The sequence below is a fragment of the Symsagittifera roscoffensis genome, chromosome 4 (assembly GCF_963678635.1).
Source record: "Symsagittifera roscoffensis chromosome 4, txSymRosc1.1, whole genome shotgun sequence".
Taxonomy (NCBI): domain Eukaryota; kingdom Metazoa; phylum Xenacoelomorpha; order Acoela; family Convolutidae; genus Symsagittifera; species Symsagittifera roscoffensis.
Genome location: NC_087065.1, coordinates 37,738,560 through 37,882,738, shown reverse-complemented (window position 1 = coordinate 37,882,738; position 144,179 = coordinate 37,738,560). Strand labels below are relative to the sequence as shown.

The window sequence follows — 144,179 nt, the reverse complement described above, 5'->3', positions numbered from 1 at the left end:
GGTAAATGTATGAAAAAACTGCTGTTTCAGCAAGTTTTTGTGGGTTTTGGTCGATCGATTGTCTTTGGATTTTATCCAATGAGAAGTTATTGAAAAGGTTGTGTTCTAATGTGATGTTGTATATCTAATTTTGTGTAAATGCTTATTGATTGTAGGTCTATATTTAAGTTACTAGCGGTTGCACACATACACATGCTTTTTAAGGTGGCATTAAAGTAGGGTATGGAGTTAGAAGATAATATTTATCTTCGTCTCGGTTAAGCTGTACTACATTGTGGCTATTTCAGATCCATATGGAACAACTGTTTTACAAAAAAGTGTTCGATGTGATTGGGTATCTACTTAATGAACTTCGTTTGTATAGAATTTTGGTATGCGTTGGTGGCATCTTTTGTCTTCAAAAACGTAAAATGATGACACTGTTTTAGAGCTAATGTAATACCAAAGAATGTTTCCTTTATAGTCAACGGGTTTGGTTTTGACCTTGTTTGTTCAGGGTTTGTCTTTTCAAAGGGTATGGATTCTGTAAAGTATTTTTTTTTGAAGAATTTCATCTTATTTGTAGAACTCTAACATAAATTTTTTCGTCGTGAAATGTGGTACATGTGAATTCAGGGAAGCAAACTGTGGTTGCCTGTGTTCGGGTAGTGCGATTGCAATATCCTTGATCATTTTTACAAGGTAAGCGAATGTTTTGTTATAATATAGTATCGTCTTTTAAACCTCGTGTTACCTTTACTTTTTCTTGTTGATTTTTCCCTTCAAAAACAATATTTGTTGGTAGCCTGAATTTTTTTATTCCAATACGAGGTATCCAATGATTGATACCAAAATGATTCCAATATGAAGTATCCATTTTTTATGGTGTGAGTCAAATATCAAACGTCCGTGTGCGCCATGATACGGATTTTTTTTGTCTAGCTGTACATGACCTTGGTGGTGTTCAACTTGTACTTCATGTGCAGAGTCTAGAAAAACTTGAAAAGTTTTTAACTTACGATTTTCAGTTTTGTTGGTAACTATTTTTAAACGTTTGAGTTTTTTCTTACAATAATCAATGTCCAAATTTTATAGCTTTCTATATATAATGTTGGTAAAAAGATTCATGATTGAGTCTTATTTTGTTTCCATTTGAAGATTGTCAACAAGGTACTTTCTTTTCAGATAATTCTCATGTGAAATTATAATCTGTTAAAGCTGTAGCTCGGGCTTTTGAGTAAAGTGTAGCTACTAAAGTTGTTGATATAATATCTTGTGATTCAGATTCATTTTTTCTGACCTGATTAATTGCATGTTTATGTAATAACTTTAGTTGGTTATCTTCACAATCATAATTCATGTTCTTAAAAAAAAGGTTTTTATTGTAAAAAAATTATTAGAAAATACATGTGTTGATAGTCCTGAAAAGGTCTTATAAAGTGTTATATAATCTTTGGTTTTTCCAATTTCAAATTTAGGAGTTAAATTTTTTGTGAAAACAATTAGATTTTTTTTCTTGAATATCTCTGCGAATATCGTGTCTGTATTTTAGTCTGTTTAGTGCCCAATTATGGACTCTATTGCTATCGGGGTGTTGGCCAAAAAGGGGAGGCGATACTACAAAGGAATTCCAATCTAAACGTAAAGGTGTTCTTGTTCCTTGTATTTCACAATATCTGTCGTCAATATGACTTGAAAAGTTTATGGGGAAAAAAGTTGATGGTTGTTGACCTGTGATTGAAGGTGCTGATGGAGTTGATAATGTTTCTGGTAGTGATAGAAAGGTATCTGAAAAAAATTTCTATCGTGTCATTTACAAGGTTCGGTTCGCCTTGGGAAAAACGTTTGGGTCATCCAATGTGGAAGTCTTTAAGATGAAATGAGGGACTAGAAGAATTGTCATGATTTTGTTTAGAAGTAGATGTTGAACCTAAATAATAGGATGGAAAGTTTGGGGTATTTTGTTGAGAAATGTTTTGAAGCGGTGGAGGAGTGCTTTGTATTGTACTATAAGAAAAATCTAGAGGGGTTGTTGATGGCGATGAGGCAATATTAAACTGAACTCTTGGTGTTATTAGGTGCCTATTGCGTCGGGGGTGAATAATTTGTCTGTTCATTTTGTACCTATTAAATTTTAGTTTTGACTCAAATATCTTGTTCTGTTGTAGTGGGGGGTAAATATTGTATGTTGGTCCGTATTGTGGTTCACTTAGGGGTGCTTGACGAATGGCTGGTTCTAATGGTTCAGATAATGATGCGTGTCTTTCTTCAAATGTGTAGGGGTTTTCTGCGTATGAGATACGAGTAGATGATTGGGGTTGACTAGTTTGACTAGATGTAGGTGTTGTTGGGGGAAGGGTCTTAAAAAGGGTTACTTGGTGGCGAATTCTTAATAGAGTTTGGATTAGCAATTTTGAAACATGTTTTCGTTTTATTTTAGTCTGTGTTCTTTCTAATATTCTTCTGCAAAATGATAATTGAAACTGTTGCTAAATCAAAAAAACAGTGTCAGAGTTAGAGAAGCTAGAAAGGCAAGAAAAATTTTTTAAAAAATGAAATTGTCTTTTCTACTTAGTGAGCTTCGAAACATTATTGGACTTCATCAAATTTCTTACCTGTTGTGGTGACCAATGGTTTTGGAAGAGAAAGATAGGTCTGGATGAGGGAATAAAAACTTTTATATTGGGTAAAAAAGATCAAAAAGTGAGAATTGCAATTTCTTAAAAATCGGTTGAGAGCAAAAACAAAGTGTAAAAATTGTTGAAAAGATTGAAAGAAAAGTTGAAATGTCTGCATTAATTTGTATAACTAAGTTGGAAAGAAGCATTTGAAAAGTGATTTGCTTTGCCGAATATTTTTATAATTTTCGCGGAGTTGAAATCAAGTGGGGTTGGATTGTTTTTTTTTAAATTTGACAAATGGGTTGGGTATGGAGAGTTTTTGGTGAAGTGAAGTCTGTGTGCTTAGGTATTAACTTTTTGCTTCCTGTTTTTATTTGTGGGATGATTGGGGTTTTTGGGAGGTATATTGTCTTTTGGCTAAGTGATCAGGTTGATTTTTGTCTTTAGGCTCATTTAATGTTTACCTCTTGGCTAAATTTGGGATATTAGTTGAGAGAATTTTGTTGATTTTTGTATTAGTTGATAGAAGAGAGTTGTAACTTTTATACGTTTTTTATTTCAGTTGTCAAATAGGAGGTTTGTGCTTAGTTTTGACCTGGAGGTTTTGAGTTGTAGTTATACATCTAGTTCAAATTGGAATCATATCGGCTAATGATAGCGGTGGTGTTTGAAGAAAAAGGAGATGACATTAAAACAATTTGATTGGTTGATTTTGAACTAGTTATTTCGAGAAAAATTGAATAATTGTATTGAAAGGTTTTTTTTAAATTTTCACTTAAAATTCTATTGATGTTGTGAATTAATCAGAGGGTTTCTGATATTCTTTTTTTTTTAAATATATTAGACTATTAATCTTTTCTTGGTTGATTTATAAGGCGAGGTGATTGGCATATTTGTGATTTTTCTTTGTTTTCAGGTTTTAGGGTTTTTTTTATAGCGCACGATTAAATCTTTGTTTTTGAACTGTTGGTTTTGGAGGTTTTTTTGATATTTCGTTTTGAGATATATCGAGTGGTTGTGGTAAAATACTGAAGTGAGTTTTTTTGTAGATCATTAGTGTCTCTTATTTTGTCGACAATGTTTAGTCCGTCAAGGAAGATAATTGTGTTATTTCACAGAAGGCGTTTTTTTGGGTAGTATGGTTAAAGTTTTTCTATATTGCACGAATTTTTTTTTGTTGTGATCTATAAGTTTAAATGTGATTTCTGTTGATTTTTCTACAACATGACATGGTACTTTTCGAGTAAATAGTAGCTTTTTCGAAATTATTTTTTGAGTTATAAAGGTTGGAATTAAACAAATGTTCCTTTTCTTAGATTTGATGCTGGTGTAAAACGTGGTTTTATTTGAGACTGAATATTTTGTCTTTGTAAAAACTCTTTGCGTTTTTCTGAATCCTTTTCAAAATCCATTATGTATGGGTTTCAGACGCTTACTTTAATGTTTGTGGATGATGAAAATGATCTTCATCATGAGTGTGGCGTGGTAGGTTATAATAAATTGAATCTTGATTGGGTTGACAGTAACCTTGTGCGTTTTGTGAGGAGTTTTCCGGGATGTTATAGGTTTGCGTGGTTTTTGGTTAAAAACCATTTCATATGGTGATAGTCCAAATGTTGTTTTAATCTGAGAATTATATACTAGCAGAAATCATTTTATGTCTGTTGACCAATCGGTGTATTTTTATCGTTTCCATTTATTATACATCTTGTATGATTCTTGTAGCAAGCGGTTCATGCCTTCGACTAGTCCGTTTGTCCAGTGGGCATTTGATTTTCTTGGTTCATGTTTAATTTTGTAAAGGTGACATAGCGTAGTTATTTCGTTATTTCTGAATATTGATCCATTATCTGTGACGAAGATTTCAGTTAGTCCGAATTTTGCTATCCAGTGTTCACATACGGTACAAGCATGAGTGCTACATAATGCATAATGCATTTACTATTACCATTATATACAAACTTCCTTCGCTATATAGGGCTTTTGGTATCAAATGAGATTCTGTGATCGAAATAAAAACTTTGTCCAATAAAGTCTTGTTTTTCTGGTGGAAATTGCTGCGCCTGGAAAATAAAAATTTTGAGTGAAATTTGAAAACGATTTTTCTGATCCTACATGTCTTTTTGTATGCAAGGAATGTGACCTGTGAAAAACGATTAATATTAGGCTGAGTGGTAGACAGGGTACCTTTGTGTCTTGGTGATGGTATTCTAAAAAGTGAGTGTTTTCATTTATTTTTATTTTGTTAAATTTTCGAAAGAATCGGAGTAATGTTTTATTTCCGATTATTGTAATACTGGCTTTATTGGAATTTTTTTTGTGTTTATGCCAAGATTAAAGTTGTCTGATAACAGGGTCAAGATTTTTGTGTTCTTGTAATAAGTGAAGTGTCAATTTTTCTGTGTTGGGGAGAAAAGTTTTTTGAATTTTGTTCCTAGATAGAGGTATATAATCCAAAAGATCTTGTTAAACAAATACTTTATTGATTGTACATTTTTGACTTAAATCTGGAAGCCCTGGCACGTTTATCGTATCCGTAAGGTCTTCTTTTTCCATTAATGAGAACGACTCTTTTCGTTGTGGTTTTTGCTGATATGTTTTTAATTGAGTTGTGTATTATTTTTATCCATAGTGAAATTGGTATGGGTTTGAATGTATCTTTATCTAATAAATCTACTTCATTTTGATTGTTTTGGCAAAAAAAATATAGTGAAAAATGTTCTAAGATGTCTATTTGTTTATTATTGGTGTCAGTTTATACTGCGTATTTACATTTTAATCGTGGTGATGTTTCGTCTTTTGCGAGAGAGAATTTTTTTGTGATTTTTCTACAGCTGTTTTTTGTGCAGGTAGTTCAGGTGGTGTATTCCGACCAAGTCTATCTGGTAAAGCAAGGTTTTTGCCTGCTGTCCGAGCTATATGTAAATTTGGAAATTTCATAAGAAAAAATTGAAGTCGATATGCTCTATGGTTTGGATTAGATTTCTGTGTGAAAAAAAATTACAGGCTTTGGATCTGTAAATATAACTATTGGATGTTTTGATCAAAGTATTAAGAATTTATATTCTTTAAATGTATATATTTTTTACTGTACATTCTCTCATAAGTGTAGAGAGCATAAGTTCTGCTCGTGTAAAAAGTCTTGAATTTGCTGATATAAGGTTCATTTTATTTGTGCCTTGATATGATTGTAAAAGTGTTGCGCCAACTCCAAAACTGGAAGCATCGCACATAGCGTAAAATGGTTGATTTGAGCCTGGAATTGTGTTGAAAATTGTTCTGTGAGAAGGGTTTCAATTTGATCGAAGTGTTTTGATGTTCGAAAGTCCATTCAAAATTTCTAAAGTCCTTTCTATTCTGTATTTCAGACTTCTGGTTTTTTTCTGCAAATTTGAGAAATTATTTTTGTTATGTCAAATTGTAAATGAACTTGGTCATAATAGTTATTAAGTTTATCAGATTTATGGTAAACTTGCAGGGAGTTGAAGATAGAAGTTTTTAATTACAGGTTGCTCAACTCTTCGACGAGAACCACTGTAGAGTAGATGTTACAGCTGATCATAGGGGGGAGGGTGCTAGGAGGACCCGATGTTTTAAGATACGTTCAAAGTTTTCGGTTCTCTGCGCTATATATATTAACATTGGTTATAGAACCTACACTGTATTAGGATAAATAATAGAAGTGTTCAGATTTCAGTATTTGAACCAAGTTATGAACATGGTAAGAAACAAAGTTGTAGTGTTTTTTTTTCGTAAAAACTTTCGTTTAAAAACAAACTAGGCGCGTTATTGAACTTTTAAAATTAAAAATTGTTTTTCTTTTTGTATTAAAATGAAGTCATCATAAAAAATTTTTGAGTTAATGCTTAGAGTTTTTGTAATTTTTGCAGCAAAAAAGAAACTTTTTTCATTTTTCAATTTAAAAAAAAATAAAATCTTATTGAGATTAGATGTTATTTTAGTTCTAGATTGTCTTTTGTTGTGTGGTAAAAACTAAAAAAGAGTTGCTGGGTGTATTCAACTGGAACCTACTGAAACATCAAAACGTTTCAAGTTTTATTGAGAGCAGATTTTTAAATTACAAAAAAGTTTTAATTTTTGAAGTTTACCGTAACCTGATAAATAATTGTAATGAAATTAATAAAATATTGCTTAGCATGCAAATTTTTTCTGCATGGCATCGGTTTATATAAGTTCAATGGTTCTGTATGATTTTCTTAATCTTGATATTTTTCTTTTGGGTGAAAATAACTAAGTATTTTTTATTGCTCATATGTAGCAACTATATGGGTCACGGTTCTGAATCTTCTTATTGTAGATGTAAAATTGACTGATTATTTGAATAATTTCCCAATTTTGCCAAAAGATTTTCTCCCTTAACCAGAAGACAGCTGTTAAGATGACAGCTGCTTTTGATGAGACTCTAAGACGACGCTAGATACAAATCTCCCAATTGTATTTCTGAGAAACTAAACTGCATAAATTGATCAACTCCTTTTACATGTAATAACTAGCCGTAGTGTCTTGATGGCCTGTCGTATTTTTAAACTGCACCGTGGTTGAAGCCCCGGCGTTATTTATTGCTTTTTCTATAGTATTCCAGTGATTGCCATTTTTCAGCGCTGAGTCATGTATAACTCTGAGTTTTTGTATGTTGAGTTTTTTGCACCACTAAACCGGGGCTAGGTCTTTTACCAGACCAACGTCTTACCAGACCGACCTTTAACCAGACCACAATGTATTAATTCGTATAAGATAAGTTTAAGTTAGTGGAAGATTCAAAGAGGAAGCGGTTAGAACAAACAAAACTTGAAAACCGTGAAGTCATTGTCTTTCACCAGACTAAACGGCGTAAATACAACTGTCAATTAAATTTGTTTATCGAGTCTGGTAAAAGGTCCATGTTATAACTTTTCTGGTAAAACGTCAGTTTGGTAAATGGTCGGCCCCCCACTAAACCTACTACTTCTTGGGGCTATTTCAAAAATGATTAGCAAGTTCAAAATAATGCAAAAATCAGATCATTATGCTTGATCATTATGCTTGAAAAGTTAATCATCCCAAATTGCTCAAGTTAGCAATTTTCAAACACCTGTAATTTTGAGCTCAAAAAACATTATTTTTCAGATGGTGGAAAACAATTCCATCAAAAGTTTTAGCTGAAAAACACAAAATCGACTGAATAAAAACAAATACCGCAAGCGTAAATATTCCGCACTTTCTTTGAAAGTTGGACAGGTGTTTGACCTAGGCAACTTAAATTAAAATATTTAATTCTCTGAAAAAATTCTTTCAAATTTCGAGCTAAGAACAAAACTGATCAAATTTTGAGATTTTAAAGCGTTTGAACTTGTTCGATGACTTCGCAAAAAAACAGTCGCTCATAATTTTTTATTAGGTCTAAAAAAACAAAAACCATTCATTTCCATGAGACACAATTTCGCAAGGAAATCCAACTCGATACTCTCATTTTTAAAGCAGTTTTTTCTCAGATATCTTAAGGCTGAGTAGTTGTAAATGAAACATGCTGAAGAAACAAAAGAAAATTTCAGATATGAGTTGAAAATTTTTGTCGGAACATTAGAGGTGGAATATTTCTAAATATTAACTTACATTGATGTTTGCTAGATCCAATCCGGCCGCCGTGAACCCGAGATTGAATATTCCGTCTTGCATGCTGGATATGCTGTCCCATATAGCCAGATACTTCATTAGTGTGGCACTACTCGATACAGGCAGCTGTTTGGCAGTCAGGAAACAGAAGTAGTTGAACAAAAACCCAACCACAGTTGCCACAACTCCGAAAACCTACAGTTCAAACAGGGGCAGTTATGTCCCTTTTTCAATATTCTGCACGTGTTATAAGAGCTGATAAATCGCGCGTTAATCATTCCAAATTGCTCAAGTTAGCAATTTTCAAACCCCTGTAACTTTGAGCTCAAAAATTATTATCTTTCAGATGGTAGAAAACAATTCCATCAGTTTTTAAGTTTCAGTTAAAAAACACAAAATGGACTGAATAAAAACAAATACCCGAAGCGCGAACATTCCGCACTTTCTTCGAAAGTTGGACAGGTGTTTGACAGGTGTTTTCATTTTTCATTCAAGCCTTGTTGCGAAAGAACATGTGTGAAAGAGCAAAAACATACCCTTCACAATAAGAAAATTGAAATATTTTATTTTCGATTTAAAAAAACGTGCCAGATGTTATAGAATTCAATAAATTAATAAACTTAAATCAGATTTTGAGCTCAAAAATATGCAATGCAAGTATCGAAAATCAGTGTATATCAGTTATGGGCCAAATTTTATGTAACAAACAAGAAAAGAATCAGAATAAATTAAATTTTGATCTTAATAAAATGCGATTGAATTATAAAAAATAATGAAAATGAATCAGATTTTGAGCAAAAACTTTCGAAACTAATCAAGAAAAAGGTCACAATAGTTTAATTTTTGAACTCAAAATGTGCAAGAAAATTATAGTTTTATAGATATATTGGTATTTTTTGTGCTACAATACGCTAGGGATGTAAAATAAACAAAGATAGGCAATGTAAATGCAATTAAAATTTGAAACTGATGAAACTCGAAAAAAAATTGATCTAAATCGATACGTTGTAATCCCCTTAAAAACAACAACACAATAAGACCAGAAAAATTGGATTTAAATCAATCAAAATTTGATATGGATCAGTTTTTGGAGCTTGGTTTTACGATCAAATTAAATCGATCTAAATCAATCTTTATCTTCTTTATTTAATCTTAGTAAATTTTCATACTAAAATTGACCGAAATTTTTTCTATAATTTTTTTTCATACATAAATCAATCCTATTCTATTTTTGGCAGGCTAACAAGATCCAAAATTGTTTTAATAGATTCTAAGTGGATTATAATTAATTTTAATTTTGAGAAAACAATGGTTTGTAATCAAATTTTAATCCACATGGTTGTCTGAGGGCGACTTGGAAACCAATTATAATGACAGTATTATAGACCACAAAAACCTTTATAATTTTTTTTTCTATTTTTTTTATGCGCGGTACCAATTGCTTTTCATTTGAGAAGATTTTGTTTCATTCATTATAGGAAAATATTTTTGCAAAAATGAAAACACACTATTTAATAATTGAAATACAATTAGTGGGCGAATATCGCATTTAATGACAAATTTGTTTATTGAGAGTTAAGCTGAAAATGAAAATTTTTAAGGAAACAAAATACCCGGGCCGAGATCGGCGTTTTACGAGGAAAGTTTTGTACCTTGCACTCTTTTCTCATCCAAAAATTGGCATTTCCAAACGCTACGCTCTATAGAAAACGAATTCAAAATGTTTTATAAACATTCAGTGTTTTTAAATTACATCGAGCACTCCCTACCTTCACATATTCGGTGGCCCTGACCCACTTGATGAACGCAGATACTGCTTCAGGACTTTGGGTAGCAAAGTCGCTCTCGTTGGCCAGATATATCACTCCAATTGACATTTTTGCTGATTTTTTAGGTCCTGAAAAACGAATAAAAAAAATTTGTGATAATTTTTGTCCGTAAAATTGGATTTGAGGGCTAGTTTAAACAAAATGCATTTAGTTTAATATCATCCATAAATTGACAGTTAGCTTTTTGAGACTTAACTGTTTTGGTGTTTGAGGTTTTGTTTTAAATCGAAAGCAACTAATGGAATTTAATCTGTTCCTTACCCGATACCCTTAGTAGCAAAGCTTTACTTCACACGAATCCAGAATTGTCAATTAAAAGAGATAAAAGAGGTTTTTGCAATTTAGTTTTCTAGTTTTTGCAAGTCAATAGAAAAAAGTATAAAATGATAACTAAAACGGTATTTTCACTTAGCTTGCTCTCAATCCAAAAAAAATTCAGAAGTGTACCTTTCGACCTTAATCCGGAGGTAGAAAACACATAAAATATTCCATTTCTAGTTCTTATTTTTTCCTATTTTCTTTTTGTTAAATTATTTACTTATTTTCATTTAATTTCTTGATTTAATTTTCTGCATTTCCAGAATAATGTATGAAAACACAAAACGTATCAAAAAACAACTGTTGAAATGTTGCATCGAAAATACTATGACCAGATTGTTCAAGCAGTGAGTAGTACAAAATAGTTCAGATTATCCAGGACGGGCATAACGTCAGTTATGATTTCTCAATACAATTTAAAATAAAACAACACTTGCTTGTTTATCAGGGGGAAGTCCCAAAGGTTCAATTGCATTTTATTTTTGAAATTTTGTGACTGAAAAAATGACAAGACACTAAAAAAAGTTTTTTTTTTCATGTTTTTTTCTTCAAATCTCTTCACACGCTAAGGTAAATTACAATGGGCAAAATTTAGTGCCTCGTAACCCAATAAAGACCAAATATATTGAATCATCTTAATTGGAACGCATTAATCCGCCGCTTACGGTTATTACTAGAATGCAATAAATAGCGCTTTATTTATCTCAATTTGGTCAAATGAGCATTTTTACTACAACCAGTTTTTTGGTTGAATAATTGACAAAACTATTCAAAAAAAAATTTTTTTTCTTTTTTTCTTTTTTCTCCCATACGCTATGTAAAATACAAATGGTCTTCAGCGCCTTTCATTGTTTCTATAGAACCAAATCGCTGGCCCCAATTCAATTTGGAACGCAGTAATCCGTCCGCTTACTGGTGTTATTAGAAAATTATACAGCTGTTATACAGTCGACCATCTAGCAATTTGTACAATCCCGTAATTTTCGAAAAACGGTAACAGTAAAAATTTTTAAAGTTAAGCACAAAACATCAATATCTTTCAGATAGAAGTTAAAAAATCCACCAAAAAGTCTTAATTAAAAAGTCGAAATTTGGTTGAATAAGAAAACAACCCAAAACATAAATATTCCGCCTTTCTTTGAAAGTCGAAAAAAATCAGATCAACCATTCAAAAATCTCTTCTAAATGATCAACAGTAAAACGTACCCCACGTATTATTTTTGGAAGTTAATTTTGTATTAAATTTTCATTTCGAACAAACATACAAACAAAAATGGTTTCCTTTGTGTAGAGTTGCAATTTAATGCTGTTAATTAGCTAAATTAAAGAATTTTCAATCGATTTTCTCTGACAAAACTGATAATTTCGTATGTTTATAAAAAAATCATATTTTTCCCTCGAAATCTTTTTTCACGATTGGAATTTTGTACGGTTGATCCAAAACTTTCGCAGTAAGTTTGAAAAAATTACAGTTTTTTTTGTTTTTTGATTACACAATTTTTTGTTGAGTTTTTTGTTTTTTGATTGTTTTTTCAATCGATAAAAGCCGATGTCAAATATGCGTATTCTATTCTTACTATCGAATGTTTTTTGAGGTTTTCGTTCAGATCCGCTCATGACCGTATGAACAAAAATGTTACCTTGGCACAAAAAGAGATTTTTTGTGGTCGGAACTTTCTGTGCTACGGCTGTCCTTGTATATTTGAAAACTTGTCAAAAATTAACACATGCACGAGGGAACAGCAGATATATGCGTTTCAGTGCCTCTGGTGGCTGTGGTATAATAAGAAAAAAAAGGAAAAAATACTTAATGAGAATCAACTCTAATATATTACTTAAAGGGCCCATATACTGTTTTAATGGACCCAGTTAACATCATCCCCCCATAGCCGTTTGGGGGGAGGATGTTAACTTGGTTCTAAATTAGAAACTTTCAGCCAATCAGAATCGAATGTTTTGATTACAATGCAGCACTTAGCAAATTCAATGCGAATTAAATGCTGGGGTGGCAGATCTTAACTTGGTCTATCTGGGGGGAGGATGTTAACTTGATCCGTTTTCATACCTGACCAAAATTAAAATAATATATTATCTCCAAAAAATCATCACAACTTTCGATTGTTATGAAAATTGATTGTTCTAAAAACCGATTGTTATGAAAATTTTCCGATCTAATTTGGACATGATAAAAATATTTGATCTCCATGATCAACTTCGTAAAACTACTCGTTGCAGGTTTGAGGTGGGGAGGGGAAAAGAAAAAGAGTTTGAGAAATTTCAACTTAAAAATGTTATTTGATCATCAGATTTAAATGAAACGGCGGATCTACGAGTTTTTGAGGGGGTGGGCGTTTCCCCACTAAAAATTTGTTTATTTTGGCGCCAAAGCCGCCTTAAGAAAAAAATTTAGGTTCGGTCGGCCAAAAATGGATATACTAAACTAGTACTAAGGAGGGAACTTGTGCATGATCAGGGGCTCGAAATCCCGAGAAACAAATTTCCTACTGAATGCATCCACACTGTATGTATATCCTCCACATCACACATGGTTTCCTTTTCCAACCAATCAGATTGAAGTATTATTAAATGAATTTGCTAACAGGCGAGTTTGAAATTGAGTGTGTATATTTGGTGGCTGAACATCAATCTGATCAACAGTTGCGCAATTCAGCTTCAATTATAAGTCTTTGTTGGGGCAGATATAAGTCTATCTTGACCCAGCTTACGTTTATTATTCAGTAGCATACCGAGGGGGGCACGGTTGTAAGTTTTTCCAAAAGGTGTTTTTGACGACTTTATATAATAAAGTTGAGAAAAGAGCCGAAAATTTTTTTTTGGCATTTATGCCAAAAATTGCTTGCCGTGCAAAAAAACTGCTATTTTTTGGTCAACCTGAGGTATAAGGTAGAGCTCGAATTGATTTTTTCAAATTGGTTTAACTAAAAGGGCCGAACTGAACCAAACCGAACCGAAAGGATATGCTGAAGTTTTGGAAGGAAAATGCAAAACAACTTTTCAAAATTGGCGACCATACAATAAAGTTGAGAAAAGAGCCGAAAATTTTTTTTTGGCATTTATGCCAAAAATTGCTTGCCGTGCAAAAAAACTGCTATTTTTTGGTCAACCTGAGGTATAAGGTAGAGCTCGAATTGATTTTTTCAAATTGGTTTAACTAAAAGGGCCGAACTGAACCAAACCGAACCGAAAGGATATGCTGAAGTTTTGGAAGGAAAATGCAAAACAACTTTTCAAAATTGGCGACCTCGCAACAATTTTTCTGGGTCTTCTGGAGCAGCAACTTCAAGTGAGTGAGTCTGGAGCTTTGGAGGAAATACGAGGATAGTACGATGGGAGAGGAGAGCCTACTGACTAAAAATGTGTTTCCACATAAAAATTTGTTATTTTCTGTATGCCGTTCTAAGCAATTCATTTTTTTGCTCTTCATTTTTTTTAAAGCAGAACCAAAGCGAAATGAGCAAAAACTGAAACGAACCGAACCAAAGTTTCCCTATGATTTCCTACCTTGTTTTGTCGATGATTCAGGTATAGTTCTCTTGGTCTTACGAATGTATACTGCTTTTCTATGAAATTGCTTCTTGTGATTGTTTTCAACGTTTGTCTTGTAGATAGTGGAAAAACCCGTCTTAATCAAATTGGATGTTCGAAAACTAAAGTAATTACTCATTACTTTCGAATCTAGAAAACAAGCGCTAGCGATGTTCCATTAATTAGCTAGCGTTCTGACCGCTCAAATGATTAAAACCGTTAATTAAAAAGGGCTTCTTCAGTGCTTCTACGCATTGTGAAAACAAATGGTTCTATGGAGGATTTCAGTGAAGGTTCCTTTATAACAAGACTGCTCGTATCAAGGAACAATGCCGAGTTCTAATTTTTCTGGTCTGACTTTTAAAAAAGCGACATACTTTTTACGCTCAATGTGATTTTTTCGTAGTCCAGACAGGTTTCGACTGTTTAACTAGCCATATTCAGTGGAATTTTTTTTAATATCTGGAAGATGAAAATTTTTGAAGCACTGAGTTGGAAAAGTAAAAAAATTTCATCTGCGACCGCGTTTCCTTCGAAAGTTGTGGGGGATGGAAGTTGGGACTATTTTGACCACTACAAACCACTATTTGGGATAATTAGCGCGCAATATATGTCGTCATAACAAAGCCTAAGTGACTAACTAAGAGTTTCAAAATTGAAGTGAGGCAAATAAATTCCTTATACCACGTTAACAGAAGCCACAAAATTGTCAAAGAGTACTTGAGAGGGTCAAAAGTAAGAAAAATAAGAATAAAATTTGCTCTATTTTTACAAACTTTTCACCAAAAACATGCTCATCAATATTGAAAGGCAGTCAAATAATCAAGACTTTGACGTGTTACCCGCAGTTTTTCCAATAAGCAAAAGTTTGAACAGATTTGTAAGCAAAAAAAAACTGTTTTCATTGCGACAGAAAGAAATAAAATAGAAGTTGATTCGAACTTGACATAAAAAATTTTGACTTTCGATACAAATGAAATTAGACAAATGAATAAGCAAGTGGTTGGTAAAGATACAAAAAAATACGGATCTGGATAGATTTTTTTGCTGAAAATTTTAAATTTGATGATTTTGATATTCAGGTATTTATACAGTTTTCGGTTTGTTCGATTTATTTCAATTTTTGTTTCAAATGATTACAACTACCACCTAGAATTAAATAACAGCAACATTTAACGGATTTCTTTGACAATTCTCTTTTGTTCGATTTTCAGAAATTGAATTTTAATTCCAATTAACGATATGAAATTGAAAGTTAAGAATATTTTGAAAAAAATTCACCCTGTTTTTAATTTGCTAATATTACCAGTTTGTTTTTATTCCGACTTTCGATACGAAAGTAACGGAATATTTGTGCTCGGGGTGGGTTTTTTCTTTCTTCAGACAAATTTCGACTTTTTAACTAGCCATTTCTGACGGAATTTTTTTATATCATTCGAAAGGTATTGTTGTCTTCAGCTCAAATTTGAAAAAATATTTCACCTGTGATCGGGGGTTTAAAGATTGGCAATTTGGCCAATTTGGGACAATTAACGCGCGATATACTTCGCGCTATTAACGCGTGAGCGGAGAGTTAATCCGTGTCATAAATCGTTCCAAATTTGGTTGAAAAAGCTTATTTGCCATAACTGATTTGTTACAAGGAGCGAGATCTATCCTTTTGTACTTTATATGGCGTGTGGGGGGATGATTTTCATAAAAAATTTCAAATTTTAGGAATTTTTTCTTTCATTTTGTTTTATTTCATTTGATTTTTCCATGTTATTTCTGCTCCATAGACCTTTAGAGGCAGTCGGAACATTCAGGGCCTCGCCCTGGTACGAGCAATCTTGTTAATTTTAAGTTTACTAATTTAGGGCATTCTGGCGTTTCAGCCAGAGGTCAGAGTTTCAAATTGGATGCACTGAAAAAAGATCGGCACAATTTTGCTAAACACCACCTGTCAAGAATTTCCTGTATTCGTATACAAAATTCTGTAAGTTGAAAGTTTGAAAAGAAAAAATATAAATTCCATTACCCGACTTGATCTGTATTAACTTTACTAATTAACGCATAAAAGTTGTCAACGGCCAAATCAGTCAACAGTATTCGAAACACAAATGGATCGGCATTTTTTTTGGTCGCAATTCTCTATTGCTGTTGTGATTCTGTATTATTAAGTAGTGAACTTGACCTCTATCAGTTAATTACATACCGGTTAGTTGTTAGCACTACATAATCCAGTGGACTTCGCGTCACCAGTTGCTCTATTTAAACCTCGGTCAAATTTAATTCAATCACATCATTTTAGTCTTTTAACTTAGTTTAGTTAGATTATTGCACACTTTTATTATGGCGCAGTCATCAACTGACTCGAATCTGCAGGGAATTCCCGCTTTTTGGCCAAACCACACTGTAGAACCTCCCACCCAATGGACTAACTGGATAGATCAGTTCCACCTGGCCATCATTGCCAAAGAGAATCTAGACATAGATAACCTAAAAGAACCATTGGAACAGGAAACTACAATTCCTATATTAGAAGGCGCCCAGGATTCAGAAAATGAACCACAGAGGAAAGCCAGGGAGGCCAGAAACAAAGAAACTATGCGAATTTACGATCAATCAGAAGAGAAACGAATGGTGGAGGAGAAACGAAAGTTAAGAGGCATGAGGAGATACGAGGCCGACAAAAAAGTAAGATCCATTCTATACCTGGCTTTGGGAGCTGAGGGAAAGAGAGTGTTTTCTCAAAAACACCCAAGGGTGAAATTCCTAGCAATCTAGTTTAAAGAATTTTTTGACCTACTGGAGGCAGCATTTATTAAACCTACAAACAATACGTTTGAACTTTACAAATTGTTAAGCAGAAAACAGAAGGATAGAATATCTTACAAACAATTTTGGGGAGCGCTATCGGACTTTGCAAGATCTTGCGAGATTGGCATCAACGCTGAACAGGAATGAATAAGGGACGTATTTATTTTTAACATGAAAAACTGTGAATTACAACGAAGACTACTCTCAGAAACACTTGATCGAGTGGACGCACTTAACCAAGCTATAATAGACGAGAAAGGCTAACGACAACCACCTTAAGCTAACAAACAGGACAAGGGCATCTAACGTCAAAAGTGGTAGAGTGTACAAAAGTTTTAAGGCTGTAAAAAAGGAACCAAGCCTGAACATAGAAAGACCCAACACATATATGAAGTATGGAAACGCTTTTACCAAGGGACATATAAATGTGTGTCCCGCGAAGGTAATCATTTGTAATATTTGTAATGATGAAGGACACTTTGGAAGACTATGTAAACTCAAAGGGAGAAGGCCAGTTGTAAATAAAGTAGAAGAAATTGAATATAATCAGAGTTGTTCATATTCCCCAGAACACCCACAAATCCTAACAGATGAAAATTTTTGTGGAGTGATTAACGCATGGACAGAAGAGGAGACAAGTGACAATGACGATTATTCCGTGTTGAACATCAAAACTATCTACAATACCGACAGCCTCGAAACTAAGAAACACGTAAGTATTGGATTGGGAGAAGACGCAATAGTAAACAAGAACAGTCCAATGGACTCGGCTAATCCGGTAAACTTCCTAAAGCAGAACGTCCTACATGAGCTGAAATTAAGAAATCCAAAACTGAAAATTCATCCATTCGACATGAAAATTTGTGAACTAAATTTCGGTTGCACCATCGACACAATCAATAACATCGGGAAAGTAGTAGTCAGGAACCAATGCAACGAATGGAAAAAATTCCATTTTTTTTTACTACTGAACATGAGAGGAATATTTTAGGACACGATAATCTAACCAGAGTTGGAATAGAAATAGCGCAATGACAACCATTACTACCAGTGAACAACGTGGTAGCTCCGGAATCGTGTAAGTTAAATACTTTTTCGAATACAATCTTGAACTTGTACCATAATTTCAAAGGACTTTTTAATAGAGTAGGAAAAACACCATTGGACAGAAAAATCACTCATTTTCACATCCCGTTCAAACCTATCCAAACCAAAGGCAGAAGAGTTCCCTTACATTTGTCAGAAAAATAGAATGAAACAGAATGGAACAAGAGGGTCATATTGTCAAACTAAGTAAGTATGACGAAGACTGTTTCATTAACCCAATTGTAATCACAAGGAAAAGGATGGCAGTATCAAATTAGCCTGGACTCAAAACTTTTAAAGGACCAGATTTTCAAGATTAAACATCAAATGCCAAACATACACGAACTTATCGACAACATCGTCCTCCACCTTTCAAATAAAAACTCGAGGAAAGTATGGTTCAGCAATTTAGACATAAAAAAAGCATACAGTGAAATACAATTATGCACTGACACGAGCAAACAATGCAATTTCAGCATCGTAGGGGGCGAAACCACCGGGACATATCGATTTTTAACGGGATTCTACGGAATGCGCGATATGCCTTGAATTCTAAAAGGTAATGGATTCGCTACTAAAAAATTTGCCATTCACCAACTGTTTTAGTGACGACATTTTAATAGCCTCAAAAGCATCTTTAGAAGAAGATAAAGCGATACTCTTAAAGATTTTAAATTTTTTGGATAGTAAGAACATGGCAGTCAAGTGGGAGAAATGTGCGTTCTTTCAAAAGGACACAGAACGGCTGAGATTCAATGTATACCAATTGGGGTAAAACCATTGGTGGGGAAATCAGATTTGATAAAAAAAATCTCCCGAACCCGAAAATTATTTCCGAAATAAGGTCATTCTTTGGTTCAATAAACAATGCATGAAATTTTTCCCGAATTTATCAACGTTGAGTTCTACGTTACGTCCATTATTAGTAAAAAAAAATCAGTTTACCATTGAGATGAGTTCCATACGAAAGCTTTCGAAGAATTAAAAAGGCAGATCGTCAATATAACAGAACAACCAATCGACATAAAAAGGACGTCAAGACTAAAAACAGATGCTTCGCACAGTGGGTTGGGATCCACACTAGAACAGTGGGACGGAGAAATTTGGCAAACTATAGCATTTGCCTCCCGATTTGTAAACAATCATGAAATGAAATAATCGACTAAAGAACTCGAATTTTTGGGACTGGTCTGGGCTACTGAGCGTTTCAAGAATTACTTATATGGAGCCGAGTTCGAAATTGTTACTGACCAAAAGGCGTTTTTATCGGCATTAAATGCAAATCAAAGTAATAAAACAATGCAAAGCAGACTGACCCGTTGGGTAAGTCCACTTTTACCCTTTAATTTTAAAATCAAACATATCCCAGGATAAGAAATGGGGTTCACAGATTTTTTATCGAGATTACCAACGGGAAAAGTCCTCCCAACCTCATATTACGATTTTGAATTGGCAAAGTTGAACAAAATTTTAGGATACTTTACTAAAAATAGTGTTTGTAAAACAAAAATTTTTTAAAAAGAACGAATTGTTAATCAATAACCCAGTGGATGAATATGATGTAAATAGTGTTACTAACTTGAATTACCTGAACCCAATGGGCGGAAAGAAAAAAGTACAGCACATCTAACTATCGTTCTTCGCGAATGTTCCTAATTACATCATAGACACAAAACAAATTTGCAATTCTAATCACTCGCGTTCAGAGTTTTGCACAAGTGGTTGTATTCCACTAAATCTTGCCAAATTCAATTCTAATCAACTTTTTTTTCAGTCAAATCTGATTTTCTTAATCTCATTCTTTATTAGCAAACGGGTCAATCAAAATCAAAAAGACAAAAATATAATTACAGAATTCCCGTCATCAGTAAAAATATCAAAAATGTCCATTCGGGCAGAAAGCCAAGGAATTACATTAAGCTTTGATAACAACATTACGTCGGAAATACACAAAAAACTTCTCGCCAAATACAAGGGAGAACTAAAATTTCCCAATACCCCATTAGTATTTACGGAACACTACTCAAATAAATTAATCAAAATAAAGACAGACGACGACAAAATACTGAAGGACGTGAAGAAGGCAGTGGAAGACGGCAGACCCCTGGACAGATTTGGAGCTTATCTAAAAACTTTCCAACGGGACATTCATGTGAAAGAAGGACTTCTGTTTAATGAAAACAAGCTTAAAGTACTAGCAGCTCTGAGATCTCCATTGATGTCACTACTGCACGAAACGCACCCAGTACTGTTCGGAATGAAATCGCTAGAAGAAAACATATGGTGGCCACACTTGTATAGAGAGATTTACTACCACGGGAAAAACTGCATTCAGTGCTTAAAGGCGGGTAAGACTCTTAAAGTTATTTTGGACTCAAACAATACAGAGAAAATACCAGTATTATCAGAACCAAATGAAGAATTAAACTTGGAATTTGCTGGTCCATTGGAGAAAAACTGGGGAAATTCGCAATACCTCCTTCTATGCATAGATCGATTCTCAAAATTCCCGTCGGCTAAAAAAGTGAACAACACCTCAGCTTCCTCGTTTTTAACATTTATGTCGGATTTTTGTCATCTACATTGGTAGCGAAGTCTTTTAGAGCGGACCACGGGTCATGTTTCATTTCGAACGATTTTAGAAACTTCTACGAGAAGAAATAAATTAACCTTATTTTATGTACAGTCGGAGATCATAGAGCTAATGGAGTGGTAGAACGCCTCATTTATACAATTAAGGCAAAACTTATAGCAATGTCGTTTAACGAACCTAACGCAATCGATAAAATCATTTGGAACCTCCGTTCAACGAAACAATCATCCATTGGATGTTCCCCCTTTTCTAAACATTTAAATAGATCACCCAGTACATTCTCGAAATCATTGGTCACAAACGCCATTAATTTAGATAAGGCGAAGTCAATTTTTTCAAGGGATAGAGCACAGGATTGGGGATTGAATGACATCATAGGGGACGGTTATTTGGAAGAAACAATACCGGACAGGAGGGGATACGAGAGCGACCCGACGGATAAAACCGATCAAAACCTGCAGATAACCCCAGTATCTAACCCCTTCAGTCAAGGAGGTAATTGGTTTAGGAAGACGGTCTAGCCTTCAAGAAAACTCAACGTTTGGCTCCTAGTAAACTTTCATCAGTACCGAATACATTAGTTAGTAATTATGATTTAGCAGGGAAACGAAAGAGAAATCCTCCGTTGAAAAGAAGGGACTCCAATGAAACCGGCCCATCAGCAGCATACACACCAACGGGCGCGAATGCTACAAAAAGGAGGAAAATAAAAGCCTTTCCAATAAAGATTCAAACTTCGTTTACTCGGATCTTTCTTCTTCACTAGACTTAGACCATTGGGATAATGTGTTAGAGGACTATTTGGGAACTGACCTGGAGGCTGTTAATAATTCCCGTTCTTTTAGTGGTGATAGTGCTTTAGATCAGTCAGGACGAACATTTGCAAGTGAATCTCCTACCCCAACGTTCATCAAATCAACCGCTGGCGCCAGTGACAACCCAATATCAATTGAGAGCTCACCGGAGAAAATAACGGAGGTAGTAACAGAAGTCCCTATGTGCAGCTCGTCGCGCCCAAGAAGAAACTCAGGCCCACCCCAATTCGGAGAAAGGCGGTTCATTGAACAGGTGTCACCTGCAACCGCGATTACGGACACCCTAGACTCGGAAGAAGAATCTCTTATAATCTTCTCGGCGACCAAAAAAAGCAATGACGACTTATTCCCTAGATTCACCTTCTGCATACTTGACACCACTGGAGGATGTATTACCCAAACCAACCTTAGTTGCTGAAACAACTCAACGATCAACCTCGACCACTTCTTCAATGAATCCGAAAATCGCAGTCATATCATCTCCATTGGTAGAAATTTTAGTGTATAACCAAGATGATAAGCGAAGCGATAAATCATCGATTATACATACAGAAGTCAGAAAAGAGGCCGACAATTTTCATGAAACATTTAAAGCCACATCATAAAACTCGCGTGTTTAATTCGAACTCGAGGTAGCGTTGTTTTTTTACCATTGCTGAGCATTTAATTTTTATTTTTCAATTCTTAACGTTGGCAATTTTTTTACATTATTCCTTAGATGAATCTAATGTATCTCAGTTACCAGTTTAGTTTAGTTTGTTCTATTGGTTTATATGATACATAACCCCAATTGTACATAACATTTTATTACCTAATTGTTCATTCGCTGTATTTAACTGTATCACCTTGCAGGTAGCCTGTAAAAACTATCCCATATTCATCTCCATGTTAATTTGTATATCTTCTGCAAGTTCCATTGGTGCTAAATGATGATTCTTTTTGTTTCAAACTTTGGCTCTTGTGGAGTGAAGGGAGAATGGAGTATATGTGCGATATTGAATCAAAATAACCACAAAAACTTCATTTTTTAGTCTTTTTTTTCTATTCTACCTGAAGGCTACATATTAAAATCTACTGATTTTAAGTCAATTTAATCTCTGGCGACCCTTCTAATCACGTGTCTCAAATCACATGGAAAAATAACCTAGTCATTGTTTTTTGCCGACATTCTGAGAAAAACCGAATCATGATAACAAATAGTTTTTACTGTTAATGCCATTTTTATTAGAAAATAATTATTAGTCACTGAATCTAAACGCAGTTAATTAACCGAAAACTGCTCAGTTTGACATAAAAAAAACTGTTCATTCATTTGAGCACCTAGAATATCAAATATTTGAACATGTAAAAACCTAATTAACCTATATTCAAGGACTACTTGTTGGTGCTTTTGCTGAATTTGAGCAATTTAACTGGACAAAAAAGGATTCTTAGATGGTTTTTTACGTTCCGTAATGATTAAGAAAATTGGTTTCGGGCGTCAAAAATTTAACTTAATTAAATACGTTCATAGTTATGGCCCAAAAGTTTTACTGACATTGATTTGCTTAAAATATAAAAAAAAGGGAAAAGTTTGCTCAAGATCACTAATATCTTCAACATCTTCATTATTATTCGATCCAGTCAATATTCAATCCGGTCAATAATTCTGAATGAAGTTACATTATATAAAAATGCTAATAACGAAAATCCTGTTTTGACTATTTTCAATGCTCATCAGAACGTCCAAAATCTAATGAACTTGAAAAACTAGGTTTTTAAAAATAATTGGACGATGCTAACAGCCGATTATACTGCAGAAACTTTGGCTTTTACTAATTTGAACAACGCTTTAAGCTTTCAAAAAAAAAACTTTTTGGGAGATTACACCCTTCAAAAACTTTATTTGTCTAAACAAAAGGCTTATTTGATATAAATTGCTATACAAAAATTTCGGTAATTTTGACGTTACTCATGATTGACTAAAGGAGCTGAAATGACTCGTTTTTCGGGTGGAAAATTCGGTCCAAAATTGAAAAAATAAATTGCATCATATTAAGTCTGGTGAAATTCTAGGTAATTTTTGTTGTGTCTACTTGCTGTCTAATTCCTTTTGTTTTCTTTCTCCGGATAATTTAAATCAGTTATGTACATTGTACAATGTCAGGAATAATTTAATAAACTCAAACCGCTCAATTGTCTAGACAATTTTTGTACAGCTTTGCGATGTTCTTGCAGTGTAATGCAGTGACAGAAATGCGTGATACTTTTGTCGAAGGATAGTTTTCGCCAATTTATGACCTGGAATTGAACGTCCCTGTAAGGGCGCAAAAGTCTTACATTGCTTCTTTGACTATTTCAAATACAATGCTGATTTAAAATATCCGGACAATGCATAACATTTAAAATTTAGAACTCGCTTTTCTCAAATAGAGTTGATTTAAGAACTGATGAAGACAAGAATTGACCAGAATTGATAGCATAATTGATATGGTGTAATTTGTTTTCCAAATTTCAGGCCCTAAATTTTTAACCCAAAATTGGATCGTTTTTAGTTTTTTTGTTAATCAAAAATTACGCCAAAACTATTTACTTGATCACTAACATAATTTTTTTAAAGTGAGCCTCTTACGTAAACCAAAAAGTTTAGAAAAGGTATACTCTCAAAAAGAATATATAAATTAATATATATTTTTGCTTCATAGACAAAAAGGTCGTTTTTACTATATAAAACACCTTTTTTGAATTAAAAAATTTTAAGAATTTACGCAATTATACTCTTCCCAAAATTTCTTGTTCAACATTAGAGGTTCACTTTGGTATAATTATGTCTGTGATCAACTAAGTAATTTGGCGTAACTTTTGATTGACTAAAAAATCCTGACCCAGTTTAAGAAAAACGCGTTTGAATTTCAAGTTTTCATGAGCACTGTACAATTTTGAAAATAAAATTTAATTTCGTTAGCGTTTCAAGGTTTCAAGGTCGTAATTATTTCATAACTTTAAAACTAGTCTCATAAGTTTGATCTTAATGGACCAAGCAATAGAGCAAAATAGAATTCTCCTAAAAACAGCGAACTACTTGACCTCATGGGAGTGACAAAAAATAACAGCAAAAGACCATCCATTTTTTTGCTGCAACAACTTCGCAAAAATGATTGAACTATAGTAGCTTTTATCAATATGAATTGACCTAAAATGGTTTTTTTCTCGACGTTTACTCATTAGAAAGTGCCAATTAGATTGAAAGGAAAATGAAACCCATTCAGTCATAATTCAAATTTAGTTTCAAAAAAGTTTGCAAAAACTAATTTTTTTAACGTTTTTTTTTCACTCTCAAACCATTCACTGATGCTACGACTGTTTTCTCAATCAGTTGATTTCTTGCCTTGTTTTGTTTTTAATTAACGTACTACTCTCTTGGTTATATATAAAAAATTGAAACTAGTTTTTGAGCGTTTTCACAAGCAAGGCCGTTTTGGACTCTTGTGGAAATTTGACCAAATTTTAATATAGTTCATCTTCAGGGGCGGATTAAAGTGGGGGAGGGAGGGGTGCGGACGCCCTCTCCTCTCCTCAGGGAACCGATCCCTGCCGACTCTGGCTTTTTGACCTGTTTTTCAAACATTTGCTTGCGGCACAGAAAATTTGGACAAAAAAAATTAGGTTTTAAGTTAGTAATTATATCGATAGTCATGGCATTAAATTTTACATGGCTTCAAATTGGTAATTGTAATAATATCGATAGTTCTGGCTTCATGTATTTGTAGATTTTTTTATGGGAAAATCTTCCCCTCTCTGGGAGTCGACCACCTCACTGCATGGGAAAATTTTTTTAACTGCTTCCATGTTCGGTACATCGACCCTAAATTTTTTTAAAGGCGCTTTCAGTGCCAGTATATGCTCATCTTGAGTGAAAGCCCTGAAAAAAGTGCTCTTAATGGCATTTTTTGCTCGTATACATAAAAAAAATTGTGTGCGGCGCAGATAAATTTATCAAAATTGGGTCTCTTTGGAACAAATCCAAAAAGACTATTTAGCCGGCACTAAAAAAAGTGAAAAACAAATAAAAAGCTTTGAAAATGAGGCCTACCTAAAAAAATCTTAGATTCGCTCGTGCTACAAAGAATTTGACAATTTGTAGTCAGATTTTCACGCGTGTTTAAATACCAGCCTCTTCAATCAAAGCTTATGTCGCTTCTTTACTTTTTTCTCATGTTAATTTTTCTTCAGAAATTTGAGTTTTTCCACAAAGAGTACTAATTTTCAATACTTTCATAACAATCATTAGTATAAGTTTTTTAAAATTCATTAAATAGATGTGTTCCGATGGAGGATTGCTCTTAAATTTTTTCAAACCAGTTGTCCTTTGTTTGATAATTTGGTCTTTTATTGAGCAATATCTCGGGTTGAGCAATGTATGATATCGCGTTTTCAAACTTAAGCGTGCAATCACTGTGGTCGTAAACAAGGACACGTGACTTTTTCTGATGGAAGTTTCATCAAAACGATGACTTTTTGTGGTTTTTGCTCTGAATCCTTCTGGCAAAAAATAACATTTTTATAATACAGTGTGTTCATTTTTTTGGCCCAATGATTTCGAAACAACTATTGAAAACTTTTTCTTGGAGGTCAGGTGCGGATCTTCTCGAGGGGAGGATTTTCTCGAGGTGGGGGTTGGGGCGAATTTCCAAAAAAAAATCGATAATTTAGTCGACCTTTTTGTTTTCAGGTCGACCATATTGATTTTTTTGAGCTTACAAAGCACTGTTGAGCTTTGAGAATTATTACAAAGCACTGTTTTGTCCCTATTTAGGCAAAATTTTCTGGGCCGCAGGCAAAGTTTTGAAAAAACAGGCCAAAAAAAGTGTTTTTAAGCACTTTTTGGAAAATTTTGAATCGCGTTTTTTCGGCGCGCGCTCCCCCCTCAAAATTAGTATATATTGGCACCGAAGGCGCCTTTAGAAAATATTTAAGCTCCATCAACAAAAAAATTAGATTGGAAAATAGTACAAAAGGAGAACCCTTTGGGTCGGCAGGGGGTCGAATCCCTGAGAGAAAAGACGTCCGCCCCCCGCCCCCCGCCCCCTCCCCTAAATCCGCCCCTGATGGTGCTACTCTGTAATATTTTATATAATTTTTGATGATCCGGAAACATTGCCTACTTTTGGACAGCTCTTTGAGGATTATATCCCTGGTTTAAGATCTGGTTTATTACTGATTGAGATCTTGGTATAACGGGGGAACAGGGGCTCTCCAGCGCTCAACTTACAACCTTTTTTACATGAACGTCATTTTTATGTTGTATCTAGTGACCTTTTAAGGTGTATATTTCAGGATTTATTGTTTAATTAGTCAACATACCAATTACAAACATCGGAAAAAGTGGTCTATTTTCAAGCTATTAAGTTTTCACACAGCCAAAAAAGTCAAAATTGGAAGAAGGTACTCGGTCTAGAGATCGAAATTATTCAGTATCCGCCACACTTCGCCGTCATAATGATGACAAAGAGCAACAAAAAGATTCATTGCACACGACCTCATACTCTCAACAGAAATGTCAGACACGTCATTTGACGCCATTAAAAACCTAATTCAATTGTTTCGAGAAAAGAGAATCCATTAAAGGCTATGCAACATGTCTTAGGATATTCCGATTCTTTTTTTTTCACGCACATTCCAGGCTGAATCTTTTTTCTTGAGCCAGACACTTTTTGGCGACTGAAGACCTGTGAATGATGACTACGAATTAAGTTGAATTAGTTTTGCTATGAGTTGCTCTTTTTTAAATTTTTGGCTTATGAAGTGGATGAAGTTTTTCTTTTTTGACTTTATTGATAGCGTTGCATAACATATGGGAGTGAGCAGTAGCTTTAGGGTGGGGGGGGGAGGGGCGGACGTCTCCCTACCTCCTCAGGGATTCGACCCCCTGCCGACTCAAAGGGTCCCCATTTGTACTATTTTGGGATATCCTTTTTTGGTAAGGTACCCTAAATTTTTCTAAGGGCGCTTTGGGCGCCAATAAACATTAATTTTTGAGGGGGCAGCGCGCGGCAAAAGAAACGCGATTTTTAAGTCAAAATTTTCCAAAATGTTCCCAAAAACGGCTTTTTGACCTGTTTCTCAAACATTTGGTTGCGGCGCAGAAAATTTGGCCAAAATAGCGTCTTTTCAGTGCTTTAGGAGAGCTCGGAAATCAATTCGGTCAACCTAAAAAAAGTCGTCAAAATTTTTTGAAAATTCGACCCCCCACCTCGAGAAAATCCTATATCCACCCTTGTTCAGCTTATATTGAAGTCGATTGTGTCTTTAGAAAATATTTAGGCTCTGTCGTAATGTCGAAAAACAGTACCAAAAACGCAAAATTAGGTACCACAAATAATCATCGGACTGGGTTCATGGTCGGGATTTATTTTCACGCAAAATCAGGTAGCACAAATAATTATCGGACTGGGTTCAAGGCCACTTTAAAAAATTTCCGAAAAAATCCCAGTTTTTTTTTGAGCGAGTAAAGCGATCTTTATGTAATGCTCTTTCTGTATCAAAAATACCAAATTAAGCTAAAATTTACATGAGTTTACTTCAAAAATTAGAAATTCGGAATTTGTATTTAATGTTTCTCTGACAAAAGTTTTTTTTTCGAAAGTATTTGAAATTTTTAGTGCAAAACATTGTGGAAAACAATAAAAAGTTTTGGAAAAACTATTTTTTTGAAGACAATTGTAGTCGTTTATGCCTAATTCAAAAAATTTTGGCGAATTTGAACATCTCTATCATTACATGTACAGGAAGAGACACTGAGAATGTGGTTGGAACATTTTCTGACGAATGTCGTCGGTATTTTCTGTGCTACTTGCACAGCAACAGGCTATCCTTGTTATTATTTTGTTTTGGAAGGCATTTTTTTTGGAAATAATTCGTTTTTTCACAAAAAATATTTGAATGAATCCAGACAATAAAAAGTAGTTTTTGATGTGTTTATATTATTTTGAAAAGTTGGGCACGCAACGCTAAAAAGAAAAACAACAATTGTTCGTATACAGCAAAAACCTTGATTGATCCTCCAACGGGTTAAACTATCTAGACTATTTTTTGCTGCAAAAGTGGTTTATTAATCGAAAGAAAAACTGATTTTTTTTTACAATTCTTTCCTTCTCGACTGTTTTAAGTAGACAATAGTTTTCATCTAAACACATGTTTTTTAGCTTAATTAGCTGGCCTGAATTCAGATAAAAATGTTTCGTGAGCGTATGTTCGAGTTGTATTTTATCAAAACAAGGGAGTTATGTGTTTTGTCTCCAAGGAACAAATCTTTGTTTTCGGATCGAAAATGCAAAACCGTACTGTTTTGGTTTATCAAATTTGCATAACAAGCATTCCTCACTTAAAAATTTTTATTTCAGCACACATCAAAAATAGGATTTTAAACGCTGCAAAAATACTTTAAAAATTAAAACTTTTGCTATTTTTAACAGTTTCAAGTTACTTATTATATCGATAGTCATTGCATTAAATTTTACATGGTTTGAAAGTGGTAATTGTATAAACATCGATAGTTCTGGCTTTATGCATTTGTAGAATTTTTTATGGGAAACTCTTCCCCTCTCAGGGAGTCGACCCCCTCACTGAACGTGAGGTATTTTTTAACTACATCGACGCTAATGTTCGGTACATCGACGCTAAATTTTTTTAAAGGCGCTTTCAACGCCAGTGTAAGCTCATCTTGAAAGAAAGCGCGAACAAACAAAATGTAATGTTTTAGTGAAAACCCTGAAAAAAGTACTCTTAACGGCATTTTTTGCGCGTTTAGAAAAAAATTCTTGTGCGACGCTGACAAATATATCAAAATTGGGTCTTTTTGGAACAATTCCAAATAAACTATTTAGCCGGCCCTAATAAAAAGCGAAAAAAAGAGAATTTTGAAAATGAGCCCTACCCAAAAAAATCTTAGATTCGCTCCTGCTACAAAGAATTTGACAATTTTTAGTCAGATTTTCATGTGTGTTTAATCACCAATCTCTTCAATCAAAGCTTATGTTGCTTCTTTACTTTTTTTTCATGTTAATTTTTTCCAGAAAATTGATTTTTTCTATAAAGAATACTAATTTGCAATATTTTATAACAATCCTTAACATATTTTTTTTTGAATTTCATAAATTAGTTGTGTTCCGATGGAGGATTGCTACTAAGTTTTTTCTAAACCTGTTGTCCTTTGTTTGATAATTTGGTCTTTTTTGAGCAATATCTCGGGTTGAGCAATATATGACATCACGTTTTCAAACTTAAGCGTGCAATCACTGTGGTCGTAAACAAGGACACGTGACTTTTTCTGATGGAAGTTTCATCAAAACGATGATTTTTTGTGGTTTTTGCTCTGAATCCTTCTGGCAAAAAATAGCTTTTTTATAATACAGTATGTTCATTTTTTCGGCCCAAGGATTTCAAAACAATTATTGAAAACATTTTTTTGGCGGTCAGGAGCCGATCTTCTCGAGGGGAGGATTTTCTCGATGGGGGGGGCGGATTTCCAAAAAAATTTCGATATTTTAATCGACCTTTTTTTAAGTCGACCATATTGATTTTTTGAGCTCTCCCAAAGACCTGTTTTGTCCCACTTTAGACAAAATTTCTGCGCCGCAAGCAAAACTTTGAAAAAACAGGCCAAAAAGGCATTTTTAGGCACTTTTTGGAAAATTTTGAATCGCGCGCTCCCCCCTCGGAATTACTATATACTGGCGCCGAAGGCGCCTTTAGGAAATTTTAAAGGTTCATCAACAAAAAAGTATATTGGAAAATAGTACAAAGGGGGACCCTTTGGGTCGGCAGGGGCTCGAATGGAAAGGCGGGGGTCGAGAGGAAAGGCGTCCGCCCCTGGAAAGATGTCTAAGGATGTACTGATTCCTTTTTTTTTCACTCACATTCCAGGCTGAATCATTTTTCTTGAGCCAGGCATAATTTGGCGACTGAAGATCTGTGAATGATGACTATGAAATAAGTTGAATTAATTTTGCTATGAATTGCTCCTTTTTAAAATTTTAGCTTCGAAGTGGATGAAATTTTTCTTTTTTGGCTTTATTGATAGCGTTGCATAACATGGGAGTGAGAAGTAGCCGACTTAAGGGAGGAGGGGCGGACGTGTTTTTTTGCCTTTCAAGCATTCGACCCCCTGCCGACCCAAAAGGTCCCCCCTTTGTTTTATTTTGAGATGTCGATTTTTGGTGAGGTACTATAAATTTTTTCTAAGGGCGCCCTGGGCGCCAATAAACACTAATTTGTGAGGGGAGAAGAGCGCCAAAAAACGCAATTTTTTTTTATCAAAATTTTCCAAAAAAAGTCTAAAAATGCCTTTTTTGACCTCTTTTTTCAAAATTTTGCCTGCGGCGCACAAAATTTCACCGAAACAGGGTTTTTTAAATGCTTTGAGAGGGCTTGGAAAATCAATTTGGTCGACATAAATAGAAAAAAAGGTCGACAAGATTTTCGAATTTTTTTTTAAAATCCACCCCCCCCACGAGAAAATCCTAGGTCCGCCCTGGGAGTGGGTTTTAAAAAACTGCTGCTTTTTTATGTTTTTTTTTTTTTGTTATTTCGGTTTGTTTCAGTTTTTGTTGCACATTTTTTTCTGCAATTTTTAGTGCAATTTTTTAAGTGGATAAAGGTAATTTTTGAGGTATTTTTAAAAGTTTATTGTGAAACAAATGATTCTAAGCGCAGTCCAATAAAGGCTTACCAACACGCAAAACGAGCGGATTTAGGAAGATGCGGGGGGAGGGGCGGACGCCCCCTCTCAGGGATGTGACCCCCTGCCGACCCAAAGGGTCCCCCCTTTGTACTACTTTCAGATATCCATTTTTGGCTGATTGACCTTAAAATTTTTCAAAGGACGACTTTGGCGCCAAAACATACTAATTTTGACGGGGAAAGCGCCGAAAAAAGGCAATTTTTTGGTCCAAAATTCCAAAAAGTGCCTAAAAATGCCTTTTTTGGCCTGTTTTTTCAAAAATTATTTTCGAATTTTTTTTTTGAAAATCCCCCTTTCCTTCAAGAAAAACCTAGACCCGCCCCTGAGCTTTCTCACACAGCTTGGGAGAGCTCGGAAATATAATTTGGCTGCCTTGAAAACATATTTACAAAGTTTTTGATTTTTTTTGAAAATCAGCCCTACTACAAAAAACCCTAGACCCGCATTTGATACAATGAAGTTGGCTATTCGAGGAACTATTCGGAATTTCATGGATGTATAATCACCAACGTTTTCAATCAATGCAGGAGTCGCGTTTTTAGTTTTTCTCAATTTTTTTCAGAAATTTGAATTTTTATCACAAAAAATTACTATTTTCGCAATTTTTTTAAGATTTCTGAGTATAAGAATTTGTTATTCTGAAATTGATTAGTTTGCGGTTTCTTGATGGAGTGTTAGAAATGAATGTTTATAAACCAATCGCCAGTTTTTTGGTAGTTTGGTCTTCTATTGAGCAACCTCTCCCGCCGGATCTCCGCCTGATCTGAATTCGAGAAATGCGAGCACTCCAGTGCCTCCGTAGAACACCATGCAAATGAAGCCCACGATCTGAAATGAAATTACATTCTGCGAAAGTGTTACTTTTAAACGTTCCTGCTGTCATTTAAAATAAGGAGTCAAAAAACAAAAAGGTGTTCTGAATTTTTTGTTGCATCACGCTTTTTGCCAATATATGACATCGCGTTTTCACTCTTAGGCGTGCAGCTTTCAATCACTTTTGTCGTAAACAAGGACCCGTGGCTTCTTCTGATGAAAGTTTCATCAAGTCGACGACATTTGGTAATTTTTTCTCTTAGTCTTTTGGTACAAACTTGCATTTTTATGATACGGGGTGTCGTTTTTGAGTTCACTTTTGGGTCGATTAATTCAAAACAATCATTACCTCACTAAACTACCCAAAAAAAAAACATTTTCATGGTGCTGCTTTTAAGTATATTATATGATGTTAATTTCAGATGATCAAAAAAACTTCGGATAATTTTGGACAGCTTTTACTGCTGGTGGGTGTAGTGATATGGAGAGATTCGGGCTCTGCAGCCCACTTAATACGCTGTTACATACACATCAATTTTATGCTGTATCCTGTGGTTATACAAGGTGATTTTTACGTGTATATTTTTAGGATTTATTGTTTCATTAGTTAACCTGCTAATTACAAAATAATCGGATAACGTGATTAAAACTCATGTTACTAAGTTTTTACGTGGAGAAAAAAGTCGAGATTGGAAGAGGGTACTTACAACAGCGACCACGAGTAGTCCGTCTCCCCCACACTTGGCCGCCAGAATGATGGCGGAGAGGAGGAAGAGAAAGATGGCTACCCCGTTGAACACGACCTCCTACACTCAACACAAAAATCACATATGTCATTCGACGCCATTGCAATCATAACTTAGTTTCTCCGAGCAGTCGCAGAGGATCTAGCCGAGGCTGGGCAGCAAACCTGCGGTCAGCTCGTTTCTATTATTTTTCTGATTACATTCCTGGCTGCTGTCATTTTTCTTGAGCTAGCACTTTTTGTTGCGACCCAAGACATGACTTATTACTATGAACTGACTGTTAATTAGTTTTGCCATGAATTGCTCCATTACATCTATGGATGAAATTTTCCTTTTTTAACTTTTTCAGTAGCGTTGCACATCATATGTGGGCGAGTATAATTATTTTGCTGTAACCTTTTTTGTTACTTTTAAATGTGAATTTTATTTAAATATGGACGGTGTAAGATTACACTATGAGTTAACTTTCGCACAAAAATGTTGTAAATTGAGAAGCTGTTGAGAAACAACTGATTCTAAGTTCAGCCCATCAAATGACTAACAACACGAACAACCCATGACGTCTGCATGTCACCATTTCACAGATCAAAACTTAAACAAATTAATAAAATGTGAGGGTCTTTTCCGTTATACGGCCCAAAATTGAAAAAACATACCTCAAAATTTTTGTTAACCAAATTAAGTTTGACAATACACAGCTCACAAAACCAATCAGATTTGTCCGGGCTCTGTTTTATTCTTCTCCCACCTGCGAACTTTTCAAATATTTTTTCTTCAAATTACCATCCAGTTTACTTAAGTAGGCCATGAAAAACAAATTTGGTGTCCCTGCTTATTCTTGTTGAACGCCTTGTTTCAAATTGATCAAATTGATGCTTATGTGAGTTGAGGAAAAGAAGAAGAGCCTACAACGTGCGCCAATTTCTTGTTTTCGTGTTCCTCCACTTAGACTCAAAAGAATTTGTCTGACAAAAAGGGACTGGGAAGGTCCAAAAATACAAAAAATGACTGGGAGAATGATTGACCCTCTCATGATGAGAGGATCTCGGGCCCAAAAACAAAAAAACAACAAAAAAATGTCTGCGGCGGAAAATCATTTGTCAAAATAGGGTCTTCTTAGTGTTCTGGGAGTGCTCGGATTTTCCATTTTTTGTTTTTGAAAATCCGCCTCCCCTCCCAGAGAAAATTCTAGATTAGCTCCTGCATATTATGAGTATGATTATATTTGTACTGACCAGCAGAGTCCATGGGATCATTTCGAACTGGTGGTGCAGCCGGATGGCGTAGAGGGTGAATAGGACGAAAGTGAGGACCATGAAGAGCACACAGATGAAGATGAAGAAGCCTCTCGCTGCCACATCTGTATCACTGGACCCCGCGAAGATTATCCCAAAGATACACAGGATCTAGGATACAAGTAATAACTAAGCAAACATAAACTCTTCTTACTCGCCATGTTTTCTCTTCATGTTTTCTCGCTTGAACAGAACAATTTTTTCAATTGCTATTTGACACCGCACCTACAGAAATTCTCGGAGCCTTGAACATCTACTATTTGAAGGGGTAGGGACCAAATGACAGAACGACATAATAATAGAAAAAAAATCAGACAATCAAAATTCAGTATTCAAAAGTCTGGAACAAAGCAATCCGGATGTTTTGGGCCATTTTAAGGGGGGGTTTTTCGTTCTTCAGAAAACTTCTGCCATCAGCACTTAAGTTGAAAAAAAATTTTGAGGACTTGAGTGAAAAAGAACTATTTTGAAATCAAAGCATATGTTTGAAGTCAATTTACTTACAAATTGGACAATTTTGAGCGCACCATAAATGGAGAGGACATAGTTCTTCACATTATCAATAAGGGAGTCCGCACTGTTTCCACCTCCTCCTCCTCCTCTATTGGCGGCAGGAGTGGTGGCCTGTGTCGAGGGGGTCCGGGTGCTCACTGGAGGCACTGTGTCCGGCCGAGGACTGGGCACCACCGCCGGGTTCTCATAACTAGAGGGATAATTTGGGTCTCCTTGTGACATGTCGCTGATTTGCTAAAGAACTTAAATGTCACAAGTTTTCAATTTATAAAATGATTTAAAAAATATTTGATGTAAATTCTTAATTATATCACTGTCTTCATTAAAACGATTATAAGTGACAATGAGAAAATAATCAAAGACAAAAAAAAACTTTTTTTCAATATTTAATTCCCAAAATTTTTCTTGCTTTTTGAACTGAACTGACAAGTTTGTCAATATAATTGACATATTGATTTTGTTTAAAAATAAAAGCCTTTTTTGGAAACTCTGATGCAATTTATTGGTCAACTTACCAAAGCCAGAATTATGAACTGATCACGTTTGATATTATCACCAACTCTGGCTGATTATCTGGTTAAAAAATCTCAATGAAATTACAATATGTGCTTTTAATGCGTTTTTGTCACCAAACCGAGTGCGTTTCAGTTTTAAACCATATTAAATTTATGTTTGTTTCTGCATGCTTAAAATCACGTTCAATGCACAGTGGATACCAATGTGACATTTTCTTAATACGAATATTTTTTAATGTGGTTAAATATTTTTGCAAGCAGTAAAAACTATAAAAGCGTTAAGTATAAACAAATAGCGTCAACATTTGACCAAATTCGCGCTGCTGTGAAGTTCTCACTTTGAATTTTATTTCACTATAAAACCTCCTCTTATTGATAAAAAATGATAATGAAAAAAAAAAACAATCCAAAGTATCTTCTGGCGACACTTAAGCATACAAGTCTCAACAACTGGACTGACTTCTCATGCGGAAATGTTTTTGTATTAAGTTGTCAGCAACTTAATTACTTCAAATTAACGTGAGGGACTATTCGTGATTATAGGTCATATGCCACTTTATTCCACCCTCTGTCAGGTTTTTCTAATAAAAAAAGCCAAAATAGAAACAGTGAAAATTTCTTTAATTGAGATTCATGAAACACATAAGAGTCTGATTACCGTTAACTGTTATCTTAAAAAATAAAAAAATAAAACAAAAACTGACAAAAAAAACGTTATTTTTTGAATTTATTAAGCGTAATTTTGACAGCCACGAGATAAACTTAGACCACGGAAAATTTAGACAAAACTCATTAATTCATCAGTTTTGCTTCGAAAAACTAGAGAGGTGGTCTGTCAAACTGGTCCCCCACAAATTCGGAGTTTCATTTCTCTTATTATTTCTTGCTTTTTATCTGATTTATTCATAATCAATCATGTTCAAGAAAAAGCCCACAAATAAAAATGTAATCCTCACTAGTGCCACTACTCAGACCAAAAAACAAAAAAAAATAAATTCATCTCATATAAAACTCCTACACATCTCTTGTCCGACAGAATCTTCTGAAGTTATCTGATATTGTCCAACAGAGATCTTATAGCGACACAGATGAAACGAGAAACGAAGTTCGACCTACAAATAACAATGTCGACGTTGATTGTTGAGACGCATAACTGAATGACAATATAACACATGAGAGGAAATGAGTGAAAATTTCATTAAACTGACCGATGTCGACCCATTCTCTCTGTGTAATCATATGTACTCTACCTCACTCCGGAATTGCCCCGTTGGCCATCCGGCTATTTTTAGAGATTCGGGAGTAACAAATTGCAAATCGTTTAAGCACAGCAGTTGGCCATATTTGGCAGCATGAAACCTACCCGTGACTCAATTACTCACCACATATCTTCATAATATTGAGCAACTAACCCGTAAGACTACGCAAAGACATAAAATTCAACCAAACCGTAACTTATATGCAATTTGGAAACCAAACATCAAAACAATTAAAAACGTTGATTATTGATCAGTACATTATTTGAAAACTTATGTAAATTCGGATGGTTACAACCCGTTCAGAGTTTATTGTTCCGACTTTCGATACGAAAGTAACGGAATATTTGTGCTCGGGGTGGGTTATTTTTTCTTCAGACAAATTTCGACTTCTTAACTAGCCATTTTTGACAGAATTTTTTATATCATTCAAAAGGTAGTTTTATCCTGATTTTAAATTTGAAAAAATATTTCATCTGTGATTATTTTTTGTAAGTAATGGGGGTTTAAAGATTGGCATTTTGGCCATTTTGGGACAATTAACGCGCGATATATTTCGCGCTTTTAAAGCGTAAGCAGAGATTTAATCCGTTCTAGAAATCGTTCCAAATTCGTTTAAATAAGCTTATTTACCATAATTCATTTGTTACAATGAGCGAAATCTATTCTTTTGTACTTTATATGGCGTGAGGGGGTCGGATGATTTCATTGAAAAAAAAACTTCAAACTTTAGATTTTTTTTTTCATTTTATTTTATTACACTTAATTTTTTATGTTACTACTGCTCCATAAACTTTAAAAGGCAGTCGGAACATTCAGGGCCTCGTCCTGATACGTTCAGTCTTGTTTATTTTTAAATCATAGCTAATCATAGCTAAGCTCTAAACAATTGTTGTAAACTTGACTAGTTCAACTATTTAGACCGACACAACAAAAATGGAATTAAAATGATTTCATATAAAACTTGCCTTACCAGTGTTGCTACAAATCAAACAAGACTGCTCGGATCAGGGCGAAGCCCTAAATGTTTCGACTGCCTTTTAAGGTTTATGGAGCAGTAATAACATGAAAAAATTGAATGTAATAAAATAAAATGAAACTTTTTTTCTGAAATTTGAAGTTTTTTTTTCTGAAAATCATCCCCCCATACGCCATATAAAGTACAAAAGTATTGATTTCGCTGCTAGTAACAATCAATTATGGCAAATAAGCTTATTTAAACGAATTTGGAACGATTTCTAGAACAGATTAAATCTCCGCTTACGCGTTAAAAGCGCGAAATATATCGCGCGTTAATTGTCCCATTTTGGCGAAAATACCAATCTTTAAACCACCATAACCTTACAAAAAATGATCACAGGTGAAATATTTTTTCAAATTTAAAATCAGGACAAGAATACCTTTCGAATGATATAAAAAAACTCCGTCAAAAATGGCTAGTTAAAAAGTCGACATTTCTGTGAAGAAAAAAAAACCCACCACGAGCACAAACATTTGGTTACTTTCGTATCGAAAGTCGGAACAATAAGACCGGAAAAAAAGGTTTAAGATCAGCTTCAGAATAACGAAATGCTTGAACCTATCCAGTCAAAAAGACAGTGACAATCCACCAAAAAAAACAGTGTGACAAATAAACAGTGTACTCAATCAGAAACTACTCTTTAAAATGAAACCTTGGGTGCATCTCAGTGTTTTATATCTGAAAATCAAAATGGAAAAGTATTTAATTTTTTTTATTGAATTACCCGGAAATGATACTTTTAGCAGTTAATTGCAAAATTCTTGAATTTAATTTGCTGAAAAATTCGTTTTCAATTTTCCAAAACTTCAAAGTATGTCAACAGAACTTTTCCATTTCAGCAAAAAGTTTTCAATTTCAACTCCAATACAGTGCTGATTTAAATTATCCGGACAAAACGAACAAAACTTGAATTTTCAAACGCATTTTTCTCAAATTGGGTTAAGATTAGACAAAAAGTGAGGAGAACAAAAGTTGCTCAGAATTTCATCAAAATTAATATGGTGCTATTTTTTCTCCGAAATTCTCAACCAAAATTTTACCCCAAAAATGGGTCATTTTGGCTTTTTTCAATTAATCAAGAGTTACATTGAAACTGCTTTGTTATTTGATAAAAAAATTACATCACAAGAAGCCTCCTTCATAGCCCAACAAAGTTCAAGAAGGGTTAAATCTCCAAAAACCAGTATAAGAGAAAAAGTTTTTAACTTGATAGTCAATAAATGTGATTTTTACTAAATAAAACCCAGAATCTCTGTTTAAAAACAAATTTTAAACAATTTTCGCAAAATTTTGGAGATTTAACCCTTCGTAAACTTTGTTGGGCTATGTAGGAGGCTTCTTGTGATGTAATTTTTTTATCAAATAACAAAGCAGTTTCAGTGTAACTCTTGATTAATTGAAAAAAGCCAAAATGACCCATTTTTGGGGTAAAATTTTGGTTGAGAATTTCGGAGAAAAAATAGCACCATATTAATTTTGATGAAATTCTGAGCAACTTTTGTTCTCCTCACTTTTTGTCTAATCTTAACCCAATTTGAGAAAAATGCGTTTGAAAATTCAAGTTTTGTTCGTTTTGTCCGGATAATTTAAATCAGCACTGTATTATACAGTACTGAATTAGTATACCGACTCAAAATAAGGAAAACTAGAAACTAAAAATTAGGTTTACATTTGGCAAAAAGATACGAGAACACAATCTACTTAAATAATTGACAGAATTGATGTAGCTCTATTTTTTTGAAAGCCAGTTACAAAATTTTTCTTCAAATTTTTTGTCAATTTGGGCTCCGTTTAAGAAATCAAAATGAAATTAAAAAAACTATTCCATTCACTGAGCAATTTGTGTCTTTAAGTTTGATATAGACGAGGACTGGTTAACTTACGTTTATCAACTGTCAATGGAAGAAGAAAAACTGTTAACTGTCAAAACTCTACAGAACCAGTTTGTCAGAGCGTGAAAACGTTTCTAAGAACAAGTTTGTTTATCAAAAAGTCAATGAGGCAACCGAAAAATATTGGAGTTACCAGAAAACGACGACGCCAATGTTAGTGTTTTACACTGTTTTGGCATTCATACTAAAGATTCAGTAACCAAAGCAACAGCCGATCTGGTATTGGGCCGCACCAAGACCTAGACAGTTCTGTGAGCAGCAAAAAAGAAGCCCTACAGTTTGCCTAAAACACACCAAGTTGAAAAATTAATTTAATTTCAGTTTGAGACTTAATTTCGTTGTTTGTACTTTGAAAATGCTTCAAACAGCCGCAGACTTCGCATCACGGGTAATTTTTGCATCACGGGGGAGCTGCCGACGATCACCCACTCTTATTCGGACAAAAATTGGTGGACGATAGACAGCTCATATATTTCTCAAATTGACAGTAGATGGAGTTTAATTAACACAAAGAGTACATGGAAAGCAACTATCAAGGTCAAAAGAAAATCATGTGTTGGTTGTCTATTTTTCAAGGAACTGTACTTTACCGTAGCGCGTTCTCAGTTCGCTAGGAACAAAATTTAACAAAAGAATTATAAGTCTGCGATGCCCTTGTTATACCCTCAACCACTAGGTGAGGTATAAAGTATGTTATGTAATCAAAGTCTATGCTGAGCGCTAACTAAGAATAGAGAAATAACGAGATTAAGAGAACAACTTAAATTCAACTCTCTATGTTTAAGTCTGGTTGACTCTGACCTCGAATCGCTTGAGAGACAGAGTTTCATAATAACTAGTACATATGTCAATACGTATAAATAGGTACTTATTTAATCATCAGACTTCTATATGTATTGTTTAATCAGTTATGTTTATAATATGTAATACCAACTGGTAGTTTTAGCACCGACATGTAGATCATTAATAAAGGATGTTTTCTATAATATCCGTACGGATAACACTTCCCTCTTTTTGATTAAGTGAGAACTTCACTTATTTTCTCATTTTCTATTTTTCGGTGGGGTTGGTAGATTCTGATTGCACGTTTTGTTCCAGTTGGATTGCGGTGTGTGATGCTGTTTGGCCCGTGACTTCTTCTCGTTCTCGTTGGAACGACATGGAGATCCCTCTTACTGGTGAAATGGCTTGGAGTATGTTCATTGCCTCCTCGAAGTTTTTGCTGAAGGATTCTTCAGTCATTTTGGGTTTATCCAAGATGTATCGGGAGCTTGTTGTTTTTTTTGCCGGAGTAGTGTTATATCGGGAGCTTGTCTCTTTTTCTGCCGGTGTAATGTTGTGTAAATTATCATTTCTTGTGCTTTCCGGGGTTTCTGTTTCCATGTGTATTTCGGTACACATAATTTCCTCGGAAGAACAGAGTGACTGGAGTGTTTCGGAGAACGGGTTCTGGCTGTTGTGTGGGGTTTCGTTTGTATTGTCTTGTTCGTTGACGTCGGTTGTAGTGAGATCGACATGCGCTACCAGGCAGGGTGCAGGAGTTTCCGCAATTTGTGCAATGGGTATAGCCTTTCCGAATTTGGTGGCTAATGCACTTTTTCTTTGTCGTGATGAACGTCGGATTTTGGGTGACTTCTGCTCCGGTGTGGCCTTAATGTCTATACGTTTTGCGGACGGTTTATCTGGCGAAGGTGTGTTCTCGTTCACGTCTGTGTCTGACGAAAGGGAAATGGACGTGTCGCATTCGAATTGGACTTTAGATAGGTAAATTTTCGGTTTTTTCTGAGGGCTCATTCCAGCTGGTTTTGGACGTTGTTGAAGTTTGGGGGTTTTTGTTTGTTTGGTTCGTTGGGCGAGCTTTGATTTGACGTTGAATGTGCTGAGTAATTTCTGTGGTCCTAAGGCCTTTCGGTTTAGTGTTTGTTTTAGGACGTCTTGGGTTGTTTTCGGAGGTGATCGCTTAGGGCTGATTGTACCCTGTGTGTCCTCAGTGGCAGGCGTGGGTTTCGTGGTCTTTTCTCCTGAAACACGTGGTTTTGCACGAGGTAGGTGCATATATGCCACAAAATCCTTTAGAGCTGCCGGCCTACATTTTCCGTAGACCCTTGGGTCCGGAATAAAAGCTAAATCGTCGTGTCGAACTACCCGCGGTTGTTTACCATCTTCTCTTATCCATGCGGTATGAGGAGAGTAGTTTTGTATCGAACCATTTTCAACAATCTTGAATTGTCCTCCGAATGTGCCTGGGTTTTTAGTTTTTCGTGCGATCGTTCCCGATTTTCGAGCTATTTGTTCTATTCGACGTCCGGTTTTAGGGTCAATGGTGTGCGCGGGACCTTTAAATCGGTCTTTTAAAAATACTAGTGGTGCCCTTTGTAGATTTTGTTTTTCTTGATTGGTGAGCAATCGTATCGGTTTGCGCGTTCTTAAAGTTTCAAGATTATTAGACTTTTCCATTAGAAATGATCGTTTGAGTTTTAACGCGTCGTAAGGTTTATTTGAAAGAGGCAAATGCGCACCTAATGGAAATTTCAGAAGCAGTTGTCTATCGTATTCGTCATCGCTGCTCTGCAGCGTAATTGCCTCCTGTTGGTTACGGGGATCCGGTTGGACTTTGGTGCGTTGCTTTCCTGGGTTTATTTCCGGCGAGGTACCTGTTGCACCCTGCGAGCTGGCTGTATTTCGGGCAGTCTCATTGTTTTCAGAGTCCACTGGGGTACAAGTCGGTTCCGGTAGGTAGTGTTGATCTTGTTTTTGTGTGCCTTATCCTCTAGTATTCGTCTCTTTGTAAACTAGATCCAGTTCCTCATCGCTGTTATTTTCACGATCCCACATAGCTTCCGCAGAGAGTGCTGGTTTGGTAAGGACTTTCTCATCTAAACATGATAGCTTAGTGTTTTCCCATGAAAGATTTGAGAGTTTCGGTGATGTGCTAATATTCGTTAACGGTGTATTGGGCCGCCTTCCAAAATGAGCCTAAAACGGAGTTATTTTTGTGGTTGCGTTAGGTGTGATACGAAGTGTTTTAATTAGCTCTGCAACGTCAGATGCAAGTTTATATGGTTTATTACTTTTGTCGATTTTCATGATTGATAGTCTTGATTGATTTTAGAGTTCTTATGAGCCGTTCAACCATTCCCATTGCTCTGTGGTCATCCACTGGTGCGAATATTAGTTTGATATTATTAGTTTTACAATAGATTAAAAACTTTTTGGCCCAAAAACCTTGTGCCTGATCACATCTGATATTACGGGGTACACCATGATTTACGAAATGGTTTTGCATAAATCGAATGATTGTATCAGCCCTGTTATTTGAGACCACTTTTGCGTATGGGAAACGTGAGAAACGATCTACCCCAACTAAGATATAGACTTTTTTTATCATTTTCGTCTGGTAATGGGCCTGCAAAATCCAGTTGGATTTCTTCGTTCGGCTCGACGACCGCGTCCAAAGTCGTGTAATGTTTTTTCCCTGATATGACCTTAAGGTTCTTACCTTTTTCGCGGCAGTTTTTGCAATTTTGTGCGGTGGCCACAATATCCCGGTGCAAATAGGGATACCACACATGCTTTGCGGCTTCGATCATGCCGCCTTGACCTGGATGGCTTAAATGTAACGCGTCCATCATTGTTGGTCGTAATTGCTTAGGAATAACGACCTTGTCGTCATATAACAAAATGCCGTCCCTGACTGATAATCGATGACGTACGTTTTTGAAGTAGGAACCATAGCACTGTTTTACACTGTCCCATTTTTGTTGCCTGATCATGTTTATTAATGGTGACAGGTTCCGATCACGTCGTGTAGCTGCTGCCAGGAATTCGATATCCATTACTTTTCTTAGGTTTTTTCGAAATAACGGCGTGTCCTCCACCTCCACTGTGGTTGTTTGGCATTCCGATGTGGTCGTTTCATTTAGGGTGCTTTGGCAGATGGCGTTGACCTTTTCGTTTTCGATCACTAAATGTGAGTTCTTTCGGTGGCGGTTTGTATAAATAGTCATTGAATGTGGCGTAATTGATAGGGGGAAACGATAGATGTGTTTGAGAGCCGCTGTGGCATTTTCGCGTGATGCGTTTAAAAGGGTGCAAGGCCATTCCTTGTTGTAATTGTCGATTCATTATCGCTAGTTTGCTGTTGTGGCTGTTTTTCACGTTGTTTGAATTTGAGTGTGAATTTTGATTTTGAGAGCGACTGTTTTGTAACAATTGACTATTAACAGTGAATTCAGTTTGTGTGTGAACCGAATTTGAAACTTCCTCGTTCTCGTTCCGGTCGAGCTTTCTGGTGCCTAGATTTCCAACTGGATTTTTGTTCAACGCGATGTTTTGATTACTGCTGTCTTGAAATTCTAAGCATGTGACGAAATCGTCGATTAGCGCGACGACAAACTGTTCGTCCCAATATGCGGGGGGTTGTGGTTTACCGACTGGATGTCGTGAAATGTAATCTATAAGACCCATTTTACTGCCCGCAAGATGGCGTATGTCGAAATCAAATGGAATGAGCCTATCGATCTATCTAGTTAACCGACTCTGGTAGGTTTTATTCCCCTTGTTATTTTGTAGAGCACTTACCAATGCTTGGTGATCTGTGATTAAAGTGAACCTTCTACCATAGAGGTAATACTTAAAATGTTCGATAGCCCATACTGCGGCTAATAGCTCGAGCTCGTTAACGGAATATTTTTGTTCACACGAATTCAGAAACCGCGATGCGTACGCAATGGTTGCCCATCCATCTGGTGTTTCCTGTTTGAGTGCTGCGCCTAGTCCCTCGCGGCTGGCGTCACACACGATCCGCGTTTCTCTATTGCTTACGAAATGTCTATGTTCCGTAATATTTTGAATATTTTGATTAGGTATAAACTTGTTCAAATGATGAACTGAACCCATAAAACTTTTGAGTTGTTTAAAGTTTTTGGGTGGTTTAAATTTACTATAGCATCGGTTTTCTTTTGCATTGGGGTTATTCCACAATTATTAATTACGAAACCTAACCACTCTACTTCTTTGCACCCAAATTTACATTTGTCAACTGAAATGGCCATGTTTTCGGTATCTAATTTGTTAAGGACTGTCGTTAGTTTATCTATGTGTTGTTCTTTGGTGCCGTGAGGAATAATCAGGATATCATCTAAAAATGCAAACGTATCCTTCTCATTGTTGAGAGTCAGGTCGATGGCTTTCTGAAACTCCGCGGGCATATCAGTGAGTCCGTAAAAACCTGTTTGAAATTGGTAGGTTCCGGTCGCTCTACCCCCAATAATGCTAAAATTACACTGTGATCGTGTTGTTTCGTCGAGTGGCAGTTGACTATACGCATAACGTAAATCTAGCGTTGAAAAGTACGTGATCCCCGGTTTATTTGTTCCTTCCTGAGCCGATTGCGCTATATTATCTAACAAAACCTCGATATTTGGCATTTGGTATTTGTTTTTATGGATAGATTTGTTGATTTGTTTCGAGTCCATTGCCAATTTTATCGATTGATCCTTTTTTTTACTGTTATTACAATAGGGCTTATGAATTGTTGATCGCTGCATTTGTCCAGGCGGATTATATGCCCTTGGTCAATGAGTGATCGAATTTCATTTTCCACTTTCTCTTGAATGTGGATGGGTATACGTCTCTCGCGTTGTTGCAACGCTTTGAATTCTTTCAAGAATTTTGTATGGACCATGTGATTCTTTGAACGCCCTATTGGCGTACAGAGACCAGGGTACGTGGTTTTAACCCATTTCGCTATCTGCGTGTCTGAACACTCAATGCTGTTGACATGAAAATTGGACTTACCAACTGGTTTCCTTTCCTGGTGCAGTTTTATTCCGATCTGTGGAAGAAGATTGCGTCCCATGATGTTCGCTCTTCTTTCGTCCACCACTATGAATGAAGCTGTTTTAATTGTCCATCCTCCGGATTCTATAGGAGCGATTAACCTGCCCAGTGACGGGATCTTATAGCCATTATAACAAACCATTCTGTTTGCCTCATCGTCGTCTGCTATTGGTGTTTTCACCGCCGATTTGACAGTAGATGTAAGGAGATTGGCTGTTTTTTCATTCAGGAATGATGTTGGAGAACCTGTATCTGCGATAAACAGGATATTGTTTGTTCCTGAACGGACCCGAATGAGATGACCTTGTAGATCGTTATCTGTTATGCCTTCTGCTCGTTGTGGTTCGAATTTAATCCAGTTGGTAGATGTGTCATCTGGATGTACTAACTCCCAACCCGGAATAAAATCACCAGCTTGGAGATAATCTACGTATGCGGTCATATCTGTTTCTTGAAAATCCTGTTGGTGAGGAATGTTTTCTTGAATGGCGTTTACTCCACTAGACTTGCATAGTCTGGCGAAATGACCCCTTTTTGTACATTTATTACAAATTTTATCTCGTGCCGGACACTGTGCTAAGTGGTTGGCTGAAAAAGTGTTTCCACACTTGAAACAATCTTTATTCTGTGTAGGTCTTTCCGAATTGTTTCTCGGCGCTGTTCCTCCACGACTGCGACCCCCCGGGATTGTGATTTATAACCACCCCTTCTTTGGACGAAGTTCATCGGTTCTGATTTGATGTTTGGAACTCCGGTGTGGCTATGAGACGATCCTTGCTTTCTGATGTGGACTTGATTCTCGAGGCCTCTTTCCCGTCGTATTGCATAATTCAATGCTTGGTCGGGTGTCTTTGTTTCCGCTAGCAGATCTTTTTGAACTTCGTCGTTCGTCATGTTTGCCGTAAACAAGTCTCGTATTATTTCTGATTCGAGTCCCCCATCATTGCATGCGGTACATTTGAAATTACTTTTGACCACGAGTTCTCTAAGTCCACAGTGAAATTCTTCCAGTGTTTCTGTTTTTCCTTGCTTACGTGTGAAAGCTTCGTATCGGTCGAATGTAACATTTCGTTCTTTCACAAAGAGTCGTGTTAACCTTGCCCAGAAATCTCTGGTTGTTGTTTCTTGTATTCGGAGATCTGGGTAATATTGTGCTATTCTTCGTTGGCCTTCTGCTCTTAGACAAAGATAAATGTAACTTCTACATTTAATGTCTGCCTCGTCCCATGGGACGCCGTCTACAGTAGGGCCTAAACCATCTAATTGTGCACATTGGTTTTTCCATGTTACTTTCTTCTCTTGATTACGAAGATTCCGGTCACGGATTTGAATATTTGTCTCTCCTTCGATGGGCAGTTCGTATCCAGGTTCCTGAGGTCGTCTAATCGCAGGAGGGTTTCGGAGTAGTTTTGATAAATCTATTCCGTCTTTGGCAATTATACCCAAGAATAATTGCTGATTCCATTTTTCCCACTCAACTGGTGGGTCCGCCGAGGCTTTCTGCCAGAATGGCGAAATTCCTAGGGGGTTTTTTGTGATTGCTGGCTGCGCCATGTTATACCCTCAACCACTAGGTGAGGTATAAAGTATGTTATGTAATCAAAGTCTATGCTGAACGCTAACTAAGAATAGAGAAATAACGAGATTAAGAGAACAACTTAAATTCAACTCTCTATGTTTAAGTCTGGTTGACTCTGACCTCGAATCGCTTGAGAGACAGAGTTTCATAATAACTAGTACATATGTCAATACGTATAAATAGGTACTTATTTAATCATCAGACTTCTATATGTATTGTTTAATCAGTTATGTTTATAATATGTAATCATTACCAACTGGTAGTCTTAGCACCGACATGTACATCATTAATAAAGGATGTTTTCTATAATATCCGTACGGATAACAGCCCTATACCCTGGCGACCCCAGAGTCCAGATCTTAACTCCCTTGATTTTTGGATCTGGGGTCATTTGGTGGAATTTGTGCATCGTGCGAACCCACGAGATATTGACCAATTCATGTGACTCTAGAAGATGCACGGACTACGGTATCGCACGAGAATCATGAGGATTCCTTGTATAATGGAATGTTTTAGTCGGATTTCGAGCAAGCAGGCGTATAATAGGCTTTTTGTAGAAAAAGATAAGCCTCTTCAAGCCGTGAAAACTTGAATGTGCTCTAGTTAATAAAGTTTTTGAACCTTTAGAGCCATGTTGGGAATCCAAAAAATCAAAATCTATATTCAAAAAAATCTGCAGAAAAATGATGGTTTGTTTTTATTTAATTACGATTTGTTTTTATTATTCTAGTCAATTTTAAAATAGAACCGCTGTCCATCTTGCCAGTTTTACAAAGAATGTTGAATATGCTTAAGTTGTAGGCTTCTATCTAATCGTTTTATCAAACAAACCAAAAAAAAACGACATTCAAGTGAAACAAAAAAATGGTTGTTTTTTTTCAAGAAAATGGTCGGAACATTCTGTGCTACTAGCCCTGCAACCCGATATCCTTGTTTTAATGTAAAGTTAGTTTAACCAGCACACTGATCAGATAAAGGGCTGTCCGAGCAGGCCGATGATTACTCCAACTGTCAACTAAGACCAATAACTATAATTTCAGTTATTTTTAGCCAATCAGAATTGAGTGATCGAATAATTCAAAAAAAAAACGCGAGAAGTTCTATGAAAACAAATAAATCCAGATCATAAAAATTTATACTGACGGATTTGAAAATAAGCAGATGCATGATTTTTAAAATTTTTCGAAATCGGGTATTGGAAAAACGGAAAATGGTTTTAAAAAATTGAAAAATAAAACAAAAATTTCATTGTTTATCTGCACAAAATTTGCAGCGCAAAACTTTGCAATGTTGCTATAATTCATTTTTTTTAAATAATGACATAATTAACATTTTATAATGATCCACTTTACTGGATTTTTTAATTTTAAAAAAATTTTTCCTAACTTTTCTTGTTTTTAAACTGCTTTACATGGACTTTTGAGTTTTATCTAGCTCTAAAATCTTAACATTTTTCGGCTGCTATTTTCACGTTGTTTTAACAATTACTACTTCAATAGTTATGAGATGGAAATTAATTTTAAGTTTTTTTCAGGCAATCAGAATTGAGCCTTCAAAAAAATTCAAAGAAACCGCGAGGATCTAAAAGACAGCGATTAAGTGCAGATTTTACAAATCAATCCCATCTCTATTGAAAACAACAGAAAATTCGGTGTTTTTTTTATTTGTTTGTTTTGTTTCCTGGTCTCGGAAAATTTAAATTTCTACTGACCAGAACATTGTGCGCTAAGAGCTATCATTATTTTTTGTCATAAGCTTGTTAATTGTTGATTCAGAATCTTTTATATACAGGTACAATAATCAGGACGAGGCGGAGCTTCGAGATACTTGCGGCTCAGAAACATGCGAGTATTTCAAAGTATAACACGTGAAAACACCTGTTATTGGAAAGGTTTTTACGAAAATTTGTGCAAAGAAAATCAACAAAAAACAGGCGCTAAAACAGTCGAATTACAAAAACTCTTTTAACTTCCTCTAAATTTTTTTAAGTGAGACAAAGCAATAGTAAAATTTTTGTGTTCTTTAGCCAAAAATAGTTATCTATACAAAACATAACCTGTCATACGCATCATAAGCAGATAGGTTGCTAAATTATATATAATATAATTATAGCTTGAATGGATGAATAAGCTTCAATTATGACATTTTATTTTAATACACCGAAGTAGGTAATTATTAGAAAAGTAGGCTCATTGTGTGTAATATATTTGTTAAATGTTCCAAATGAAAAAAGGGAATCAATGTCCCTCAGATTTAGAATCAAGGTTCCGACTGTAAGAAAGTGAATGCTTATGCCTAGGAATATTTATTTTCAGTCATTTTTGACGTTACAACTATGTGCATTGGCCAAAAAACTTCAATACCATCTGAAAAAAAAATGTTGAAAATACAAAAAAAAATTACCCTAGATGTTTTTCATGAACTTGGTCTATAACAATTTGGCCGATTTGATTTAATTTTTGCGATATAATGTTTTCTTGAAACACGCGTAAGTTATTTTTTTGCATCGCTCTAAATTGAGTTGGGGCAACCCATTTGGTCTCAGCATTAAGTATTACTTGTATATCGAGTGGAGGGATAAAAAGAAAAAAAACAGTTCATTTATCAGTTTTTTTTCAAAAACGTTTAATTGGCTTCGCCTTGATTCACGAGCAGTTCTAGTTTTTTTTACAAGCGTTATAATAACAACCTTAAAAACTTTATGAATCAAACAATATTTAAGATGCAGTCAGTTGGAAAAGGAACCAAGATTGCTCCTATCAAGGCGACGCGTTAGCTGCAGTATATCACGCGTTAACTGTTCCAATATATCACGCGTCAACTGTCATGAATTGGCAATCTTTAAACCATCATAAAAGCACAAAAAAAATGATCACAAAATAAATTTCTAAATTCGATCTCCGGATGATGGTAGTTTTCAGATGGTATAAGAAAGTTCCTATAAGTCAGTTTTGCATAACTATGATTAGATGATGGAAGATGTCATGAATTGGCAATCTTTAAACCATCATAAAAGCACAAAAAAATGATCACAAAATAAATTTCTAAATTCGATCTCCGGATGATGATAGTTTTCAGATGGTATAAGAAAGTTCCCATAAGTCAGTTTTGCATAACTATGATTAGATGATGGAAGATATGTAGCATTTATTGCATAGAAAATATTGTAGAAAATCAGATTTACAAAAAAACGCTTAATCTCTTTTTGGTAGCAAAATAAATTTTTTTGAGATGTGACCAAAAAATGAAATTACTCTGTTTTAATTTTCCATGAGAGTGTAAGATTCCAAAAAACTTCGGATTAAAAGTATGAACCGGTTGATCAGCTATGAAACACTTAATAAGTCTGCGGGTCAAAATTTTAATTAAATTGAGCATTCTATCATACCTGATATTTTCCAAGTTTTTCTCTAGACAAAATCCCGTGTACAATTTTTTATTTGACTTCTTTATGTGAAATATTCGAGAACTGTGAATGCTCTTCATTCCTTTATCAAACTAATACTCATATCATATTCTTTATCTGATGCTGAAGAATAATTTAAACCAAAAATTTTTGCTCCGACTCGCAGTGGTTTTTCTCCAAGTAAATTCTGACACCATAACTAGTCAATTTTTAATGGAATGTTTCCATCATTAAGAGAAAAACTTTGATGTTTTGAGCTTAAGTTCAACACTTGTTTTTAGTTCGTGCTATTGACGCTGGAGCAACTATTGAGTCCGGATCATAAATCGTTCTAAATTGATTAGAGCCCTGTTTGTTGTTCTGATATTTAAGTTTCTGTATGCTAAAAATTTATGGTAGTTTAAAAAGCGCATCGGGGCTGATCTTCAAAATTGGACAAATGTTTTTCGTTAAGTCGAGACATTGAACAGTCAAATTTTGACAGTCTTCTTAAAATTTACTTTTTTTTCAACATCTCAACTTTTTTTTTCAAATGAAACTGCTATATTCTGGCTTTTTTTTCTGAAGCTGCTGTATTGTGAGCTCGTTTAATTTTTATTTGTATTTGTCGTTTTTTGAAGCTGCTGTATTGTGAGGTCGCTTAATTTTAGTTTGTATTTGTTGGTTGCCGCATAGGTTAAGCTTCTGAGGACACGGTAAATTTAAGATAAACAATGTAAACTAATCATTTATTTTCCCCTGACAACTCCCTAAGGAGGAGGCGTCTCATGCTTGAAGGACCGAATGCTTGAAAAATTTCAACCAATCAAACACGAATTCAACTAAATGCCTTTCTCACAAAAAGAGGTCAATATTAACAGAAAATATATTAAATCAGTAGAAAATAATCAAAAATAATACAAACTGCGGGTTATAACCGCAATACTATTCAGATAATCATCAAGATTAATAAGGTCAAAAACATAAGAATTTTTCTTTCTTGAAAACTCATCTGCTTATTATCTAATCGGTCAGTTTTAACACTAATGGCCTGGATTTACTTTCCTATTTTGAGACTTTCGCGATTTATTTTGAGATTCTGAATATTCAATTCTGATTGGCTGAAAGTAAGCTAAAATTAATTTCAAGCATTCGGTCCTTCAAGCATGAGGGACGCCACCCTCCCTGAGCCTGTATTACAGACAGCAAAACTTGAAATTTCTTTTCTATAAAATTGGAAACTCTTTTCTATAATATGCGTTTGAATAAACTTGAGCACTCTAGAACTTACCTCTTAACAATGTTCACAAAGAAATCGTCTTAGAGCTTGATGAGTACAATTATTTATCCGCGTTCTGATAATTTCAATTTTGGAATTATAGAAAGTTCCAGAAAAACTTTGTTACCTGGAAACTTCTTTGGAACGTTTTGAATTAAGTTTGGCAGTGTAGGAGCTAGCCTGAATTAAAATGCATCTTAGACCCTGAGCGTCTTCATTGTTCCGACTTTCAAATAAAATGACGGAATATTTGTGCTCGGAGTGCTTTTTGTCTCCAGACAACTTTGACTTTTTAACTAATCATATTTGACGGGTTGGTTTTCATATTACCAAAAATATATTAAAAGTTTGAGCTCGATTTAGTTTTATTTACTTGTGACTATTTTTTTAAAATAAAGTTGTGCGCGTTTGAAAGTAGCCATTATTAACTCGCAATATATTTCTCGCAAATGCAGCGCGAGCAAAGAAATTGCTCCAAACTGAAATAAAACTGCTAGTGTGAGGGTGAAACAAAGAGTGCTCCGATTGCCTTTTAAACTCTATGGAGTAGACTTTGCACAAAAAACATTGATGCAATTTCCAAAAAAAAATTCCCCCACTCGCTATGAAGAGAACAAAAAAATCACAAAAATTAAAGTATTTTAAAGACCATATAGCATGCTTCATATCTCTTAGGGACAATTTCTAACTCTGAATAAATCTCCGCTTACGCATCAATAGCGCGAAATACATTGCGCGTTAATTGTCCCAATTTGGCCAATTGGCACAAGTTAAACCCCCGTAATTTTATAAAAATGGTCATAAACCGTGTATCTTCTTAAATTTGCGCTCAGAACAACAATATCTTGCTGATGACTTAAGACTCCATTAAAAATGGCTGGGTTGCCTGATTAAAAAAACAATCGAAGTACAAAAATTGCGTCAATTTCTCGAAAGGAGGAACAATAAAACCAACAATTTGCCCTATTTTATGCATTACCAAGCAATAATATAACTTTCTATTTTACATAGCGTATCAGCAGAGAAAGTGGCAAAAATGAAGAAAAAAAACGAGTTGCTTTTCCGATTATTTCGAGTTTTCAAAAAGTTTTTTAGAGGTTTTTTGATGCCTTTTGATTGTTTCTGATTATTTTTCTAATTTTAAATCCTCGTTTTGCAAAACATTTTCGCTTGCATCATTTCCATTGATTTCCGCTATCTTTTAAACATAACAGGTTAGCCCATTAGTCTTTTTTTGTCTAAAAAACAAAAGTTAATTTTTTTGGGCCCGAACTAATTTTTTAAAATGATTTTTTGATTCTGGGACAATTCTACGAAAATTTTGTCCACATCACTTTTTGTAAGGTGTCAACGCAATTTGACAATTTAAAGTTTCTATTTTTTAATAATTTACGATTAACGATTAATAATAATTTTAATCAAAAAATTTTAAAAATTTGAAGATATTCAAAAAAAATTTCTTTTTCATATATTTCTTTGAAAAAAAATCTGCTTCATAGAGATAAAAAGGTAATCGCAGTGGCAGCATTTAAGGTTCCTCCCTGATCTGAGTAGTCTTGTTTTAGTTTTCAGTTTCTAAAATGTTTTGTTTTGGATAATATTCCGTTTCATCAAGTAATTTAAAATTATAGAGCTAATATTGGGTCTTAGAGGTTCCTACTTAGACTATAACCTACGGTAAAATAGGGCGCGATGTTCAACGCAAATTTTATTTCTGTGCGTTTCTACAATTGTAAACGACAAAAGTGTTTTGTGACTTATGATTGTACCAACACCATGTGTATATTTGACAAACACAAACAAAGCACATCAATGACATATTTGTCGTCTATATTCGACATCAATTCGAAACTTCAAGTCATTTGATGTTGTATGTATTCTTATACTAATACAGGTTAGAATTTTAGCTTGCCATAACCATGTAAGAGTTACCATGTCAGTTAACTAATGATTTCTAATGCTTCGAAATAAATGTTTTGCGGTGCCGGTTGTGTTTTTTTGCTGATCATTATTAGATTTTTTTGTTATTCATTCTAATTATTTACCTTTGGTTTTACTCATTAAATTTTCCAGATTTCTCTTTAGTGAGTGAAAGAAGTTTTAGCTAAGTAGTGAACCAAACTACATTGTTTTCCATTATCAATTGCATGGTTTAATTGCTCAGTATAATATTTCTTTGTCGGTTATTTAACTCAGTTTTATGTTTAGAGTAACTGTTTTTATCTGGGATACTTTTCAAGTGAAGATCACTGGAGACTGAGAAAATGACGGAGACTGAGTGGAGTGCTGAAAAAGCTGTGGCTATCGGTAAGACATTGGAACCTTGTCAGATCCCCTCCCACAGAGATTCCAACCCCTGACCACCCACAGGGTCCACCCATCGGCACTATTTTAGAACATATATTTTTTGCAGACCAACTCAAATTGTTTTTCTAAGGGGGTCTTGAGTGTCAACATATAATAACTTTAAAGAGGGCGTGCGCGAGAAAATGCAATTTTTTGGTCAAAAGTGTCCAAAAAATGCCTAAAAACGTCTTTTTGTCCTGTTTTTTTTTCTAAATTTTGCCAGAGGCGCAGAAAATTTGATCAAATTAGGGTCATTATTGTGGTTTGAAATAGCTCAGAAAATCAATTTGGCCGAATTAGGAAAAGGTCGACAAAATTTTCAAAGATTGTTTAAAATGCCCCTCGCCTCGAGAAAATCCGTCCCTAAAACAAGCTACTGTAAAACAACAATGAAGTACAAAACTTGAAATGTGATGTGAGAGTCTAAAATAAATGAACTGCCCAGCTTAAAAAGATTGAATGATGGCGCGCTAGTTTTACTCAAACTAGGTCACTAAAGGCAATTTATATTTTTGCTTGAAATATTTTCGATTGCAAATAAGGATAGCCGGTTACTGTGCAAGTAGCACAGAAAGCTCCGATCATAGTTTAAAAAAATTCAACAAAATTTTTTTAAGACGAAAAATCAAAAATTTCAAACCCATTTTTCTCGACACAAGAAAAAAAATTTGGGTTTTTTTAATGAGGTTCGAATCGCGAATGAAAGGGCTTTAATATAAAATACCACTCAACCCAGTTCAATGTTTATTTGTGGTATCTGAGCTTGTGTGGAAAACAAAAAACTAGAACACACCCGAATACAAAGTTCCTCCTCATTTTCAACGGTCGAACAAAAATTATAATGAGTCACACAGAAAATTTGTGAGGCTGAAAAGTATCTAAACTATGATTGGAGTTGAACTTTTTGTTACTATGAATATAAAGGGGCGGATCCAGGATTTTCTCGAGTGGGATGAGGCGGGTTTTCAAATTGCATTTTTTCGGCGCGCGCATTCTTTCACATATACATTGGCGTCGAAAGTGCCTTTAAAAAAGTTTAAAGTTGGATAGCCAAAGCTGGATATTTTTAAATAGTACCAAATGACATCCAAGTTTGGCAGATCAGTGGGTCGAATCTCTGAGGAGGAGGGGAGGCGTCCACACTTCCGGTCCCGCTAAATTCGCTTAGCATCTGTGAACATGTATAGGTGGGGAGCAACGTCGTATTTGCGCATTATGACAAAAGACATTAAGGCATGACATCTCATCCAAGAGTTTACTGCTCGCGGGCTTCTTTTATCATATTGTGATACCATGTATCTGTTTCATTTAGTTAGAAGAGTAAAATAGGTCCTCGATTTTATCAATATTTCAGTATAAAAAGGTCCTTGAATTCGGAAATAGATATAAAATTAGACAACAGAATTTCTTAATCGATAAACCCGAGTTGACTTCTACAGACTGAAAATGCTTATCATACAATTCCATTATTTAAGTCTATGAAAAAATTTTAATCATACAAATTTCATACATTTTGCTAAAATGGAGTCATCGAATTTTAGAAGAAACTTTTCCTTGTTTTGGCATATAAGTCGGTGTATCGTCATAAATAAAACTGGAAATAGTTTCGAAATAGTTTCGAAATTGTCCTTTTTTTTTGATCGCCAACCCAATTTTGTGCTCAAACAAACATTTTCCAAGAAAAAACTGCATGCAAAAATTAATTTTTTTTGTTTGCATAACGTAATCCTGGATGCACAAAAGTTCAGTTTTTTTTCAGTTTCTCTGGATAACTTTTCAAAAATGCTTAAAACGCCTATTTATTTTGTATCTGAATTGCAAAAAAAAAAATTCGTCTGCAAAAAGCGGACTTGCACTAACGAACAATTAAAAATGTGGCCAAAACAAAAATTGAATGAAGTAACAGAATAGTTACCTCCCTAAAAACTAAAAATGCTGTTAAAAACTAGACACCGCAGCAGTTTTTGGAAATTGCTTCACAAAGCTGTGTTGAACATTTTTTGCTGTTGGCCTAAAAAAAATGTTTTTTTTTGACGCGGACCGCCCTCGGAACTTTATGTGAAACTGAGCCTCTTAATATGATAACCCGCAACAAAAGACCACTCGCAATAATAGCCATTAAAAGACAACTCGCAATATACTCATCATCCTAGTTTTGCGTCTGATCTCGTACCATTAAGAAAGATAAAAATGCGTAGCAACTTCGGCCCGGAAATAACTAAGCGAGCCGTTGATTTTTCAATTACACGAAAAGAAATTAACAAACATTACATTCAATTTGTGCTTCGACGAGTATATTTCTACTAATGAATCTCGTGCGATTGATTTTCAGCCATTTACAATCTGGAAGTGGTCGAGCCAAATGTGGTGTCATTCAAACACGGAGATTTATTTCAAGTTCAATTCTCGTCCGAAGGTCAGTACAGGTCAACGATCCTTTTATTGATTCCTACCCTTATGTTGCATCATTTCGCCGATCGGAACCCGGAAGTGGTTATTATTTAAAAAGTTATTTTTGAATACCTCTTTTTTGTAAGTCAAAATTTTATTCGATGAAGAGTAGTTTAAGCAACAAGTTTTTCGATTAGTACATTTTGAATTACTATTCTGCTAATTTTAGATTGGTTCTACGGGAAAAGCCTGATAACTGGAAACAAGGTAAGCCTTTACTTAACTCAATAAAATGTAATTAAGCATATTGATGCTAGATGCTGTTTGTGCTTTTTTGTTCACAGGGACTGATTTCAAGGCCACATGTATTCGTGATGAGTCAGAAAGAGTACCCCGTTGAATACGAATGGTTAGCCAGTTTAGTAATACAAAAGTTTTGATTCGAAAAAAATATGTATTTAAGAATCATTGCAGTGTGTACTTTTGAAAATTTTTTGTCTCTTACGCGTAATTTTTTCAAAAATCGAATCTCCTTGATTATCCGTGGTTAGGCAGGCGCGAATATTATCTGCCTTGTAAAGAAATCGCCTCTTTGTGTCTTGTAATGAATCCCCTATCTCTCCTTCTCCATTTTGCAGTGAGGGGGGATTAAAAGAAAGCGCAAAACCACCACTTTGTGCCTTGTACATTGTAATGAACCACCTCTCCCTCACTTTTGCTAATGAAGGGGGGGTGGGGTTGGTAAGTAACGAGATCCTAAAAAGTTTAGGCCTTCAGTCTGCCTCAACAACTTTAGAAAATAGTTCAAAAAATGTTTAATGTTCAGATTTCATTGAATTTTTCTTTAATGATTGTTCTGTTAATTGATCGTTCTAGTCTAACTGACAGCATTCGTCTGGAGATGTTCACATCTTTGTTCCAGTGGACGGAGAAGTTAAAGCAACAGCTCTGCTTCGGCACATACTTGGTTAGTTAAATTCTTCAAATTGCAAGAAATCAAATTGGAAAAAAAAATAAAACTGACAACTCTGAAAATAATTGACTGACCATCCTAAAATTCTTTCTACCCATTGTACTTGCCTCCGCCCATGGCTTCCTGTTTACTTCCTTATTTTTCAGAACTCTCGGCAGGGCTATGACAAACCATTGGAGGCTATCAAAGGTCAGTGTCGATAGTTCCAGAAATCAGATGTTCTAAAAAATCTAATAAGTTTTCTCAAATTTCAGATGCTCTCGAGGATTTCACGCAGTACAACCGGAAAATAATATTCGTAAGATTTAAAAACACAGTCATCGATTTTTTCCATGATTTTAAAATCCTAATTATGGATTTTTCATTGCAGAAAGGCGACCAACAAAGACTGTACAAAATAATCGATGCTAATAATAAGTAAGTAAATACCCCAGTTTTGTATAACGGAGAAGTGTAACCAACAGACAATTTTTTTATTGAAACCATTTTGACCCACTTTTTAATCTGGTCAATGTTTAATCACAGCTTTTAAAACTTTTTTCATGATATTTACGCAGGTACTTTGGACTGGCTAAGAAGTTCCGGGACTCCGGAGGCAGGGTGCGCGATCTGGATAGGGTGATGTCAATCAACATCTGTGAGACAGGCAGCAGACTCATAGACCAGGCCAGGCAGCAGAGATCTATGTCTAGCGTGAGTCCATGTCCAAGTTCGTCATTAGAAAAAGCTGAAGTATCGGACAAAAAAAAATTCACCAAATTAGCAATTCGCCAACTTAGCATAAAAAGTATGCGGAAAAGCCGCTGAGTAATCTTTGACAAAAAACTAAAGATTACAAGCAATTATTTCAAGTTTATGGATCTGTTAATTTTGAAAATTGGTCTACTTCCAATTTAAATTAAATCTCAACATTCCTTCTAGGTATATTCTTCCTCTATTTTCATGATCAAACGCTTAAATGAAAGTTGTAACAAAAAAGTTCTTCATAGTGTATATGCAGAATTAAAGATATGAGGATGAACCGAGCAATGCGATTCACTAGCGTCAATTTGATCACTAATATAGAGGGTCTGTTTAGGATTCGACCAATGTGAACATCATTTACCAGCTGATAATTAACACCAAAGGACTCCTCTTCAGAATCAGAAAACACGACGTCGATGTAAGATACATTCATTGGAAAGATCATAGTTTACCTTTAATTTTAACAGCAATTCTTCAAATTTGAAAAAAAAAATCATCGGCAATTCAAATTTGAAAGATTTGAAAAATTTTAAGTTCGGGGTGCTTAGTAAACAACCCGAAAATCAAAAACTTTGGCTACCAACCACAACTGAACGGTATTTTTTTTTCATTTTTTTAACGAGAATGGTAAATTTACTTCGATGCAATGTGTTTCAGGTGCCACTAGTCTACGTATTTGCCCTCCTGGACAACAAGAGCTTCGAATATATATCGTACGTGAGCACTTCACAATCCCACGCCCTCCTTACTAACAAGAAAACACCATGTAAAAAGACCAACTGATTGAGCGCAAAGAACTTATGAAGCTGGTATGGACAACCATGGGTTAACTTTTACGAGCAAACAGCCCTTTATCTTCAAGCTAATTGCCCTTTATCACATTAAATTTATTTTTGGATCTGGTTAAACTGTATAATTTAAAACAGTTTTCATATTTCTAGGGAGCCGATTGCTGTACGCAAATACGCCTGCAAGTCGCACGAACTCTCAGCCAATGAGAGCGAAGATAGGGAGTTGACATATTCTTTCACTTCTGATTGGCTGAGAAAACAACTGCGCCTATGTGGAATTAACGAATCACGGGTGAGAACGGATTTACTTGACAATGTGACTATAGCGTGCTGGGCGGTGGCTACTGGTGACGATATTAAAAACGAGAGGGGAGCTTCGAACCCTAAACTGAAGAGTTTGCCCGATGTACAAATCCCAATGTACAGTGGATCGAACCCAGCAGGTATTTGATTGTGGGCATGTGGTGTGTTTGTTTGTTTTGTTGAACTATTTCTCAACAGTTTTTACTTGTGTAACCATAACAAAAACAAGCTACCTAATCGAAATTTTGGAGTGCTGTCTGTATTTAGACAACCGCGTATTCATACTCGACAGTAAGCAGACAAATACTATACCAATCAGAACGAGATGAGAAAGCAAACTTACGAAATAAATAAATATTAATTAATGATTTCTTCCTTGTCTCGATTCAGATTGGTTAATATAGTATGTCTGCTTACTGACGAGTATGAATAAGCGGTTCTCTAAAAACAGCAATTAAATACCGCAGGCAATTTTTAGAAAAACAGGCCAAAAAAAGTGTTTTTAGACACTTATTGAAAATTTTAGACAAAAAAATTCGTTTTTTCGGCATGCGCTTCCCCCTCAAAATTAGTATATTGGCGCCCAAGGCGCCCTTAGAAAAATTTTGAGGTCCGTCAGCCAAAAATCGATATCTCAAAATAGTTCAATGGAAGGAACCCTGCAAATACAGGACTTTGTATTTTCTTAAGTAGATTAATTTAGTTAAATTAGCTTAAAATAGCTAAAGAGCAAAAAAAAACAATGGAGGCGGAGTAATATGCAGAATGGCTTAACTGCAAAATGTGTCCAAGAGCAGAAAAACAGTAAAAACTTAACTCGTATTGATTTATACGGGCTAACTGATAAAACAATTATTAGAATCGTGAAAAAGACCAAGGAAATGAATAAATTATGCATGAATTGAATAATTTCATTAAATTTTTTCATTAGATTTTTTTGAAAAAAATCTTGATTAAATTTGTAAATTATGCATGAAATGTTCGCTGCTTTGGTATTATTTACATTTCTGATAATTTCAGTATTGATTTGGTCTGCAGCGTCTCCAAGTAATTTTAGCGTTTCAAATCGATCGGTTTCGGAGTTTGACTTTTTGGAACCAAAATATCAATTCAATGGTGTCTTGATATGATTTTTAGACTCTTTTCCACCCCTTTCCCCTACAACAATTCAATTTTTTAATTTTTTTTTGTGGTTCAACGTGTTATTATGGCTGAATGCGTGATTTTGCATTAAGATTTACAAAGACCGAACGTTTTCACAATAGTTAGTTTGTTCACCTTTACTTTGAAGCTGAAATTTTTTGTGGTACCTAAAACTGCGACAATAAAATTTCAAGTGTTAATTGCCGCCTAATGCTTGAGACTTCAACATTAAATTGTTAAAATCATCTAAAAAATTACGTTTTGACTTACCCAAAGCGTTAGATGGGTTCTCCTGTTTACTTATCGTTAAGTACTCAGATATTATTAGATATACTTGATACACAAAGTTTAGTTACCCGAGATAGTATATTTTTGGTCCGACTGTTTGAATAGTGAGAAGGAACTGTGTATTAGGGTTTTGCTTCTTTGACACGCAAAATCAAGCACCACAAATAATCATCGAAGAGAGTTGATAGATATATCATACTAAAGCCCTTTCAGCCGTGATTCGAACGACATTGAAAAATTTAGTTTTTACCAGTCTCGAGGAAAACCAGTTTCTGATTATTTGTCAAATTCGAGCGATTAAAACGAGTGAGCAACCTTCTTCATGCTTAATGTTTTTTAGTCATTTTTGTCTAACAACTGTTGTCCTGTTTGCCTTCATTACTATGACTGTCGGATGTGTCTGAGCTAAAAATTTTATCATTCCACGCAGAAAAAAACTACACTAGTTTGAAAAAAAAAAAAACGTTTCGTAGATTTTCAAAGACTGTGGTCTGAACATTCTGTACTAGTTGCACAGTAACCGCCTATCTTTGTTCAAATTTGAAATTAGCCGGGTTTTGGGCTAATTAATGGCCACTTGGAAGGTTTCGTTTTCATTTTTTTCTTTTTTTTTCTTTTTATTTTTTTTATATCTCTCATGCGCTATGTAAAACACAAATGGTGTGTTTAGCGTCTCGTATTGTTTAACAGGACTAAGTTGCTGGCCTCAATTCAATTAGGAACACCTTAGTTTTCCAATAACGCGTAATATAAAAACGTATATTTTTGCGCTTTAATTATCCGACATTTGCAAACTTAGCAGTTTTCAAACACACGTAACTTTACAAAAATTGATCCCAGGTAAAAAAAAACTTTTTTTAAATTTGAGCATATGACAAAATAGTTTTTTTATATAGTACACCCTAAGCATAAATAATTATCACTTTCTTCAAAAGAGGTAACAATGAGAAAAACAGATGGAAGCAATGTTCAGAAGGAAAAAAGTTTTTCTTTTTTTCGGAAGCCGAAGTTTGCATTCAAAGGACATGTTTAACATATTTGGTAATTAACGTTAGTGACGCAACTTTCTTTCAGCAAGACTTTTTGTGCTTCGACAATTTTCAAAGAAAATGACGGAATATTTGTGCTCGGGTGATTTTTTTCTCCAGACGAGTTTCGTTTTTTAACTAGCAGTTTTTAACAAATATTTTTACTATCATTCGGAAAGTATTGTTGTCCTGAACTCAAACTCCTGTATTGTTGTCAGAACATTCGGGATTTTGCCCTGTTACGAGCAGTCTGGTATGAATAGGATGGAACTATCAAGGCGTTTTTGTACCCCGTCCGAACCGTTTCTGTACTTTTCAGTCTGCTTCGGTAATCTCACTATTCTCAGTTTCATGGCATTTTTGGGTACCAAAGTCTAAAAATTTTGGTTATGATATTTCACAAAAGCGGATCTAGGTTCTTGAGGGAGGGGGAGGTGGATTTTCAAAACTTTTCGAAAATTTTGTCAATTTTTTTTCTAAGTCGAACAAATTGATTTTCTGAGCTCTCCTAAATCACTAAAAAGACCCGATTTTGACCAAAAAGCAGGCCAAAAAGGCGTCCCCCCTAAATCCGCTGGTGATATTTCACAAAAATTGAAATTTAATATCTGGATTGAGATTGAGCTGTTTAGTGATTTCTTTCCCCTACGACTCGGCTCTCAATTCGAAGACGAATACCCGAATCAGTCTGAACGAAGTCAGTGTTGAGTTGGCGGGTCGAATAGAGTTCAAAGGAAGCAAGACTAACCGCACAGCCAGCATGGGCGATGAACTGGGAAGAAATCAGAACAACTCACACCCTAGTTCGAAAAAATTCATTATTAAGCAATTACTCCAAATTACTCTAAATTTTGCTAATTGTTACGGTTGACAAGTCTTTAAAAATGTTTATGCAATAATGTGTCGAAAGTTTCTGCTGAGCATTATCACAAAACCTTCTACTGAAAACAATCACCAAACAAAAAGCATTTAAGCATGTTCAAAAAGAGTTGCGAAATACCTATGAAGACCTTAATGTTTTTACTGTTGTATTTTTCAAAAGACATGTACTTTTCACTTTACTTTTTAACTAGTGCTTTTACTTGCTGAAGATATTTGTGGTTCATTAATCAGGAAAAAATGCTTTAAAAACTAAAAATCTGTTTAGTAAACGTGTCTCTGCTGGCCAAGAAGAAACTGACAACTTTACATGCGGAGTCAAGATTATCCACACAATCCCAACAGGAGCAGGTTCCCCACCAGGAGGGGGAGGGACTTTTTTATGGGGTGGGAGAGACACCCCTCCCCTCATTCAGTTCAACAGAAGGCATGCTTACTTTTCGAAAACTTGAACACATTTGCGGCAAAAATTGCAGTTGCCCTAAGCTTCCCACTTTTATTGTTTTGCTTTGGGTGTATTGCTCAAAATCAAAACTGTGTCAAAAACTTAGTTTTTTGGTGCAACAAAAAGGACGAAGGAAAAAATCACGGCCATTAACTTGCGCAATCGACAAAGAATATTATATTAAAAGGTGTGCCGTGTTTCAGGTGCTTCTTTTCAGATGACCAGAATATCTGTGGATATCCAGCCTTCATTTGCGATGGAAAGGTAATTTGTAGTACCTGTTTTTAATCGACCAGACATTTTTGGGAGGGCCTAGTTCTAAGACTACATTGCTCTACATTTGAATTCTAATGCATGTCTGAAGTAAAAAAAAAAGCGCAGTTCAAATTTACCCCTCTAATGTTCGTTTCAGCAAATCGATCTTGAAGGGGTCTCCTAAGTTTGTTTTCTCCTCGCTGAGCATCGCATATGCAAATACTCTGACAGCGCGGGAACGACAAGACCTCGAAAATGTAGGTTATAGTCATTCAATTTTTATCGTTTTGACCTATTGTGATGTGAGCCTTTTGAGCAGTGCTTTATTTTGAGTGATCTTCGAAGTGAAGTTCAAGGCTCTTTTTCCTTTTTTCCCACCTGCACAGTTTTATGTTTGAAACTGTTCACATTGTCCGATTGTCAAGAAAATTGACACGCAGACTGACTAGGGCAGGACAAACATATTTTGTTTTCATAATTAACATTGTAAAACTACTCGTAATACCATAAAATTCATGTTTGTGTGAGGTAGGGTTGGGGAAGAAAAAAGAGCCAAGTTCAATTTTCAAATGCTGAAGATTGAACTGTTTGCGACCCAAATATAGTGGCATTGATTATTGTGAATGAAAATGACCCTTTTTAGAGACTTGCTGAAGAGTCGATGAACATAGTTCAGACTCTTATATAGGTCATGATGACAAGGGCGGATCTAGCATCTTGAGGGTGAGGGTGGGGTGGTCAAAAATTTTTTGAGGCCAAACTGTTCACTGGATAGGCGCGCAAGTTTGTGTATGTATGTTCCTGGATTTGTCGGAAACGATCATCGAAAAATAAAGCACAAAAAAGAACAAAGGGAGCGTCCTTGTTGTAGAATCCGCTTTTAAGTCACAAAATGCAGTTGTGGTTCCTTGTGATGCTTTTTTTGCTCGACTTTGCTCGACTTTTTGTAAAACTTTACCGTTTAGGGCAATTTTTCGAAAATTTTGACCAAAAATTGCGTTTTGGCGCGCGCTCCCCATCAAAATTAGTATATATTGACGCTTTTTGAAAAATTATGAGTTAGTCCTGAAATGAATGTCATAAAATAATATCAAAGGGGGACCCTTCGCTTGGTGAGGGGTCGAAGCCTTGAGAAAGTGGGCATCCAAACAAACATCAACGCCTCCCCACCCCTAAGACTGCGCCTGCGTGATTATTTTTGTTTTCGTTTTGTTTTCGAATTCAAGTTCATTCGCTAAAAGTTACGCAAAATGCACTCTCCAATTATGAAAGCTGAAATAACGCGAAAAAAGCGTGATCAATTTGTAGCTTCGTAATTGGAATTTAATTTATAAATTTCCCAGCGGAATAAAATATTTTATAATAATTAGTGTTATCTAACATTGGGTTGTTTTTATCAAAAATTACCAATCAGAAATTGCTCTTGAAATTCACTGAACTACAAGGCCATATAATTCATTTGTTGGCCATTCCAAAATTGAGGTTTTTTCAAAGATGTCTTTTTTTTGTTTCTTTGTGTTCACTGACTCTTGTTCTACTGAATGTTGGGCAATTTTGTTTAATTCAAACTGGCTCAAAGTTTTAGTCTCCAAATATTTTATTTTCATGCTTCATTCTACAATATAAAAAATACACAAACACACTGGCTTCTGTAAAAAAATACACTGGCTGCTGTGCAGGTAGTACAGAAGATTCTACCACAATTTTAGTGAGGAAAGAAAAACTTTTTTTTCATTTTTTCAATCCATTTTGTGTTTTTGTCCTTGGTGTAGAGAGAAAAACTTAAAAGTACGAACAACATCAAAATGAATCAGTTATAACTAAAAGAAAAATTCAAAAAAAAAATTACTTTTAATTACTTTTTAATTATTTTTCTTGATTTATTTCTAAATTTTTTAAAAAAAAACTATTTGAAGTTTCAATTCACTAAAATTTTATTAAGAGTTTTTGCTCTACACGTTTCACATTTTGTAATTAAAGTAAAATCAAAATTTTCCAACCGGTTTTTAGGGACACTGTCAAAATTTTTGTATTATATATAACTCAAATCAATCTGACGTTTATTTGTTGAACTTGATTTTATGTAAAAATTGAAGAAAAAATTATTCCAAGAATTGAATGCTCTGCAAATAGTAATGTTTCAACAACAGTTAATTTTGAAACAAAAACATGAATACAGTTTTTAATTTGAGTCACTTTTTTGTATACATAAAAAAAGTAAGCTAAGCTTGACATAAACTTTAACTGAATGAAGTTAACAACGCCTAATTTGTCACAACATTTTTTTAAAGATTTCCCAAAAATGTTTTTTCCCTCAATTTGTAGAGTGTTTGATGACTAAGCACATATACTAAACATTTACGAATAGTTTTGCAGCAAAAACTTGATTTTTTTAGCTTAATTAACAACAACTTTTAAGTTACCTGCTCATTTTACTCACTGCAAGTTATACTACACAGGGAAATTTTCCGACACCGGGTAAAATGTTTCGCAGGTATGTAATGTTGATTGACTCATGGCTAAAATGGCTTTAACTTGTTATATCCAACTTATTTTTGGTACTCGATTTAGCCTTAAAAAAATGTTGAGACACACCCGAGCATAAAGTTTTTGCTTAAATTCTGTGATTTTTGGAAAGCAAAGTAAATTAGCTTCAGTTCAATTACCGCAAGATCGGAAAGCTTACAACAAAATGTTCGAATTTTTTTTCTGATGTCTTAGAAGTTAAAACGTTAAAGAAGTTAAAACTTGAACTCGTCAAACATGCTTTCTTGACATTTACAAACTTTTCAAAACACCTTGTTTTGGCCAAATTTTCTGCGCCGCAGGCAAAGTTTTGTAAAAAAATGCCAAAAACTGCGTTTTTAGGCACTTTCTCTAAAATTTTGATCAACAAATTGAGCTTTTTCTAAAACTTTTATGGTGTGTAACCAAAAGTGAATATCTCAAAATAGTACAAAGGGGAACCCTTTGGGTTGGCAGGGGGTCGAACCCTTGAGGGAGGTGTTCGCGCCCCGCACCTTCCTAAATCCGCCCCTGGTCGATTGATAGGGCATCAATATCGTTGATCACTAAACAACATCTGACTTTTTTGGTACCTGATTTTTGGTACCTGCGGCAAAAAAAACTAAAACACACACAAAGACAAAGCTGCTCCCCACCTTCAGTGGCCTGAACAGTAAAACACAATAACTCTCCATCGTTTTACTCTCTTAATTCTGGAAAAACTTACGAATGTTCCTCTAATATATAGCCGAAGATATTTGTTCGACCCTACACCAACTGTCCCACGTGGGCAGGCGACAGCTTTGACAGTGTAGTAGAGGTCATCTCGAACAACAGTGGCAACAAAAGGTCCTTGACCTCTTCTGACCCCGACCACCTGTCCCTGTTCATGAACAGATGCCACGTGGACATCGAATTGGAAGATGATAAACAGGCAAACGAGTGGAAGAAAAATCTGCCCTACCTCATGTTTGAACTGCGCAGATCTAGAATAGGTTATGCATGCATGTCTTTAATTTGAAAAGAAACGGCGAGCAAGTAGCGCAGTTAATGGATATTTTTCTTGATGGTTTTTGAATCGGTCGAATCTAATTTTCCGACCAAACAGAAAGATTGTGATATGAAATTGATTGGAAATACACACAAACCGAGAGAACAGTTCGATTTTTGAGCATAAAATCTGATGTCCGTAGGTTTTTTTTGTAAAAAGTTTGTTGTTTTTCTAGCAACTGACTACAAGGACCTGCTGACTAAAGCGTGTCTGACTGACAACGTGGAACATTTCAAGATCCTCGGCTACTGTGTCATGCCTCTGTTCGACGAAGTGCTTCCTCGCAACGGGGAGTACCAGCTAAAAGTACTTAACCTCTTGCAAGTGAACGAGATCCTGGGCACTAGACCACGTGAAAACTCCAAAATTGTCACGTGGCCTTTCTCTTCTTGGGCCATTGACGTGTTTAAACGCGACGACAGCGACGGCGGCAGAAGTTCTCAGTGCAACTTGACCATCGATTTCTCAATCTCATCCCAAATTCTGATGAATGAAGGTTCAATGAAGTTGCATCATAGTTTGTTCTTTGAAAAAATTATCTCTGAATAAAAGTGATGAATTTTTCCAGGGTTTGTGCCTCAATTACTGAATTTACCCGACACCCTTAAAATACTTCTGATGGAAAAAGATTTCATCCAACCTCATGGTAAGAGAGAACTTGTGAATCGAAATGAGACTTTTACATTATTTATTTTTGGAGATTCTTGTTATCAAATTGTCGCGTGTTTCAGAGCTTGACAAGTCCTTGAACAGTATCCGAGATTTCTTAAAGCAGACCGAAAGCGAGAGGTTTGTTTCAGTTGAATCATATCAATGTTTTTGAAGAAATGCGTACAGATAAGATAAATGACCTATAAACTTATAAATTATTTTAGTTTGTTCCATGTTTTATGATATTTTTATTTATGAAATAAAGATTTGGTTTCTGTTTTAGGGAAAAGAACATCGATGTCTGCCTCAGGGTTTGTACAAACAAAAATCACAAGTCATTTTCCCAATTTACTAGTTTTGAGATTTTTGGCCCATTTTGATTCAAGGTTTGATCTGTTCAGCTGTTAAATAAATAAACCAAGCTCACAACTAGAGTAAATCTATTCTAGTTCCGAGAAACATTTTGCAACTTTGAAATTCTCAAGTAGAATGAGGAAGCTGCAAATTCGAAGTCTTTGTCTAGATTTTTCTTCAGCAACTAAGCTTCTGAGAAAACAAGCTGAAGTATCGGAAATTTTCGAAAAATTTGATTCAAACAAACGTTTTTTTTGTTCCCACTCTCCTCTTCCAACAAAAATGGGAGTGTGGCCGAAAAAATTTTGTGTGATTCAAATTGTTTGAAATTTTCTAATATTTTAGCTTGTTTTCTCAGAAGTTTAGTTGGTAGAAAAATATTAGACAAAATCATAGGGTTGATTGTTGAAATGTGTATTTTGAAGAAAAAAAAATAGGGGCGGCATTGCATGGCCAGATGTTGAAATCATCCGCTTCTGCCAAAGTTTATATTTTTTGAGTTTTTTAGTTTTTCCCCCATGCAAAATCAGGCGCGACAACATTTTGACAATGAGACGTGATTCGAATGATTTAAAAAGAATTCAAAAAATTTCTTCCAGTATCAAGAAAAACCGGTTTGATAATTGTAGCCTAGTTTCCTACAAAAAAATGGAAAGTACGCAAAAGCAAATTACTTAGAACGTGGTAAATTTTGGTTGATTGAAAACAAAATAAATCTCAACCAGGATAAAAATAGTAAGTCCTAAACTTGGACCAAATTGTCCCCAGAATATTTTGGGCTTCATCTGGGTAAAGGTGCATATTCGTAAATATTCAACTATTTACTCGAAACCAAATTCTAATCATTTACAAAACTTGTATTGAACCAATAAATCATTTTGTGTTACTGATATATCCATCTGGTACTACAACCATTTTACCGAAAAGTTGAAAACATCAAAAACTCTTCAACTTCAAAACTGCTTCAATTTGTCGAAAACAAAACAGACTGTCTGAAAATGAAAAAAATTAAGTTCTGTTACGTCAGGTTGTTCCATAAATTTGAATTATTGAAAATAATATCAAAAATCATAACAAAAGCCGCACCCACACACCTTACTAATCAAAGAAAAAATTAGCGATTAATATCATTTTGATGTATTCCCAAATAATAAACGCAATTTCAGGATGCGAAACACGAGCCACAACAAGAAAAACTCAAAACTATTAAATCGTTTCTATGATTTGGCAAAAAATTAGTTGGTGATATATTTATTTGTCAATGCAGATATTTTAAGTAAAATGTGTATCGTATACTGGATCTATACAATTGTAATAACGAAATTTTGATGAACTTTTTGATTGTCGGAGTTTGAGCTGTATTCTTTGTTGTTTGCTCATGAAGACTCAACAGGCAGCTAACTGGCCTTCTACTGTTCTTCCAAGAGGACTTACTTAAAATTGTTTTGAGTTTTTTACTAAGCGCACATTGCTGGTTGAATGCTTAGTAATTTTATCCTAAATTATAAGTCTCACCTTAGATCGTCAAATTGTCTTGACAAAAAGTAGAGTAGAAACAATAGTTAGAAAAGGTATGAATTAATTAGTTGGTTAGATACAGAGCACTGGGTTATTAGATTATATAAATGAATCGAACAGCTTAAAGAAATATACCTATGAGGGGAGGTTGAGCTAATCTTATTTTGTTCATCAATTTTTTATCTTCTTACTAAGGTCGGTGGCTGATTAGTATGTATGGTTGCCCTTGATTTTGTCCAAGTCAGCACTTCTGGTTGGGTCGTCTGAATCGTCTTGCCGTAGTCCTTTGGGTACTTGTAGTCCAGACTTCCTCGGGTGTGCGTATCTCGAGTATCTCGATTTATAATTTTTCAAATCAAACTTAAAATGAGAATTTATTCTCTTTTTATAAGTGAAAAGGGCTAGATTAATTTTAGTGTGAGGGCAGAAAAGAAAAATTATTTATTTTTAAAAGATATGACTGAAGAGAACTGACTTGCTGCTGACTGAGCAAAATGAAACACTGAAGATTTCAGGCCAGTCCTTTTGCTCATAAGCATAAACCGGCGGCTGATTCAATCTTTAATTTTTCAGGTTTCACCTGCTCCTTTGTTCTCCCTTTTTAATAAGGGAATTTTCAACTAGTTTTTATTTGATTTTTTCAAATCAAATATCTTCAACTTATTAGTCCCCTTTGATAAAAACCGCAGCCTTCAGTTTGTCTTATTAAAAATTCATATTACTCTCTCTGATGCATCATATTGCAGGTGCACCTCTGCTTAATCAAAGCAAGGAGAATTTCAGTGCAGCCGGCAAGACTGCTAAATATTTATCCAGTTCGTTTCAAGTTAAGTTAAAAGGGACGTATTAATAATCGCCGCCCTTTTAAAATATTGAGCATGAAAAAATGAGAAAAATTGGACAAGTATTTAAAAAGGAGTGGATTTTCACAACAAGATTTTATAGTCCTAATAAGAGTAAATCAGTCAATATCTGATTTAGTGAAAAGAGGCTTTAATTTAAATGGCACACTCCAATTTAGAATTGGGTCGTTAAATAAACAATTAAGACAATTGTCTTTTGTGTGTGTGTGTGTAGTATTTTTCAATACTACAACTCACCCCTTTTTTTAGAAAATTAAGCTGTTCGATTCTTACAGTTACCATGGTGAAAATTTAAACACTTTAATGGTTAAATACTATAGTTATAAAATGTTAGAAAGAACATCGAATGAAAAGGTTATAAATATAAGTTAGGTTTTATCTAGAGCTTCCTTCCGGCTTCTAGCTCCACGTTGTATGATCTGAGGATCGCTATCTTCCTCTGTGAAGCCTCGAGTTTTTGTTGCAACTTCACGATTTTCTTCTTTTTGATTTTGTTCTTGATTCGTAGTCTGCTCATTCCGTCCGTAAGTTGTTGAATGTCGTCCTGTTTTTCCTGTCTGTTTTTTACATGGTTCGGAAAAGCAGTTATTCCCTCGAACGGGATGGTGACTTGCGTGCCTCCTGCCTTGAGGATGTAGCTGTGTTCCTCCCTCTTCTTTAATTTCCAGAAGTTGTTTTCGTTCTTTATAACCACTTCTGGCTGGGTTATGAAGTCGATAGGCATCATCGCCTTTTCCATTGTCGTTGAGTTGACGACTTCAATGAACGATGGCAGTTTCCATCTGTTATAATTTTCCTTTATTGAGTACTTTAAACTCGTTATATATTTTGGATTTTCTGTATCCAATTTGGTTTCTCTGCACTTCTGCAGTTCCAATCTTTGGGTTAAACTGGGAAATTTGCGAGGGTTCTTATTTAACCCGTCGTCCATTGACAAAGATTGAACTGCTACCGGTTTCCGTTGTTTCTTCCTGAGAGACAGCTTTCTTTTAAATTCCTCTGGTGCAGGGTCTGCATTTCTGCAGTTCCAGTTTAAAATTGGGTCATATTCCATTTTGCTAAACATCAATATAAAATGACCAAATATTCAAAATCCCGAATTACATTCGGATATTAAGGCTAATTATCAAATGATTGGACAATGAAGGACAAAGTGTAAAATTGTATATATATATAAAAGGTGGAAAATATAATCTTGTGGTTTCACACAAACCCACCACGGAAAACAAATGAAGAAAGACGATCATGGTGTTTATTAACCACAGGAATACAAATCAAGAAAGACGATCATGGTGTTTATTAACCACAGGAATAAAGCACTTTACAACACTGAGTTAAGCCAGATTTTAAACTTATGTAGTTTAAGCAAAATTGGAAATTTGGGCATTAATTAACCCCTAATCTTAAATGTATGTCCACCTGGTTGTCATAACCAGCAATTTTTGTTTCATTTTTTGATAAAAAATAGAAAAGACTTGAATTAGAATCAAATCGAAATGAAATATCGAAGAAAAGGAAAATTAAACAGACAAATTGCAAACTGTATAATATTCAAAAACATAAGAGTGATAATTCTTCTTCGTTTTTAATCTCCTGCATCAATCCATGTTCACATTTTTAGTACAAAAAAGTCGTCCTGAACTTTATGATGCAAAAATTTAACGTAAGCAAACTTAATGATGATGCAGTCTAATTTTCAGTTGCTTCTGAAAATTTGTTGTTTTTAAGGGTTTAAATGCGTGCATGTTGTGGATTTTGAACTACCGAATTGATATTTTGGCCAAATTGTGAGGAGTGAATCATAAGAGTCTCAAAGGCTGCATACAGCCACCAACAAGCACTTGCGTTGTTGAAAGAATATGGTACCATAATTTTAAAAAGGCTACATGAAGCCACCAACAAATGCTGGCATAAATCTGCGGCGGGTCGGGTCGAAAAACATTGTTCGCCCATTTTATGATAAAGAATATTGATGAAAATTTTACTCAATGTGTTGAGAAGAAAGGAGGTGATATTTCCCTTTTTGATGAATTTCTTCTAGTTTGCATTTTGTAACTTGAAAACTACAAAGATAATAATTAATGTCATCGGTCCCTACTTGGGCCCTAAGAGGAATCCGATGGTGCAAATTAACTTCGCAGAATGGGATTGTTACAATTTTACATTGGCTAGTTCTTTTATCAAAGGTTTCACTCTATTAATTCTCGTTATTGTACGTAGGGTAATTTGTCATTCCCTTAAGTGTAATAGTGAATTTTCAGTTAATAAAACCGCCTGAAAATGAAATTATTTTAGACTCGTAAAACTGTAATATTTTAAACTCCTGGCCTTTTGCAATTTTTTTTGCAAATATGTTGTAGTCGAAAAACTTTTTTGTCTGAGCCATTGGGTTCCGATCCCTCTATCTTTATTTGATTTTGAGGTTGGTCCAAAATTGTTAGCGTACTTGACTGTTTTTGATCTCGGTTAAGAATTAAATCCGTGTTCATGCATTTTGGCATATCTTTTTGGGTGTCATACAGAACCGCTATTCATTGAAGTACATTTGTAGGATAATAATCGTAATCTAATTTTTTAGTAAGATTAAACAAAGTTTACTGCTCAGTATACAAAATTTTGGTAAACTTCACAAAACTTTAAGCGTTTTAAAAGCTTTAATGAAAATTAATGTTTTAAAGCACGAAGAAACGGGTTTATTTTATTTCTATGTTTTCAAACGTTTGGCCTATTACACCTTTGTTTATATCTACTTTTGATTCTCTGGAATTTTTTAGTACGATAGGCATTGACTTAATTTCATTCCTACAATAAGTGCTTTTTGCATTGATGCCTTTTTGTTCTAAGGACTTATCAATTCTAAACGATGTTCCTAATTTGAAAACCATGCCTGCTGGAGAAATTGAAATTACGCGGGATGATTTTGGTGCAATAGTTATATTTTTCTCAAGAAGTACATTTTGATAAAAGCTTAGATATGGATAACTTTTGCTTCTTATAATACTGATAGGAACTGTTATATCTGGGTATTTTTTTAATTCTAAGTTTAAATTTGGAAAATTTATTGATTTAATGTTGTGAGAAATGAAATCCATTCCTAATATATTTAGATCGCATCCGTTCTCGGCTGAAATCCATGCTTTGATTTTTACCGGATTATCAGTGTTTGTACCAAAAGTTGAGTCAAAATTGGTTTAACCTATAAGTTTAAGCTTTTCTCCATTAACAGCAACTGTGTTTGATCTTGATTTATTCAGCTGTAGAGGCTGTATTTTACAATATTGATCATAACTGTCAAAATTAATCAGCGAACATGTTGCTCCAGTGTCTAGTAGAAATTGGGTTTCCAAACCGTAATTTTTATTTTTGTCTCCGACGGGATGTTGGTATAAGTTAATATATAATTGTATTTTTGGTTCAGACGGAGACTGATCTAGTTTAAATTCACAAGTTCACACTCATTATCGGTATAGTCTCCTGGAATGTCATCATCACTAAAGTTGTGGATCTGGTAAGGTGAATGATTATCGTTATTTTCGTTGAAGTGTTTCTTACTGTTCGACCTGTCACGCGATTGAGAACTTTCATTGAAGTATGACAAGTGCCTGAACTCTTGCTGAGAGTTTATGTCATTGAAATTGTTGTCTACTCTTGACCTACTCTTGCAATAGTTATGGTGACTTCTGTTTGAATTCTCTCTTAATTGAAGCGAGTTATAATTTTGCTCCTGTTGATCGTTATATTTAAAGCAATGGCTTATCGTATGGCCTGACATGCAACACCAATTGCAAAACATTGGGTTGTTTTGTTTGTTTCTATGCTCATGTGGATTATAAGCTGCGTTTATTTTATGATCCTTCATTAGTCCTGTTAACTCTTTAAGTTGATCCTTTATTCCCTCTATTTCCAATTTATTATCTATGCTACTGGATGCTGTTCCGATAAACTCACTACTTATTGCAAAACTTAAGTCTTTTGTAGCAATACGATCTTTTAATTGTTGCCATGTTGCGGGTGGATTCTCAATTAGGAATTGATGAGCCTTTTGTTTTAAGCCTGGCGGGCTTAAGCCACGTACAAAGAATTCCATTTTCTTTGCTGTTCTTTGATCATCATTAAAAGTTGGATTAGGCCATCCACGGTCTACTGCGGTGCTTAATCTATGTATGTAGCTTTTAATGAATTTATCAGGTTGTCTTTTTATGTTTTCTGCTTCTATTCGTCTCCTATACTTATCTTTATCATCAGTGAATCTATCTATGAATTGATCTCTTATATCATTCCAAGGTAAGTTTGCTGCTAATCCCTGATACCATTGAGCGGTTGGACCTCTTAATATTGAACAAAATAAGGCTTTTTGTCTGTTATCATATGCGTCTTGTTCGTCACCTGCGTCTCCTGGTCTAGTGCCTAGGGAAAATGCTATCTTTTTCTCTACTATATCAAGAAAATCTTTTGCATCTTCATTCGGATCTAAGCCGGTAAACTTTTCGAGAGCTAAATCTGGGTATGCTACTACCTTTGCCATCTTTGTTTAAATCATTCAAAGTTTGTTAACAATATATAAAGGGTTTGGATGTGTTGTGTACTGATCAATTGTTCGGACTGAAATAATTGTATTTAAGTTACAATCAAGTTTGCTGGGTTCAATGAATGCGAATTTTTGTTAGATAGATCAATAGTGCTATTGAGCTGCTTAAGCTTTTTTAAAATAGAAGTTATCTCTGGGGTATTGATGGTGGAGAGAATGGTTAATTCGTGAATATTTTTGTGTGGGTGTTTGGACAAAATTGAGATTTGATCTTTTTGGATATTGGTGATATACCAAAAAATTTTTGTGGATTTATTTTTTAATTTTAGTTTTAAATCAAATGCTGTTGTATTTACTTGATAAAAGTTGGTCATAGCATTTTACATCCTTTTAGGGACATAAATATTTATCTAGGGAATGATAAACAATATAAAAATTATTTAAATTTTTCTTATGAACTTGTTATTATTTTAAATTTTTGTTAAGGAAAATTTTGTGTTTTCAATAAAAAATGATTAAAATGCAAGTAGTTTTGTGCTTTGGTATATTATGATATCAAAAAGCAATCAGGAGTGAAGCAATTAATCGCTCTTCCGGTATACAAATTGTGTTATTTGGTATTTTTGATTGCTGAAGAATTGTGTCAATTTCTGGAGTATATCGACAAAAGAAGACGTATAATTCGTGTTTATGTTCGTTAGGGTGTTTTGCTAGTATACTAATATGATTTTTTTCAGTGTTAGTGATATACCATATGATGTTAGAGACTTTATTTCCTAATTTGAGCTTTAAATTTATTGTACTGACGTCAATTTTAAAATGTGTTGACATTGATTTCACGATGTTTGTTTTCTTTTTCTTAAGCCTAGTTGTACTATTTGATTAGTATGTCTTAGAGTAATGAAAACCTCTTAGGAATTTTTGAATATTAACAAAGGTTATTAATAATAAGATAGGGAAATAAAAAAATTTCTTTGGAAAAAAAAATGTTCTAAAATTTTTTCTAAGTTTTTCAAGTTTTTTATTCGCTGAAACCTTAACTGAAACCTGAAACTTTCTTCAAGTGAAGTTTTATTGATGCTATGGTATGGTTAACAATATAACTATATGCCTTTATTGGTTATTATTGGTTCAAAACTTAATTTTTTTTTTTTTTTTTTTTTTTTTTTTTAAATTTTAGAAAATTTTTTGACTGAAACGATAATCTGAAACCTGAAACTATGATAGCTGAAGTTGAGTTTTTTTATCCTAAAATTGTCTAGAAGCTTTAGTATACCTAGTTTATGCTTTATCTTGCAAAAAATTTTGAGAAAACCGAATCTTTTGATATCTTAAACTTAGTTTTTGAAAACTCAAACTTAAAACTCTTAAACTCTCTCAAACTCGGTGCATGAAAATAAAAAGTTGGTTTTTGATAGCTGGTCTAGTGTAAATTGGAATTTTGAACAGGTTTGTAACTTCAAAATCAAAAATTTGTTTGCGGAAACCTAAGTTTTTGGGGCTGAAACTATGATTTCTAGAACTGAAACTATGGTTTGACCACTTGGTTTTAGAGTTTTGAGATTGGAAATTTAGGTTGGTCTCTCTAATATATTTCTATTTCAGCAATAAAATTGCCAAAAAGATGAAAATTTCAGCCTAAAACGACGATTTTATTTTTCTGAAACTATAAGTTTGAGGGCTCAAACTAACACCTTCTAGAAGTTTTTTGAGTTTAAAAATTTGTTAGTGCATTAAGGATTCTTATTATCTTTCAATATTTCACAAACATTTTTCTCGGGAAGCAAGATTTTTGGGTCTTAAACCAAAAACACCAATTCTGAAACGTACGTTTCAGCCTTAGGAACCAAAATTGAAAATTGGTTTGGTGGGTTTTAACACCGTTAGTTTTCTCTAGAAAGACAAAATTCGGCGTTCGGAGCTCAATTTTGAGACCAAAAACTCAATTTTTGTGTTCTGAAACCTGAAACTAACAAAAACGTACCATTTAAGACCAGGTTTTTGACTTATGGTATCCAAATTTGGGTTTGACTAGTTCAACTTTTGCTGTTTTACCCGAATCCGTTTACAGAAACTTAAAATTTTGACCGGAAACTATACTTATTTTAACTGAAACGTTTGACCCTATAACTGAAACCTAGACTGAAACCAAAAATTTTGGCTGGTAAAAATCAATTTTTTATTGCTTATGCTATCATATGAAACCTATTTTATCAATATAAAATGGATGTGTCAGTGTTTTAAACTTAGTTTTTGTTGTAAAACCTGATATTTTTGTGCTGAAACTAAAACTTGGTGTTTGGTGTTATGTGGTTAACGTTTAAGATTGGTTTTAGTGCGTAATCTTATTGTTAATTAGGTGTATATTTAAACTGTGTCAAAAAAAAACTAATGATTTATCAAAAAACACTCAAATCCGTTCCTTCCTTTTTGGTTTTTGTTATTTTCTTCCTTAGTTTCAGTAATTGGTAGCTTTACTGATGGATGATTTAGGTTTACGTTACGTTAAGGTGTTTAGAATTAAAATGAGTTTAAGAAAATTTGAGGATAAGCCTCGAGAATTGATGAAGGATTAGGATAAATAGCAACAAGCGTGGATGGTTTGAGATAATGTGATGAAGAAATCCATTTATCATACAATTTAGAGTACTCTTAGATCGCACATATGACCACTTAACCCCCTCGAAAAAAGAATTGAAGATATTTAATAAGTTTTTGAGCACTTTAGTTTAATACAGAATTTCGTTAATTTTAGTGATGATAACTTTAAACTGAAGTTTCGGCAAAAGTTTAGTGGATTACTGGACAAAACGGGTATATCTTACTAGCGGACTTAGGCAGAGAACGATTCTTTCAGAAATTTTATATATTATTATAATAATAGATAATAGTTAAGTTCATGAGCTAATGTCCGTTAGAAAGCCGTCTAATAGACCTCGAGATGGAGGAATATCGTGGGCGACTGCTAGCGCAGGGGATGCATTTCGCAAGAACCCTACTAGGAATATCTGTCAAGTAGAAGACAATGAAATTGTGTTTCTATCGAAAGATACCCATTGTCTCTGGCTTTTTGAGGTTGGAAACTAATCTGACAAATACTCACAGATCCTAATAATAATATATTTTTTGAATTTTAAAAGCTGTTTCTAGTTTGTTGGAAAAAGAATTTCTTAAGGAGTAGTTCTCTGCTGCGGTCGCACCAGTTTTACTAAGCGCTCATTGCTGGTTGAATGCTTAGTAATTTTATCCTAAATTATAAGTCTCACCTTAGATCGTCAAATTGTCTTGACAAAAAGTAGAGTAGAAACAATAGTTAGAAAAGGTATGAATTAATTAGTTGGTTAGATACAGAGCACTGGGTTATTAGATTATATAAATGAATCGAACAGCTTAAAGAAATATACCTATGAGGGGAGGTTGAGCTAATCTTATTTTGTTCATCAATTTTTTATCTTCTTACTAAGGTCGGTGGCTGATTAGTATGTATGGTTGCCCTTGATTTTGTCCAAGTCAGCACTTCTGGTTGGGTCGTCTGAATCGTCTTGCCGTAGTCCTTTGGGTACTTGTAGTCCAGACTTCCTCGGGTGTGCGTATCTCGAGTATCTCGATTTATAATTTTTCAAATCAAACTTAAAATGAGAATTTATTCTCTTTTTATAAGTGAAAAGGGCTAGATTAATTTTAGTGTGAGGGCAGAAAAGAAAAATTATTTATTTTTAAAAGATATGACTGAAGAGAACTGACTTGCTGCTGACTGAGCAAAATGAAACACTGAAGATTTCAGGCCAGTCCTTTTGCTCATAAGCATAAACCGGCGGCTGATTCAATCTTTAATTTTTCAGGTTTCACCTGCTCCTTTGTTCTCCCTTTTTAATAAGGGAATTTTCAACTAGTTTTTATTTGATTTTTTCAAATCAAATATCTTCAACTTATTAGTCCCCTTTGATAAAAACCGCAGCCTTCAGTTTGTCTTATTAAAAATTCATATTACTCTCTCTGATGCATCATATTGCAGGTGCACCTCTGCATAATCAAAGCAAGGAGAATTTCAGTGCAGCCGGCAAGACTGCTAAATATTTATCCAGTTTGTTTCAAGTTAAGTTAAAAGGGACGTATTAATAATCGCCGCCCTTTTAAAATATTGAGCATGAAAAAATGAGAAAAATTGGACAAGTATTTAAAAAGGAGTGGATTTTCACAACAAGATTTTATAGTCCTAATAAGAGTAAATCAGTCAATATCTGATTTAGTAAAAAGAGGCTTTAATTTAAATGGCACGCTCCAATTTAGAATTGGGTCGTTAAATAAACAATTAAGACAATTGTCTTTTGTGTGTGTGTGTAGTATTTTTCAATACTACAGTTTTGTAACAAATATTCAAGTCTGTTCCCTTCTTTGCAAACGAATTTATTATTTACTGTTATATTGTGAGTTTTGAACTTTTTCGAGCGAGTATAGCGTTTGAGTCGATTGATGTTCGCTATGTTAAAATTGGCTCTTTGGGCGAATAACATGATTTCTTTGGATGGAAAACTAGTTCACTTAGAGCTTTGTTGGCAATCAAATTAGAAAAAAAACTGAAAATCATTGTGCGAAAAATCAGAAAAAAAAATTAAAATTTTCGTTTTTTGAATTTTTATTACTGTTTTGTGATTCAGTTTTCGAAGACAATTGTTGTCGGTTATGCCTAGTTCTTAAATGTTTTAAGCGCTTGTTCAGTTCTCTCATTTGCCCCAGACACACAAAAAACGGCGCCAAAATTAAAAAAAAATTGCTGTGGTTTTTCTATGAATGTGGTCGGAACATTTTGCGCTAGTTGCACTGCAACCGGCTATCTTCGTTTGATTTTTTGGCAGGTTTTTGGCGCACTCAAAATTGAAGTTCGGGTAATTATTTTGTGCTTTATCTGTGTTTGTGTTAGTTCCTGAAGAAGATGCTGCAGTCTCTGTTCGAATCGATTCTGTTTATCTTCAACAAAATGGAAGACAATCAGGAGATCCTGGAACTTCTCATCGAACTTATGATAGACCTGTGTTGGGCAGTTCACAGGCATCGCACACTTTTCTCCTATACATTCAGCGCAAGACTAGTTTAGTTTGTAAAACAATTAAGCAAGCAAGTATGGTTTTTTCAGATGCAACATTTGCAAATTGATGTGGTTCTCATTAAAAAAAAGACATTTCAAGTTCTATTAGGGATAAGATCTCATGATAAAAAAGTTACAAAACTTCGCCTTTAGCGAATTAGGGCTAAATAAAACAGCAGATAAGAGAGTGCACAGCAGAAAAGTGTTCAAAAACTAGGGAGGCATCTCAGAACCAGGACTTCATCTCAGGGGCCTCTTTGAAGGCACTCTCAATTGTGAACCAGGACTTAGTGAAGGAACGCCAGAATCAAAGCAGACATACTATTTACGTCATTTTAGAAACAGATCAAGAGAGTAATCATTACAAAATCAAGCTCGTTTTGTAGTTTTGATCAATTTTGCGGTTTTAGGGCACTTTTTTCGCTTTCTTCATTCAAACTTGTCGATTTCATGATTTTAAATGTACGGAAGACAACTTTTTATTTCACCTTGCCTTATCAGTTGGCACAATGTATTTATTTCAGGTTCCAAAATCAGGTATAATCAGGTATAATCAGGTTCCAAAATCAAAATCGAATAGTACAAATACAAAAGAATAGAGTAATTATGAAGTGAATCAATGTTTCATATTTAATATTCTTTTTTTTTCAATTGAAATCCTAAAAGTAAAGTATGTCATCTTTGAAGTTCGACCTCTACAAAACTGGGTCTATGAGTCTTGAGAGGGCCCTGCTGCATGCAAGTAGCTCATCGGCATTTTCGGGGCCAAAGAGCATGGAAGGATTCGAGCAACTGAGCATGTTAGATACTTTTCCACTGCACGTTACTTTTACTTTTTAAAAACGCTCTCGAAAAGATTCGAGGTACCCAAACGTCAAAGTGAATTTGGTCGAATAATAACAAAAATCTGTGAAAAAATTGCGCTCATAAATCATTAAACAAGATTTATCATTATACTTATACAGTTATTAAACGCGCAAAACAAAATGTTTCTCTTGCGTTTCCTCTTGCGTTTTTTGAATTAGACTAAAACGCCCTAATGCAACAACTCGCAATACAAGACAAGTGAGAATAAATTTTGATGCATGATGCCGACATACCTATCGAAAGGTTATGACTTCATGAGTCATTTCCCATGTTCTTTTTTGTATTCTTGCTTAGAGCATTTCTAACATGTCTGCAGTATGAGATGCAGTACAGCATCAACCGACTGAAGGCAGAGAGTTTGGATGATGAGTCATGCCACGCCTCCAAAAATTCCCTCGACGTCAACATCACCTCATCCCCTCTCAAATTCAGAACATCCAAAATGGCCGCCATCAGGGGCGCCAGAGAAAAGTATGGAACAGACAGTAAAACACAATATCAAAAAAAGGGGGGGGGGGCACTGAAGTAGATCAGTCTCCGTCTCTCAACAACAAGTCGGTGGTTCGAATCATACCATATGATATACGCTTCTTGTCCCAATATGACACATCTCAGAGTATTAATCAAAAACGAAGCAGATCTAAATCATATGGACAAATTGCCTCGAATTTAGTAAAGGAAAAAAGCAAAGTTGAATGATCATAGTGCTAATTAATATACTTGTATTCAGCTCACAAAATAGTTTAAAAAGCTATTTTTATTCTATATGATCTTCAGGTATACCAAGTCGTTCTTTGGACCTCAGAGGAGCATGGACAGCCAAGAAAACCTTGACTCCGCATCGTTGGAGATAATGACTAAAAACCCGATCAGGACGAACGAGATCATAGAGTTATCCCACCTATTCCTCAAAACTAGTCTTATACACTTCAAAGATGCAAAAGACAAGTTAGTATAGTTAGTCCAGAAAGTATTCAATAAAATTAAGTTTAAACGACTTGCTAAGAAATTGAGGATGAATTTATAGAAATTGTATCAATTTTTGCTGTAGTCATTGAAGTCAAAATACCTCTAAGTAGAGACGCTTAGCACAGTGGTAAGGCATTCAATCTAAGATCGTCATAGCGTGTATTTGATCCCCTGTCATGACAATGATAGCGTTTGAGCACAAGCTCTCGCATAACCTCAAGGACTTTTCCTGAAGAAAAAAAATCGTTTTTTTTTCTTCAAGAAAAGTCTTAAATTTTAGTTTTTCGCGATTTGACTATTGATTTCTTTTTAAGTTCGGTTTTTTAAAAGGAAGGCAAACTCCAATAAAGTCACAAAAATTGTGATTGACATCTAATTTAGAAAACGGAATTTTATTATCAGATTTCCCAGTCAAAAAATTTTTCTACATTTTGATCGAGTTTTCGCAAATTGGAGTAAAATTATCAAAAAAATTGTCAAACATTGCTTAAGAAATTCAAGAATTTTAAAGGCTATCTATTTATTCTGGAAGCTCTTAAGTTACGAGAGATTTTTTCAAAAATCAAGTCAGAAGTTTTTTTCTTTTTACTTGCCTTCATTGACAATTTTCCAATTTTCTGTTGGCTATTGTTCTTGCGCTAATTGCACTACAGAACTGGTTTGAAATATACAGACAAAACGAATAAAACTTGAAATTTACAATGCGTTTTTTTTCAATTTGGGTTGACTTAAGAGAAAGAAATTATGAAGACAAAACATGCTAAGAAAATCAGCGAATGTTTTTTTGCAAAGTTTGGGCTCAAATTTTTATCCTGACCAGTCTTGGTTTTTAGTCAATCTAAAATTACGCCAAAACTATTGAATCAATTGCTGATAGAAACATATCAAATTTAAGAGCGGTTCACCTCCCAAACATTGGCGCAAAACATCAAGTATTTGTTTTCAAAAAAATTGATACTTTATGAAGTAGAACTGACTTTTTGCGGCAATCAAACAAAAATAAATTTAATTAGACAAAACTGAGACGTTCATACCTTGCTTAAAATTTGTTGGGCTATATAAAAGGGTCACTTCGATACATTTTGTCAGCCTTGAGCCATTAGTTCTGGCGTATTTTTGATTGACTAAAAAAGCCAAAAATAGTCGTTTTTCAGGTAAAATTTTGAGCCCGAACTACGCAAAACATTTTTTGCTTCATTTTACTTCCGCTGAAACTCTAAGCAGTTTTTGTTTTCATCTTTTTTTGTCTAAAGGCAATCCAATTTGAGAAACAATTTTTAAATTTCATGTTTTGTTTCTTTTGTCCGGATCATTTAGCTCAGCACTGTGTTTATTTAATTCAGTGTCCGACAATGTTGAACTAATTGCAATGATTATAGGTTTAATAATTTAGATTTTCACAATAATGAACAGCGCCCGGGTCGAGGTCCCAGACTCATATCCAGGCTTTCACGACAGAATTTTAGCATGTCCAGAACTGGTTGCGAAATTCGCGATGTATCTGCCTCGGATGCGAAGAATGCCTTCTTGATCGTACCGTCTCCGCCTTGGTCTGGAAAGTCGCGCCGTCTGCGCAATGGTAGAGAGGACTTGATTCTGGAAAGTTTGGACATAAAGTCGTGCCGTGGATTGCGCCGCAACGGATCCAGACCCAAATTGCATAGCCGCGCCGAGATTTTGAGTCTTGAAAGTCTGGACATGAAATCGCGCCGTGGATGGAGCCTTATCCGGGTTTAGACCCAAATTGCATAGTAGCGCCGAAAGTTTGAGTCTGGAACTTCTGGACATGAGTCGCGCCATGGGTGCCATAGTCTGGACATACCGAAATTTCGTCGCGAAAGTCTGGACATAAAGTCATAAAGTCGCGAAAGCTTGGACACACATTTTTCCGGACTTTCGCGACTTTAAGTCCAGACTTTTGCGACCAAATTTTGGTATGTTCAGAATATCGCGACCCACGGCGCGAATCATGTCCAGACTTTCCAGACTCAAATTCTCGGCGCGACTATCAATTTGAATCCACATCTCGGCGCAACCCACAAAGTCTGGACATGAGTCTGAGACGTCGAACCGGGCACAGCGTCAGAAAAATTAACTGGCTAGTTAGTGTGTTTTAGATTGTCGGCATATGATCAACATCTGTTTACAGAAACATTTGAGAAAGTGTTGTCTTTAATGTACCAGTTCCTCAAGCTCCGCAAAGTCGAACCCTTCTATGTAAGTAAATCAGCAAGAATGCTTCCGAAAAAAAATCAGGATCTCTGTGTGAGTAGCACAGAATTTTGCGACGACTGTTTTTTTTTATTAGATAATTGAATGAATCTATATATGAACCGATATTTTTGCTTGAAGCATACAACGAACTTTTTTTTCATTTGTTGCTGTAAAAAAAACGGAACGATGGCGTTGGTTCTTGGTTCATTGGCGCACTTTTAAGTCCCAGACAGCCAATTTGTTATGGCTTGAGTTTTTAAAATTTAAACGCAAGTTGCTGCAAAGAATGTTTAAATTTCAGGAGACAGTAGCCTTCGGTTTGATTCACATATTGGACAGTATATCTGACCTGGATAGTGATGAGCTCATTAACTTCTCTTTCAAGACACTAGGAAAGTTGCTGGACTCCTCAGCCAAAGACAAGTTCCCCCAACGCAAGAACCCATGTCTTCTTTTGCTGAACAAAATGAAGACATCCAAGGATCCAAGTCAGTATTTCCACAATTTGCATTTTGTTAATACAAGAAAAGATAAATTTGTATTCCTAGTAGCGTTTAATGATCAGAATAAAAATCGTTTTTTCCTTGAAATAATTTTCATTGAAAATTGGTTACGACAAATAGTTCAAACATTACAAGGCCAAACTGTTCCTTGAATACACGCATCGTTTGGTGCGTGTAGGCTCCTGGAATCCAGAGACAACTATTTAAAATTGTTCTGAAGTTGAAAATGGAATCCACCTATTAAATTGTTGTGGAATCCAGAAATGAATACCCTGTAACCTGCAACTTGTCGGCATTTTGGTTGTGCTGCGAAACCCGCAACAAGCAAATATATAAATTTTGTTGGCTGATTTCGTATTTATCGAAAAGTTGTGCTTAAATTTGTTTAAATCATGGCAAAAAAAAACGACTCAAATAAGTCTTTAATTACCATTTTAAACCGGAAATGAGTTTGCTTAACGCAATTGCTGTTTTGAGTCATCTTTCGGCTTTTTTCCAGTATTGAGACTAAAACTTAAGCAAGTACTCAAGTTGAAATAGTCATTTCAGTGTTTGAAAAAAATTGGTGTTAATTTTCAATGCCACTATTTCAGGTTGAATTGGCAAAATAATTGAGTACTGTCGTAAAGGCTACTATAGCATTTGAGATGAACAGTAGTTTCAATAGATAAAACAAGACTGCTCGTATCACGGCGAAGCCCTGAATGTTCCGACTGCCATCTAAGGTCTATGGAGCAGTATTGACATGAAAAAAGTTTTGAAAAAAAGGTGAAAAAAATTTAAATCAAAGAAATTTGAAATTTTTTGTGAAAATCATTAGTCTACACGCCATTTAAAGTACAAAGTGATAGATTTTGCTCCTAGTAACATCTCAATTATGGCAAATAAGCTTACTTCAACTAATTTGGAACAATTTCTAAGACGGTTAAATCTCCACTCACGCTCTAAAAGCGCGAAATATATCTGGCGTTAATTGTCGCAAATTGGCAAAAATGCCAATCTTTAAACCCCCATAACTTTATGGAAATGATCACAGGTGAAATATTTTTTCAAATTTAAACTCAGGACAACAATGCTCTTCGAACGATATAAAACAAATATTGTCAAAAATGGCTATTTAAAAAGTCGAAATTTGTCTGAAGAAAAAAAACCCACCCGAGCACAAACATTCCGTTACTTTCGTATCGAAAGTCGGAACAACAATAAATGAATTGTCCTGCTTTTCAGATGAATAAAATTTCCAGTATTTGAGATAAATGGCTGCTTCAAGGCTATTGAAAACCAAAAAAAAATTGAAATATTTGTCTTGTTTTGCTTAATTTCTAAACTATTTTGTCCAAATTCAGTTTTGAATATGAATCAGGCAAAATCTCGATTATATTTGATTTTTTTTAAAGAATACATTACCAGGATGAAAGCTGATTTGAGATGAAATTAATTCATAAAACGTTCAAATCCTTATGTGCGCTGTTTTTTTTTCATTGTTTCATAATTTTGTTTTTGCTTTCAAGTTTGCTTGTGTTTGGCTCAAACTGCTTGGCTAAAGTGTTTATTCATTAATAATCAAAGTCGAAGTGACCCATCAACTTGTTGAAATTAGATAGCTTGAATAATTTGAACACGTAACTAAGTTTTACTGGGTTTCGGAATCAAAATGAAGGTTCCACCTATACTTTGCGGATTCCGAAGGCAATGGTGCAGTTTTTGGAGCCCTTTTTTGAGCAAGGGTTCAAGCTTTCGTTTGTGAAACTCTTAATTCAGAAAAAAGCTAAGAAAAACAGTCTCGTTGTCGACTCCACTAAAAACTTTTCAGTCTGTTAGGGAAATTTTTCATTGTTTGCAAAGTTACAGTTTGGTCTCGAAATGGAAATTTAAAAAATTAAAATCGCAATACCAGTAAAAAAAACAGGAACAAAATTTTTTTTATTGCAGCTATCTGAATCACACCAGACTTAAGTAATGCATGTCAATGAACGTCGTGAATTTTCCTTCATCTAGTTATTGTTTTTTTTATGGCGGCTTGACTTTTGATTATTTCAAAGTTTAATTTCAAATTGGTTTGCAAATGGAATGCAGCTCATATTTTAAGAAAAGTGAAACGCATATGGTTCAAAAAATTTGAAAAAAATTTATATTTGAGAGTTGATTTTTTTCAGCCAAATGGAAAATTTGGTTATTGATCGTTTCTTACAAATCAAGTTTGTTCATCACAAAATTTCAGCTATAAAATAATCATGTAAATAACCTGAATATCTTTTTTTAAAACTTGGAGCTTCAAATTTTGAATTCATAAAATTTTTCCGATTGCCCATGGCGTTTTCAATTTTGGTTTGGATTTGGAGAAATTTGCTCTAATTTTTTTTTCAGTTTATGGAGAAAACGTTGCGCCGTTACAAACCCAGTTATTTTCGGGGTTAGTTTTTTGCAATGTGTTTCTAAATTTTTGCTTCAGGCAAAAACAAAAAAATCTAAAGTGGAGTGCAAAAACATATAAAACAATATTTCAGACGTGATTTGAGATGCAGCAAAAAACTCATTCTCAAAAAACTCTGTATTTTTAAATTTTTAAGATTATATTGTTCCAAGAAACTAAATTATGGCGCACTCCTTCTCTTTTTAAATGGCTAGTGACAAAATTGATGAAAAAATGATGACAAAAATGGGATTGGGCACGAAATTTGTATTCGGTTGTGTTTTTTTTTAATGTTTTCCACGCAAAATCAAGTATCACAAATAATTATCGGACTGAGTTGACTGATATATCATAATAAAGCCCTAACAGTAGTGATTCGAACCACGTTTTAAAAATTTCCTTAATTTATTTTTCCAGCATCGAGAAAAATTGTTATGAACTTTTTGATTTTTCGTCTTATTTCGAGCGAATAAAGCGAGCGAGCAGTCTTATTTTAATCATTAAAAAACATACAATATAATAGCTTAATTCAAAACAAAAAATTAGTTTTTCTATAGTGAAGTTAGTTTACTCTGAGTATTTTAGCGTTTTTTTGGAATCAAAATTTTCGAAAATTCAAAAATGTAAAAAAAAAATCATGAAAAATACCTTTTTTTGATTTTTTTTTGATTTTTTTCCTTTTTCTGGTAATTTTTCTGAAACAAATATTTTTCAATTTACTTATTTTAGTATGGATGTCAAACCTACTTAATCCACAAATTTTGGTTCAACTTTCTTATCACACCACGCCGAAAACAAAACGACAATGATTTGAAAAAACTTTGTTGTATTTTTTAAGACTATGGTCGGATTATTCTGTGCTACTTGCACAAAAATCGGCTATCCTTTTTTTTCATCCTACCGTTTTTTAGTATCAACTCATATTGTTTCTAGATTTTAGGGATATGATTATTCGTTTTTTCAATTTGGAATTTAAAAAATATCAGGTCACACTTATGTTTTTTCATGTTGAAAGTAGCGAAAAAAACACGAACGTTTTATTATAACCCATGAATCAGAAATTTTGTCACTTTGATTGTAAAATATGGGGGCAGGTTAAAAGTTTTTATAGCTGGTACTTTTGCTAGCCCATAAAAATTATAAAATATACGGCAAATCAATTGAAAAAATTGGTATTGAAATATAAGTTGAAAAAAAGTTAGGCAATTATTTTTCTTATCTGATTAAGCACACGCTATAAAAAAACAAACACTACAACAAAACACGGAACCTGTCACTAAAAACTGAAACACATTTTTAAAACGCTTTTGAGACCATTCATAGTCTGATAATATAATTGTTTTTTACTCTAAGAATGCGGTTCGAATCAGGAAGATATTTTTGGTTTTTCGCCATATTTCGAGTAATGTTAGTTTTTTTGAGTTAACACTTTTTTGGAACCAAAAATTTCAAAAATTCAAAAAACTGCAAGCAAAAATTGAAAAATTTTTGAAAATCTTTTCGATCATTTTTGTTTTCTAGTCATTTTTCTACAATTTTTTTTTTCAATACACTAATTTTACTATGATTGGCCTAATCTTTAGTTTTTCATTTAACTTCTTTTATAACACCACGCCGAAAAAAACGGCAATAGTTTTTCATTCAGCTCCTTTTATCACACCACGCCGAAAAAGACGGCACTAATTTAAAAAGAATTTCTCAGCATAGAAAAAGAACCCGTTAGTTGTTGGTGAAGTTAAATCTTAGCTCTCTTATTTCGCTCAACTCTCTTAACTTTCTTTGCTCATAGCCAAAAAAGACATGTTGTTCTTAAGATGTTTCCAGAGGTTTTCAGAATTTGTTCGATCTTTTTTTAGTTCGACCCCAGTTATTTTACAAAAAAAAAAACACAAAAACCATACTTCACTAAAAACAAGGTATAAACATTCCGTTTTTTTGTTAATTTTTAGAAGGTTTTGACAAAGAAATTTTTGGCGCACTTACCATTGAATTTTGAGTTGGTGGGCCAAAAATAGTTATAAAACAAAATGGCCAAATGGTCTACCCTTTGTTTAATCAGGGGTGAGCATGCCTGAGGTGAGAGGAGGCGTTCGCTCACCCTATCCCCAAATATGACCCTATATCTGAGTAAATATGCCATTGCATCTTGTTACTAGATACTTCGTAGATAAACGGTATTAATTCTTTCACGGGTCGACCAAATTTATTTTCTAAGCTTATTTGAAACGCTAAAAGAACATTATTTACCCTATTCTGGCAAAAACAAAAAAAATGGCAAAAAAAAGAAAAAACCCATTGACGCCAAGGACACTACCCGTAACTTTAATAGTTGGTTCGTTGGACAAGAGCGGACGTTGTTATATTGTACTAAGCGGCCGACCTTTCCCCGTGAGTGGCGAAGGGATCAAACTGAGGCTAAAGCAGACCCTGTTTTTGTTATGAAAAACTTTGGAGGAGTAAGGTTTCAATGTGTTTATTTATACAGAACTGTGGAAACTGGGCGTGATGTTTCTTGTTGACGAGGTGAGCAAGGAACGACTGAAAATGGGGGGCTATTCTAATTCCCGTCCTCTCCCTGATACCACATACAGCGCCATAGTTGTCATCCTGTCCAAGTTACTGTCTTATCTCGACAACGACCCTCAAAACAACACAGCACGGGTAAGTGCAGCGAGTCTTAACGCGCAATTAAACTTTGTAAAATTAAACCTTTGTTGTAAGAATTCAATTTGCCATAGCGGGGACACTAATACTAGGTGTTCTACAATCCCAGAAGGGTTGTGTAAGTGTCAATCTAAATCGGCCGATCAAGAGTTTTCTGCAATTTCCTTCTATATTTTGCTCTGTTTCGACTCTTCTCCTTCTTCTCTCGTAATTGACTAGTTCAACAACATGTGGACACAATAAGTAAATCCTTTTTCAGTCACAAAAGAATAAGTTGAATTTACAAAGCCTTTAATGAGCCAACTAACACTTAACTACTTTTATAACCCAGCCCGCGATTAGTTCCGTCCAATCCCTTCGTTAACTCGCTCGTCAGTCTTGGTTTGGCGCCATTCAAAGCTCACCAACTTCAACGGCGCAACTTGCTCACGCAACTAATTCAGCCCGGTACTAAACTCGGATTCAAATCAACTAAGCTACTATGAGACTCAACTATTCTCGCGTCAAGCACTAGCGTCATCCATGGATCAACTATTTTGATCGGGTTGCTTAATCGTTCTCTCTCTAACTAAGAACCAACCGTTCGCTCTCTCAGCCTAATTGTTCTGCCTCTTGGAGGCTCTCCGGTACCCTCTAGTTCCCTATCTTTATTTACACTTAATTTGAGCTGAGTCACGCCATTACCTATCAGTCCTGGCACCCGCTTGTCTCACACCTCCACACAAGTTTTATGGCTACATCCTTTCCCCTGTCAACACTGGCATGTGTCAAACTCAGTTTCTGTTATCAATCTTTTCATGCTTAATAGATACCCGGTATCTGGTTATTGTGACAATTCGACCAAGCAAACAAGAGTAATATGATCCTAACGATTTAATTCATGACCTTTGTAAATTCTGACACTCGAGCTCAACTCAACCTCCAAACCATGCTATGTTTATTTAGTGAGCCTCCTTAGGTCAATATTTAATTATTTCATTAACGCTCCGACCTACCGAGGGTAGGAAAAGACACTTTTGTGGGTATTTAATTCCTTTCAAGCATCAAAGTTTTCCATCTACACTCTATTACAATCCCGACCTTCTAGCTATCAGTGGAACATAGTTCGTATATTAGGGGTTAAACTCAGCCAACCAAATCACCTCTGGGGAGCCAAATCACTTTCCCGCCTATTCAATTTTTTCAGAAGACTTAATAGCACAACCCACGCCTCGCTCCTCTTACTGCCAATTTCCTCTGCGACTACTTTTCTTTAGTCTAGTAAATTAGCTATTAGTAGATAGTTCGCCAAACTAAGTTGAATCAAGTTTTTATCAAGTCCTTTTCAACTATTTCTTCTGTTCCAACACCATACACGAGGAACAAGATCTTACGCCATAAAATTTTGAATGTGTCGCCTTTAGGTAGCTTTCATCCAGGTATGCTCCGCTAAAAAATGACGGTCCATTCCCAGTGGTTAATTCTATGGAATAGTTTGCTTTCCGATGTTAATTTTTGGGGTTTTCCTGTATCTTGGAGTCACAACGCACAAAATTTTCAAGATCTCCCCGGTTTTACCAAAAGTTAATCTATCATATTTGGGTTCAAAGCCCCTTGTGGATCCTACCTACGAAGTTCTATCCATATCCGATTAATATTTTACAAGTTATCAAATTTTAAAAATCAATTATCACTTTTCACGGGAAGTGGCTATTAACACCGGTTTTTATGCCGGGGGGTTTTCACTCACAAGAGGGGTTTTTTCCGGGATCTGTGTCTAGTGTCTGTTGCTGCTATAAAGTTAATATGCCTTGGCTCATTATTTTGCGTTCTAAGGGGATGTTTTTCCAAGTGCTATTAGCTCGAAATCCAACCGTTCGAAATCGTTCAAAATTTAACAGAAAAAATATCCTGCCACTAGCTATCATATCTCCTAGTTTTGGCTCCCTGCGTTCACTGGGGGCTGAGAAACGAATTCGTAAAGTTTGGGGTGGGTTTGTTTGTTTGGGGCATAAAACCGGAAGTTGGTACAGGAGGTCTGCTGTTCTAAACCTAAACTTCACTCAATTAGGCCTACCACATACAAAAATTTGATCCCATTTCAACCGCTAGTCACCGAGTTCTGATAGGGCCATTTACACTTCCTGGGACCATTAACACATGCCCCCCATGTGTCTGAGGGGTTCCCTTTTTGGATGCCCGGGTCAAATCGTCTCTAGTTTTTTCCTATAAAAATCGTGAAGTTAATTCCTGAGTTATTATTTGAGGGTCCTTTCTTGTTTTTTTTGGCTTAGGAAAGACTAATTCTTCGAGTTATTTTAATTTTGACAAATTGTTTGTTTCACTACTTAACTAAATGAATAATCAATCACGTTACTATGGCATGTATTACAGTAGAATCGCAAGTCCTACATTTGTTAACGTTAACGCATATCAATTCAATGGGTGCAACATATTAACTTTATTCTGTTTTTTGGGTTAAACATCATCTCTACAAAAATTAACGATGATCAATAAAGATTATTAAGAATCACCCCAGAACACCAAGTTGTAAAACGAATCAATTTTCTACTGCATCATTGGTTCTACTGCATCATTGGTTCTACTGCACTGTAAAAGTTCTATTGCATCATTATAGTTTCTACTACATCAAAACTTGGTGATAATTGCAAACAAAAAATCAAAAAAAAAAGATAAAACCGAATTAAACTTAAGATTTTCATTTCTTCGTCATTTTTTGGTGGAGGAGGAGTCTGCTATAAAATGTAGCTTCAAGGATTAAGAGCTTGTAAATACATGCTAAGATTTGTAGATCATTTTTTTAGTTTTGCGACAACTCGCAGAAGTAGACTATTTGCAAATTTAAGAAAACGGGCAACTCGGAAGGCCATTCAAATATTTGATCACCCGGCCGTAGCCAGAATTGATCGCTTTGCGCCACTGCGTTTATATTTAGCCGCATATAAACAACGCGCGCCAATAGTTTGTACTCATTTGAGTACGCCCAGTTTGCTTTTTAAGCAACACAGGCTCAAGATTTCAAAAAAGCCGAGTAACTTGAAAACAACTGCTGAGCCTCAATAAATTTGTACTAAATTTTTTTTTTAGTATTTATTCAGTTTTTCGATGCCATCTGGTGCTAAATAGCCAATCGTTCTCTTTGAAAATCAAGTTTTGTAGTGTTTATCAAGTTTATTTGACAAACAAACCTGCCATTGTCGAAGCAGAATTAGTTTTAAATAAGCAATAAATTGCTAGGCAATTTTCAGCCTCGAGTCGTAAAATAATCGTAAGCCTTGTCAATTTAATTCTTACTTATAGACATTTTTCATTTTTCACTAGGTTATTTTTCATTTTTCAAAAAAATGAAACAATAACGATGAGTTAATTTTTTCATTTGATTTTACCAGTTGAGTTTTACTGAGAGTCGCTGTGTTGCGCTTAAATTTTAGAAATCGTGGAGAGTTTCTCAATGCTGAAAATTCATTTAATTTTTGCTTCAAAAAGTAAGAAGTTCAGTCGTTTGAATAACTACATTGCCTTTATGCTGTGCAATAAGCGCAGAATTTTCCAAAAAAAAATCTTTGCAAGAAAAAAACTTAAATTGGTCTCGAACATGTTCTTTTTCCGAACTTTCTTTAAAATCACTTCCGGTTTTTGTGAAAATGTGTCGAATTTACTTCTCGAATTTACTGCTAATGGCCAAACCAAGTCTTAAAAAGAAAACGAAATTGAACAGTTTTGTTAAAATCCAAAATTTTGGTTGCCTTGGTTAAGCTGAGGAAACGAAACGCAAATTACAACAAAGTAGTAAAAATGTTTACTTAGAAGTAGGTATAAAAAGTAGACTAAATTTAGTTAATTGCTGTACAGGTAGCACAGAATATTCTGATCACAGTTATTATTCAGAGGATTTTTTGAGGGTTTCAAATTGCGATTATCACACGACCCCACTCAATATAACGTTTACATGAGTCAGTCGAATTTGAATGAAAACACCACCGAAACCAAATTTTTTCACCTTCAATGAATGATTCAAGTAATTTGAATTTAAAAAAATAGGTTTTTAGGACTTTTCGTCTTAGATGCAGTTCTATAGAACGCAAAAAAATGTATATTTCCACGCTTGTGAAATTTTTTTGATTAGTTCTAGGAAATGGATGCAGAAATATGGAGCAAACGGCACTGAAGTAACTTCTTAGAAGTGTAAGCATATTCATTTTAGGAAGTGGTGTTGGATTTGTTCTTCGACAGTAACAACAAGAACTCTGAGAGCCTCCTGAATTGGTTCTTCGGAAACACTGTCGAAAGATGCGCTAAGGACAAAAACAACCTGGTAAGTGCTGCCATAATCCTTAAGTCTGAGAAGTACAAATGTGGTCAGAAGAAGAAGGCTGTCTGACACTTAGTATCTTTTGTTTCTTGAACTTATTTTAAGATATTTCCAGTTTTTGCTTTGAAAACTTGAAAAATGACCATATGGACTTTTATATCGAGTTTTGAAAACTGACTATTTGGGTTCAATTATCGGGAAAAAATCTTGTGATATTTTGGTTTTAGGAACCCTTAGCTAGGTATATGAACTGTGCGCCGTTATATTTCAGGACTGTGTGAGATCTTATTTTGGAATTGCACTCTCTGTGATGGAGATGATCTCTCAGTGCACACCTGAACAAACCAGAAGGTACCTGGAAAAAGACACCTCCATCTCTCTGGACGTAGGCAACAGCAGTAGCAAGCCATCCAACAGTAGCAACATGACCACCTGCTGGGAGATTGTGGAAACCCTGCTGCAGGCAAATTGCTCATTTCGCCCCGTTATCCCCCCCCCCCCCCCCCCAAGTGTCTAAAGTTTTCAAAAAACCATTCCGTTTGAGAGTTAGTTTTCTCGATATAATTTCAAGCTTTCAAGCTCACTAATTTTGCAACTTAATTTGGGCTATTATATGAAACATTCCAATTCAATTGGAGTCGGTCATCCGCTGACAGTTTCACTGGTTACCTCAAAATGTGTATCTCGATGTGTTTCGAGCAGTTTTCTTCTTTTCATCATGTGGATCTTATGAAATATCAATGAATGTAGTCTGAGAAGCACAAAAGTGGTCAGAAGAAGAAGTTTATCCGAAACTTTTCCAGCTTTTCAGTTTGCTTTGAAAACTTGAAATTTGAGTTTTTGAGGCTAGATGTTAGATTTTTTTTAAATGTTCGGTTCGGTTAATTTGCTAAAAGTAAGAAAAGTTACGCTCTTCAATTACAAAAACGGAAATGACGGGATAAAACGTGCACAGCTTTCGAAAGGAAAACTTTAATTTTAAGATTTTCCAGCTGAATGAAAAAATACCTATTGAGTTATGACTGGAGTGTATAACTCATAGAGTAATTTCGGATAGGGTACACCGTCTGCTCGTCACGCTATCTTATTTTCGGCCGGATAGATTCGTGCAACTTCTTAGTCTAATACCGATCCTAATCTTACTCTTATACTATCTAGTCTCAGGTTGTTTAACTAGTCTCTGCTAGGCTCAATAGATCTAGGGTATACTGGTTTATTGCGGCTGCTGAAGTGCTCGGGAGAGTCCAACTAATTTCTAAGTTAAATTCAAATCTCTCTGGTGCTGAAATTACAAGTAACTTCAGCACTTACAAATAAGTGGGTTGTTAGTTAGATGGATCATGATTGGTTAATATTAAATACTTTACATTGGTAAAATATCTAATTTATCCAATCATAAAATGTAGTTTAGATCAGGTTCCACCCATCCGGGTTTTACAGAGTTTTTTAGAATAGTTCTTCTGCAATTCGAAGGATGGATGATGGACGTTGGTTTTTGGCGAACATCATTTTCTTCCGTTTCCTCTTTGTTAAAGAAGTTCCAGGAAGCTGGAGTTAGAGACATAAGACGTTGTGTCTTCTAGTGACAACGACTAAGTCTTTGCAACAAACTCAAATCTGATTTCAGAATGGTTGGCTATGTCAGGTTTTTCTGTTCTGCGTGGAGAACTTCTTTTGTGTCTGATCTAGTTTGGGAATGGCGTGGAGATTGTGCGTGGAGGGGATGCCTGGTTACTCGGATCTGTACGTATACTTGAACATCGAGGTGGTCATTGGTCTAGTTCAATGAAGTCCTTTTCTGCGAAGTCAAGTCGTACTCTAAATCCTTTGAGTTGTGATTGTGAGTGGCATATCGATTGTGGTTGGCCATTCTCTCTCGAGTGTAGTGGGGTCGTTTTGTCTTTAGATGTTCGTCCTTGGTGTTGTATTCTGATCTATGTATTGCATAATGTAATTTACATTTTATAAAACATTTATTAGTTTAATATTTTTTAATTATGATTTTAGTTAGTTGTTTTCACAAAAGCTTTTTGTTTTAGTTCGGTTATTTTGAAGAGTTACTCACACTTGAGTAGCTCTTATTAAAAATAGAGGTGTGGTCACAAAGCGTGGATGTAGCGCGGTGGGTTAGGCCGGCTATAGAGCATGCTCAGGACGTCCTTCCTGGTGGGTTAGGCCAGGAGTGGGAGTATGATTTCATGCGGTTTTTGTGAGGGGTCCTGTTATGTGACAACGTTTTATGTTGGGTTTGTTGTGGTTTTTCTTATGTCTTGTTGGTTATGTCCTTTTTCCAAAAAGCAAATTGTTCGTGGTATGGGTTTGTCTTTCGACTTTTTTGTGTTTTATTATTTCTTTCTTAGACTTTATAATAGTCTTCAAAAGAATAAATTATCCAGTTTTAAACTGGGTTAATCCGGTTTGGGTACCGTTGGTTTCCTTTTCTTAGTCATGCTGTTATTCTATGATTTGTGGTATTTAGTAAGCTGCGTTGGTTAGTTTTGTTTAGTATATGATTCCTTTCCAACCGGGTTAAAGGAAAGTTTGAAACTTGTTATCGTGTGTTAGAGTTGTTGAGTGTGAAAACTTGAAACTGAAATTCATTATTTTAAACAATTCTTCGTGGGCGAGCTGTGCGAGTGTGGATAGAATTTCTGTGCGAATGAATGAAAATATCAAAAGGTTAGTACTGCATTTGCTTTTTATTAATTTACTGCATAGAATTTGGAAATTTACTGCTAGTTATGGGGGAATTTTAAGTTACAAATTTTCATCATAATTAGATTTACTGCTTGTGGGGAGAATTTTAGAAATGAATATACTGCATTGGTATTAAATTTATAAATTTATAAGTGTAAGAGATTAATAGAATTTTTGAAATTTGTTTGATGAAATTTGTGATTTTTATTTGTCTTTTGTGGTTTTTGTAGGTGATTGTCGGATGAAGGCTAAAAATCTAAAGAAAACATGGATAAAGAATGGTGAGTTTTTAATATTTTAATTAGTTAGTAATATTCATTTACTTACCTGTTAGTCGTCGGGGAAAAAACCGTGGGGGAAGATGTCGTGGATGAGATCGGAAGTTGTTAGTAGTTTAGCTAAGATGCGGATGATATTTTTAGTCTGAAGCAGTGGCCAAAGCAATTGAAGTGCCTTAATAGTGGTTAGTTCTTCAGTGCCAACTGCAAACTCATAAGGTGTGTTTTGGATTAGATTATATAATTTGTGATTGAATTTAGTGTTATGGATGAATTCTAAAATGGGGATTTCTATAGGTTGAACAAACTCGTGCGGGATAAGGAAGGGTCGGGATTCTTCGGCGTTGAAGGTCTTGGTGATGGGACAGAAGATGTACATTTGGGTTATGGGATCATAATTGCGAAGAATACCATGAAGGTTAGTATCTTTAATGCAATATGTGAAATTTAGGAAAAATGGTGAAGTGTATTTGGAATTAATGAATTGAAAACGATGGTGTGGTTGTCTAGAGGGTGTGTGTAGGTCAAAGTGATTTTGGATGAAGCGATAATAACTATATGTGTGGGTTTGTTTAGTGCGCAACATAATATCGTGTGAGCAGTGTAAATCTCTTTCGTGTGGTGCAAGGAAATGAAAGGTTAGTTAAAATATTTGGAAGCGTTCTTTAAAACTTTCGTATGCTTGTGTGTCTGTTAGTGCTTCTGAAATAATGTGATCAAACTTTCGGTCGAAGATGTTTAGTGTAAATATATATGGTGTCTTGATGAAAAATTTCTCGGTAATTTGTGGATTAGCGAAGCGATCGTCGTCTAAGAATTGATCTTGGTTAGCTCTGATGATGTTGTGATCATAGTATTCGAGTGTATATTCGTTAGCTCTAGGTGCAGTGTGTGTTTTTAGTGATTTTTTATATCCAACGTAAGTAAATTGTCTAGCGGTTAGTGGTGTAGTGAGTCGATATAGCATGTCCGTATTTCGCTCTATATCGATGTGAGTGTTAGATAAAGGTAAGCAAAGAGGGTTAGTAAAATGATAATATGAGGTCCAAGAGAGAGTGGGCATTAAAACGTATTCATCTACAAAGTTGCGTGTTTCGTTAGTGTCGTGGGGGGTGTTTAAGGTGTATTGTGGGAATGAGGGTAAGGTGATGGCTAAAAATTCTTTTGTGTTAGTATGCTTGGGGTGGTTGATGTATTCACGGGCTGTTCCTGGTTTTGCTGGGAAAGGATGGTTGGGGAACTTTCTTTTAAAAGTGCGGTAAGCTCTATTAGTGTTGAGTGAAGATTCAGTTGATGTGGATGATGGTGCTAATGATTCAGTATAATTTGAAGAGGGTGTAGGGGTAGGGGGGTTGGATGAATTTATAGTGGATGAGATTTGGTTTATGGTTGGGGTATTAAGGTGGTAGGGTTGTTGTTGGAGGGTAATAAAATTATCTAGCTCTGGGGAGATTCGGGGGGTGTCTGGAGAATGAGATGATTGGTCAGAATGAAATGAGGAGTAGGTTGGGGTAACTTGGGAAGCATAAGAGGGTGTGGAAGTGATTGGGTCAGGGTTATTGGATAATATGGGTTGAAAAGGGGGTTGAGAAAAATTAGAAGAGTTATGAAAATTATTGGATGGGGATGGTTCTGAGTCGGCAAATTCATCGGGGGTTTCAATATTCGGGTTAGTGAGTTGTGAGATGGAATATAAAACTGAGATGTGTGAATTAGTGTCGGAATTCATGCCTGATGTTACATTACTAGATGGAAAATCGGGTGGCGGAAAAGCAAAAAGTGGTATTATTGGGATTGTAGAGGTAAGATTGGTTGGGTGGGAATTTGATCGGTGTAGTGATCCAAGTTGGCGGCTCATCGTGGGCTAAAAAAATGATTATTTTGAGACTGAAAAGCGGTGGTATGGGGTTGTTCAATAATTTGTTCATAAGTATTATCATCTTGTGACTGGTGTGTCATTATATGTTGGATGGGACTTTGTGATGTGGTGAGTCGAAAATTTGGGTTATGTGTGATGGCTAAATTTCGAAAGTTTCGTGGGACTAGGGATAGTGGATGGTTATTTGGTAGGGGTGGTAATTGTGGTGCCGTTGGCGTTATGTCTACATTGTTATGTTCTTCGTCGTATGTATTTTGTCGTGTTGCTATTTTTGTGTTATATTCTTTTATTTGTGCGTCTAAAAGAATTTTGTTTATAGATGTAGAAAAGATTCCAAAAAATCCTGCAAATAGTATGCGTGCTACGCTTGCTTGTCTGTTTACTTGTGTGTGTATAGCACATGTGTTGTAGATTCCTTTTAAAAGTGAGAAAAGAAATCCAATAAAGTTAAACATTGCGTATAAAATAGTCAATTTTTCTAAGATGTAGTAGGGCCATCCTAGAAAATCGAGGATCTCATTTTTGAGTGTAACAAAGCTAAAAATGTTAATTGGTGATATATCTTGGGGACGGTATTTTTCACCGTTTAGATATATATAATCTTTAATGTCTTTAAAATATCCGCTATAGTCTTGCGTGTAGATATCGGCAAATCCTGCGGTTTCTGCAAGTTTGCGTAAATTTTGGTCTATTGATTGTCTTTGTATAGTGTCCATTTGTGTTAATAATTCTTGGAATTGTTGTGTTCTAATGTGATGTTGAATATCTGATTTTGAATAGATTCCTATTGATTGTAAGTCTATATTTGGGTTTCGAGCAATAGCGCGAATGCTTTCTGGTGAAAATTTTTTGAGTGATTGCATTAATGTGGGATATGGAGTGAGAAGATAATATTTATTTTCATCAGGGTTTAGTTGTACTACATTGTGGCTGTTTTCTGATCCACATGGGACTGCGGTATCCCAGAAATAGGTTCTTCGTGAAAGTGTATCCACGAAATGTACTTTATTCTTATAAAAGATGGGGATTCTTTTATAACATCGTTTATCTTCAAAAACGTATAGTGGTGATACTTTTTTAGTACATGTATAAAACCATAAGATGTTTCCTTCATAGTCTAAAAAATTTGATCTATTTCCAGATAATAAGTATCCTGCATAGGGTATTTTTAATACTGCTAGTGCAAGTGATTGTAATATTTGTGTTCGTTCTAATTCGCATAGTTGGTGTAGTGTTTCTAATTCGGAGAGTGACATTTCTTGAAAAATTCGGCTAATTGTATAATCTAGTTTCATATCTAAATGAATATCATAGTGGATATTACCGAAATATGTAGTATTCATTAGTGATAATTCTTGTAAGCGTGTGCTTCTGGTGTCATGGGGTTTTAGATGTCCACCAGGTTGTCCGTTGCTTTTTTCAAAATTAACTGGTATATAGGATGTTCCTTCGTTTGGAGGATGACCTGTGGCATATGGGTCAAGTTTTATTTTTCCAGTGGTCATGTCGAATCCTTTTTCGTATTCAACTAATATTTCAGAGTATTGTGTTTTATGGAGTGGATTTCTATATTTACATGCAAGTTCTGTTTCTTGATATATTTGAAAACGTGTCAATTTATTTTCTATATTGTGTATGTTTCTAAAATTAGTACTTTGTTTTCGTGATGGATGTACTTGTTCATATGGAACTGATTGTATAAAGTATTTTTCGTGAAATTTTATCATACGAGCGTGTATTCTTGCTACTTGAAATGTTGTACATGTATCTTCGGGGAACCAAACAATTGTTGCTTGTGTTCTCGTTGTAGGGTCGCAATAACCTTGATCATTTTTACAAGGTAATCGGATTCCTTGATAGATCATTGTATTATCTGATAAATCTCGTGTTAGTTGTATTTTTTCGAGTTGTATTTTCCAATCGAAAAACATTATTTCTTGGTATCCTTTATTTTTTGTGTTCGCTTTGCAGTTTGATGGGTTATTTATGCCAATGTGTGGTATCCAATGTTTATCGTGTAGGTCATAGGTTAATCGTCCGTGTGCGCCGTTATACGGGTATTTGTCGTCTAGTTTTATATGTCCTTGGTGTCTTTCAAGTTGTGATTGATGTACAGAGTCTGAAAAAACTTGAAAGTTAACTAACTTTCTTTCGGAGTTTTTATTTTGTGTGATGTTTAGTCTAAGTAATTCATTTTTACAATCGTCGGGATTGAGATGTAAAAGACGTTCTATATTACTCTGATAGAATGATTCATGGTCAAGTCGGTTTTTGTTTCCGTTCGAGACTTGTGAACAATGTACTTTCTTTTCGGAAAATGTTGCTGTGAATTTATAACCTGTAACTGTTGTTGCTCGGGCTTTTGAATAGAGTGTTGCTATTACATTTGTGGTTTCTATAGCTTGTGGTTCTGTTTCACATTGTGATACTTGATTTATTGCATATTTGTGTAGTGTTTTTTGTTCATTTTCTTCACAATCGTAATGTGTTACTAATAAATCTTGTGGTCCTGTACGAGGGGAAGGGTTTATGTTTTGATTTGAGATTACTAGAAAAAGGAGTTGGAGAAAAATTAATAATTTTAGAATATACATGTGTATGATAATCCTGAGTATGGATTATAAAATGTAATGTAGCCAATTGTGTTTTTGGTATATCTGTCGTATTTGTATATTACTTCAGTAGTTATAAACGGTGGTGGTAGTGATTGAGCTGTTATGTTAGGTGGGTTTAATGGGTAGGGATGTTGGGTAATATTGTTTAACTTAACTGTGATTTCAAACTTTAATTGTAAACTGTTTTGTTGGAGTATTTGAATATTGTGATCACGGATATCGTTGTGAATATCTTGGCGATATTGTAATCTATTAAGTGCCCAGTTATGAAGGCGGTTACTTTCTTGATGTTGTCCAAATAATGGTGGAGGTGCTGTAAATGTATTCCAATCTAATCTTAAAGGAATATTTGTTGATGATTGTTCTCGATATCTGGCGTCGAGATTATTTGGAAAATTTAAGTTAAAAGGTGGTGGTGAAATCTGGCTTATTGATGGTGTTGATGGTAGTGATAATGTTTCTGGTAGTGATGAGGATGTTGTTGTATCCGTAGAAATATCTATGGGGTCATTGACTAAATTTGGTTCACCTTGTGTAAATGAATGTGTAGTCCAATATGGGAATCGTGATGTTTGGTTTGTGGGGTTGAAAGGATTTTCACGTATTTGCTCAGATGTTGGTGTTGAACCTAAGTAATCTGATGGTAGGCTTGAGGTGCTACGTTGTGAAAGAAGCGTAGGGGTTTCTGGTAATATACTAATGGGGTTTTCTGGAGTGTTTTTTGATGGGGATTGAGGTATATCAAAATGAACTCGGGGAGTTTGAAAATTTCTGTTTCGTCGAGGATGTATAATTTGTCTATTTATTTCGACTGTATTTTGGTTTTGACTAGGATTTCTTATTCTACTTAGTTCTTGTGGTAGTGTTGGGTATAGGTTATATGTTGGTTCGCTTAGAGGTGCTTGTCGTTGAACTGGTTCTAGTGGTTCTGATAAACGAGCATGTCGTTCTTCAAAAGTGTATGGATTGTCTTGAAAAGAAATTCGTGTAGATGTTTGAGGATTTTGAGTAATTGAAGGTGGTGTTGGGTTATCTTGGGATGATGTCGGTGAAGACTGACTTTGTGACTGTTGGGTAGCAATTTTTGATAGTTTTTTGAATTATTACTTTAGTGAGAAAATTTGTGTTTATTATAATATTCTTCCAAAAAAAGAATTAGAAGGATTGTTGCTAGGGCAAATGTGAAGATTGCTTTCTTTATACATTTACATATGGTCAAAATGAGGGATGATAAGAATGCTATGAAAATTACAAACAATAAAAAAATATCAGTTCTACTGAAAATTGTTCGTATCATTTAGACAAGTTGTATGAATCGTACCTGTGGATATAATCAAGGGTTTTGGAAAGTTGGAGAAATAGTTCGAATATAGTGTAGAAAATTAAAAAAATGTTACAAAAAATGATTAGGGTTATTAGAAAAGATTCAAGTATATCAAAAAGAAATATTATAAAGGTTTCAAGTATTGTAAAAAAATGTTTAAGATTTATGAGTATTTGAGTAACTGATTGAGAGAAGAGCATTTAAGAAATGATCTCTTGGTCGAATATTTTTTGCTGTTTGAGGCGATTTTCAAGTGTGGTCGGATTATTTATTAGTTTTTTGACAAGTGGGTTGAGTTTTGTAAAAAATTGTTGGGGGCAATTTTCATGGTGATCGGGAGGTCGTCTTTTTCTTTATTTTTGTTTGTCAAATGATCCGGGGTATGGTGAGATTTTTATACTTTAGGCTAATTAAAATGTTCATTTTGTTACTTTAGGCTAAGTTAACAAATTTGTTTTGGGGGTATTCGTGGTCTGAGTTGGGGAAATATTGTTGATCTTTGGGTTATTAGATAAGGGAGGGGTACGGTATTATGGTGATATTTATTTTAGTTGTCAAGTTGGAGTGGTTTGCTTATTTTTGACCTGGAGGTCGTAAAGTTATAGTTATAGATGTGCCTGGAGTTCTATATTATTCGTCTAATTGGTCTTAGTTTGAGTTAGAGAAAGTGACGGATTGGATGAATCCTATTGGTCTATTTTGAACTAGAATTATTGCGTACTTGTCAGCATGTTATTTTGAAAAATGTAAATGAAAAATGTTTCGGAGGTTTCAAGATTGTGAAGTATAATGTTAAAATTACTTTTGAAATTCCACTTTCTTTAAAATTTTAGATTGGGGGATGAATATTTTATAGTTTTTACGTGGTTGATTTCGGAGTCTTGTTGTTTTTCTATTTTCTGATTTGTCGATTTGTTCTTGGGGTATTATTTGTTCGGTCATTTTTCTATTTTTTCTTTGTTTTGGGGATTCTTTATGGTTTTGTGTATTGTTTTTGGTGGCGGTTGGTTTTGTGTTTTGATTTTCGGTGGGGTTATCATTTTGTTCTGTGTTTTTCAGATGTGGTTCATTTTGAATGATTTTTAATCCTGTGAAAGAATATAATTGAGTTAATTCGCGGAGTGCGTATTCTTTTGGGTAATAAGGTAATAGGTTGTTTCGATGTTGAACGATTTCTTTTTTGTTTGAGTCGGTAATTTTATATGTGACATCAGTGGGTTTTGCAATTATTTGGTATGGTCCTTTTCGAAGGGGTTGTAATTTTTTAGAAATTCCTTTTTGAGTATTAAAATTAGGTATTAAAACAAATGTTCCAATTTTTAATTCGGAGGCTGGTGTAAAACGTGAATTGATTTGTTCATTAATGTTTTGTCTTTGTAATAACTTTTTTGTTATTTTTTGATAAATTTCATTGTGTTTTTTATCTCTATTTAGAATCCATTCGGTGTGTGTACCGGAGGCTAGTTTAAGAATTTGTGGGTGATGAAAATGATCTTCATCGTGTGTATGTAAAGGTAGGTTATAACAAATTGAGTCTTTATTTGGTTGACAATAACCTTGTGCGTTTTTATGAGAATTTGCTGTAAACATTATTGGTTTGCGTGGCTTTTGGTTAAAAACCATTTCGTATGGTGACATTCCTAAAGTTGTCGTAATTTGTGAATTATATGCTAAGGGAAATAATTTTACATCTGCTGACCATTCGGTATATTTTGTATCATTTCCGTTGATGATACATCTAAGATATTCTTGTAATGAACGGTTCATACCTTCGACTAAGCCGTTTGTCCAAGGTGCATGAGATGTACGTGGTTTGTGTTTTATGTTGTATAAATGACATAGTGTGATAATTTCATTATTTATGAATTCTGTACCGTTGTCTGTGACTAAAATTTCTGGTAGTCCGAATTTTGCTATCCAGTGTTCATAAAGCGTTGTGTAAGCATAATAAGCGTTACAATGTGGTACTGGGTTAAGTGCTACATAATGTGTAAATGCGTCAACAATTACCATAATGTAGGAGTTTCCTTCGGATGAGGGTGAAATTGGTCCTTTAGTATCAAATGAGATACGATGGTTAAAGTACAAGCTTTGTCCTTTAAAATCTTGTTTTTGTGCTATTTGTTTTTGATTTGGGTAAGGTTTATTTAGTTGACATACTATACAATCATTGCATAGTACTTTTATCCAAATTGGTGCATTTGGGAAGTAAAAATTTTGTATAAAGTTTGAATATGTTTTTTCTGATCCAGAGTGTCCTTTAATATTTTGTGTATGTGAAATATTAAAAGCTATGAGAATCATACTTAAAGGGAGACAGGGAACTGTAGATTCATTTAGTTTGTATTCTAGAAGGTCTGTGTTTTCGTTAATTGTTGTATTGTTGAATTTTCGAAAGTATCGGAGGAGTGTTTTGTTTCCTAGAATGGTTGAATCTGCCTTGACAGGTTTAGTTTTATATTTGTGCCATGATTTTAGTTGTCTAATTATCGGGTCAAGATTTTGATATTGTTTCAGTGTTGAAATTGTAATTGTTTCTGTTGGAGGGAGAAAAATGTTTTCAATTTCGAATTTAGATAAGGGTATTGTATCAAGTGGGTCGTGGAGGTCAAAAACTTGATTTATTGTGTATTTTGAATCATTTGTTTGTGGTCCTGATAAATTTATTTTATCAGTTAAATTTTCTTTTTCAATTAGTGGAAAATGGTCTTTCTTAGGTGGGTGTTGTTTTGTTCGTTTTTGTTGGGTGTTATTTTTTATCCATTGAGAATATGGGATTGGTTTGAAAGTTGATGTTCCAAGTAGATCAACTTCATAATGATTATTTTGACAATCTAAATAAAGTGGGAAATGTTGTAAACTATTTATTTGTGATTGTTCAACGTCAGTTTTTACTGCATATTTGCATTCCAATCGGGGTGATGTTTCGTTTTCTGCAAGGTAGAATTTTATGTTTTTGGGTATTTCAACTGTTGTTTTTCGTGTAAGTAATTCAGGTGGTGTATTTCGACTTAAGGTGTCTGGTAATGCAAGATTTTTTCCTGCAGTCCAAACTATATGTAAGTTTGGAAATTTCATTAGAATTAGTTGAAATCTGTAAACTCGGTGGTTTGGGTTAGATTTTTGTGTAAAAAGAAAGATGATTGGTTTATGGTCTGTGAATAGAACTGTAGGATGTTTTGATCCAAGTATCAGAAATTCATATTCTGTTAGTGTATATATTATGGCTGTACATTCTCTCATTAGAGTTGAGAGTCGTAGCTCTGCTTGAGTGAATAATCGAGAATTTGCTGATATGAGGTTCATTTTATTTGTACCATTATGTGATTGTAATAGTGCTGCACCGATGCCAAAGTTCGAAGCATCGCACATTGCATAAAATGGTTGATTTGAATCTGGGATTGTGTTTGAAATTTGTTCAGTTAAAAGTTTCTTTATTTCTTCAAATCGTGTTTGATGTTCTGTGTTCCATTCAAAATTATTTTGTTGTCTAAGGATGTTTTAAAATGGTCGTAGATATAATTGCATTTTATAAACATATTTACTTAAAAAGTTTAACATTCCAAGAAATTCTTGGATTTTCTTTTTATTTGTTGGTGGTTGAAGTTTTTGAATAGCGTCAATGCGTGATTTCAATGGGGTGATTGTTTTTCTTTCTATATTATGTCCTAAGAATTTAACTCTTGTCAAAAAGAAGTGTGATTTATCGGGGGCGGCCTTCAGATTTTCGTTCTGAAGTATTTGGTGATATTTTTCTAAAACATTGAACATCTCGTCTTTTGTTTGTGATTGCATAAAAACATCGTCTAAATAGGTGATTGCGTTTTTCTTGAGTATTAGTGGTCTAAAAATTTTGCTCATAAAAGCTGAAAATGCTGCTGGTCCTATGGATATTCCATAGAATAAGCGGTTGAATTCATATTGTTGGTTTCCGATAACAAATTGTGTTAAACGTCGTGATTTTTCATCTAGTGGCATTTGATTGTATGCACTATTCATATCGGCGGTTGTAAAGTATTTGCCGTTTATTTTTGTTAAAATAACTTGTATTGGTTCAATGGGCCAATTACATTTTGATTCATCTATAAGTGAATTGAGGTATCTAGCATCGAGAACGATTTTTAATGATTCTCGTTTAGCTAGAATGATAACGGGGTTGATAAATGTGTTCCCTTTTGGTTGTTCTTCTTTATTAACTGGTGATATAATGTTGTATTGTTCTAAAATATCGAGTAATCTGTTTACTTTATCATGTAAGTGAATTGGTACTTTACTTGCTCTCTGTTTTTTGAAAACTGCGTCTGGTTTTAACGGGAGATGTAGTGATGAGCTGATTTTTCCAACATCGAATTTTGATGTTGCATAGACTGATGAATATTTAATTAGCTGTTTGGCTAACTTTTCGAATTCGTCTTGTGTTATTTGTGAATGTTGGAAATTAAACATTGTTAAAAATTTCTGTTGGTCCTCTGTGTAGTTACTTATGTTGAATGTAGGTTTGAAATATGGAGTTTTTGTGAAATAATCCGTATTTCTGTTTTCGTTACTTATTATATTATTTATAGATAATTCTTCATTAAGAATTGTAGATTGGCAAATATCTAGTAATTGGAGTATATTATTTACGCGATAGGCTTTTTCGTGTATTGGTGATATTGTAGCGTTGGTTTCACAATATCCTAAAAGTCCTAAAGGTAATGTTACTTGGTAAGGTGTGTTGTTATAAACATGTAAGGAAATGATATCTGAATTCGAGTTTTTCAAATATTTTATTGATGAGATTGTGATTTTGAAAAATTTGTGAATAGGTTTGAATTCAAAATCTGACATATAAAATTTTTGTTTGTTTTGTTCTTTATCATATTGGTGAACTTGTTTGATTGAAAAATTATAGATGTTTCCTGATAGTGGTTTCAAGTGTTTTCTTTGTTGGTTTAATATCGGGTAGAATTTTGAAAAGAATGGTGGTTGTTTATTTAATCTTTGAAAAAATGTTAAGGATGTTTCTTTTGTTTTTGTATATTTATCTTTGATTAATATTTTACTATTTAGTATGTTAATTGTTGGTATATACTTTGAAATAAATGGTATTCCAATGATATTATATTTAATATCAGTGATATGGAATATTTGTTTAAATGGCTTATTTAAAATTTTGCTTTGCTCCATTGTTCTGGTGGGGAGGAGAAATAATTGGATTTTTCCGTAGTTTATCAATGTTGATCCTTGTGCTGTTGCTAACTTACTGGAGGTTTCAAGAGGTGTTAGCTTTGGGTGTAAAGTTTTTATTTCATTCCATGTGGGGATGTTTATTATGTTTGATTCTGCTCCTGAATCAATTAAAAAATCTATTTCAAGGTCTGGTGGTTGAAATTCTTTATTTCTTGGGCTTTCTAAGAGAAATGGTATTGTCCAAATTTTTTCTTTGGGTTGTTCTTTTTGTATATTTTGATAAATGTGGTTTGTATTCAAGCATTTTGTTTTGATATTTTTAATGGTTTGATTTGTAGTGTTAATCTCATTTGTTTCTTGCGTCGTTGGTGTGGAATTTATGGGTGTAGTGTAATAATTTTGAAGAAATTCTGATTGATTTTCATATATGTGTGATGAAAAAGGTTGTTCATATATGACAGATTCATAGTCATTTTCGACTTTTATCATATTGATAGAAAGAGTGTTTTCTGTATCACTTTCTGAATCTGATGATGTACAGTTTATTTGATTGAGTTGTAACGTATCAGTTACTGTGTCATCAATACCTGGAGGGTCTGATGTTGTTTCTGGATTAGATTGTACTTGATTAATATGTCTTTGATGTTTAGGTGTACTACTTCTGTGGCGATTATTAGAATTATTATAGTTATTATTATTCCGGTGTGGTGATTGGGAATAATTTCTATAACGATTATTATAACTTGAGTGTCGATTTTGTGAATTATTTCGCGATCTGTTTTGGTAATTATTGTTTGGTCTGTTATAGTTCGATCTATTATATGAGTTATTCCTTGATCGATTGTTCGGGTAATTCTGGTTTCGGTTGTTTGAATAACTTCTATGTCGATTATAGGAGTAGTTTCTATTCCTATTGTATGATGAATTTCGTGATTGGTTGTTTGGATAGTAGTTATTTTTTGATTGGGAATTAGATCTAGAAACAAATCGTTGTGTATTTGAATGTGATCTGGAGTAGTTGTTTCGACTATTTGTTCTATTGTAGTGATTTTGTGATGAATTATGCGTGTTTCTTCGTTCTGGTGATCTTCCTCTATAACTTGAGTTATATGGTGATTGATTTCTTGTATAATTTGTATTGTTCGGGAGTGGTTTTCCTGAACTGTTGTTGCTGTAGACTGTTTTGTTCGGTAGATTTTGATCTTTTTTCATGTATTGATAGAATGATTTATCTGGTTCTTTATATTTTTGAGGTTTATTTTGATTGTCTTGCTGTTTTTGTCTACATTCGGAAATACTATGTCCGTATCGTCGGCAATAATTACACCATTTTTTGAAAGATGGTTTGCCTTTAAAGTTTGGGTTCTTTTCGTAAATATTGAGTATTTCAGTGATTTTTTCAACGAGGTCTGTCTCTGATTCCTGTATATTATTAATATTAGTGGGAGTCGTTTCAATTCTGTTAACGTATTGTAATTTCAGATTTTCCGTTTCTTCTAGTTTCATCGTGATTTCTGCTTGTTCTAATTTGTCTCTAGTTTTCGAAAATCTAAATCGGGTTCTCGAATTGAAGAAGGATGGGATGCTCTCTTTTTTATTGCTATTTTCCTTAATTGTGGTGTTAAGGTCATCATTAAGATTTCTGTCATCTTTGTGTTTTTATAGTCGTGTGTATTTAGTGAATATGCTTTTCGAACTAGTGTTTCGATTCGTACTGCTAATTGCTTGATGGTTTCGTTTGGTAATCTGCGAATTTCATTACATAAAACTCTTTGTTGTTGTTTGTTTCTTTCGGAGTCAAACATTTTTGAAAATTCCTGTGTAAACCTTTTCCAGTTTGATTTTATTTCTAGAGGTAGTACTGAAAACCATTTTTGGGCTGCGCCATCTAAGGTTGTTTGTATTAACGCTGTGCGTCGATGTATCCAGTTTTGATGTAGTGGCGTACTAATTGGTTCAGGTCCAATATTTAAAATCAGGTTTGCTGTTACTGCATTTAAATAATCTTCTACAGAGTATTCAGGGTCTGTTCCTGTGAAAACCATTAAAGGTTTGTTTGATGTTATTGATGATCCACCCATAAGGTATGGATTCATTGTCATTTGTAATGATTCTGCTGCATTTGGCATTTGAGAAAAATTTGAAAGTTGGTTTCTTGTTATTTCATGTTGTTGGAGATAATATGGGAGTGGTATTTCATTTTGCATTTGTGATGGTTGATACGAGTGTGCAGTCATTGGATTTTGTTGTTGAATTGGTTGAAAAGATTGTGTATTAATTAGATTTTGTTGTTGAATTGGTTGTTGATGTTGTGCATCTATTGGTTGTGGAGAAAAATTTCTATGATTTGTACGTGTTTTCTGTATTCCTTGTCTACGATATTCTTGAGTATTTGGTGCAAATATATCTGGTTGTAAGAAATCATCATCTGAGGATAAATAATCCATTTGATAAGATGTCTGTTTTTTATTTTTATTTTGTTGAAAAAATGGGTAATTTTCACTACGATCCTGTGAAGGATGTAAATTTGTTCGGAAATTTATTGAATTAGGTTGGGTCATTGGGTTATCCCAATTTCGAGATCTTGTATATTGGTTAAAATTTCTTTGTGGTTGATTATATGTTTTTGATGGATGTATAATTATAATTGTGGTCTGCAAAGTTGTTTCTAGTGAATGTTTTGCGTGTTTTTGATGGTATTGTCATGGGTCTGTATGTTTGGTAATCCATATGTGAATATTTAGGGGCAACCGAAGGTTTAACGGTTGATTGTAAGGTTACCTGTGTTTGTGAAGGATTTGTATTTCTTGGTGTTGTTAAATTTGGGCGTATTGGTGAAATACTTTGTTGTGTAGTTGTTGTGTGTACAATTTCTTCATTTATGAAGTGTGATGGTGTCTGGATATCTTGTTGAGTAAGATTCCTAGTTCCATTGAGGTTTTCGTTGTGTATGACTGTAGAGTTTAAACTATTATTTTGTGTATCTGGCAAAAATGTATTATAGTTTAATGTTGTTGCATCAATGGTGAATGGTATTACTTTTACATAATCTCTTATGTAAGATATCGTACTTATTGCTTGACTTGAGATTGATTGTGGGAAGCTTATAAATGCGGGATGAGACCATTCGGGGTCCCAAACATAATCTGATTGTTCTGTGATAGCGGTATCATCGTTCGAGTTTTGGGGTCTAAAATTTTTTCTTGCTTGTGCAATTAAATCAATATTGTGTGTGAAATAATCTATTATGAACCATGCCAAAATTTTTTGTAGATCGTGTTTTGTATGTTGTGAAACTTTGTCTTTCGTGAAATTTTCTTTAATGATGTTTAAATAACTAGAGAGTAGTGTGATTTCATGTCGTACTCTTAAATGTTTAGATGTTTCTGTCGGTGAGACATTTGTTATTGGGATTTCGTTTTCTAATATCGAAATATAACTATATATTATTGCGAAAACTTCATTGGTGAATATGGAGTTTGCTCTTTGTGAGTTATGATATTGGATGCTTTTTATATATTCTGAAAAAACTTTTGAAAATTCTAAATCAAGATCGTCTGTTTGAATTGTATATTTTCTATGATTATGGTTTGGTGAGGTGAATTCTATGGAGTAGATTCCATACTGTTGTGTTATGTTGCATATATCTTTTAAGTAGTGGTCTATGATTTGTCTTTTGATTTTTACATCTGGGAACTCTGTTTTACATGGACTGATTCCGGGTTCAAATAAATTTAATAGTAAATTTTTGCAAAATATATGCTGTCCTCTATCAGTGGTTGCATCTACTATAAAAGGAAAGATTTCATCATCATCTGGGGTTTCGTCACCTGGGGTGTGCGTTGAGCTCATTTTTTCGTTCGATGACTGTTAATATGTAATTATTAATGTGTCGAATTGGTTGATTCCAATTGTATAAATGTACTGGTTTGTGTTTATACTGCTTTTTTATTCTTCTTTTTCCTCTTTTTGATGAATTTGAAGTTGTTTCTGAGTCAGAAAAATATAATTGATCGTGAAGTGGGCAATTTTTATCTATTGATTCTTTTAATTTGTAAAGTTCGTCTAAACTGTTGGTTTCTGATTCTGAAAATGCGTTTCGATTTTTTGAAAATCTTTTTCGTGTTATTCGTCTTTGTTTCGTTATTATTTTTCTTTTTAGTGTTTGTCGTTTTGTTCGAATGTATCCAACTGTTTGTGTATGAGGTGTGATTACAAGGTCGTATTTTTTGTTATCTATTTCACAATTGTGTAAAACGATTGTTTGTTTATTTCCTAGGTTTTTAAATGACATAAGGTTTAGGATGACGGATGCAAAAGGTTGTTAAATGATTTCTATTTTCCTAAACTGTTAGTTCTTACGATTTTTTGGTTAGCTTAACCTGGGTCTATTTGTTCAGGGTTGGAGAGAAAAGTATATCGATTCCGAAGAATGATTTTTTACTTTCTCGTGGCTAGTATAAGTTAAGGTGTTAACTTACTTAATCTTACTTAGGGGTAGTGATTGTGTTCAAGGGTTGGAGAATAGTAAATCGATCCACAAGGTTCAGGTATAATTAGAACGCGAGTAGTTCGTTAGATACTATTTTAAACTTACTAAGTCTAAGATTTATCCTGGGTCTGGTAAGAGGGGGGGTCAAGTGAAGGATGAATAACCGAAGTTCTTCACTGTTTATCCTAATTTGAATGATTAGTTTTGTTTAAAAATTTCTATTAGTCTTAGGTCTTTAGAAAGGGTTGGGTAGTGAATCGACGTTTGAGGTCGTTAGACACTAATTAAGTGGGTGGGGGAGAACAAAGTTGTTCTGTTTGATCCAAGGATAAGCCTTGATGATCAAATTTGAAATTTAATTAAGTAGAAAATAATTTAAGATCCAAGGATAAGCCTTGATGATCTGGTTTTAAAATTAAGTGAATTTAAGTTTTAATAAAATTTTAAATGTGTGTAAAGGAAAGATTTAGTGTTTTGATGATATTAGTGGGTTTATGATTGCTGTTATGTTTTAGGTGATGAAGCTGGAACAACAGGATGATTTATGATTACTAACCATTTATTGTCGTGCTACTAATTTTTATTTTTTATTTTTCAATAAATATTTTTCAAACATGTTTTGTATATTACTGCAGAGTTTTAGGAAAACGATCTTAGATCTTTTTATCAATCGTTATTGTATATTAATAATTTTGTTTAGCGCCTGAAATGATTTTGAAGATTAACTTCAAGGTTTTATGTTTGCAAATGAAAATCTAAATTCATTGCCAGTAGTATTCTAAATATAAAAGTTTGTTCTGGTTTTTGCCTAACTATCATATAGCTATATGGCAAGTTTCTACTTTGTCGTATGTCGTCTCTGGTTCGAGGTCTTCTTCCAATTCCGGGTAGTTCTGTTATGGTTCGGAATATTGGCTCTGATCTATTGAGTCGTAGAGACATTTCGATTAAATTATTGTCGTATAACATTTTGTAAATGTTTTTGTCTAATTTCTAATCTATTTTGGTTAATTCTAAGCTATTAAGGTCTTGTTCGAGACTTATGGTCGCACCAGATGAGTTATGACTGGAGTGTATAACTCATAGAGTAATTTCGGATAGGGTACACCGTCTGCTCGTCACGCTATCTTATTTTCGGCCGGATAGATTCGTGCAACTTCTTAGTCTAATACCGATCCTAATCTTACTCTTATACTATCTAGTCTCAGGTTGTTTAACTAGTCTCTGCTAGGCTCAATAGATCTAGGGTATACTGGTTTATTGCGGCTGCTGAAGTGCTCGGGAGAGTCCAACTAATTTCTAAGTTAAATTCAAATCTCTCTGGTGCTGAAATTACAAGTAACTTCAGCACTTACAAATAAGTGGGTTGTTAGTTAGATGGATCATGATTGGTTAATATTAAATACTTTACATTGGTAAAATATCTAATTTATCCAATCATAAAATGTAGTTTAGATCAGGTTCCACTATTGATTCAGTTTTCTCAAATTGGGTGAATTTCATAAAAAGCCCTCAATCCTAAATTGCTTTTGAAATTCAAATGCTTTAAGCCCATATATTTTTTTCTTGAAACTCGAAACTTGGATTTTTATTTCAAAACAATTGCGCTAATTGGGACTTTTCCATCTGTCAAAACAACCTCAAGACACCCAAAGACAAAATTCCTCCCCGTTTTCAATGGTTGGAACAAAACTTTATAAAAAGTTTGAATTTAAGCAGTTTGAAATTTCTATCTCCAGACACGGGAATAAACTCTCTATCTTGATTGTTGATGATCGGGTTCAACTATACAACGTCCATTCCCGCTACTTTTATGATTATAAAAACCCAATTGAAAAATTAAAATTTATTTTCAAGCCAAGGGAGCTATCGAACTACAATTTCCTTGTTGAGGATGGCAAACAGTTTGAGGTTGTTTGCGATATTGATATTAGTTCTTATGGTAACAGGTATGCTTATGGATTGTGTTAGTGTTGTTCTTGTTGGTTGTAGTTTTAATGGTGTTGGTATTTGGTAACCGTGATGGTAATAGATGTGCGAGGCTGATGTTGATGGTGATGATAATGCTGACGATGACGGCGATGTTGCTGTTTCCGGTGATTTTACATGCTGATGTCATTGGTGACGTTGGCCGGGACGTTTATGAATGTAATCAGAAAATTTCCTGTGAGGTCATAGCGAGCTCAAATTGAAATTAGAATGAAACTATACATATTACGACAAGTCGCAATAAAACACAACTCGCATTAAAAGACAATTCGCAATATGTGCTAGATACGCAGGATGCGCAAGACTTAAAACGAAATTTAGAGCCGGTTATCGCCGCATCCCCGAAGACCTGAAGCCGAGAATATAAAGTTTTCAATTGGCTTCAAAAACTTGTGCGTTGTCGCTTTCCTGGAATTTTGCGAGTTGTCTTTTGTTTCGAGTTGTCGCGCTATCCCTTGTAACATAAATATCGGAGGACGGAACCAGCTTAACAGGACATACCCAGCTGAGTAGCTCACTTTTGGAGAATGATTTTTTTTGCCTGAAACAAAACGATCAAAAGCAGTAACATTAAAGAGGTTTACGGCTTACGAATTTTTGTTCTCTATTCCTAAGGGTAGCATCAAAGTAAAAATACGATAAGGCCGAACTTTTTTGGTTGTATATCGATTGAATATGCTGGGAGAACAAACTTAAATGAATAGAACCCTTCACCCGCTCTGAAGTTTCATGGAAATTAATCGATTAAATTAGATTTTCATAGTCAGTCTATATAAAATAACACAAATAATTGATTATAATCGATTAAAAATGGATTATAATGATACTATTTTTTAAGCAATAAAATCCCAATATAATTGCTTTTAATCGATTTTAATCAATTTTTTTCAAAGTATTTTCAAAAATTTTATCATAAGAAACATAATCAATTTTAATCTATTATAATGGATTATAATCTACTTATTAAAGCCTCTCGTTGTGCTGTTTTCGTTTTTTCATAATGATATTCAACTTAATTCAGTTATTTTGTCTCTCCCTAGTTTCAACTTTTTCCAAATTTCAATCGCGAAAACTTATAAAAAGCCAAATACTTTTATTAGACCCCACACCACTCCACCCCCACCTTTACCCGTACTACATAGTTATCTGTCCAATTGGGGTATCTAGTGTTTAGTGGGGGGGGGGGGGGGGGGGGGGGGTGCGTGGTAAGCGCGTGGGGAGGGGGTGGTTTGAGTTTAAATGCGGGGAAGGAAGGGAGATGGGGGGACGAGGGGGGACAGGGGGGGGGGGGGGGGGTGTTTGGACTTCGGGTGACTTCAAAAAAAAATCGAAAATTTATTCGATTTTTTTCAGGTCGGCCAAGCTGATTCTCCGAGCACTCCCAAAAATTAAGAATAACCTAATTCGACAAAAATATTAGCAACTTTCTTAGCGACAAACTTCTGAAAACAAAATGGTCAAAAATGCCGTTATGGGCAATTTTTGGAAAATTACTACATATTGGTCTCTTCAAAATTACTACAAATCGACCACCCCTGGTTGAACGTGTTCGTTCGAGTTTTGCAGAAAGTTGCAAAAAATAGAGTCTATATTTTGAGAATTCAATCAATATAGAAAACAAAAATGGATTATAATCGTTTATAAAGGATTTTTATGGATTTTTCTTTTTCGAAAGATATCGATTAAAATGGATTATCATTCCCTTACATTGTCTATTTTTGCCATGAGAATCGATTCTATAGACAACACTTTAGTAAAACAAAATCCAGTTTAATTGATTTTTATCCATGAAACTTCGGTGCGGGCAAAAAATGAGGGGTTCTCTTTATTTGCTTATTCAACAGAAAAGTGGGCGATCAAAATTTGAAACTTTAAAGGCATTTTTCTCAAAATGAGTTGAGACTAGAGAAAAAGTGAAGCCAACGAAAGTTGCTTAAAAATTCAATAAAAATATTCTGAAGCAAATTGTTTTTCGTAGCTCGCAGCCAAAATTTTACTCCAGAAACGGGATTGTGCTGATGAGTAAATGCAACTGATGAAAAAATTATAACAAACTACGCCTCTTACGCAAACTGGCAAAGTTTTAGGAAGATAAAATGCCAAAAGATTGCAAAAAAACGATCGAAACTTGTTTTCAAGCAAAGATTTTGTTTTTTATATATTAAAAATGACCTCTTTTGATTATCAACCAAAAGGATATTCTTCTATACAGATTTTTGAAGATTTCACGCCGGTAAAATTTTGTCAGACTTCATTTGATATAATTTTCTGATCAATCAACTCGGTAATTTCAGCACAACTCTTGATTAACTAAAAAAAATGAGAATGGTAAAATTTTAGTTGCTACTTTCGAAAAACTAGTTGCATCATAGTACTTCTGGTGAAATTATAAGCAAATTTTGTTTCATCTTATTTTTTTTTGTCTTACCTTAACCCTAATTGAGAACCACACGTTTGAAGTTTCAACTTTTGATCGTTTTGTCCGGATAATTTAAATCAGCATTAGTTTTTCTGACAACAAAAAAAGCGCCTGTTTTTTAATTTATTTCAATTATATTCTTCAACTAAAATTTAAATAAGTTTTGTTTCAAAATTTAGAAGGTGACAAAAAGAGTTTCTATAATTAATAGAACAAAACTTGCAATTGGCTCGTAAGATTGATTTCTGTTTCACCTGCTCAAAGCAAAACGCTGTAGCTTCTAATTAACAACAAAAGTAGCATTTTGTTAAGTAGAAACTTAAACTAACTCAATCTAACTTTGACTTCAAAGCATAAAGAATATCAATTAGAGCAATTTAAACTGTGTTTGTCGGAAAAAAGATTGGAAAAACAAACCCCTTAAAAATCAGTGCACCTTACTTAAATTACCCGAAAGCTTTCAGACTGTCGAGGAGAAGTTCTTTTAGACCGGAACTTCAAGTTTTAGCCTCTTAGTTATCAAATTGTAAGCAGTAGGTTTGAAAGAAATAAATCAAAATAAATGAAAAAAACAAATCACTACATTAGAATTTACGTTACGAAATTTAGGTTTCCAAGCTCCGCAGTATTCCATTTGGGAGGACTTTCACTTTTTAAATACAAACTGAGACAAGGCTGCTCGTATCAGGGCGAAGCCCTGAATGTTCCGACTGCCTTTTAATGTTTAATAAAATGTAATAAAAATGAAAAAAAAAAATTCCAAAATTTGAATTTTTTTTTTGAAAATCATCCCCCCACACGCCATATAAAGTACAAAAGGAACGATTTCACTCCTTGTAACAAATCAATTATGGCAAATGAGCTTCGTTCAACCAATTTGAACGATTTATTAGACGGATTAAATATTAAATCTCCGATTACGCGTTAATAGCGCGAATTATATCGCGCGTTAATTGTCCCATATTGGCCAAAATGGCAATCTTTAAACCCCCGTAACTTTACCAAAAATGATCACAGGTGAAATATCTTTTCAATTTTGAGCTCAGGAAAACAATACCTTTCGAATGATGTAAAAAAAGTTCCGTCAAAAATGGCTAGTTAAAAAGTCAAAATTTGTCTGAAGAAAAAAAAACCCACCCCGAGCACAAATATTCCGTTAATTTCGTATCGAAAGTCGGAACAAAAAATAAGCAGCTTCAACAATTTCTAGAAGAAAGTCAAAATGAGTCATTGTGCTTTAGCAGAAGCAATATATTTCTCGGTAATTAGCAGACCAATTAGCAATTAGTCGATCAAATTGATTTTCTGAGCTCTCCCAAAACACTATAAAGACCCCAACTTGACCAAAGTTTCTGGGTCGCAGGCAAATTTTTGAAAAAAGGCCGAAAAAAGCGTTTTTTGGCACTTTTTGGAGATTTTCGACAAAAAAAACGCGTTTTTTCGGCGCGCCATCTCAAAATTAGTATAAATTGGCACCGAAGGCGCCTTCAGAAAAATTTTAAGGTCAGTCAGCCAAAAATGGATCTCTCTAAATAGTACAAAGGGGGACCCTTTGGTTTGGCAGGGGTTCGAATCCCTGAGAGAAGAGACGTCCCCCCCCCCCCTAAATCCGTTACCGATAATCAGCAAGATGACCTTGAAATTAGACAAAAATATTCTAATTGAAAAAAACTAGTCCGGATTACTCAACGGAACGAAAAGAAAACGATTTCATAAAATTGTACAAGAAAACATCAAGCAAAACACCACTTTTTTTTAAAAAATGGAATTTTATGATCACTTTAACACTAAAAAAAAATTCTGTCAACCCATGTACAACATGCATAAACTTGTTTTTCATTGATCTACATTGAACCTGTATTTCAAGATGATTTTTGAATACGGCTCGTAATTGAAAACAAATTTCGATGACCCTGTCATTGATATGAGCACTATCCCAAGAAAACTAAGCTTCAAGAAGATATTTGAATCTGTATACGAGTTGTCGGAGAAAAAATGTATAGCGTAAAAGAACTTCACCTAATGTCTTAATTGAATTGCGCTGAAAGTGAATCTGAAGTTCTTGGAAACAAAATCAGATCCGACAGAAGTTTCGATATGAAATTCCTTTGATAATATCGAACAACTTACAGATCAATTATGACAAACATTTATGACAATCTACGCACCTAAAAAGTGCTTCTCTAATCTTTCTCCTAATCCTTAGAAAAAAGAATCGCCATGTGACTCCGAGCAAAGTTAACAAATTTTACAATCATAATCTACTGACTGCATCATAATAAATAAAGAGCTAATAGAAAAAATATTCTTTTTTTTCTATTAGCCTTGAGCTTTCTCTATATATTCAATCGTATTGAGTTTTGTTCAGTTTGGCGAATTTTGAGAAACAGTTGTAGCTGGTGGTATTACGCCATCATCTGTTCCAAAATCTTGTACTTTTTGCGCTCAGATTATTTTAAAAATTACTTGTGAAAAAGGTATGTTTAAATTTTGGACAGTTGAAAAAAGCTGAAAAAATTTCTTATTAAATTATTGTTAAGTGAACCCACTGGGGGGTCCGATTTGAGCGAGTGCCAGGGGGGTGTAAGATTACACCTGTACTTCTGTTGCAGTTGGGAAGGAGAGTGCAGGATGAGAAGATAGGCGATGTGTTGCAGAAACAGAAGAACAACAAACAACACAGCAGAAGTGGTGCCAAACTACTCAGTCTCGGTAAGTGCCATCATGTCTCAAGTGTCTGAAAACCTATTGCCGTAACAATGACATCTCATGCACAAAAATATAGAAAAGAGACCTTATCTTTTTTAACACCCACTTTTGCTTGAGTCTAAAAACTTGCAGCCCGCCAGACAAAAATAGTTTGCCAAAATTTGCAGCCCATCAAATTGAAATACCCTTGAAAGTACGTTTCTGATAAAATTCTGAAACTATAATGGATTTTTTAGATTCGAAATTAGTGAGTTGGTTTTGTTCAGAGCGTAGACTTCCAGTGGTGAGTGACAGCATGTTCGGGCGCAGACTGTTCGAGTCTGACGAATATCTCTTGTTCAAGGTCAAAGCTACCAGGTCAGTTTGTCATGAAGTCTTAGGTTTTTTCTGTTATAGTCAAACGTATTGCTGATCAAAAAGATCATTTCAAGAACGAGAGCTTGAATCTATTTTTTGGTAAAACTTTAATAAAAATATGTCTCAAATGATTTTCAATAAAATTGTAGATAAATATAACAAAATTTAATCTTATTTAGAGCTTATTTTCTAATGCTTCAGAGTGATGCTCAACTTCATCAAACATCTGATAGATGCTACCAGCCATGTGTCTCTTAAGCTGGACCATCTGGGTGTAATTGTGCTGGAGTCTATCTCGCAGAAATTCCTCCAACCCTGGAAGTTCGGCAGTGAGAACCCACTCATTCAAGACCTCATCTTCCCCATCACTCAGCAGGACTTCGGAGACTTGCGAGTTACCGGAATGCAGATCTTTCAAAAGGTTGAGTTTTTGGAACTTAATTCAATTTCTTTAGTTTAACAAAATCATATGATCTTTGGGGACTAATTTTAGCTCTGGAGTCTAATATATATCATATTTCATCGTATGCGCATATATAATCATGTCTAATATATAATCATATCGCACATTTTTGAAGAGCTGTCCAACTTTATTTTAAACAATGAGTAATCCGCTTAATAAAACCAGGGAGCAGAAATGTTTTCAAATAACCTCGGTTTCCGAATCCGAACTTCAAATAAGTAGAGATTGTGCCAGCAAGGAGGCAGTACAACAAGGCCGAATTACAATATTGCCGGAAAAAAATGTTGTTCAACAGTGCCAAAAATTATCCGTTTTTGGGCACTGTTGAACACTTTTCTGTTTCGGCACTGTTGACTGCCACGATCGCCAGTCAATTTAATCAAGATTCGGTCGCTAGGGCTTAGAAGTCTGGTTGCTGCGCAACGCTAAATCATTATTTATCCGACTATTTAAAATGAGGAGGAACTTTGTATTCGGGTGTGTTTTTGTTTTTTCTTTCTTTTTGTTTTCCAAGCAAAACCAGGTACCACAAATAATCAACAGACTGAGTTGAGTGGTATACCCTTACAGCCGCAAAAACCCTTACGGTCGTGATTCAAATCACATTAAAAAGTTCAAAAAAGTTTTCCCAGTGTCGAGAAAAACCGATTTAAAACTTTTGTTCTTTGTTATAATTTCGAGCTAATAAGGTGACCGTGTAGGCTTACAATAGCTTAATTAAGCTTAATTTAAGCCGTGAAAATTTAGTTTTTTTTCAATAAAGGTAGTTTTTAGAGTTTTTAAGCGCAATTTTAGGAATCAAAAACTTGAAAATTCAAAAAAAATTGCAAAAAATTTGAAAGTTTTGAAAATTTTTCAATTTTTTTTTGCATTTTTCGATTCATTTTTCTTTGAAAGCTGTTTTTCAGTTGAATCATTTTACTATGACTCTCAAATATGCCTATGTTCTATTTTTTTGTTCGAATCTTTTTATCACAACATGCAGAAAAAAAACGACACCAATTTGAAAAAAAAACGACACCAAAACGGCACCTTTTTTTATTTTAAAAGGCTGCGGTCGGAACATTCTGTACTGCTTGCACAGTAACCGGCTATCCTTGTTTCTTTACCAAATTTTTTATTTAGTTATTATGACGAACTGCTCTGCGGCGAATTTTCGCTTCTTTAAATGCTACCAATTGTCACCTTACGTGCCAGCAGTTATGCCCTATTTATTATTCATAGCCATATATTGAACTACTTCACGTGGGTTTCTCCTTTTAGATTTGGAGTTTGTGTGTCTCCGAAACTGCGATAAAATGCGAGACCCCTCAAACTCTCCCGGTGCGCATCATGGTTCCGAAGCAACTGAGTCGGGAGGAGCAGGACTTCAACCTCGTAGACTTCATCAATTTCTGCTGCTGTGACCTCGTGCGTCTCTCAGTGGCCATGGAACCTTCCATCACAAGGCCACTGTGTGGCGTAATAACTGAGATGATAGCCGAGAAGCCAAAACTATGTGAACAACATGTCATTTCAACTTTGATCCAGTTCGACCTGCACAGAAATCTGACCAATTTAGCCTCTCGTGTTAAGAAAAGTAAACGTTATCATAATCAGGGCTTCTATTTTTGCGTTACTTTGGTATAAAATTTCTTTGACGCTCATTTTGAAGCAAGATTTTGAGCGTAATTGTCTAAAAAAACCGCTCAAACCGCTCAAATCTTGCTTCAAATTAGGTGAAAAATCTCGACTCGGGCCAGCATTTTTAGGACTTAATCAAAAACTCCATTTAAATTTTTTGATCTCTCGGTGTTTTGAAATTTCTATGATACTACTTTCCAGAGTCGTTTCTTGTTTCGATTGTGGACATAAATAGTTTCTCTGGAACTGATTATCATCTGGATATGTGCCTTTGTAGTCCATTTTCCCATTTTTTATTATTGGTTTCCTGTCTTGTCGTGTTCCAGACTTCTACGACAGGATCAACTCGGATGGGTTCGGGAGGGAGAAGAAACAGAACGTGGACGAGATGAAGTCACGACTCAAGATACTCCTGGAAAGACAACAACTCAACATCCACAGCGGGTACAAGACAATCATACCTTTTTTAATGAGCTTTCTATTGATCTTATCGAACTGAACAAAAAACATTTCATTCAAAAAACACTGCAGCAAATAAGAAACATAGGTTGGTGCATTAAAAGTTGAACGTGCCATTTGCAAGTAGCAATTCTTGGTGTCAGGACAAAAGATACCACACCAAAAGCTCCCATGATAAAAGATACCGTACCAAAAGATGGGATGGGATCTTCTCATTTGGGATCTTAAGGTAAGGGATCTTTTGCCATGTAACCGTAATTCTTACTTTGACCGTCATCTTTTGCATACTTGTTTCAGTGACGACATGTCTCCTCGGTCCAGCTTCCTTGCAACTACTCTTCGACTCAGCTTCCTCATTGTTAGTTCAACAAAGTATCACTCAAGATTTTATTTTATAATCCTCAGTATGCAATCGCCTATGGTGAATTTTAGCGAATTTGGTTGCACTAGGTTGCCTGGTGCAAATAGACGACTTCTAAAATTACTGAAAGTCGTCGCTTGAGACAAATGGTCGTTATGTCAAAAAATGCCAAAATGCCTCCGTACCTTGTGTCTGAAACTCGATTTAACTAATTTAAGAAAATATTCGGCTTAGGATAATCAAGCTTTATGTAACGCCATTTTGTTCATTTTTATAATACATCATCTTTACTGCTTGGCAGAAGTTCTACAGTGCCGAAGACCAAGTTCAGTACCGCATGTTCCAAGACCTCTACTTGCGCCAGATGATCAAAGTGCTAGCCGAGTCAGACGTCGGCTCGGAATCCGACATGAACTTCTACAAAGCCGAGATTGCCCAGTGTTACGTCAAACTAGCCGAACTGTCAGAGAAGATGAATCCAAATTCGGGACAAGATGAAGGAATCGAGAAACTGGAACTTCTGGAACAAGCAGCGATTCATTTCCATAAATCAGGGGTTGGCGAAACTCGAACATAACTATTATAAGAAATTGTAGAAAAAAATTGAATTTTTCACATTCTCAGTCAAGAAAATGAATAAATGGAGTTTCCACTTTTCGAACATTTCCTAAACTCACAAAAAAGTTCATATTAAAAGTAGCCCCGCGATCAATCAAGGTGGCGTACAAACTAAGATGACAGCAAGTCTGCTCACGGGACAGCTTATATGATGAGAGCGAAGGTCAGGCTGAGAGCGTTTTTAAGTTGTTGTTGTTTGATTGCAGCGCCTGGTGCAAGCTGAGAAGATATTCCATGAGGTTGAGGAGGCCTACAGGTCCAAGTGGATGCTGAAGAGACTCAAAGCCATTCGGGTAGACAATCCTTCAATGCACTTCAACATTTTAACACACTCGCTGCGCATTTTGCTAATCAAATGTCGTTTAATAAGCTTGATCAAAAAAGGAAACGTTTATCTGTGATTTGAACAGGGTGAAACTTTCAAATAACTTTAACCTACAAGTTCGACTGAATTGGAAATCATTTTGCAACAGCACTTGTTTCTTGTTCGGTCGAATTTTTTGTGGATATATTCATTTCTCTGTGAGCCCTTGGTTTTTTAATCCTTAAAAGTGTCATTACAACAGCCGGCAATCGACTACAAGGTAACAGCAACCCTTGGAAAAAAGCGTATTACTCGCGCAGCTCTCGTGGCATAATTATAACAAATTTATACTCCCCTGAGCACCGCGAACAATTTAATTTGGCATGCTTAAGTATCTCTTCTCTCTTGCTTGCAGCCAGGGGCAGATCTAGGATTTTCTCGAGAGGGGGGGTATTTCAAAAAAAACAAAAATTGATATTCCGAGCTCGTGTTGAAGCCGAATAAAGATACTATTTTCACATAAATTTTTGACCAAAAAGTTGCGTTTTTCCGGCGCGCGCTACCCCTCAAAGTTTATATTTATTTGCGCCAAAAGCTCCTTAGGAAAATTTAAGGTCTGTCGGTCCAAAAAAGATGTCGGATAGGAGGACGCTTTGGATGGTTAAGGTATCGAATCCTTAACCTCTAAATCCATCCCACCCCTCCCCTAAATCCATCCTGCTTGCAGCCGCATCAACTGATTCTTTTACCCCTTCCTCAGAACAAAAGCTGAAACAATGTAAAAACCGTAGAGGAATCATTGAATTAGACATACGCAATGCTTCCCTTCTGAAATGAACGAGCTACAACTTTAGCATTAAAATCTGGCTTTTTCCGTTTCCTCCCACCTGGCATAAGCAGTTTCTGGTCGTACAAAATCAACGAGCAATACCAGCAATTGTGTTAACGACCTCCTAATTATTTTTTTTCCCTTTAAATGTTTTTTTTTTACAAAACGGGCACTGTGAGAAGAAAATTTACAAAAACCTTGCAAGCGGGAAAAAGAGCTTGCAAGGTTTTGCCAAAAATTTTCAGTGAAAGCTCAAAAGCTCAAAATAGTGGGAAAATAATTTGATCCATCCACTTCTTCGCTATCTCTATAAAAAAAATTCGCTAAGTTCAATTTTATTTGTCTACTTTTGACCATCTAGAGCAGTTTGGACGAACTGTACGAGTCAGTGATTGACGGGGATGCTGAGAACAAAAGCACACCAGTGGCTTCCGAGTGGTACTACTATGTCAGACTATACGGCACTCTACCCTCCGCTGTCAAGGTCTCTTGCTCTTGGCTCTTTTTCTCACATAAGCATCAATTTTATGGTGTAACGAGGGGTTTTACAAGAACACCAAACATGTTTATCATAGCCTAATTAGTTCGCATGCCAATTTTTGTAATATTCAGAGATAAAGTGAACAAAATTTTACGAGTAAAAACTGGAAGGTTGAGAAGGGGGGGGGGGAGGGGAGGGGAGGAAAAAGAGCCTGTAATAGAATGTAACGAAAACACCTGTATTTTTGGACTCCGGGTAAACTAAGGTTGAATGTATGTCAAAAGGTGTATCAACACTCCCCCTCCTGATTTAGGTGCTGATCTCGAGGTAGATTGACTTTCCAAAAAGATTTCTTAAGGTCGACCGAATTGATTTTCGAGCTCTTTTAAAAAGCTATAAGGACTACAGACTAGAAAATGTTCACGAATAAACATGCGGTTAGTTTTAGTTTTTTTATTTAAAAGATCCAACCATTTCTCTGGTTGAGTCTAATTAACACCGGTAACATTTTTTTTCAAAGAAGTGCACATATTTCTTCTGAATGTTTATTCTTTTTTTACTGGCACAATAATTTGACCAAAAGTTCTTCAATTTAATTACCTTTAAATTTCAAAAAACGGTAGTTGATCTATTAGTCATTTTAGGACAATGCGTTCATCATTCGGATGCCGACTTCGGTCGAGGTGAGCGAGACAGCCCGCGAGATCAGCCGCATTTTCCCCAACATCCAACGACAGAACATCGGATCCGACCCAGAATCTCCCAACCTCAGTCCCGACAAGAAATGTGAGTTCTAGCAGGCGACTGTTAACCAAATATAACCACTTATTGAGGTATTTCTGGAAAGGGATTGCATGCGATGTAATTGAACGAATTTTATGGAAAGTTTTTGAAGCACATGTTAAAGTCTGGTCACATGTAAACTGTTCTAGTTTCCTTAATTTTTTCCGGACTCGGCAAATTCGGCTGTTTTAGGGCAATTTTGAGTGATACAGTGTTTTAGCTATTTTTTCGTGAAATCTAAAACAGCAAAAAGATCTGAGAAAAATAGACGTGCAGCGGATTCCGCAACAAATCTGTTTTCAGCCTGTCGCAAAACCCGCTCACAATTCACAAAATACGCATTTTGGCCACGTTATGGTAATCAGATTTTTATGGTGGAAACTTAACAATCTTTTGAAGTGGTTATGAAAAAAAATTAAAATTGGCACAAATAGCTTGCCTTTGTATAGTATACTTTTGAAATTCATGAAACGACGATTTCAGATTTCCAGATATCTCTGACTGAGATGAACAGCATAGACGGCGCCAAAGAAAGTTTGATGGTCAGACGGAGTCAGTTGAAGCACAGCAGGACCAACGAATCAATCATTTATGATGCCGGTTAGACATCTCTTGACCAAAATATTGAGCGATGCAAATTTGGTAGTTTATTAAAGAATTAATATCAAAAGTATTTGTTTTTGCGAAATTCCAAAAGTTTTGTCTGAATTATTTAAAAAGAACTATCCACAATAAAATGGACCAACGTATCAGCTGCTCAGCTCTTTATGCAGTTGCTTTTATGTCCCTGCTTAATAACTACATGCATTTTTCGGTTATTTATATGTGCTGGGCAATATGGCCCGAACCTCAAGCGGCCTCAAAACTTTTTGTTGGCCAACTTCACCGCCGCTTAGTCACCTGGTCATCTAGTCCGCTTTTCATCCAGAGTAAGAAAAAATGCTTCATGTGATTCAGCCAAACTGTCTTCCTCCAAGTTCTACTCTAGTTTGAAGACGACGGGAGGGAACAGTGACTTTGACGAGACGACTACCTCTTACGGACACGTAATGGCTTCTTTGTCCGCCAGATCTGAGGCTTCCACATTCATGGTCAAGTGGGTCCAGCCACATGACAACACTCTCGTATGTTCTTACAATCATTTTTAAATTGTTGTTCTCTTATTTCGTTGTTAATTTTTGCACTGTTGTTGGGACCCTTGATATTGATAAGGAACTGTAGGTTCAGGTATGTCGACCAAAAACGTTTTTGACCTCTCTAGAAGCGCCAAAATTTCCCAGTTTAGAAAAAGAAAAATTCTGTGGTTGGTTTGTTGACCGACAATGGATGTCGCAAAATAGAAGAATAGTTTTATTAAGTACCTTTTTTCTAAAAGTGAATGAGTGTATACTATTTAAGTTAAGCTTGCAAGTTTTTCACTTACTTTTTTTGTGATTTCAAGTTAAGTTTTATATTTGGTTCTTTGGAGAAACTCAATTAATTGAGGATAAAACAATAAAATGTAACATTTAAACAAAAAGTATTCTATTCCAAATTGTCAGTGGTCGGAATTTTTTGTGCTGCGTTACTAGCAACTGTCAATCGTTGCATCTTTTTTCTCTAATTTTCGTAAACACAAACAGCGAAATTTTTTATCTGCTTTTCGACTGCCTGGTCAAAAATCATGAGCCTGTCGTCTTATCTTTTATTCTTATGTTTCATTCATTGAACTTTCAAGCTAGCAGTTGATAGAAAGATGCCTTAAAAAAGAGATTTTTAAAAAATAAATGAGATAAAGTTTTATTTTCAGGAGCAGAAGATAGTAAAGTTGATTCTGAAAGTGGATCCTGCTTTCCCATATATCTCTCCCTGGAACATGGTCACTTCTTCAGAACAGGTAAGACAAAAAAACATTTATAGCGATAATAATCGAATTAAAAAGCGCCTATCAATTTAATCAAATCACCTCCTCTGAAGCGAAATAGGTGAAGTAAATGATCTCCCTTTTAATCTGGAAAATGTACCACTCGTCTTTTTATACCTGCTTAATTAAAGTTTTTGATTGGGGGCAAAAGTATAAGAAAGAAGTGAATTGATTGTGGAAAACTGCAAACGAGTGATGATTTGTGGCTCCTCGGATACTTCAGTGTTCTGTGTGTGATTAGAAGACAGAGTCTGGACTGGTGTTGGCCATGGATTTCCTGGCCGACTCGATCCACAGTCTCAAAGTGGGGGTGGAGGAGGTGAGGAAGCACAGGAACATAGAGAGACACAAGGGCGTCTTCAGGAGCATCATCTGCTCACCCGTGCAGGGAGGGGTGCAGATGTATTACGTGGGTCCTATCTTCTTGACTATCGCCCATGCCCCCTCTCCCCCTATTGTACCTAGTAACCTATGAATAACACATTCAACGGTTAAGCAAAATTTTGTACCTTGTGATGAAAATCTGCTCTTTTTGCAATCGGGAAAGGGGATAGTTAAACAACAGGGAGGGGGATGGTATGCTTTAAAAATATTCCGTGTTACCTATCCCCTACATGACAAAATAATCAGATGAATTACAATGAATTACTCAAACTGTCTAAAACTGATTCACTACTAAACCAATTTAATTCATTTAAAGCACGTTTAAGCAATCGCCATAACTTCAAAAACTTCGAGGGGGAGGGGGGGAGGGGAGGGAGGTGTCGCATAAAACTCATACTTTTCCTCTCGCCTAATTGAAGGTTTTCAAGATTTGGCAAACTAAATAAGAAACCCGTGAATGCAAAATTGCACAAGATTAATTCGTTTTAAGGATATTGATTTTTGCTGTTATACTCTTCTCTCGCTCGATTAAAACACGATTTATGCATCTGAAACAGGTATAGAATATGGAACAAACTAATTGCACTTTGATTTGTCTATTTCAGGCGATTGCAGACGATGATTACGTGTCCAAATTTGACCCGAAGGAAGTGCAGAAGATGAGAAATATGTGCTCAACACTTGTAAGAACAAATTTTTCATTTTAATAAAGTTTCTGGGAAACAACTAACAACATCACCATTTTTAGGCATTTTTATTTAAGCAGAAGCAGATTTGGGGGGGGGGGGGGGGGGGCGATTCGACCCCTTCACCAATCGAAGAGTTCCCTTTAGTTATTATAGTACGGCATCAATTTTTAGCTAATCGACTTTAAAATTTTAATTGTTTTGCTTTTTTTGAAAACTTCTATTGTCTCGCATAATAAGATCTTAATAGAGCTTGGAAGAGCTAGGAAAATCAACAATTTGGTCATTCTAAAAATCGTTTTTAAAAGTCTCCCCCTCCCTCGAAAATATCCCAGGTTCGCGTTTGAACTTCATTAAAGGGTTTCAAAGCATGTTTAAGCCTTTCAGTAGTTTCAACTGTAGACGAATCATTTGTGTGGCTTTTCTCTTTTTTTGTTCCGACCATTGAAAATGGGGACGAACTTTGGATTCGGGTGAGGTTATTTTTTTTCTTTTCTTCCACTTATAATCAACTACCACAAATAATCATCGGACAGGGTTGAGTGATGAATCATAATAAGCCCTTTTAGTCTTGATTTGAACGACATTAAAAAATTTCAAAAAATTTTAAGTGTTGAGAAAAACCGGTTTGAAGTTTTTGATTTTTGGTCTAATTTCGAGCTAATTAGTGAGGTAGTTAATAATTGCACTAGCTTATTTAAGCTAAATTTAAGCCGTGAAACTTAGTTTTACTAATTAAAAGTTTGTTTTTGGAGTTGTTTAGCGCAATTTTTGGAATCAAAAAATTGAAAATTCAAAAAATTTCCGGAAAAAATTTTTGAAACATTTTTCAAATTTTTTATTTCGCTTTTCTAGTCATTTTCTTCAAAAACTGTTTTCCAATTGACCTATTTTGCTATGACTCTCATTCCTTGTTTCAATCCTTGCTATCCTCGTTTCAATTTAAAGTTGGTTTGAAAACGTTTTTGAACAAAAAACTGAGCTTGAAAACCTTTAAGAAACCAGGGCATAATTGCGAGTTTGAATACCGACCGACCATTTGAGCCTTTTTGGGGCAGTTTATGTTTCTTATTCTAACAGTGATTTATATATTAGCCAGCATAATACACATTTAAGAAACGTGGTAATTCAACCTCAGCTCTTCGGGTAAAAAAAAAACAGATTCAGAAAGAAAAATAGAAAAATGATTTTAACAATCACTATTGCATGTTTCAGATTGACAAGCTAGTGGACTTCATGAGTGCCATGAAGCCCCACTTTGTGAATGACGAGAGCATCTACAACGAGTACCTCTTCGACGCAAAGTGTCTTTTTAAACATGTATGTAACACTGTTGGAAGGGGAAAGTTTGCTCACATTTGCTCTCATTAGTTTTTACAAAATCACAAAGGCTTTTCAACACTGATATTGAGGTATATATCATATTGAGGTTCATGAATACTATAACTTTAAGAATGAAATAATTATAGTATTCATGTATTATAGAACTATAATTAGAACTATAAAAAAACGAAGAAAAAAAACTATAATTTTTTGACGTTCATGAAAATAGCTATACTTTTTCAAGAGCATGAACAAAGATCCGACTCCATTGCTGCGCATATAGATTATCACTCATTCTGTGCTATCATAGCACCAGATGTCCAAAAAAAATTGCGTTTAGCAGGACTAAATCCTGGAAGTTTTAGTAATAAGCAAAAGTTCGAACGAAGTGAACAAGCTGATCTCAATGAAGAGCAGCACAAAACTTTCTTTCCATTGTCATTTTGAAATCTTAGGCGTCGCTGCAGTTTGACGAGCAGAAGAGAGAATTAGTCTACTGGCTCCTATGTCAGAAACAGACCATGCGCAGACTGGATCTGACTCAAACTGATTTACCCACATTCGAGACGAAGGATGCTGTGAAACAGCGGAAGCTCCTTCGAGGACTCGCGACATATCTGGAGGACCTGCTCATCAAGGGATTCGAGAACTTCGATAGTCTTTCAAAGGTACAGTCACAGTATGCTAGACCCAAAACATCGCATATTTTGAAGAAAATAATATTGCAACCCGTTCGTAGATTACAGTTGATAATTTCAGGGCATACAATACTTCAAATAATTGCATGGTCAGCAATATCGCCCACAGGATATTTCACCAATATATAACTTTGTCCATCTACAAGAATGAACTGTTGATTTCTTAGGATGGCCCTATTGTCTTTCAAATAAAGTGTTAAATTAAACGCAATGGTTAAAGTTTCCCACTGAGTAAAGAATAATAAAACACATTCGCAATTCACACCCAAATAAATAGAAAAGCAAGTGCTGCACACATACTTTTTCAGCATTTTGTGAAAATTTGAATCCTCCTATCAAAAACTGACTCTAGATACCCACAAAATAAAATATAAAAAAAAAATCTTGCCCGAATATTTAGAATATTACATAGCTCACTAAACACCAGCAACAGTAACCAAACTAAGGAAAAAGCAACTAATAACCAAAAATTGAAGAAAAAAAATGAAACTTATTTCTGTGAACAGACAGCCCGGAGCTCTCTGACGAAGTTTTTGTTCCCTATCAACCTCTACCCTCACAGCAACATCGCGAGCAAGTCAAACATACCGTCATCTCCCAGATGCTCTATATTGTTGAATGAAAACTAAGTTCTTAACGACCAAAACCCTAGACCCCTGAAGGTATCCAATCAAAAACGACCAAACCCCGGACGATTTTCCGAAAAGTGTGAAATAATTTATAGCGACATGACAACACGACATCCCATCCACCATTAACAACATCGGCGGTCTCATTTGCGATAAATAACTGGACTAAGTATTATAATATTAGAGCAAGCTGCGTGTCACTTTTGAAAACGACCAATGACGCTCAGTTTTCTCAAATGCTCAAATGAATTATACCTCTCTCTGGAATTCTCTGACGGACCAACCGGCCATTGTTTCATAATTTTTTTTCCGGCGGAAATCGCATATGAACACTGTACACAGCCTTCTTTTGTTGAGTGACACATACCCCTGACTCAAATACTGCTAAAAAGTTAGAACCAGAGACTACAAATTTCACAAAGTCTTTAAGATATCGAGCAAATAACTAATACCTCAATGCTGCTTATAAATTTTGACTACTTTGACTAGTTAGACCAATTTTACACAGAAAAGAATAAAAATAACTTTTTACCTTTCTATAGATATTTCGGTTCCAAGGAAAAAAGTAGGATCAACATCAGTTTTAGACAAAAAAGTTGCGCGAATCTATCCTGTGTAATGAATCAAAACTACTTTGAATAACAATTTTAATCTAATTTCATTTTAAAGGATGTTCTGGCCAAAAAAACAGGCAAAGACAAATGAAAAAACTGTCATGATCTACGTTTGAAAAAAAATTTACAACGTAACTTTAATAACTTTTTTTTTCAAATTCAAACTGAAGTATGCCTCACATATCTTGCAAGCACATGATTTAAAAACTAGATATGTATCAAACTTTGCTAACTCAAAAACTAAAAATCAAATCATGTAGCTGTCAAGTCGAAAGGCTACTCTTATCATCTATAATTTTTGCAATCTTTTTTTGACAAGCATGTAAAATTGCTAATGTAGCCCGGAGGTTGGATAATACATGCTGTGTGATATAAGTTTGCAAGTCAACAAATAAGGTTATTTCAATCGAGGCTGGTTTCTACACAATATATATTATAATTTTTAAATCTAAGGTAATTGTGAGAGTTATAAAATATATGAGTACAAAAACCCAAAGCTTTTGTTAACTGGTACTTTTTCAACTAAATATCATGAATATTAATAGATTTCGAGTTTTTTTACGATTCTTAGAGCATTGTTCTTTTTTATCTTTCTAAAATTCTTAGAGATAAACCATCCCATTTCTTGGCACATATTCCTGCGATAAAAATTCAGTTGAGTAATTTCTATAAACTATAAATCTATCCAGTATTTTCGTTTTTCGATTTTGTTGCATAAAAATTTTTCAGTAAAGGATTTGTGTTTTCAGTAAACAGATCAAAATTTTTCAGCCAAAAAAAAGTTTGGTAGGAATAACTCAGCAGTAAGTTTTTTTTTCAAAAATAGATCAAAGCATCTGTAAATTTTTTTTCTCACGAAGCATACTTCTAATCACTAGTTTATATGGCGATTTAAGCGATCGACCTTTTTTTTGCTGAAAAAAATTGTATTATAACTAAGATAGGATAAAACTAAGGATTTCAAAAAGAAACGATGAAACTCCAGGTTGTTGGAAATAGTTAACTGAGCACATCTAAAATTAGTTTTTTGAAAACATATATTTATTTCATAACGATATGAAATATTTGTTCGAGTTAATTATTATTTTGTGTACATGATGTCATATTTTAATTACTAACACTGATAGAAAAAATTTTTTAGGAAACGCGGTTCAAGCCGGATAGTATCTCATAAATATTGATTAGGGTTTTTCAGGGTCATGCCACGAAAACCCGTTGTTTTTTGCGTGATCCTTTGTGAGTTCGTTTGTACAAGCAGTCTCACTATCTAATTGGATTGAATTTTCTCCTAGACAAATATAAAATATCCCCATAAATAAGAAAACCGTTTGCATTATGGTTTTCAACTTTTTTGTGAGAACTACGCTATTTTTTCCGGCTTAAAATCATTTATTTTGTTTTTGTTGTTTCAGATGTGCAGCGGCGTGAAGAGTTCTTACAACCCAATGGGGTGTCCATCGCAAACGAGCGACGAACTACTGTGGGACAGTATCATAGTCATTCTCTCCAGATTCGATACACAAACTAGACAAGTGAGCATCAATATCAAACAGGGCAAAAACGACTAGTTGTAGTTCAGTTTCGTGCTCACGTATTTTTGACGAGTTTTTGGTCGACCTTGAAAGTTTTGTCGACCTTTTATTTTAATTCAGCCAAGTTGAAATTTTTGAGCGTTACTGTTTTAGAGTACCATTTGAAAAGTTTTGCCTGAAAAATTGAGTTTTTCGGCCTTGCGCTCCCCTGTAAAAATCAGTGTATGATGGTCCCCATGATGCCTTTAGAACATTTTAGTGCTTAGTCAGAAAGATCGTCGTAAAATGGGGCAAAAGGTCAACCCTGGAGTTTCTTGAGAAATTAACGATTATAAAGGATTGCCAAGCCAAAAATAGTTCCATTACAATGGATTATAAATACTTTTCTAGACCTTGATTGGTGTGGGGGGGGGGGGGGGGGCAGGGTCAAGTGCGGGAAACGATGTTAATGAGAGACAATAGAGGCACCCTCCATCATGGCTACTTTAAGCTGAATGAGTTTTTGCTTGCCATTCAATTCATCAAATTTCATATTGTTAAAAACATAAAAACCCGATTTTCTGGTCCGTTAAAACATTATTCTTGGTTACAACTCCCCCCCCCCCTAAATTTTGGTTGCAAAATTTTTCCCAATGGTCCCAACTTACGAGATCCATTTTACGAGATCAATTTTTGGCCGGCCAACATCAAAAATTTTCTAAAGGCGTTTTTGGCGCCTATATTAATAACTTTGATGGAAAGCTCGTGCCGAACAAACGAAATATTTGGTGAATTTTTTCCAGAATGTGCCTAAAACGCCTTGCCGTATTTTTTTGAAAAACTGCCCCCCCCTCCCAAGAAAAATTTCTGCGCACGTCACACGCCACTGCGTCAGAAGCTAGCTTTTTTCTTCATCTTTTTAAAACTTTCAGCATCTCCAAAATTGGGGGCTAATGTTGAAATTTTGCGACAAAAAAAGCTTCTCAAATATGGTCTAGCAGGGGCGGATTTAGGGGGTAGGGGGCGGGGGGGGGGGGGTCGCGGACGCCTCCCCTTTCAGGGATTCGACACCCTGCCGACCCAAAGGGTCCCCCTTGTAAGAAAAGCATTTCTGGCCGACCGACCGTAAAATTTTTCTAAAGGCGCCGTTGGCGCCAATATATACTAATTTTGAGGGGAGCGCGCGCCGAATAAACGCAATTTTTGAGTTAAAATTTTCCAAAAAATGCCTGAAAACGCCTTTTTTGGACTAATTTTACAAAATTTTGCCTGCCTACGGCGCAGAAAATTTGGCCAAAACACGGACTAAACCGGGCTTAGGGAGAGCTCGAAAAATAATTTCGGTTCGGTCAACTTAAAAAAAAAGTCGACATTTTCGAAAATTTTTGAAAATCCGCCCCCCCTCGAGAAAATCCTAGATCCGCCCCTGTGGTCTAGCTTTTTTAAGTTGCGGCCAAAAACTGCGGCCAAAAATTTATCTGATCTTATCAGAAGAGTGATTTTGTAATTTGAGGTGGCCAGTATTTTGTCAGTAATGTTTGTCAGTAGTATTTGTCAGTAGTTTTTGTCAGTAGTATTTTGTCAAAAGTACTTTGTAGCGAATTTAAAGGGTAAGGAAAGTAGGCGGGCGCAAAAATGTTTCGAAAAACCTCCCCTTGAGAAAATCGTAGATAGGTGGATTTTTCGTGGATGTGCTACAATGATAACAGAGCTAAAAATTAAAAGCGAAAGCAGCTCAAAAAAATATGTTAAAAATGTATCTCTTGACCTGTTATCGTAAATTTAAATATATCAAAAAATGAGTATTTTGATTCAATCGAGCAAGGGCGAATCTAGGATTTTCAGGAGGGGGGAGTGGGGGCAAATTTTCAAAAAAATTTCGATAAGTCTTACGACCTTATTTTTTTCAGGTTGGCCAAACTGATTTTCCGAGCCTTCCCAGAACATTAAAAAGACGCTATTTTCACTAAACATTTTGCGCCGCAGTCAAATTTTTGAAAATACAGGTCAAAAAAGCCATTTTTGACCACAATTTGGAAAATTTTGACTGTAAAAAAAATGCGTTTTTTCGACGCGCGCTCCACTAAAAAATTAGTATATATTGGCGCCGAAGAAACATTTTTTAGTGTCGGTCGGCCTAAAATAGATGTCATAAAGTAATACCAAAAGGGGGACCTTTTGGTTTGTGAGGGGGTCGAACTCCTAAGATTCGATGGCGTCCCCCTATATTCGCACCTGCAATCGAGAAAAACAGCAAAAAATATGTAACCTTTGTTTTATAATCAGCCCTTGATAGTTACAAAAAATAATAATCTTTTTTGAACTCAACAGGAGTTTTTTCACTAAAAAATATAACATTTACTGAGACAAAAAGCCAATTCAAAATTTTACTAACATTGTAACTGACACTCAAATGGACAAGCTATTGGACTCGTCTACAAGAGGAAGATAATATGGATCTACTTAACAATCGCCCTCCCTATGGTACCTACTACGGAATTGCCAATCGGGTTGCGTTCACCATGAAAATTAGCTATAAAAAGTTTAGGAAAAAACAGCGATTGCCCTTGATGAAATATCGATGTTCATTGCCACAATAGCAGAATTTATCGATAGATTATCGCTAACTTGGCTAATTTTCAGCGATGAAGCAGCGATAAAACATCTATCAAAATGAGCCAAACTATGAACTACTGGGGTTCGCTTCCTCAATCTTCAGCTTAGTAGACATGTATGCTACCTCTTTAGCGCTGATTTTCTACGGAATCATTACTGAAATAGTTTTAAAATATCGCAGGTTCAGCTATGCAAAAAAGTTTAAACTTTACATGAATCAGCACAGGAAAATAGCTGGCACTGAGATACTACGAAAAAGACGATAAATAACGGCGGGTCTTCAAACCGGGCATCCCTTTGAATAAAATCAGGAAATTTCCACTAGAGCTTTTTATGTAAAATTCGAACTTTGCTGCATTCTGATTGTTCGAAAGTTCTACTAACTTAACCTATTTAACAATTGCCTCCCTTTCTTGAAAGTAGTTGGAGTAATTGTTAAGTAGATCCGATAATATCAAACCTGGACAAGGATAGTTGGTAAAATAAATTAAAAAACGTAAGTAACGTTCAAACTGCATGCTGATTGAAAGTGTTCCAGTCCGGGAAGATTTCTCTGAAAAACGAAAGAGTTCAGATCAATTTGAAGTTGTTTTTTTTAGAATTCATATGACGACTCAAAAGACTTTAATAAGACCCTCTATGAAGTTTCTCTAAAATCTTCAATAACAGCTGTGCTTTCAGTAAAAACGAATAATCAGTAAAGCAAATTAGGTAATAGCGAAATCAATTGCAGAATTAAAGATTAAGAGAATAAGTTTTTCCTGAGCTAGAACTAAAACTTAAAAATTGTGGGCCCCATGGTAAGAGCTATTGTATTGAAATTGATGTTTCAACTTCTTAGACAGAAAAAGTTGTCGTATTGAACAAATCTCAGTTATCAATTCATATATTACTTAATTGAATAACATGTTTTCGGTTTACTGATGTGGTCCGCCAGTTTTAGTTTTTCTGATATATCGATTTGCTGACCTACCTAAAATTGACTAGAAAACTCGAGATTACTTCTTAGCTCCTTCCTACACTTTCGAGAGTGGTTGCAACAAATAGTTACCTGGTATAAGACTACTCACCATTTTGAATTACCTCTTAGATTTTATCTTCTTTGATTATCGCAAAAAGTTTTCGTTGCACCAAGTAAACACATTCAACCATTTTTCTTGTCAATCATTCAAAGAATTCAATGAAGATTTCATAAGAAGGATTTTTGATTGGTTTTGTGAGCTCCCTGAAAAACGATCTGAACAATGTTTGATTTCGCAATTTTTTCTAAACCTAGATGGAAAAAACAACAATTTACTTTATACATTTAAAACTGATCATTTTGAAACGACGACCAGGCATAACGGAAGAAAGTTTTTTTAATTATATATTTTTTTCGCTGCTCGCGTTCGACTTGTAGGTTTATTAGGCGACTCCTAGGCTGTTAGTGAGATATGACTTTGCAAACTATTGGGTTGTAAATGACAAAGGTTAGCTTACTTTAGTTGTTAGTATTCATCATTGGAATAACAAAGTATACTAAATCTTAGGGGGCCCAATTACTTTGAGCGCTATCAAAAAGTAGACATGACATATAGCAGACACGCCGTAAGCCAATCAGAATCGAGATGAGAAAAAAAAACGTTACAAAATGTTTTTTTTTCTCGATTCTGATTGGCTTATATCTTGATTACGACGTGTCCCACCTACTTTTTGACTTGTTTTCGTTTTACTACATAACCGATCTACTAGCATGCGGCTACTAGTGTACATAGAACTAATTTTACTCTCTTACATTTATAACTAAAACTCAAGAAATTTATGAAGGAAATTGTGTGTTTCTAGATTGGAGATATCACTCCCTTCACTGCAGCTTTCAGCGACGTCTATCTCAAAAGACTGGAATTCGAACACGAAAACACAAAGCAAACCATCCTGGACAATCTCAACACAATCAAAACAAACTTAAAACTGTTCGAATGACGTCCGTTCTTCATTAAAAACATTTATATTTATACTACTTTCTGAACTATCACATATAATTTATCAGTTTTTGAAAAATAGTCATTTTCTTCAATTGATTTAAAATAATAAAAGACCAATCAGATTTTTTCACTTTTACTAATATACTTAACATACTAGCAAACAAGTAGCTCAAAAAATTTCGAAAACTTATTTTTGGAAAAATAATGTTTAGTTTTTCCAAACTTGATCTTGGTTTCGTTCGTACGGGGAGAGGGACTGAAAGTGAGCTTAGAGCCTTGGCAATAGTTTTTGAGTGCTAGCTAAATAAAACGACAAGACATAAAGACGACATGACAATGAGACGACAAATGAGAGCTAAAATATGTAGGTTGAACACTTTAAAACCAAAGTCTTTAAAACCAACCATAAACGGTTGTCATCTTAACAGCTTTCTTCCTATTTACTCGACATCAAGTAAATGTTAAAATGCTGCCATCATCGTTGTAAAACGAACAGTAGCGCATGACAACATGGCTATGTTTTAGCTTGTTTAAAAAGTTTTTTTTTGGCCGACTATTCTTCGAGAGAGCTTTCAAAATTCATTTTTAACAGCTAAAACCGGTTTTGGAAAACTTAACTAAAAAAATTTTATGCCAATTTTTTAAACCAGTTTTCTGCTGGTTAAGCAGTAAAAATGTTCCAATAATAAGTATCAGTGCAAAAATTAGTTTAAAATTGAAAGACGTTAAAGAAAACACGTTAACATTTTAAAAGGTAGGTCAAACTTTTTCTAGTTTTGTTTTGATTTAGAAAGTCTGCAGCCAAGCTGGCATATCAAAACAGTTTAAGGCATATCATCTAACAATTCGTATTTGAAAAATGGAAATTTGTTTTTTTTTTTGAAATTTATAGTTATTTTGCTCTTTGCTAGGGTTTGATTCTTGACCGAAAGTTGGGGGCAGTTTTCTTCGATACTCGAAAACAATTGTTTTTTCTCCAATCTTAATTATTGATAGGCTGGATTTTTTGATAGGCTTAGACTTGAAAAAACATTTTTTATCATCAAAACTTCCGAAAAAATCTTCCCCTAACGTATGTGCTAAAATTAGGTCTAAAATCAGACCTTAAAAGAATATGTGGTACATTCGTCAGAGCAACATGTTCCATTCTTTAAGCTTATTCCCAAAAGTATAGCTAATTTTTTTTTTCAATTTGGTTTCAAATCAATTGATAGGTCTAGGTATTGCGGTTTTTCAAAGAATTTGAAACATAAAAATATGTCACGTTCATTGATTTCAAAAATTGATTTGAAACTCCATCACAAAGATTCAGCATTTTGAAGGGATTTAGCTATAAATACTTAGAAAAAATACAGTCTAGATTCTTGATTGAAAAATTTATCCAATCAAAACCCGGGGAACGAGTTTATGAAAAAGGGAAAATATCTAACGAGCCAACACTGACACATACACACACATGCACACACGCAACCACATAAACACATACACACACACCTCAATATGAAGGTTTACAAAAAAGAGATATTTTGTAAATTGTTTTCACCAATCAGTGCAAGAAGTTAACTATAATTTGTATCGCGATTAGGGTCCTAGCCCAAAAGTTTTGGCTACGGTGTCTGCAGAAAGTGACATGAGCTGAGAAATTTATGTTGCCAAAAAGTGACGCCAAAAATGACATGGTGTAATGTCACTTTTTAGTCAATTTTATGTGAGAACAAAAAGTGACAAGATCGATGTCATTTTTTGGAATTCGGGGTTAACACCAAAAAGTGACAAGGGTCTACTTTTTGGAAAATAGCTGAAATTCCTCTGAAGAGCCTTACTAAAAATCCAAAAACACCAAAAACTAACAAAGAGATTCCTACTTCATTGATTATACAATAAAATTTAGAACTTAGAGAGTTTTCAACAAGGAAATTGACTAAAAGTTAGTAAACAAGAGGAAAACAGCCCAAAAATTGTCCAACCCCAAAAAAAGACCCCTTGCCCCAAAAACAACAACATAACCAAAAAACTGATAATAAACTGAAATAAATCATAATGTTAAGATTTAAACCTTTTTCAAGATGGGAATTGCCTGAAAACTATAGTGACAAACAAGAAAGTCAGTATTTGACGCCAAATCCTAAAAATGGGTTGCAGAAAAATGCCTGATTTTCTCAACAACATTTTTTTCTGAAATTGGCTGAAACTCGTCTGAAAACTTTTAGTAAGTAAAAAGAACACCAAGAAACAACCCAAAATTTGTTACCAACGAACACGACAACAACACGAACAATTTTCCAGGCACAAACTCTGTTTATATCAAGTGGTTTAATATCCAGATTGATCCTGTCAGTGAAGTTTCATCTCGTTGATTGACATATTCGAAACCATCAGTGCTCTTTAGAAATATAAATCTGGTAAAAAGACCCATTATTTTTTAATGGAATACTTCAAGTTCGTCAATTTCTTAGACACTATGGAGAGTGTACATTCACAATTTCAATAATTTATTTCCAATGGCTGATGAGAAAAACAACCTTAATGCAGTAAAGCCATTATAACGAAAACATTGCTCCAGCTCAGTTTTGGATTTCTCAAGTTGTAACAATCGCATTATAGCAAAAAAAATTTGTTGGAATGCTCTTTTTAATCACAAAACCGTGACTATCAGAAAAACTTAGAAACAAGCATTTCTCCTGCATATCAAAAGCAAATTTATAGCCAAAGTTTCGTTTGAAGGAAAAAATAAATTTTTTAAAACTTCATCTATTTTGACTCAAACACAAACGGTTCTCCTGCCAAAAAACTATCTGAGAACTCTACGAACAATCATCAAACTTATTGTGGTTTCATAACTAGAAAAATACTGTCAGTGAAATTTCATCTCTAGTTTCAGATATGTTCGAGAATAATTATGTTAACTCTAAAACTGAAGATCGTGAAATGAGCCAAATACTTTTTCAATTTTTTTACTCATTGAGGTTGTTTTATACAGTTTATGAGAAGTTCACATACACAATTTGAGCTTCATAAGTCCAAGCAATGATGACAAATCAAGATTGAGTCAAAAGAAGCCCTAGCCTCGGTAAAAAAATCTGCTCAACCTCGATTTACTCTTTTCTTAAAAGTTGATTTACAATGAACCAGGATTCGTTGGAAAGCTATTTTTTGATTAAACGTGGAAAATAAAACAAATAAGTAAAATGTTTTATGGCTAACCAAAGGCTATTTTTTGTCTAAATTCTATTTTTTTGAACTTTTTTATTTTTCTTGTCAATCTTCATCATACTTGCTTTAATCACTTATAGTTTCAAGCTAAAATTTCATCTGAGACTCTTTAAAACGCATTAGACTCATATATGGATCGTTTTTCATTGGTTTGATGATCAGATTAAATCCGTCAGTGAAGTTTAATCTCATTGAACGACATGTTCGAGAGTATCAGTGTTCATTCCGAATTTGAAGATCGTGAAATGACTCTTTCGGAATGAACTGAAATGACGTGAAACGAGATTTTTCTAAACAATTTTTACTCAATCAAGTTGTGTTATACACTCTATGAAGAGTTTTCTTACACATTTTTAGCTTTATAAACCTAACAGATAATGAAAAATTAAAATTGAGTCAAAAAAGCCCTAACCTTGAACAAAAAAAAATAAGCTAAATCTCGATTTACTCAACCTTAGAAAATTTCATTTTGATGAAAAAAGTAACTTGAAAACTCTCCTCAGTGTTCAAACGTAGAATTTATTTAAGAAAATTATAATTGTAATGTTTTATAGCTGACCAAAGGCTATTTCCCCGCCAAAGTTCGAAAATGAAGATCGTAAAATGACCCAAAAAAAGATGGTTTTTTTTCAATTTCTTTGTTTATTAATGTTTACTATACTTTCATCATATTATGTCAAATGCGTGGTGAGAAAATCACCAGTGAGCCGAAGTGGCCCAAGCCCCAAGAATTTCACCTTGGCTCAAGTTTAATTTTCTCAAGTTCTAGAAATTGCATTATAGCAAAAAGCGCTTGTTGGAAAGCACGTACCAACAAAAAGATGACAGTTGTGTATGATTTTCAAAAAATCCAGCGTTGAAATCAATCTTGGGCTAAATTCTAAACCTAAGTTTCACTTTCCCTGCCAAAAGTGACATCTCTAGGGCTAATATTTAAAAATGTTGAAAATAGCGCCACAAAAATTTGAATCGAAAAAACAACATGACCATGCCTAGAGGTTAATTTTATTTAGTTACCTAAAGTCAATTCTTCTGAAGCTGACTCACTTCTATCAAAATCGTGTTGTCAGACTAACTACACTTTATTGCAGATTTTTCATTTAGGTTTTGAAAGTGAGCAACAAAGTTTTTTAAATAGTCTAGTCGGTTAATTTAGCTCAAGAAACCACCAAAACTATTGTGTTTTGAAAAATTGGATCTTTTTTGATGAGGAACAGACTTTAAAACTTTTCGAGCCTAGCCCCAAAATTACGATAGACTTAATAAGCCCTAAAATTTTGAAAACTTATCTTAACTCAACATTTGATACATATTCGGAAACTAAATGAGCAGGGCTTTCCAAAAACGCCTAAATACAATTTTTTGACCCTTCTTTTGTTAACCCTAAATCGACCAAAAAGTGACATTTGCCTAGCCGCAAATTTTGCTAGACCGTTTTTTTTCAAAAAGGTAACTCAAAATTGCGTGTAATCGCCAAAAAATTGAATTCGTAAGTCCCTCAGACACCGAGAACCCTTTTGAGCTGATACCTCAAAAAGGTGTTTGGCACGGCTAGGCTTACAAAAAGTTACATGGCTAGGCTTAATTTTATGATTTTTAAGTCATATCAAAATTCAAAAGAAACTCAGTTTCAAATAGAGTTTTAAATTGGTTTACTAAAAATTTGGAAATTAAAACTTTCAAAGACTAATTAATTTTAATTTGGCATGAGTACGTTTTGGAATTAAAATGTCTAGAACTTTTGTTTCACTCGTTATGAGGTGTTTCCCTCTCCCTAACAAAAATGGTCTGAAGTTGAAGTGGAGGAAATTTCAGAAATTGATTATTTATAGAGGATGGGTTGGTTGTCATTTTGTTCTATATTGACATGGGTCGTGGATTATATCTCACAGAGCAGTTTCAGATGTAATACACTTTTTGTTCGACACGCGTGCATCTTCTTAGTTCATTACTGATCTTCGTTATGCTCCAACTTTCTTGTCCAGAATAGAACTATGAGAATGCTGGCAAAACGCGAACAATTTTAAATCAGTTTTGTATTTTTAGTTGTTCAGTTGATATGAATAGTTAAATAGTACGGTTTGCAATAATAGTTCAGTGATCTATTGGCAATCAGTACTCTTCGATCATAAAGAAATCAAAAAACAATTTGTGCGTGTTTGTCTGTGTTTTTCTTTTTTTCCTAATTTCAAAGAAAATAATAACAATTTTGCTTGAAATAAAAACCTTACGAGGGCAAACTGTGCACTGGATAGGAGCACAATTTTGTGTCTGTATGTTCCTGGATTGCAGAGACAAGTCCTAAAATATGTTCCAAATTTTCAGTGGATTCCGCATACATATAACTGTAACGTAAATTTTGTCTGCACATTTGTAGCTAGTTGTTCTGGATTCCGCAACTGAAAAATCCACTTGCATAATCCGCTTACATTTGCGGATTCCACTTACATTTTGCGGAATCTACTTACAGTTGCGGAATCTAGAAACTAGCTATATTTGCTTGTTGCGGAATCCGCAACAAAACAAATGTGCCGACAAAATTTACGTTACAGGTATATGTATGCGGAATGCACTGAATTTTTGGAACATATTTTAGGACTTGTCTCTGCAATCCAGGAACATACAGACACAAAATTGAGCTCCTATCCAGTGCACAGTTTGGCCTCGTAAAGTTTTTATTTCAAGCAAAAATTGTTGTTATTTTTTTTAAAAATAGGAAAAAAAGAAAAACACAGACAAACACGCACAAACACACATACATACATACATATAACACACATGCTCACATTTACATACAGAGTGAGAGGGAGAGAAAGAGTTTTAGGGAAGGTAGTAGAGAGCTAAAAAGCTGATTTTGAGGCTAATTTTGAAACGTTTTTAACTTGAATTAAAACGACCAGTGTAAAAAATCTTTCCAACTGTCAAGTTTTGTAAAGATTCTCCAAAGACTTAATAAACTTGGCATTTTAAATTATTTCCCTTTCATTGTGTATGATGACCCAGATGTGTCGTTAAACACTCTGACACCACAAACAACTCTGGACAAACTAACTCAAATTATCACTTTAACATTGTGAATTGACTTACATTTCTGCAAACCCGTTTAATCCAACATCAGCAAATCATTAGGTAACAACTAGTAAAAAATCTTCTATTCAAAACCCTAAACCCACAGTAGAATTGTCTTATTCGTCGGCAGAACCTATTCAGTATACGAAATGTTTTTTGATTTCTTTATGATCGAGGAGTACTTATTACCAATAGATCACTGAACTATTATTGCAAACCTTACTATTTAACAATTCAGATCAACTGAACAACTAAAAATACAAAATTGATTTAAAATTGATCGCGTTTTGCCAGCATTCTCATAGTTCTATTCTGGACAAGAAAATTGGAGTATAACGAAGATCAGTAATGAACTAAGAAGAAGCACGCGTGTCGGAAAAAAAGGTACTACATCTGAAACTGATCCGTGAGATAGAATCCACGACCCATGTCATTATAGAACAAAATGACAACCAACCAATCCTCTATAAATAATCAATTTCTGAAATTTCCTCCACTTCAACTTCAGACCATTTTTGTTAGGGAGAGGGAAACACCTCATAACGAGTGAAACAAAAGTTCTAGACATTTTAATTCCA

The 144,179-nt window shown here is 34.8% G+C and overlaps 3 protein-coding genes across 4 annotated transcripts; 2 read left to right on the top strand and 1 right to left on the bottom strand.

Moving 5' to 3' along the window:
• Nucleotides 1-31,505: 31,505 nt before the first annotated feature.
• LOC134844293 (plasmolipin-like) lies at nucleotides 31,506-34,998 on the bottom strand. 2 transcript variants are annotated; one of them, XM_063860907.1, is made up of 5 exons: nucleotides 34,803-34,998; nucleotides 34,279-34,529; nucleotides 33,715-33,885; nucleotides 32,441-32,539; nucleotides 31,506-31,748 (listed from the first exon to the last, which is right to left on the bottom strand). In XM_063860907.1, exons 2-5 carry the CDS (start codon nucleotides 34,507-34,509, stop codon nucleotides 31,647-31,649), a joined length of 603 nt encoding a protein of 200 aa, XP_063716977.1. In that variant the 5' UTR covers nucleotides 34,510-34,529; nucleotides 34,803-34,998; the 3' UTR covers nucleotides 31,506-31,646. The 2 variants fall into 2 exon arrangements, with proteins under 2 accessions (XP_063716977.1, XP_063716976.1); XM_063860906.1 differs by having other exon boundaries at nucleotides 31,507-31,748; nucleotides 34,279-34,521; nucleotides 34,803-34,996.
• A 17,864-nt stretch (nucleotides 34,999-52,862) lies between these two features.
• LOC134844868 (uncharacterized) lies at nucleotides 52,863-79,583 on the top strand. Its single transcript, XM_063861686.1, has 24 exons — nucleotides 52,863-52,949; nucleotides 53,264-53,362; nucleotides 55,734-55,817; nucleotides 56,022-56,059; nucleotides 56,137-56,201; nucleotides 56,669-56,759; nucleotides 56,912-56,954; nucleotides 57,020-57,063; nucleotides 57,136-57,182; nucleotides 57,323-57,458; nucleotides 57,844-57,927; nucleotides 58,167-58,222; nucleotides 58,451-58,743; nucleotides 61,695-61,865; nucleotides 62,210-62,368; nucleotides 62,590-62,650; nucleotides 62,799-62,898; nucleotides 65,895-66,141; nucleotides 66,373-66,693; nucleotides 66,766-66,843; nucleotides 66,929-66,986; nucleotides 67,132-67,159; nucleotides 79,033-79,160; nucleotides 79,415-79,583. The coding sequence occupies exons 2-24, from the start codon at nucleotides 53,320-53,322 to the stop codon at nucleotides 79,581-79,583; spliced, it is 2,544 nt and encodes an 847-aa protein (XP_063717756.1). The 5' UTR covers nucleotides 52,863-52,949; nucleotides 53,264-53,319.
• Nucleotides 79,584-79,885: 302 nt separating this feature from the next.
• LOC134844575 (uncharacterized) lies at nucleotides 79,886-137,420 on the top strand. Its single transcript, XM_063861314.1, has 27 exons — nucleotides 79,886-79,997; nucleotides 80,359-80,535; nucleotides 80,842-81,012; nucleotides 83,151-83,250; nucleotides 83,549-83,735; nucleotides 88,649-88,824; nucleotides 93,032-93,142; nucleotides 93,411-93,602; nucleotides 118,617-118,716; nucleotides 118,980-119,070; nucleotides 119,272-119,491; nucleotides 120,797-121,112; nucleotides 121,483-121,600; nucleotides 121,913-121,973; nucleotides 122,278-122,532; nucleotides 122,801-122,887; nucleotides 124,089-124,211; nucleotides 124,853-124,994; nucleotides 125,475-125,591; nucleotides 125,949-126,115; nucleotides 126,781-126,867; nucleotides 127,136-127,303; nucleotides 127,884-127,961; nucleotides 129,180-129,284; nucleotides 129,743-129,955; nucleotides 132,641-132,760; nucleotides 137,180-137,420. Exons 1-27 carry the CDS (start codon nucleotides 79,909-79,911, stop codon nucleotides 137,315-137,317), a joined length of 3,909 nt encoding a protein of 1,302 aa, XP_063717384.1. The 5' UTR covers nucleotides 79,886-79,908; the 3' UTR covers nucleotides 137,318-137,420.
• The last annotated feature ends 6,759 nt before the right edge of the window (nucleotides 137,421-144,179 follow it).

Bases quoted from the DNA above. Each gene is read 5' to 3' on its own strand.
- LOC134844868 (XM_063861686.1), top strand. From the start codon at position 53,320: ATGACGGAGACTGAGTGGAGTGCTGAAAAAGCTGTGGCTATCG. The intron at 57,183-57,322 runs GTAAGTAAATAC...ATATTTACGCAG, and splicing joins ATAATCGATGCTAATAATAA to GTACTTTGGACTGGCTAAGA. The intron at 57,928-58,166 runs GTAAGATACATT...AATGTGTTTCAG, and splicing joins TCAGAAAACACGACGTCGAT to GTGCCACTAGTCTACGTATT.
- LOC134844575 (XM_063861314.1), top strand. From the start codon at position 79,909: ATGAGTCTTGAGAGGGCCCTGCTGCATGCAAGTAGCTCATCGGCATTT. The intron at 126,116-126,780 runs GTATGTTCTTAC...TTTTATTTTCAG, and splicing joins AGCCACATGACAACACTCTC to GAGCAGAAGATAGTAAAGTT. The intron at 129,956-132,640 runs GTACAGTCACAG...TTGTTGTTTCAG, and splicing joins ACTTCGATAGTCTTTCAAAG to ATGTGCAGCGGCGTGAAGAG.
- LOC134844293 (XM_063860907.1), bottom strand. From the start codon at position 34,509: ATGTCACAAGGAGACCCAAATTATCCCTCTAGTTATGAGAACCCGGCG. The intron at 32,540-33,714 runs GTCAGTACAAAT...TGTTGAGTGTAG, and splicing joins TGATCCCATGGACTCTGCTG to GAGGTCGTGTTCAACGGGGT. The intron at 31,749-32,440 runs GTAAGTACCCTC...ATTTCATTTCAG, and splicing joins GACTACTCGTGGTCGCTGTT to ATCGTGGGCTTCATTTGCAT.